This window comes from Borostomias antarcticus (assembly GCF_949987555.1).
Source record: "Borostomias antarcticus genome assembly, chromosome: 16".
In the NCBI taxonomy this organism is placed as follows: domain Eukaryota; kingdom Metazoa; phylum Chordata; class Actinopteri; order Stomiiformes; family Stomiidae; genus Borostomias; species Borostomias antarcticus.
In genome coordinates, this window is record NC_140249.1 from 17,021,902 (window position 1) to 17,165,236 (window position 143,335).

General features: G+C 44.2%; 7 protein-coding genes across 14 annotated transcripts; 5 read left to right on the forward strand and 2 right to left on the reverse strand.

Annotated features, from left to right (window-relative positions):
- Positions 1-9,869: 9,869 nt before the first annotated feature.
- Positions 9,870-23,368, reverse strand: snx33 (sorting nexin 33). The gene is made up of 2 exons (XM_084450644.1): positions 21,932-23,368; positions 9,870-12,022 (listed from the first exon to the last, which is right to left on the reverse strand). Exons 1-2 carry the CDS (start codon positions 23,361-23,363, stop codon positions 11,769-11,771), a joined length of 1,686 nt encoding a protein of 561 aa, XP_084306770.1. The 5' UTR covers positions 23,364-23,368; the 3' UTR covers positions 9,870-11,768.
- Positions 23,369-24,796: 1,428 nt separating this feature from the next.
- On the forward strand, positions 24,797-33,565 carry snupn (snurportin 1). Its single transcript, XM_084451476.1, has 9 exons — positions 24,797-24,838; positions 26,525-26,689; positions 26,845-27,010; positions 28,177-28,281; positions 29,382-29,478; positions 30,730-30,827; positions 31,266-31,343; positions 31,557-31,637; positions 31,909-33,565. The coding sequence occupies exons 2-9, from the start codon at positions 26,532-26,534 to the stop codon at positions 32,227-32,229; spliced, it is 1,104 nt and encodes a 367-aa protein (XP_084307602.1). The 5' UTR covers positions 24,797-24,838; positions 26,525-26,531; the 3' UTR covers positions 32,230-33,565.
- Positions 33,566-36,680: 3,115 nt separating this feature from the next.
- Positions 36,681-64,002, forward strand: ptpn9a (protein tyrosine phosphatase non-receptor type 9a). 2 transcript variants are annotated; one of them, XR_014630829.1, is made up of 14 exons: positions 36,681-37,087; positions 39,568-39,711; positions 41,398-41,487; positions 47,873-47,997; positions 49,275-49,380; positions 51,175-51,285; positions 51,645-51,961; positions 52,112-52,199; positions 54,363-54,432; positions 54,582-54,660; positions 56,002-56,152; positions 58,185-58,209; positions 58,995-59,202; positions 59,911-60,050. XR_014630829.1 is itself a non-coding variant. In XM_084450948.1 (13 exons), the coding sequence occupies exons 1-13, from the start codon at positions 37,055-37,057 to the stop codon at positions 60,099-60,101; spliced, it is 1,713 nt and encodes a 570-aa protein (XP_084307074.1). In that variant the 5' UTR covers positions 36,681-37,054; the 3' UTR covers positions 60,102-64,002. The 2 variants fall into 2 exon arrangements, 1 of the variants encoding a protein (XP_084307074.1); XM_084450948.1 differs by lacking the exon at positions 58,185-58,209 and having other exon boundaries at positions 59,911-64,002.
- A 6,687-nt stretch (positions 64,003-70,689) lies between these two features.
- Positions 70,690-101,573, forward strand: cnot1 (CCR4-NOT transcription complex, subunit 1). Of its 5 annotated transcripts, none has more exons than XM_084450813.1 (48): positions 70,690-70,816; positions 72,501-72,795; positions 73,043-73,150; positions 73,499-73,591; positions 73,803-73,871; positions 75,084-75,138; positions 75,327-75,530; positions 75,786-75,954; positions 76,152-76,278; positions 76,440-76,550; positions 76,711-76,881; positions 77,596-77,723; positions 77,944-78,184; positions 78,307-78,426; positions 78,709-78,831; positions 78,953-79,104; positions 80,959-81,130; positions 81,325-81,526; positions 81,738-81,863; positions 82,171-82,295; positions 82,407-82,693; positions 82,810-82,888; positions 83,054-83,308; positions 83,496-83,636; positions 83,796-83,975; positions 84,086-84,202; positions 84,846-84,956; positions 85,073-85,150; positions 85,511-85,706; positions 86,006-86,157; positions 86,536-86,832; positions 88,783-88,923; positions 89,202-89,306; positions 89,415-89,534; positions 90,975-91,169; positions 92,045-92,296; positions 92,414-92,583; positions 92,747-93,002; positions 95,302-95,550; positions 95,772-95,935; positions 96,231-96,348; positions 96,485-96,586; positions 96,757-96,930; positions 98,178-98,390; positions 98,637-98,817; positions 99,193-99,325; positions 99,645-99,779; positions 100,679-101,573. In XM_084450813.1, the coding sequence occupies exons 2-48, from the start codon at positions 72,694-72,696 to the stop codon at positions 100,755-100,757; spliced, it is 7,278 nt and encodes a 2,425-aa protein (XP_084306939.1). In that variant the 5' UTR covers positions 70,690-70,816; positions 72,501-72,693; the 3' UTR covers positions 100,758-101,573. The 5 variants fall into 5 exon arrangements, with proteins under 5 accessions (XP_084306939.1, XP_084306941.1, XP_084306937.1 ...); XM_084450815.1 differs by having other exon boundaries at positions 92,771-93,002; XM_084450811.1 differs by having other exon boundaries at positions 82,810-82,887; positions 83,044-83,308.
- A 78-nt stretch (positions 101,574-101,651) lies between these two features.
- On the reverse strand, positions 101,652-107,355 carry setd6 (SET domain containing 6, protein lysine methyltransferase). 3 transcript variants are annotated; one of them, XM_084450645.1, is made up of 9 exons: positions 107,240-107,355; positions 106,380-106,478; positions 106,123-106,267; positions 105,798-105,939; positions 105,202-105,396; positions 104,216-104,342; positions 103,518-103,698; positions 103,034-103,176; positions 101,652-102,925 (listed from the first exon to the last, which is right to left on the reverse strand). In XM_084450645.1, exons 1-9 carry the CDS (start codon positions 107,291-107,293, stop codon positions 102,596-102,598), a joined length of 1,416 nt encoding a protein of 471 aa, XP_084306771.1. In that variant the 5' UTR covers positions 107,294-107,355; the 3' UTR covers positions 101,652-102,595. The 3 variants fall into 3 exon arrangements, with proteins under 3 accessions (XP_084306771.1, XP_084306772.1, XP_084306773.1); XM_084450646.1 differs by lacking the exon at positions 107,240-107,355 and adding an exon at positions 106,776-106,899; XM_084450647.1 differs by lacking the exon at positions 107,240-107,355 and adding an exon at positions 106,776-106,801 and having other exon boundaries at positions 106,380-106,474.
- Positions 107,356-123,832: 16,477 nt separating this feature from the next.
- Positions 123,833-133,137, forward strand: samtor (S-adenosylmethionine sensor upstream of mTORC1; the record flags this gene model as incomplete). Its single annotated transcript, XM_084451234.1, has 5 exons — positions 123,833-123,995; positions 126,815-126,956; positions 127,131-127,259; positions 127,501-127,615; positions 129,748-133,137. 5 exons carry the CDS (start codon positions 123,833-123,835, stop codon positions 130,375-130,377), a joined length of 1,179 nt encoding a protein of 392 aa, XP_084307360.1. The 3' UTR covers positions 130,378-133,137.
- A 744-nt stretch (positions 133,138-133,881) lies between these two features.
- Positions 133,882-140,014, forward strand: tmem168b (transmembrane protein 168b). Its single transcript, XM_084451479.1, has 4 exons — positions 133,882-135,405; positions 136,419-136,561; positions 137,152-137,426; positions 138,390-140,014. Exons 1-4 carry the CDS (start codon positions 134,269-134,271, stop codon positions 138,935-138,937), a joined length of 2,103 nt encoding a protein of 700 aa, XP_084307605.1. The 5' UTR covers positions 133,882-134,268; the 3' UTR covers positions 138,938-140,014.
- Positions 140,015-143,335: the final 3,321 nt, after the last annotated feature.

The following is a 143,335-nucleotide window of genomic DNA, read 5'->3' on the forward strand; positions in this document are numbered from 1 at the left end:
TCTCAAAGCTGCTCTGATAAAAGCGCTGGGTCAACTGTACATCAACGGCATCTAATACTTTGAAGTATTCAACTCTATAGTGCTCTTCAGCAGATGCTGGTTTTAATACTGCATTCCCTGCGTATCGCTGAGGAGGTCTTTGGACATGCGGCATCTGGATTGTCTCGATGTGCATCTCACCTATCTTGTCACAGGCTGTTGCATAAACCTGATGGAAGCTTTCATCAGACCTCTTAGCACTAAGTGTTTTCTTTACACACTCAACTGCTGCAAGCATCCCTGTGACACTTTCAGGCTTGCTTTGAAGGGAGCGGTTGAGGCACTCGGTTCTGTGAGGGCCTCAGATGCAAGAAGAAGAGCGAGCAAAGGCTGACCCTTCTGAAAACGCTCCAGAAGTCCCCTTGCTGTCATACATGTGTCCGAGGATCCAGATGCAGCAATTTCCTCAAGGCTAAGTAAAACCTTTTCATAGTGGTCTATGACAGCCTGCACGGCCACCATCCTCACAAGCCATTGCGTCGGGCAGAGGGGCTTTAGGGTTTTGTAACTCCCTGTTTCAGACTGTGCAATCTCTTTGAAAATGGTCTTGCATTTGCCACTACACAATCACAGCAGCAATACCAGGTTCTTAATTAGGGATGAGACGGTATACCGTAAAACCGTGAACCGCGGTATAAAATGTCCACGGTATTAGAACCATGACATTCCCTGTGTTTACGGTATTACGTTTACGGTATTACACAATAATGCGCTGCTGAAACTTCACATTTCAAGTTACTTGCAACAGTTAATTTTGGAATTTAATACAAGCTTGCTATTAATATAGAATATATAGTAAATACTTGTTTTTTGTGTGTGTTGGGGAGGTGAAATGTCGTATACCGTGAAATACCGTAAACCGTAAAGTGTAACTAGATACTGTACCGTAATGCAAAAATCCATACTGTCTCATCCCTAGTCTTAATACACTGGGTCCCCAACTTTCTTGGACTCTGTCAGTACCTCCTTAACCTGATTTCGGAATCCAAGTAACCCTTTACCCAGCAACAACATTTTGCTTAGAAAACTGCAAGAGAAGCCATAGCCACAGTATATGGTACCATTTTCATTATAACCTCTATTTTAAAGAATATAACAGAATCATGTATAAAAAGGGATGAAACAGTCACAATTAGTGCCTCCCACTAAGATTTATTTAACACTATGGTCATAACATGTCATATATGGCTGGGTTTAAAAAATTGATTAATCGATTCTGAATCAAATGATTCAGAATCGATTCATGAATCCCAAAATTTATTTAATGAATGAATGAATAAATGAAGGAATGAATAGTTCATTAATTCATTCAATGATTCATTCATTCATTCATTTTTGGAAATCAGTATCGATACCCAGTCGTAGTATTGATGTGTTGCATAACTTGGCAGTCATGTAATTAAGGTTACAGCTAAAAAAAAAAAAACAGGTTTTAGGATATTGAATCGAATCGAATCGAATTGAATCGTGATAATCGATTCTGAACCTTGTGAATCGGAATCGAATCGATTCTTGAAATTCGAATCGATACCCAGCCCTAATGTCATATGGTCCAGTTATTGATGATTTATTCTTAATTTGCTTCATTGTTCCCTTGCTCTAAAGTACTCCCTATAGTACTTACACATTGGCTACGCCTAGGGGTATCCAGAGCCCTAGAGAGAAAGAGAGCTGGCAAGCTCATAATGTTGCCAACAAAAGTCTAATTTACCTGTGGCCGTGTCCGAAATGCATACTACCTGCTACATGCTATATAGTAGGCACTATATAGTACGCATACTGCATACTATATAGTACCTACTGTTCCACAAAACGCGTGTAGTATGCGAGAAAATACAGCATGCTACTCGAGCCATCCAGCGGAAGTGACGGGATACGATACTGTTTACTCCCGCGAAGCTGTGGTACAATTATCCAGTGTTTTCTGTGATCATTTTGGGTATTATCCACAAAAATGTAGCCTTTTCCTGGCATGGGATGTGCGGCTGCTGCTGCCGCCAGGAGAAGTCGTGTTAACGCTGCAAGGAGAAGAGCCGTCATGAGATCTTCTCGACATGCTTGTAGTTGAGGTAAATATTGAACGTTAGCTTGCTAGCTACGCTAGTTAGCTAGGTTAGTTGATAGCCCCGCATGTGCTGGCTTGGGGCTATACTGTTACATTTGTACCAGGGATGTTATATTAAATAGATTCTGAGGGGCAGGTAAGCAAAACAATAAAACTCAACTCATTTTAAAGAGGTGGGTAAACTGAGTTTACCTGGGTTTACTCATCACTACACGCCTGCTTTGTAATGTTACATTTTAGCTCTACAGATAATGACATCTATCTATTATCATATTGTAAAGACAAGTATATGCCATACGCACAAATGAGTTAAAGTTTGCCCTAATAATATTCCCCCTATAGGCTCACATGGAAGACAGAGGTCCTCACCAAGTCAACCTCCACGTCCCTGCTGAGGACCTATTTTGACGGCTGGACACAAGGAGGGACTTCAGATTGTCAAAATCGACAGAGGAACCTTGGTGATGGTCAGGAGGATGGGGCAAGACCATGGAGGTGCTAATAATAACAATAATAATAATTCATTGCATTTAGAGCTTTTCTCAGTACTCACCCTTTACAATGGTCTTGTCATTCACAGACAGGTGCTAGTCTTTGGAGGTAACATTACATCAGTCATTTAGCAGACACTGTTGTCCAGCATTACCTTAGTCATTTATTTAGCAGACACTTTTGTGTGTCTGCTAAACGACTTACAGTAGGCCTAATTGCATTTAACCATTTAAAGGTTGAAGACCTTGATGGTGGCCATGGTCCTGCTGCTGCAGATCATCCCAACCCTGGAGATGGCCTCAGAAAGTGTCTCGCAGCGGCAGCATCAGCACCAGCACAAGCTGCCTGGATCGCAGCTCTTGGTGAGCACGACTACCCCCATCCTGCCATAAGTAGTCAGTCTATCAGTTCATGAGTGTGCTTTGCCTTGTTCCTTATAGACAGCCTTGAGGCTTTAAACACCGATCAGTTGGTTATAGGCAGCCTTGAGGCATTTGTTTAAATGTATTTGTATTTAAATGTATGTGTAACACTGTACATAGTAATCAGTTTAAGTATTTTGGGGGGAGACAACAGATCAGCGTTCTCCTGTCAGTACCTTTTGCAAGGAAAGCTAATGATCTGACCAAATATAAACAAGTCAAAAGTATATTTGAAGACCATTGTGTAATAAAAATATCCAAGAAATGTTTATGGTTGTGTTTCTTCCATTATACATGTAAAGGTTACTTCTTGATGTATTAACATTTCAACAAAGTGTAATATCTACACATCAGACACATTGTCTTGATATGTCTACAGGTCATGTACAGTAACTTGGAAGGTCTTAACACAACACGCAGAGCACTTTGGACATGTAACTCCCTTATCAAGTAGTCGTTAGTCAGACACATTAAACAGTGATGCTTTCATAACCGTCTCTGAATAATTCCAATGAAGCATTGTGAACCAACATGTGTGTTCCGTCTTTTATGCCTAATTGCAAACTACAATGTCCATTAGGAATGTTATTTTACTCTAATGACTGGTTTTAGGTATAGTGACATTTGTTCTCCTTTGACTGGGAATACATTACAAGGAATGAGACACAGACCAATTTAAGAAAAAAAACATTTAATAAAAAATAAACTACTTTTTCACAGCGGCTTCCAGGAGCAACATTAACCGCTCCTCCCTCTCCTTGAACAATCCTCTTTCCTCCCTCCACTCAGCCTTCATACCTTCTTTCTCTCTCGCCCATTCTGCCTTCATACCTTCTTTCTCTCTCGCCCATTCTGCCTTCATCTGCACCCTTTCTCTCCCCCATTCTGCCTTCTCTCTCATCCATTCTGCCCTCTCCTTTTCCATCCTCTCCTTCTCTGCCCTCCACTCCTCTCTATGTCCAGCCTCCTTCTCCTCTTGCCTCTGTCTGTCCAGTCTTGCTCTCTCCCTATCCTTATTTTCTTCCTCTTTCTTCTCCCTCTCCAGCATCTCCAGCAAATGCTCCAGCTCACTCTCTCTCCTCCTCTTCTGTCCTCTCCCTGGCCTCGCCTCACCGCTGCACTCTGCCGTCACCTGGCTTTCAGTCGGTTGGGTCAGCACCACGGAAGGGGAAGCGACAGCCGGTGGAGGGCACGGGGCGGACGAGGAGATGAGGACCACCGGTGTAACCGCATGGGTGGCCCCCATCGCCTCGTCCAAGGCCCCGTACCACTTCCACGAAGCGGCTGTGGCCTCCCCTCCCTCTGTGCTAACCCCAGTTCTGGGGCTCTTTAGTTCCTATGAAGGGAGGTTAGATAACGATTTCTAGTGTCATGCAACCTGTGAATCCCTATTAATATCTTTGCCATCATGTAGCCTGACCATGTAGCCTGTAGATCAAAATCACCTTGTACTTGGCTACAAGGTTCTCCCACTTCCTCTTGAGCATGGGCCCCTGGATCTTCCCCTGCAGCCCAGCTTCTACGATGTAGGTCCTACATAAATCAATATCCAAAGTAAACAGAAAGGCTACATCACTGGATCGCTTCTGAGCAACAATGCATACATTAGTTAACTTACTCGTAGCCTTTCAGAGCAGCGTTTCTCTTCCCTGTGAACAGGGAAGAATGGGCCGTCCTCCAGGAGATCAGGTCCCTGGTGTGGTCGTCAGTCCCTGTAATACATCCAGAAGTATTATGGGACAATGAATACTAATATATGAACATAATGATATATGAACAGTTGAACTCGTTTAAATCACGGAATGAACAGACAATTGTTTAAACAACGTCAAGTAACGTTAGGCTCGGTGGCTTAGGTTAGCCATTTAACAACTCATCACAATTTCGACATTTCTTATACATTTCTTAAGCAATCATGGTCATATTACATGGAAATGTTACTCTGTTTGTCTTGATTCTAGCTATAATAACATTTAAGCTATGACATTAATACGTTTTGAGCAAGAGCCGTCTGAACACCTGTAACGTTAGCAGCCTATTAACGTTAGCTGGGCTAGCTAGCTAACGTAACGTCCACCACAGAGATCAATGCAAGCAGCTAGCTATCATGACGTTCTTTTTCGAAATGTCATTTCTACCCCACCTATATACACAAAACTGCATTTGTAGCTCTGTGTCGTTATAACTAAGATATCTGTCCGAAAAAATAATTTTTCCATCGACAAATTAAGTCAATACTTACATTTGAAAACTCCCGCTGCGGTCCCGGAGATCTCTTCGTTCGCCATCTTTTTTTATTTTTCTCACAGCCCAGTGACGTCTCACGTCTCGACTTCCGGAACAGTATGCTCTGGACTATGCTACATTTACGCCCATTTTTTCGCCGATTTCGCCTACTATATAGTACCTACTATATAGTAGGCGAAATACAGTATGCACAGTTTTGATGCAGCATGCTGCATCTCGCCTACTATATAGCAAGTAGTATGCAATTCGGACACGGCCTGTGACTCTGTCTCTCCCTGTCTGTTCCTGAACTGGCGGTGTGTCACTTGTTGTCTGCTCTGCTGCCTAATGACATAATAACATTTCCATATTAGTGTTTCCACATTTCACATAATTTCACATTTCTATTTAAAGCTTTAAAGAGACCGCCACCACCACAGAAGAAGACTACCTCGGAAAAATAAATTCACTCGGACAAAACGCGGCTAAATATTGTAGCGAGAATGGAAGAACTGGTTGTCCTTTTTAGCCACAAACACGGGCGTATTTATTTCCAACTGACTTAACGTAAAACAGCTCATTTACAGCCGAGCGGCACACACACTCACGCGCATAGCAACCCAAAATCACAGCGTCCATAGCAACTAGTCAACGACCATATAACACTGGACTGGCTGGACGCCGCTGGGAGTGTAGTTCACTTCCCCCCTGATGCTGTTATTTAATGGTAGCGCTGAGGCTTCAAAACCCAGCATTTGTTTAAATAGACCTTTTGCTTAGGTAAGTGAAGTTTCATGTTTATCTGACACTTGTAAATATGAGCGCCTCTCCTAAATAGGCCCACACCGATTTATTTTGACGGCGAAGTGAATGGAGGGTGAAAGGACTGTAGTCTCGCATGAGCGAGCATGCGACTACAGGACTGAAAAGGGCTAGCTAACAGTTAGCTAGCCAACAGTTAGCTATGAAGGTACGCTCCATCAATGCATAATGCTGCAGTAAATGGCAGGGTAAAAGCCCCAGTGATGGCCTACAATGCGTTTAAGGCTAATTTAACCGGTTTATGGCAAAACTAGCTATGATGTAGCTGTATTGTTGAATCTACCTTTTCTCAGTTGGTCGACTCTCTGCTCTGCTCGGGTGTAAGTTGTCTAGAGACTCAGATGAAAACGCCCGCGCAGTATTGCAGGTGGAACAAACCAAGTGTAGGCTACTACGGGGGGGGGGGGGGGGGGGGGGTCCAAGTGAAATAGTGACAAAAAGAAAGGTACATGCTGGCAAAAAAATATAAAATAAATAAAGTGTCCTCACACACTGAGTCACTCAATATTTCAGTACATAAAATGTATGTTCTGAATTTGAGTAGATAAGTGCAGAAAACAATGGTAAAAGTGGGTAAAATATAATGGTTCCGACGACCATGGGGCATATGACAGACCGCTTGGAGTTTGCCAAAAGGCACCTTAAGGACTTTCAGACCATGAGAAAAAAAATTCTCTGGTCTGATGAAACCAAGATTGAACTCTTTGGACTGAATACCATGCATGGAGGAAACCAGGCAACACTCATCATGGCCAATACCATCCCTACAGTGAAGCATGGTGGTGGCACTGGCACCATCATGCTATGGGGATGTTTTTCAGCGGCAGGAACTGGAAGACTAGTCTGGATCAAGGGAAAGATGAATGCAGCAATGTACAAAGTGATCCTTGATGAAAACCTGCTCCAGACCGCTCTGGACCACAAACCGGGGCGAATGTTCACCTTCCAACAGGACGATGACCTGAAGCACACAGCCAAGATAACGAAGGAGTGGCTTCGGGACCAGTCTGTGAATGTCCTTGAGTGGCCCAGCCAGAGTCCAGACTTGAACCCGATTTAACATCTCTGAAAATGGCTGTGCACCGAAGGTCCCCATCCAACCTGATGGAGCTTGAGAGGCTTTGCAAAGAAGAATGGGAGAAACTGCCCCAAAATAGGTGTGCCAAGCTTATAGCATCATACTCAAGAAGACTTGCTGCCAAAGGTGCTTCAACAGAGTATTGAGTAAATGGTGTGAATTAATTTGCATGTGTGATATTTTAAGTGTTTAATTTTTAAAACTTTTTTCAGTGTCATTATGGGGTATTGTGTGTAGGGTTTTGAGAAAAACACATTTTGGAATAAGGCTGTAAAAACAAAATGTGAAAATAAGACTGTAAAAATAAAATATGGAAAAAGTGAAGGGATATGAATACTTCCTGGATGCACTCTGTCTGTCTGTCTGTCTGTGCTTTACAAACTGTGGAACTCAGCCTGGGCCCTTTCCCTTTGAGAGAGGCAGAGACAAACTAGCTTTGCAAAATAAAATTATATTGTATTGCGGGCAAACCCTACTGAGAAATGCATTAAAATAAGGGAATGCATTTGAACCCATTGGAATGTTAACATGCAGTATGAACCCATTGGAATGTTAACATGCAGACACTTGTCTTCTGTCATTGCATCGTCTATGCAAAGAGAGAAATAAGAGCCATACATTATCAACGGAAAGTTACAATTCAAATTTCATAAAGGTGAAGAATTACGATAATAGTACTTAATCATACAACTACCTGTAAAAAAAAAAAAAACTCCAGCACTCCATCTCAACTAAAGAAGGTTGCTTCCGAGACATCTGTTTAACATTAGGGACCATGTTCATGATCAGCAAAACAGCTGTTCTACTTCAGCAAAATGCATCCATAAGGCCAGCCATTCCGGTAAAGTAATGCATTAGTCATTGGAATTATACAATTTGGGAATAGTTCCAGAAATAAAGTATTGCTAACACTACCTTACATTTTATACTAATTACTATGTAACGACATAATGCATGTAGTAACAACATTGTAATTGCATAGGTATTTAGTAACGTAAATTATTTCATGTCAAAAGCCCTCGTACATGTATATAAATGTACATACTGTATAGATTTTTTATGTTCTTGTACTGATTTTCAAAGAGGATAGCCCCATTAACTTACATAGCATTACTAACAATGAAAACAAATGTCAGCATGAATATCTCCAGAACGATATGGTGGATTATAAAACACTTTAGATAGACGAGTAGCTATCTGGATAGTTGAAATAGCAAGCTCAATGGTGAGGATATGGATCATTTGAATCATTAGTTGATGGTTTTGGAAGAATTTGACTTTGAGCTATCCATGTTATGCAATGCACCTCACAACACAAAGATAAACAAAACACTGAACCATTATCATTTTTATTCACTTTCAGCCTCCCACTGTAACACCATTCCTCAAGAGGAAAATTCAAGATAGAGCCTTATTTCCATATTGACTTCTTTGTGAAAAAAGACAAATTGAAGGCATTGAATGTCAACATTTAGGGGATAGGGTGACATTTAATGACCTTCAGGCTGCCAGTGGTTGTCATGAAAAGACGAAGTTCTTGCATTTTGAGTCCTTCCACAAAATCATTCTCCTCGTCTCCATCAGTCCATTGCTAGAATGCTGTTCTTTCAAACTGTTCACCTCACAATTTCCTCAAAATAAATGAATTAGGAAATGACTGACAAAGCATACCATTTTCTTAACCACCACCAACTGAGGTCAGCTAACTAAACAATCAGGCGCCTTCAATTTAAAAGTCCAGTGGAAATAGTGATATAGGCTAACTTTGGTCTCAGAGCAACTGAAATATATGCAAAAAGAGACAGCAAAAAAAGACATTAAATGTTTATATTTCAAAAGGGTTGTCCAACACCTGGGTTTCAATCCCCACATGGCCAGGAATGTGGACTGGAACCCCTTCTCATTGCTGAGTCACTCACCACCTGGTCATTTTGTGGTTTACTAAGAAATTGGGGGTACTGCAGATTTTTAACAGTATGGCTTTAAGTATAACTGAAAAGAAGAGGCTACCATCCAAAAACAATGTGCTAAAACAAATGAAAACGGGGTACCTTTTATTCACCATCAAATCAATGAATTCTGAGACATAGTGCACAGTTTAGGATCAGAACATCTTTAGATTTAGGCTGAATTTTCAGTAGCTTGCTCTATGAAAACTTTGCATAACACCAAAATTGGAACATTTATAATTAACAGCATTTGAGGAAAACATATTAACATATTAATATCCAAAAACTGGTTTAGGTGACTATTTCAAGAAATATTATTTTAACAGGTTTATGCGATACACTAACTCATTTCAATGTCTCTGTCTTTAACTTCATGTAATCATGTCATGTAATCCTAACGATAGATGAAACCAACCAAAAATTCCTATGAAATGTTTGCTTTTGCTAAAAGAAATGAGCAATGAATATGTCTGGAGAAACTATTATTTGATCATTAAACCATGGCGTGGATAAAAACAATGCCATGTTTAAAAACAGAATTTCTCAACAGGCAAGATATTAGTCAACAACCAAAAATCATTGTTCACTCAGTCAGTAACTTTAAGACTACTGCACAACAGTTTAGTTTGCACCAAACAGGGACTAACAGCATCTGAAATCCAGTCAATACTGTATTCTCTCTCTCTCTCTCTCTCTCTCTCTCTCTCTCTCCCTCTCTCCCTCTCTCTCACTCTCTCTCTCTCTCTCTCTCTCACACACACACACACACACACACACACAATGTGCAAACTCATATGGAGCACAACCAATCCTGTGACTCTGTTTCTCTTCCAACAGAAAACAGAGCCAGGTGATGACTTGTGGTTTGTTTTGAAAATCGCGCTAAAATGCCTCAGCTCCTCAAGGCACTTCTATGTTAATATCGCATGAAGAAATAGTTATCTAACTATTAGGGTTGTCAAGGTTAAGATGTTAACGAGTTGCTTTCATTAGTTTTTTATTATTGATAATGCAGCTCTCTGTCTCTTTTAGAAAATCAAAACACCTTTAATTAAGGCTACATTTGACAGAGATTTAATCGTTTGACAGCCCTACTAATTATTGTACTTGCAAATACTGTGCAGAAGTTGTGGCCTGTATAGGGATTTGACCTGAACCCTTAAGTCTGTTTAGTAACAAAAGATGTAACTTTTTTTTTTCAGAAATTGTACTTTGTCCCCAACAAATTAAGAAATAAATGAAGAAGAAAAAATCCTATACAGTGTCATCATGAGTGATTATTTTACAATTTACAAACATTAAACATGGAACAAACAACCTGATGGTATTACAATTTCTGAAACAATACGCTGTAACAATGAAACACATATAATCCATAAACTAATGTTATGTAACTGATGTCTTCTGCAGGGCTGCGATATCTTCTACAGGGGTGTGGTGCTAATTTCATAAGTACCGCAGCACTGTTGTTAAACGGTCAATGCAGTCCAAGGTTTCATTAAAATTATGTTGCAAGTGCATAAGAAACAATGAATCCTTAACCAACTCATGAAAAGCCGGGAGTACACTACGCAATGCTAGCCTGGTTTACAAGCATAGATGTTGGGGCCTTCTGGCATTTCACGATTCGGTCAAGTTAAAACGAGCTGAACTTTTAATCAGCATGGTATGTACAACAACTCAACAGTACGTACCATGGCTTCAGGGAAATCTACATTGATGTAGACGAGGATGTTGCACTGCTCATGTGCTAATTAACCTTTGCTCCAAATAACAAAGTGACAGTTCTCACTTGCTGGGCACCGACTGTCAACTGACCTGAGTCTGAATTTCTCTTAGATGTGTTATTGGAAGCCTGTGGAGTGCATAGGAGCCTGGAATCAAATGGGTGCTTAAACCTTGCAGGTTGCAAGGTTACGTTTTACTATGATTCTACCGCAATATCCTCTCAAAACAAAAAACAAAACAAAAACGGCAGGGGAGCCACTGCCCAAAACAAGTAACCAATGCTAAAACTATCTGACTTTAGTGTTTGCTGTAACTAACCACCCCAATCTTGTCTGCTCTGACCAACATCAGAAAATGGCTTATTCCCTATTAGGAGTATGGTTGTGCACTAGAGATTGTGAGCAGCACGTCTGCATTTTGGGAGACATCTATGCCTAAGAGCAAAAAGAGTCAGCAGAGTTGCTAGTGAGCTAGTCTGTGATTAATGTGAGTGTTCGCTTCTAGCCATCCAACCAGTCACATAGCCGTTAGACATACATTAGACACATTACCAACAACATTAGCCAGCTACTGCTACATGTATGACTCTCTTATCTGCTAAGTGACCTAAGACGACTGCTTTGTGTCTCGAAAAATGATATTTCTCCAACATGATGTCTCCCTTTTGATTTCACTCCCCCGCAGTTTCGTTTTGGCACCAGTTTTTTAGCTACAATATTCCTTGCCTTGGCGTAGGCAATACAGTAGCTACAAGGGGAGGAGGCATAGCAGTCCAAAAAGGAAGGAGGGGGGGGGGTATTATCATGTATGTGGAATTGAGACTAAGACAGTAAGTACAGACTTAGAATCCAGCCAAGTAAGTAACTTTTTTTTGAACCCCTGGAGCCTACTTGGAAGGGACAGCCATTGTGAATCAGAAGGACCGGGGCTTGCCCTGGGCTCTGGTTCTACAGGCTGTCATACATGTGCAGAGTGCGCTCCAGCTGTTGACCCACACGTTGGTAAAAGGCTATCTGCTCCTTGAGGTAGGCCTGCATCATCTCTTTAAAATCCACCTCCCGGCGCTGGTGAAAGTGGTTCATCTCGGCCTGCAGGGCGAACCCCACCGTCCGGCAGCGTTTGCGAACGCCGTCCGCCTCGTCCTGGCCCATCTTCCCTTCGTCACTCATCCGCTGGCTCTCCTTCACCTTGGCAAACGCACCTGAGGAAGGAAATCAGCGAGTGGTTGGTTATGGTTACAGACCATGTTTCCTCTATTAACGCACACACGGGGTACTAAATCACCAATCGGAAGTGCATGGTCTCAATCCCAGAGTGCTTTGGCTGCACTACCAGGAAGCCATATAAGATTTCTACAAGAGTGTGAATGGTAATTAACATCTCAACCGTAAAACTCCTTTGTGAAAAAATAAGTGAAAATAACCCCCCAAAAAATCACATCTAGTGAGCATCCATGGTGGGTCTCTTTTATAAAACATTTTCCAGTTCTTTATAAAAACATTTTCCAGTTAAACCAGTTGTTGACTTGCTAGTGCCTTCAAAGTTACCTTTTGTTTCTTCCCTTTGTGTTTGAGCGAACCCTTTGGGTTTGTTGTTATGTAACATAACGTCACTCTGGAACTGCTATCACAGAGGTTGATTGATGCTATGTCACCCTTCAACTAAGCCCCTCCCCCTTAGCTTTTGTTGGCATCAACCAATAAGAAAAGAGCAACAACAGTATTGTCACTTTTGGTCAAATGTCCTTATTTCCTTCCATTTCCTTATTCTTCTTTTAGATAACTGCAAATGCCATGACCATGTACAACATGGTAGTAGGCTACCCATGCTCAGTTAGTTTCAGTTATAAGCACTGGAAAATTGTATCCAAATTAGTTTTTTAAATGCCAATTTCTCCTCCCTCTTGGATTGGCTGGAAGAGGGAGTCATGCACCATACACATATAAAAATGTAAAATTTCAGACTAATCAGACTTAGCCGCATTAGAAAAAGTATGCAGATAAATATACATATGTATATACAAACACAGAACCCAAAACAAATCCCATAATTTACTATTTTCAAATACTTAGTAGGTTTCTCCGCAATTGAGTGTAGACTATTTTGTTTTGGGTTCTGTGTTTGTATATACAATATACATGTATATCTGCATGCATTTTCTAATGGGGCTAATGGACTAATTGTCCTGATTGTTTTTGTGCCAGCCTCTCTCCTATTGGCTACTGCCAGTGGCTGATTGCCCATTTATAGCCAACAGTATGCAGCTGGTACCAGGGCTGTTGATGACTGTCTGAACCACCTAAACGTGTCACCCTGAATTAAAACCCCTATTTTTGTATCTTGGATGCCTCCTCATTTTTAACAATGTGTGGGCCGTTCCTCATTTTGATTTTGCACCACTTTGTTTGGCCTTACACGCCTGTTCAACTCTCCAATCAGCCAGAATCAGATAGTGGAAACATTTCCTGCTATTTTGACATTCCAATTTGTCGCAATTCGCAAATGTTAGACCAACATTATCATAACATTTAGACATTGTCTGGCAAACAACCCTCTGTGTGCACAGCACGGAATCTGCTTGAGAAGTTTATTCTGCATCTAATCTGAAAGCGTTGCGACTCATTTAAATAATATCTACAGTAAATTTACTGCTGATAAATTTTGCTGTGTAACCAGGAATAGTGGTGGCCTTTTGCACACTGCATATAACTATCTCCAGGCCCCTTTGGAGCCCAACCATTGCTACAATGTCCAGATAGCCTACCAAAGCCATGTCCTAAGGTAACAAAAATGTGAATTTAGTGGGGTTTTGGATGTTAAACTATACTTTCCACTTGCATAGCAGCTAATGTTAACCAGAGCTAGTGCAGGTGCTCAGAAGTGGTTGGGTTACAGTCAGAAACATTACCATCATTCTAATACTCCTGGTAAGTGCAAAAACAAGCAAAATGTTCAGTCTCGGAGCGCCCCTCCTCTGTATTAGTTTTAGTTAAGTAAAGGAGTGCTTGATAGATTTTGAAAATATACAATAAGAGAAAGATAAGATCCTATTAGAGGCTGCATGCTTCTCTTTTCAACTAGTTAGCTTACATTCTACAATTTCCAGAGGACACACATCACAGGTACTCAACCGAAACGTCTGTCTGACTTAATCCAACCTGTCTGACAGCACCCACCCCCTGCACCAGAGTTTCAGACCTCGTCTTTGGGTTCCCGCTTCACATACCAACTATTCAAAACTAACAGATACAAACACCCCTTACCCTAAGCCATTTCAGTGCTAAATTCCAATAGCAAAACGGTAAAACTAGCTCGTCCACCCAAACACGCTTGGTAAAGTGTTTTTTGTTGTTTTTAATTAAAAAATATATATTTTAATACTTCTGTGAAACCAACTGCCCCTCTGGGGAACAGATGAGTTCTACTTGACTTGGCCACATCACATGATCATCGTACTGCTATGAATGTATACCTCACTCTAAACTAATGATTGATTGATGATTAAATTTAAAATAAAATAAAATCTGCTGGTCTCATGTACAAGGCACTACATGGGCTGGCACCTCCTCCTCTAGAGGAATTTATTAAACAGAGGACAGCACCACGAGGACCACTAGGGCCACCAGTAGAGGAGACTGTGAAATACCACACAGGCGAACTACATTTGGGCAAAACGTCCTGTCTTTTAAAGGTAGCGTACTGTGGAACAGTTTACCAATCTTAGTCAGGGAATGTTCGAGCCTTCCCACTTTTAAAACACACCTGAAGATGTGGCTAAGGACAAACCAAACTTGCACCCACTCCTAGACACTTTTTATTCACTCTCACTTTTCTGTGGTAATGAGTTATGTCTATTGTCCACGTGGGTATGAAGTATGTCTATTGTCCTTGTATTGTACCTTACTGTATGTGTTGTCTGTGGTAGTGAGTTATGTATTGTGTTGTCTGTGGTAATGAGTTAAGCTTGTTGCTGTGTTTGTTTTGCCTGTTCTTTGTTTTGTGTTAACATCAACCTGCCGAGGGACTACAGATGGAAATTAGCAGTTTATTATAATCTGGCGTATTTACGATCACACTTGTGTTTTTGTCCATTAATATGCACTGTATATATAAAAATAAAACTGTAAAATATCCCTATTTTAAATAAAGAAATGAGAAATGAGAAAAGGAAAGCAAGTTGTAGTCACACCGTCAGTCAAACGTGGAATACGGCAGCACCATGGCATGTGACCAGACTGCGTTTCATATGGGAGTATGCCTCAACTTGAATGTTCATGCTTTGTGCTTCATTCCTGTTCTTGCAGGAATGTGCTTCCCTTAATTTGAATTTATCTGATAGAACACCATCAGATCACATCCAGAGCTGCCAGTTATATAACAGCAGACAGACCACAGTATCTGATGTGTGCTTTTAAAGTAATTAATATCATACTATGGCTTTATCTTAAGCCACTAACTCTAATTATGATGAAACACCTACCATGTTTTTTACAATGGCAGAATGTGACCTATTTATAGCCCTGTCTACTGTTGTTATACACTATAGGCCTAATGCAGGTCTAATGAGAGAATGTTCACTTGCTCTAATGATACATTTGCATTGTTTCCATGTTGTGTTAAGCTGCAGTCTGGGCACTCCACTGTTGTTAAAGCGGCAGCGGTGTTCAGTGCAGTCTGTAGCTGACCTAGATGACTGTATTGTGTTTTCCACATGAAGGGACAATGCACATCACCAGATAGAACGCAGGCGAAAGAAAAAGGAGGGCCCAAATGTGTGGGGGTCGAGGTTGGGACGGCTGGGGGAGTGAATCAGAATTTCCAGATCTCTACGCCACATCCTACAAATTCCATATGCTGCAAAGTCCATTTGCTCATGTCTGTTGAATATCCACCGACTAGCTTCAAGAAGAATGGGAGGGAGTTGTACATACTGGGTGTAATTTCCACTTTCGCAGCCATTTGCCATGAGATATACTATATAAAACATTATGAAATTTGAGAGGCAACTCGCCTGTGTAAGAGATTACTTTGAGCTCCACCTACCCAAACTTGTGATTGGTTAGAAGAGGTGTGTGTCTGCAGAGCACCCTCATTGAAAGATCTTTTGAAACTCCTTTTGAAACTCAAAATATCAAATCGAAAATGGAAATTCAACAAGCGGCTAGCCATAACCATATGAAATTTGCACCGCTTACTTCACCACCTGAGTGTGATTTTTTACATTCTTCCACTATAAGCCTATACATTATGACAGACTGTTTGTCCAAGCCTCCACTTTGTCAATACATATAGTCTTATGTTAACTTTCAGGGCCCGGTAGGCTCCCATTCATTTTCTAAATCTAAACATTATGAATAGCAAAACCACAATTTATTTTTTTATTCCTGATCATAAACACATTGCCTGCAACAGTAGCTTCTTCACAGACGCTACATCTTACGCACTGCCATTTTTGCCATGTCTACTGTTCTCAAACGTGTGTGTGGTGTGTCTTGACTGGCAGGGGGTGGGGTCACAGTTAGAATTAACTCCCAGAGTTTTGGTATGTTGTCATGTGTAAGGCATGTTGCCTCACACCGTCCAGTAGCATGTTTCTGAATGCAGTGATTTGAAAACCTTTCTTTGTTTCTTTTGATAAAATAATAACGTGACTGATTTCTTCTTGTTTATTCTTGCAGTGTATACACCCGACTTGTCTCTTCTTGTCATGCACTGGCCTTCGCCGTTTGTTCACCTACAATAGAGCACAATTCCGGTTTCTGATCTAAATGACTACCTGCGCTCAGTGAGGCCATGGTCTGGGCTGGAATGCTGTTTATAGTTATGCATGCCCGGAACCAAAAGTGCGGATGAGGAGACAACTGTCAGATTGGTGTATTCAACCTTCCTCTGGCACCTTTTTTGTGGGGGGAGAGGGTGCGTGTTTCTGATTCAGGACAGCTTTTGTCAGAAGCACCGTCAGCTTGGTGCGTTTCCAGCTTTAGATCAGTGAAACATGGTTGATATAGTGTTATGGTTAAGGGAACGCATAACGGGAATTGTCTCATGACACATGTCCTCATTGATGAGGTTAACAGTGACAGCAGCAGCAGCGACGGCTGGATCATTTCTGTGTACAGCATCTCTAGTCTGCTTAGACACGACCTAATGACCCAAAGCTGATTGGACAAAACATCATGCAGATGCTAAAAAGGCAAAAACATTGACTGGCCAAGTGTATCACCTGATCTGAGTCCAATGTTTTGTACAAAAGGTTCCTATGTACTTTGTTCTAAACCAAAACATAAAAGAATGTGTCACTGTTGAAATATATTTGGTGTTAACAGAGCTCAACTTAACCTTTAGATAATGCACATTTTCTGGTTAATGATCTGAGAAAAATCAACAAGGACATCAAAAGAGACAGAGCAGGGAGGGAGGGAGGGAAGGAGATTAACGGTGACCACAAACTCGCTGGCAGAGTGAGCAGGAATACAGGACTGCCGGCTAGTCTCTGTTGCACCCATAATTCATTCCCATAGTTCTTTGAGTTAACTGGTGGGAACTATCTTCAGGGGGCTTGGGGCTGTCTACTGCAGTCTGCCCTCTGTTTGATCTCACTATAGTCTGAGAGGGGAAGTGAGTCTTGCAGTTTGTTTTTATTTATATTTACTGTCAGTCTCTCTCTCTCTCTCTGTGTGCTTTTATGTAACTGTAGAGTGTGTGTGTGTGTGTGTGTGTGTGTGTGTGTGCGTGCTTGTACTTGTTCTATAGGGCTCGTAACCTTTTCCACTTATACTCCATATGGAACAAACTAGTTTCCATATTGGTATTAACAGTGTTTTTCGGATAAACAAGTCCGAAAACCTAGCAATACAATGACATACCACTTGGATTTGTCAGGTAAATTACACAATACAAAGTCACATTGTCGTTGTACCTTGGCACAATGACAATAAAGACATTCTATTTTATTCTATTGGTAGATTAATGGCAGATGAACATACTCTTATTATATTGTTGAGGGTATTATCATTAGTTTTGGATGTAACTTATGTAATTCTTGCATTGCGCAGGCCTACAGTATGCACCGCTGCCTACATGTTTCCACTCGTCTTGAGCCAGCGGTCTCCTGCTCAACTACATTTTGTCGAACTGCAAAAGTAAAAGTAAAGTAACACCTGGATGGTGACTCAAGCATCTGTGGAAGTAAAGAGCGATCACAAAAACTAACAGAGTCCAAAAAAGACAAAAGGTCAGGTTGACGTCATTGTGGTCTAACTGTTTGAAGGCTTCAAAGCTGACACTAGTCGTACTAGTCAAGCTTGTTGCCTGAGACAATGAAAGAGGCAGCCTTCAACTGGGGGGGACAAATGTAGCCATAGACCAGATGAGCGATAGTGGAGCTGTAAGGGGTGAGGTGTGGGTGTGTGTCTGTAGGAGAAGGGGGGGTTGGATTGCTTTGGATCCGCACCAAGCACAACAGTGAACTGGTGAGATACGCACACACACACACACGGTCCTAGTGTAACAAGGGTCACTCAGAGGCACATGCCCATAGCATACATACGAGCACAGACACACAAGATATATATTTCAACCGCACAATAACATACAGTACACACACACACACAAAACAGAAATACGATTATGCACAAATTTTGTTTTCTCCTTGTCCATTCAGTTCTACCATTGAATAGTCAACCGACCAATCCAAGCAGAGCTGGTAACATATCAATGTTAGTTGCTGGAACATTGCAGAGAGATAATGTGGACAGACCTAGTTAAATCATCAGGGAATCAGTGCACATCTGCTAAGGATTGATTTGAACTTGCCTTCAAGCAGCAAAAGTCACTGTAACCTTTTGTTTTAGCCTGGAGAACATAGCGTGGGAGAGGGAAAGAGAATGCTGACTGCAACAGCGTCTACATGGCCCCTATCTGGCTGTGATAATGATGGGCCAACTAGGCTTAATACTCCAAGCTAGAATGTGCAGGAGGCTTCGTTCTGTAATTTTGCATGTCCTGTTGTTCCTTGTTTATTGGTAGACCAGAGGGAAATTAGCCTGAGGATGAAGACGGCTGAGTTGGAACACAAGTGAACAGTTGTTTTATTTAGATTAATTCAGGTGTGCAATCATGAGGTATGTTTGGCATGCAGCTCCGTTGGCTTTCCTGCGTGTCTACTAATGAACAATTATCCCAAAAAATAATGGAATAATAGAGGGGTAAAGTGATACTTTTAAATTGGCTTGTTGTGACCTTTTATGGCAAGTGGTTGGTTAAGGTAAGTGGTTGGTAGAACAAACAAAGACTAACACCAATTTTCTTTTTTTTTACCAAAAGGAGGTCAAAAGTGCACAAAGTGAAACTGATCTTGTTGTATTAAAAGAAGTCCCCCGAGGCAATGAACAGCTATCCAGGAAAATACAGAATGTTGCATAATATTTTTGTGTCCGAAGCATACTTAAGAGTGCAACACAAAATAGTTTTTATTTTATTAAACTACTTTGATATGACTTTCCCCTCCCATTGAGTAACTGTCCGCACCTACAATCTAAATGCACCAAAGGTGCTCCAACAATAGCACAAAAAAGTCACATTTCTTCAGCTTAAAGACCATTTATGCGAGATCTGTATGCCATCTGGGAGATGCACCTCCCTCAGTACTCACTCGTGTTTTAAGCTAGAGTTCTATCACAAACCAGTTGTCATTTTCCATAGTTTCTTGAGCCAACCCATAAGGGTGATATTTGGTCTGATTTGCAAAATCGTAATTGCATCACATGTAGACCTGAGTGATGACATTCATGTTAGTGTAAGAACTGACTGACTATGTTGTGTCCTTAATGGTGCACTGTCCCTCCTTGAACTTGAACTCAAGTAATCCATGAAAAGAGACTGAATCAGACTGGTGTTGCAATGAGAGATGCATGTTATAACTGTTTGGTTCACTAACGCATTCACTAACATCTGATTATAAAATTAATATCTGAGACAGACAGACAGACAGACAGATAGACAGATAGACAGATAGACAGATAGATAGATAGATAGATAGATAGATAGATAGATAGATAGATAGATAGATAGATAGATAGATAGATAGATAGTTAGATAGATCGATTCCGGACTTGCAGTACTGGGAACTCAGAGCATCTGAGGTCATGTCTATCTCAAGCACTTCAGTCTATCAACATTATGAGACAAAGCACCAGCGGTCAACACATTTTTCAATATATTCAAGCTTTTATGTCAAGGTCTAACTCTGGGATTAGTTCTGGCTAAAGCTCAAAGGACTTCAATGCTGTGATCTTTCTATGAACCAAACTATTTAGTACTTTGTAATTGAAGCCATACAGACTGAGCGTCCTGACAGATCCTTCTGAGACAGCTATCTTCAGGGAGAGAGATAAATGAAGATGGTAAAAAAAAAGATACAAAAGTGAAGAGTAATAAGCATTGCTTTGGATAAAAAAGTGTCTGCTAAATGATCAAATTGTAAATTATAATCAACAATCACGTCATGTCTTTACTTCACATTACCCAACTTCTAAGTTCCATGCTCTAGGACCAGAAAGCAAAGCCCTGACTAAGCAGATGTAGCTGCCTTGTGTGCCAGACCATTACATTCCTGTGACTTGACTTACAGTGCTTGCAACTTCCATAAAATCCTTGCTGCAGGATTGACCTACCAGATGCTTGCTACAGATGGGGTTTGATTTTGTATATGACATCAGTAGCACTAGAAAACATTATGCATTTCTGAGTCACGTGTATAATGCACTGTAGGACAGGAGGCACTAGACTTCATCATTGAGATAATTGTCCTTGACAGTGTTTCTCTGCTGCTGTGATGGAACTTGTTCAATCCTGTCCCTCTACACTCTGGTGTAGATGAAGACGAAGACGAAGCAGCAGATGCAAAGTGATGCTTTTAACATCAAAGAAAACTAATGGTGTTGAAAAGGCATAGAGATCTTGAGTGTCGTACATTTTAATAATTAGTCTAATTAATCTATAACAGTCTGAAAGGCCTGCTGGCACTGGTGACGCTAACCTTTTCAGCTAGTGCACCAGCACATGATTTGGTAGCACCAATACTTTGGCACAATAGACTTTGCACAATACTTGGAGAGACAATTACTTCATACACACAGCTAGAACACTCAGAGCATTGGTTTGCCATACAGGGCTTGACAATAAGGTCAATTTGACACTGGCCACGTGGGACACTGGCTTTTTAAAGTTACTGGGCGGAACACTTGAACCACTGGCCTGTATCGTAATATCTGAGAAATTTGATGTCTTTTTTATAGTATCATACAAAAAGGATATACTTTACACATACTTCTGTTTCATAATATATTACAATATAAAAAGAAAAAGGTTTTCATGCGCTCCATTACCATTTTCAAGGACTACTGTATATACTGTCTTGTCTGAAAGGCAAATATTCAACACATTACAACAGCATGCATTGTTGCATGTTGTACCATTTTCCCTATATACTACTACCTATACATGAAAATGCATTTTTGAGGAATGAGCCATTTTAGAGACTTGAGACAGTCAGACAGGAGACAGAACTAATTTTAAATACTAGCACAGCAATGTATTGTGCAGTCAACCAAACCAAATGCTTAATCGCAGAGGCCTATCGTGGACGTGTATGTTTATACTGCCATTACACACAGTTCTGAAGGTGCATGTGCAGCGAGATAACACTTTAAGCCTCTGGTGAGAGAATTCTCACTAGCATACAGTATGGGAGCCTAAACTTAGCCAGCAGGTGTTAGAAATTCTGTTGCGCTCGGATCTCCTTTGTTGGTGGGTGAACAGGTAGCCAACTAAATAAGCACAGGGCAAAATAAATGCATGGCAGTCATAATAGATAAATGATAGTTATCGCAGGAAAGACAATGCAGTGCACACAACATTACTGTTTGACCAAGTTAAGGTTTTTGCAGGGGGAGGAAAAAAAGGGAAGAAAATCTGACCAAAGAATCTGACCAACTAGACAACCTGCACTGGTGCAACCAATTAAAACGTGCAGTTGGTGGATAGAGAAAGGGACGCACTCTGGAACCCTGCCCTGTGGACTTAATAACCAAAAATAGGGGCATATTACCTTTTTGTAGATGAATAATGTCTGGGAAGTTAGCGAGCAGGCCTTGGTAGAGTGAGAGTTTGTCCAGCATGTGGAACAGGTCATATTTAGGTTGTTCCGCAAACATTTCCCCGATGTTCTCATAAGTGCGGCCTGTGTGCGAGATGGCGTTGTTGAGGGCCTCAGAGCTGTGAGGAGGGTCCAGCATGAAGGCCTGACTAATGGACTGGAAAGCGTTCCCCAGACGCTGGAACTCCTTCCTGAAACCCCCTAGATGTTTCCTAACCAGCTCCGAGGCCACGTGCGTCAGCTGCATGACGCTGTCGTCCATTTTCTTGGCAAAAGACTTGAAGGAGTCCACTCGCTCCTCCACGTCCTGCAGGTCCTGGTGCTCGTTGGGAATCTGAAAGGTCAACATGAAGTGGGCGCCCACCATCTCGTCCTTCTCCGCCCGCCGCTTGCCCAGCTTCCACTGTTTGTCGTCGGCACACATGAGGAAGTGCTCGAAGCCCTCGTACTGGGAGAGCACCGGGTGGCTGGTCATGTGGTCCATCCAGAGCACCAATCGCCTCTTGCGCTTTTCGATGAAGTCCTCCTCGAAGCGCCCAGTGGCCTGCTTCTCCGGCAGGTGCGGCACAGAGATGACAGTGAACTTGTGCAGCAGGCGGTTGTATAGCCAATCAAAGTGCTTGTACCGACGGTATACGGGTCGCCCGGTGTGGCTGGGGGTGACCCGGTAAGATATGTAGGTCTTGATGCCTTTGAACTTTGTCTGTTTGGTAGGGTCCTCAACGGAACAGGAGAAAGGCTGAGGGCTCTCCATCCACTGAGGCCCTTTGGGGCCCATTTCAATTGTGTAGGACTCTGCTATCTTAGCCATCATGGGCACATCGCCCAATACAAACGCTTCAACCCCTGAGCGGACAAAGCTGGAAAATCGATTCAAGTTCCTGCCCACCATACTACCCTTCCGTGAGCTGGAAATGCTGTCCTGCCTCTCCATGTAAGGTTTGGTGCGGTAGTGGACATTGGGGTTGTTGGAGTGTGGGTTCTGATAGGCGTGTCCATTTGCACCCCTGACCCTCCTAGGATCATCATCCTCCACCACGGTGGAGCTGTCGTCCCAGTCGTCCCAGTCATCATCGTCGTCGTCATAGTAACTCTGTTGCATGTGAAAGGGAGTGTTGGGAGCCGAGGGGAAGTAGGAGGAGTCATTGCCCAGAGAACCTGCTGGACTTATGGAGCAGTCTGTCAGATTTGAGTTCGAGCGAGGGCGAACTATTTCCACATAGGAGGCAGGGAAGAGACCTTTCTCCCCGCGACTGTTCTCCCCTTGGTACCATCCATCCACAGATTTCTCTTCAAAGATAACAAGTTCCTCATTCTCTTGGATGCTGATCTCTTCTTTGTTCTCACTTTGAAAAGTGTAGATTGCCTTGGCTTTCACTGACATTTTAACTCTTTAATGATGTCAAAAAGCATCTGATCAAATAGCTGATAATTACACACTGCTTCAAACCATTGTGATGCTGCTACTATTGAGCACAACGTTTTAACACATTTTGTGCAGACCACATACTCTGGATTTATCTTAATAGCCTATAACATTTCAACTCAAGTCACATAGGCCTAAGCTAACACTCATCTGATTCAAGGTGCATTATAAGTTATGTAAAATTAATGATGTAGAGCAGCTCAAATGACAAAAGAGGGGTCAAATTACACAATGCCGATGTGAATAACACACATTTCTCTGGACTACCAACACTCCCGTAACATAACACGTTTCATTTCGTAATTAGTAGCCTATTGCCTTTGTCTGACAATAATCTGGATGCATTTTCAATCGTCTAAATATGTGTGGGCTACTTTCGGTAAAACTCGAAATCAAGACAGATTTCCCAGAATGTTATCTTAGAGGCTGCTGTGCCGACAATGTCGCTCTATCAGTTACAGAATACTGTTATTGATAATGTTACATCCTGGATAAACCTTTCTCTTCCTCCAATATTCAAATTTTTTTTTTTACTTCGGATGATCTTCTTGGACTGTGCTGCAACTTTTAGCCTACCTCTTAGCATAACACAACATCACATCGGTTTTCATCAAGAGGCAATCCTAGGCTACGACCGTTGTAATCCTTAGGAATCGAGCTACCAGTGCGTCGTAATATTCCAAAATAGACTTGCTGTACATCCCACAGGCATTATCAATATATTTTCTAAATTGTATTCTCAGACAAGGTGTTCCCAATAACAAACGTTGAGGGAGGGGTGTAATCCTTGTGCATGTCGTCTACATTCCTTCAGAAACTTGTTCCATTTTACGTGTTAAACGGGTTCTTGCGCATCTTCATCATACCTTGGGGGAAAACAGATAAAGAGGATAGCTTGTTCGACAAAAAACGCTACTATATGTCACTCAATCACATATATATATAATTTGCGTTCCGCAAGAAAGTAGGCTAACTATTTCCATGACGTTAGACATGGACAATCAAGGAAAGTTCTTTTTTCGTGAGGTCCTTTCTCCCTTTATCCATTCTTTGCGTTTTAAGAAAAATAGACCACACAGCGCCCCCAGCATGTGAAATGTAGGCTATTGCAACTGGAGGAATCTGTAGTCTACATTTGCCTGCCCGCCGCATTCCATGGTTATCCTATTTTCAAAGATGATGACGGTGATAATGGCGGTAAAAGCTAATGAATCAATAGTCTACAATACATTACTCCAATTCTTTGATTTTGTCAGTGATGAACAATAATGATGGATCCCATTATTTGCCGGAGTCTGACCAGTCCAGAGGGTGGCGGTGACGTACCATTAAAGTTGTCAATCGCCATTAAAATCAACAGACGAAGAAGAAGCAGAAGCCGTCGTTCATTACCGCGTGATATAAACTTCCTCGTTGACGTTCTCTCTCCCAAGGTAGTGTAACGACTAATCAAACAAACATTTACTATATTTTGTATATTTATTTAACAACGGCAGAATACCAAATGAAAGTTGAGTTTAGCTTTAGTAGAGTAATGCATTATTCTAGCTGCATAGTGGTGGTAGGACTGTCAGCACTTGTTAAACTAGCTAGCCTGGCTAGCTAGCTAGCCTGCTAACATCATTCTGTTTCCAGGAACGTTGTAACTGTATCTAGTTAGCATAGCTAGCCACGATGTGTTATTGAATAGGCTAGTCTGACAGGTCCAGGGGGAGCCACTCTAACGTTGGCTGGAATAAAACGTTGGCCCTTTTCTTTTTTGTACATGGGGCTAATGTTGTTTTCCAAGCATTAAAATACATAAGAGAAAACGTTTGATGGGCATTCCCCAAGATATACCTGACCAATTGGCACGGCATGATAGGGATTCAAACCGTTTCTGATATCTTTTATGCACTGATGCACATAATCATAGTGGTGGTGTATTAGGCCGTACCGTGTCTGTATTCTATGAATTCGTTCATCCAACTAGTTTTGATGTGAGTTTACTGAATGTGTTGTTATAAACTCACATCAAAACTAGTCTCGGTAACCCAGACTCAAATCTTGCTTGAGTGCTGGACAGCCTCTCGATTAAGATTTGGGATGGAACGCTAGAGATTTGCATAGCCTAGTGACTTTGTGTCCATCCCCTGATCATTTCAGTTTCTGCTTCTTCCACTGTGTTCACCTTTCATATTGGCTTGAAATTCCTGCCCCCATGTCCATGTGTAGCACAGCACAATCCTCTGGAAATTGTGATTAATCCAAATAAGAAGTTAGGCCTAACTACTCTCCTGGGAGAGAATAGTTAGGAAAACCACCGTTCAGTTGCATCATGTAGCCTATATGCTATTATGGCTATAGCATATACTGGAGAAGTTGGATTTTTGTTGCAAGGTGTGCCTAGTGACACAACAGTAGGCCACTGACAGCTGATGTGGTCCCTTGCTCAGAAAGGATGTTTGAGGCACTGGTGAAAAGCCAGCGAGCAACTATACAGATGGACATTGTACTGTACGTAAGTGAGTGGAGAGAGAGAAGGTTTCAGTATGTGATAAAGAAAAGTGTCCTTTTTTGCGTTTCGTTTTATTTGGCCTTTTATGTGTTGCACTTTGTCTTGATGCTTTTAATGTGTCATGTAAAGCACTTTGAATTGCCTTGTTGCTGAAATGTGCTATATCGGGGTGGCTGTAGCTCATTTGGTAGAGTGGGTCGTTCAGTGATCGAAGGGTCAGTGGTTCGAATCCCATCTCCGACTCCACATGTCGAAGTGTCCTTGAGCATGACACCTAACCCCAAATTGCTCCCAATGAGCAGGTTATCACCTTGCATGGCTGCTGCCGCCATTGGTGTGTGAATGGATGAATGAGAGGCCATTGTAAAGCGCTTTGAGTGGAAAAGCGCTATATAAGTGCAGTCCTTTTACCATTTATACAAATAAACTTGCCTTGCCTAGAGAAAACATTGACATGCTATTCTTAACTGACTAGGCTAGCAGGCCCATGACTTCAGTTTAATCAGGCACGTCAGTACTGGGTGAAAAATATAGCCAGCACACAATGTGAAATTTCAGGATCACAGTTGACTACTCCTGACCATATTAACTTCACTTGTCACATTTGAACTGGTTTCTATAGGCTCATCATGGACGACCTCACGCAAGCCCTCTCTGCCAGCTTTGCAGTCTCCGTGGAGCCCAACAGCACCAGTGCCCCCCACCCACGACTGGCCCTGTACAAGAGCAAGTACAGTGTCCTAGAGCAGAGTGAGCGACGGCGCCGCTTCCTGGAGCTGCAGAAAACGTTAGTCGGCCAATCAAATCCAGACAGCGTAGTGTGCTGCCTTTGAGCTATGTTGCTGTCTCTGATCCCAAATTATTTAGCTGTCATTTTGTTATTGAATTTGAAAAACAGAAGAACCACACAGCACACAAGTCTGTTACATGTCTTGTCTGTAGGAAAAGGTTGAACTACGTCAACCATGCCCGCCGCTTGGCTGACGGGGACTGGACTGGGAGAGACAGCGACAGCGAGGAAGAGCTGCAGGTGGAGAAGGATGTGGAGGAGGGCGATGGAATGGAGGTTGAACAGAGGAAGAAGTTGCCAAAGCACTATGCCAACCAGGTTAGTGAAGCACTATGCCAACTAGGGATGCCATGGTTCTCTGTATAATATTGTACCGTACCATATCATGTTAAATCCATTGACTTCTATTGACAACAAAGCTGGAGATTTTAGATGTAGATTAGAGTGAAATTATATCTATCCTAAATGATAAATAAAGCTCGATACAAATCATACTGTACTTTGCGGCAATTTTTGTCAGAACATGAAAGGACACCAGTGACCTTTCTGTGAGTTTCCTGTCTTTGAAAGTGAGAGTTTATGGTGTCTTTTTGAGCAATTTTCTATATGCACCTAGAGATCCATTGTGTACGTTAGTGGTGACATGTCATATCTCAAAATTGCAAAGTTGGTCGAAATTTTGATATTGGCCATTGTGGACATGATTGTAAATAACCTTATAACATGGCTTATAACGCTAAGTACTGAACCTGTCCTTTGGATGTGTCCTTGGATGTGTTTTTTATAGGCATATCTTTATATTTCTTATATAATACAATACACCAGGCATAATATTATTCAGTCTGTTTCCAGATTGAAGGTTTCTGGAGGGGTTTAGTGGAGTGAGGACTTCTTTAAGGTAGGGAGGTGCTTTACCATGGGTGTAATTGAAAGTCAGGAAAAGGGTTTTGAATTCAATCCTGTAGGAGACAGGGAGCCAGTGCAAAGATGGCAGAATAGGAGAGATATGGGTATATTTCTGCTCACTCTTCAGGATTCTGGCAGCACTATTCTGGATGTACTGGAGCTTTTAACACAAACCACATTTTACATATTTTATATGTGGTTTGTGTTACAATTACAAATGTTCTAGTGTGTTTTTACCCACAAATGTAAGTCATATAGTCATCCTCACACTGGTCGAGATATCAACATCGGTGGTGTGATAACATGTACTGTAGGACTGTGTTGTATGCATCATTAAATGTCCGTGTGGTCTTGCTTATGGAGCACAGGAGCAACATCAGGTTATATCACACCGTTGATATTGACATTACAAATACCAATAACATTGTGCATTGATCAGTATTTGGGAGATTCTGTATATAGTTCTTGTATAAATTATTATTTTAATTTCCTACCCTGCACCTGGCTGAGTGGTTTGGATGTGTGTACCAAACACTAGCCACCTTTCTTTAACCAAACATTCTCTTTCTTCATACCAGCTCATGCTGTCTGAATGGCTTGTTGACGTCCCTGTGGATCTGGAAGCTGATTGGCTCATGGTGGTCTGTCCGGTGGGGAAGCGCTCTCTCATTGTTGCCTCCAAGGTAATCAAATTCATTATTTATGTTCATACAATTATGCTGTTTAATTTGCTTTACATGAAAATGTTTGAATGAAAAGCTGCCTCTTCATGCCTCTTGGTCTGTGTCTTAGTAAGACCAGTTCCAGAGGACCTTAGGGATCTACTGGATATTACATTAGAAACATGCTGATAATATACTAGGGTGAACAACCATGACATTATTTTTAAGCCAATAAAATCATCTTAGAATTATAATTAATTATGAAACAAACAGGCACCCAGTATACTGTATTTTGTTAATAGCTTATATGGTACTGAATAGTCCTAAATACTGTAGTATAGCAGTAGTAAGAATAGCCTAGTTGTAGTAAGAATTGAAATGTACCTGTATGTATATGGAATAGTAAAAATAGGTCGAAACAAACAGATGGATGAAAAAATAAATAGAAAAATTAAGGTGAGTTTAGTGAGACGAAGACATATCAAATTATGGTGTAGCAACTAATACTGCTGATAATGTAATAACTTCTAATAATAATTTTAGTAATTTATGTAATAAAATCTGATAATGTAATAACTTGTTTCAGTTGATATTATTTGGATTAAATGCATAAAGCTGCAATCATTGATTTTATTCACTGCTAAGAGACTTGTTTATGCAAAGGCATGGGGCGGAGCAAAGGCATGGGGGCGGAGCAAAGGCATGGGGGCGGAGCAAAGGCACGGGCGGGCTATTGACAACACAGGCAGAAATGCTGGAATAACAACAGACGTGGCGGCCAGTAGGGGTGAGTCATTGAAGTAGGACGCTATCAGGACGCTATGGCTCAATGAAACAATCTGATATAATGGGTGGTTCTAATCTAGTTTTGACTGTGTATAAAATCAATGATTGCAGCTTTAAATTCTGTGCTAGGCCTTTTTTAAATCGCCGTCAACTGGGTATATTTAGTTACAAGCTCCTAGGGTAAAGCATCTCACGGGAGGGAGAATTAACACCAACAATAACAGTAGTGTCTCACCCCTGAAAAGTGAAAATACACAGCCACCACACCTTTGATTGTTCAGTATGGATCGCAATGTCAGTGCATTCATGTTGTCTTCTCTCCCTGTCATTTAAAGGGGTCCACTGCAGCGTATACTAAAAGTGGCTACTGTGTGAACCGCTTCCCCTCCTTCTTGCCCGGAGGGAACAGACATAATTCAGCTATGGGAAAAGGTACAGCGTGTGGGACTGATTCCATTTCTATCCTCTCTGGTTTCCACACTTTGTGCTCAGTGAAATGAAAAGACCAGACATGATAATAGCAATCCAAGCTGTTTGGCCTAGTGGACTTTATGCGATTTGGCTTTCACATGTCCAGACCTTTCAGATTTTTGAACAAGGAAGGATTAAAGAACAGGTTTGGAATTTAGCCTTATAAGCCTATAAGGTTATTTACGATCATATCCAAACGGTGCACTCTCGAGATATATCCTGTCGCCGCTAACACTCAATGGATCCATAGGTGCATAAACAAAATCCCTCAAAATCACCATAAACTCTTGTTTTCAAAGACAGGAAACTCACTGAGTGGTCAATGGTGTCCGTTGATGTTCTGACAAAAAATCGCCACAAAGTATGCTTCCGATCAGGTTTCATTTATCATTTAGCATAGAACTATTTTCACTCGCAGTACATACGTTTGTAAACATCCGCTTGAACTTTGGGAGGTCTTGACTGAGATTTTCACTAGGGATGCACCGATTGCAAAATTCTGGGCCGAAGCTGATGTTTAAAATAACAATCCGGCCGATGTTTATTTTATTTTATTTTTATTCTCTCTTTTGTGCCAGGGAAACTAAGAAATGATGCCTTCTTTTCAGATGGCCAGTTAGATTTGATGTGTTAAAATCCTTGGCTGTTGTACCTCCTCTTGAAATGTCACTTGTCACTGCAGCTGGGTAGGCTACGTTTTGCAACAAAAAAAGCCGTAATTGTTGCGACATAACATCGGCCACTACCATCGGTGAATGTCATTTTATTTGCAGATGGGCCGATGGCAGTCATCAAGGCCAACATCGGCCGATGCCGATGTTTGGTCGATGCATCGGTGCATCCCTAATTTTCATCTTACGAGGCCCAGACCCAACTAGAAGCCAATAACGAAAAATGTCAATGAAAGATTAAATAAATAAATGGTATGTTTTAGGAATAAAATGGCCACAAGCAAGAGAAATGATGAATGGACTGACTCTTACGCTGTCATAGCCAATGCAGCTGGGTGGCCAGGATGTTTGATCTGCAGTGAGAAATTCTCCCACAGTAGCCTAAGAGCAATACAGTATTGAGAGACTAGTCTTGAGAGGGAAGTCTTAATGTGAAATCTTTGGTCAACCTAAATAAAATTTGTTGTGTGAGAGAGATTTACTCTGAAAGTTGGGCCTTTAAATTATTTAAATGAATGGTATTTTTATGTCTTGTGTGCAGATTACACAATCCTGGACTGTATTTACAGTGAGGTGGACAGAACCTTCTACATACTTGATGTCATGTGCTGGAGGGGTCACCCTGTGTATGACTGCCCGGTAAGACCCTTTGAAAAAACAAAAATATAACACTCTTGAAATTACAAATAATTTTTGCTTGTCCTTTTCTCTTGGTTTGTGTGATACACATTTAAGCGGTAATCCATGATTATCATATTCTATTGTATAGTCTCCAAACTGCGGTTCTAAAGAGCCGTAAACAGACATTTCCATCAGCTTAAGCTCAAATTAAGTCCAAATATCTTTCACCTGGAATATTGTATCTCTCTGGGCCATAGTCAAGTCTTTAGTCCCAGTGGAATGATGAGCACTAGTGTCTGGGCCAAAGATTAGTTTTTGCCATGTTGACCAATTCATTTGCCTTTACAAAGTGAGATTTTCGAGGATGTTTATTTGTCAGGTACCAATAAGAAAAAGGAAAACATGTACAATGAAATTCTCATCATTGGTTTACAGTTTTTGTTTTCCCATCAACAGACAGAGTTCAGATTCTACTGGCTGCAGTCCAAGGTCCAGGAGGCAGACGGCCTATCGGACATCGCCAAACGCAACCCTGTACGTTTTCAATAATCGTGTCGGGCAACTTATTTAGTCTGTTTCTGGTGTGATCACTAAATGATCACAATCATAAAATAAACCATTGATTATAATAAGAATTTTAAATAATGTTTTTTTTTCCGATCTCAAATGCATTGTATTGTAAATGTAACAAGAGCCAAACAATGTCCCAGTACTAAGTGTCTGTTTAATATTGGACTGGTGTTTCAGTTTCGGTTTGTAAGTCTTCAAAGCACTGGCTGCTCAACAGTATCCATCCAACAAGCCCTGGCAGCTGAGTACAGCTTCAAAGTAAGTGCAGTTTACCATTATAGCTCACAGTTGTGCTCTTTGCTGTCTTAACAGATTTTGACCAAAGCTATAGAATTTGAAAACTGTCTAAATATTGCGGCGAATAGTGAATAAATGGCTAAGAATTTGATTTATTTGCTAAGTTACATTTTCAGCCTCATTATTGGACATTTCATGTGCTGCTTGTTGTTCAAATCCCAAATCACATCATACCCAATTCAACTGCTTGCCCCTTCCAGTTTTAACCAAGCATTACTCTGGGTATTTTCAGGTGGACGGGCTTCTGTTCTACCACCGCCAGACCCACTACACTCCCGGCAGTACCCCTCTGGTGGGCTGGCTTCGGCCCTACATGGTGCCTGACATCCTGAGGATGGAGGTCCCCGACGGGCCCCTCACCATAAAGCCCGACTACGCCAGCCACCAGCTGCAGCAGATCCGTGAGCACAAGAAAACCTCTAGCGAAGTCCGGCCAGCTGACTCGAACGGCCGCTATGAACTTGAGCACCTCTCCACCCCCGACCAGGAGAAGAGAGAGGGGGGTGCAGCCTCACCACAGAGGCCAGTGAGGGAAGCTAGCATGGAGAGCTGAGAGGGGGGCAGTGACGTTGTAAACCTACTGCTTACTGCTCTCTTTGAACTCTGTTGGTTATATTTGCATGTTATAACCACAGTATTATCCAAAATACATTCACCATTATATTCAACTATACCCACACCTCAGAGATGTTTGGATCTCCCTTTTGGCAGAGACCTATGAGTGCTACTCTAACACTTACATTTTCTGTTTATGACCTTAAAAATATTAAGTGGTAATCACTTTAGTGAACCAACATATCATTGAAATATTTACTATTCCGGGGCCTGTTGAAGTTAGCATTTCTTCAGATGTATTGGCACCGAAGTCAATACATGAAATTCTCTATAATTGTCATTTTTGTCACCTATTTTGATGAAATTACAATTTGGCTCTTATTTTGACGAAATTACACATTGCTATTTTGTCAAAATAAGGGTTAGGAATTACACTTGTGTGGTGATGGTTAGGATTAATTCATTCGAGTTACAGTGTACGTGTAGGTTGACTCTAACCAAAAGCACAACAAAAAGGGTTTCACTTTGCTAGGATTGGACTCAGGACCCTTTGGTTACAACCACATAGCTTTTATGTCCTCCCCTACCCTTAACTTGCCTCCTTACACAGCATTTTATTTTATAATACATACAACTACTGTATTTCGTCAACACAGATGAAGGAAATGTCTACTGGATAAAAATTAATTTATTCACTCAGGCGTCAATGCGTCTGACAAAATGCTAACAAGTAATGTGTCAGAATAGTACATTTCCTCCTGATGATGCTCATGATAGTTACCCTCAGGTAATGTCATTGTGTGAGCTGTTGTTGGACGAAGGACAGGAATAATCACTTTTCTGCCAAGCTTAATGAGTTGCCATATAGATTATGGTAATGTCTTTTAGAGGGTATAGTTGATATGGCCTTTTAGACTTGAGTCACGGCCAGATGTTGTAAATGCAAAAGCAAAGTTTATTCCTCTGGTTGTTTTAAGATAATATTTTCAGATGTTTACAAATGTTTTAATTTACTTTTTAAATCTTTGAGCTTGTTTTGTGATTTCTCAGGCTGTTAATAAAATGCTGAATTCTTAGATTTTGTAATGCAACCAATGAACTACATGTCAACAGTCAGGTTAGTTGAAGTTGCTATTCTTTTGAGGGTGTGTGAATGTGATGCAGAGAACACATTTAAACTAATTAATGGCTAACATTTTGAAGGCTCTCTACTCAACAGTAACATTGGGGTTAAAGATGTTAGTCTTAAAGGAGAATGCTCGTTTTTGACAACCTGGACCTTATTTACGGCATATTATAAGACGTTTGACTCACCGAGATAACTTTGGTGTAATTCGGAGGCCTGTAGAAGAAATTTCAAATCCAGCGCGAACGAAGTATATCCATGTAATGGCGGCAGACTGGGCACTGAGAATGCAGCTTCTAAAAAATCTATTTTCTGCCGCGAAAGGGTTGTTTTCATCAATCTGTCTTTATGAATCGCTAGTTGTGCTTGCATAGAGCGAGGGCTTGTGGTTTTTCACATGCCTCTGTAATATGATCTTTAGAAACGTCTTTAGAAACGAAATCGCTTCCCCACTTGCTCCAGCACGCATGCGCACAGCGCGCAAACTGGCTATTTCCGTCTGTAGGCTACACTCGCGGCTCACATTCTCTACGCTACGATCAGCGTCCATCATATTCTAAGTCATCTTTTATATCCTCAAAATCTGATAAATATTCAGGCATATTGCACACAATATTCCAGGCACCAACAAGCCGATCGTAGTGTAGAGAATGTGAGCCGTGAGTGTAGCCTACAGACGTAACGGAGAATAGCCAGTCTGCGCGCTGTGCGCATGCGTGTTGGAGCAAGTGGGGAAGCTATTTCGTTTCTAAAGACGTTTCTAAAGATCATATTACAGAGGCATGTGAAAAACCACAACAAGCCCTCGCCCTATGTAAGCACAACTAGCGATTCATAAAGACAGATTGATGAAAACAACCGTTTCGCGGCAGAAAATAGATTTTTTAGAAGCTGCATTCTCAGTGCCCCGTCCGCCGCCATTACATGGATATACTTGGCTCGCACTGGATTTTACATTTCTTCTACAGGCCTCCGAATTACACCAAAGTTATCTCGGTGAGTCAAACGTCTTATAATATGCCGTAAACGAGGTCCAGGTTGTCAAAAACGAGCATTCTCCTTTAACAAGCTAAACACATCTGATCAGATGTCCACCAGTACCGGCTCCTCACAAGGCTGTGTTATTTCCCCTCTACTATTCTCACTACACAAACGGCTTGCGTGCCACGCCCTCCCATGTCCCTTTTCCCATGGTGGAACTCGGTTGGGATACAGTCAAAATTCCGCTTGCAACCGTCACTGGAGGGTAGACTTGAACAACCTAGTCGGCCAGCTCAACACGATGCCCCGGACAGGTCAGGTAAATTCTGGTTCAAAATGTAAAGCTGTATATAAACATCACATAATACATGTTTAAAAAAATGTCTGGTGCATTGAGGGAACATTTGCAACTCAAATGTTACCGCTACTTCATGTTACGGCAGCTATCTTAGCTAGCTGACACCTCTAGGTTAGCTAGCTAGCCTTAATGTTAGCTAACGTAACGTTAGCCTAGCCGCCACTGTGTTGTAGCTCTTTAGTTGTAAGTCTTTTATTAGTATAGAGATGGATAACTGTGAGGGATAATTATATTTGAACAAGGTGATGAAAGTGTACAGGTTCAATTCCTTAATGGTGAGATTCTAACACTAGCTATGGCTTTGGTAGGGATTTTGATAGCTTCTTCATACTATTATGTAATCTCTGGTTATAGGCAATTGGTAACTAAGAGGAACTACATACTTTGTTTGATTTTTATGTTCATTGCGTTCTGTTGTCCAAGTATGATTTAGTCCAGTTCTTGTTAGTTGGCTGCAAACGTTTATTATCGGTGATAGACTGCATTTACTGTTTTCGGCCACAGGAGAAAAGCAACAGGCTTAGTTAGACAGTGCTCCTTGTTCAGTTTCAGCAATTCAATGAGTATTTGAGTTGGGCTATTTAGTTATTTCTGTAAGTATTTCTGTTAGTTATATATTATATTTCTTTATTATTTCAGAGACCACATACTGTCTTTTTATGTAAGTGAAGAGAATTGAAAGCTCAAATAATGCTTATTAAGGGTTTAAAAAGTAGTAGGCTAATATTGTCATAATACTGAGGAAAGATTGCGTGCAACGAGCGCAAGTATGCTCTCCTCTCACTTAAGAAACTGGGCTCAGCATCATGATTGTCATCACAAGTTTATACAGTTTTAATATTTTTAAGCAATGGTAGTGTCTACTTTTCATGTCAGTGAGTCTAACAAAATTGATAATGCATGGGTTGTGTCTTTTGTCTTTTCCGACATTGTGATTTGTCATTTGTGTTTGTCATTGGATTAGTTATGTAAAAATGTGGTTACCTGGTGGTGCTGTGTCAGTTATTGAATTAATGTGTAGTAATTGAACATTTGAAATAGTCCTGTTTTGAAATTATACCTACAGTGTAGGTGTCAGTAATTACCCATTATATATTAGGCTATACTTTGATTTACCAGGTAAATGTTTAGTAATTGGGGGACTATGAAATGAAGGGTTATCAAAGAATGTTTAGAGTAAGTTAATTTAGCAATAGAAATCCCTAAGCCTAGGGCCAATGGGCCTAGGATATAGACAAAAAAACTACCGGTGGAATGGTGGTGGAGCAATAGCGGTAGCATTTCGGATTACTAGCGGACCGCTGTCCCTGACACTAATAATCCGCCGGAGGTCCGCTTGCCATTCGATGTGCAAATGGCCAGGAATAATTCGTCCGGAGGTCCGCCAGCTCGTCCATCGGGGACCTGCTGTAGGTCCGCTAGCCTTGTGTTATATTCCGCTGAAGGTCCGCCAACTTGTCCAGCGGGACCCGCTGTAGGTCCGCTAGCCTTGTGTTATCTGTGTTTATCCCTTACCTTTGTCCAGAAACAGAAGTTGAACCAATTGCTGAAAAATAGCTAATGTTACAGGAATCATCAGTGTAACTGCTTTAGCCACTGACCGCTACCATTAATGTTATGGAAGTTGCTGCTAGTTGTTGTGAGCTCATGAGCTGGCTATCCCGCTCTTATTGTGCTGGATTAGCATTGGAACTGATGTGTCCAGGCGACGAGACCTATCTTAATTTATCAGACGTTATTTCATGTAATTTCAGTTCACAGCTATTTCAGTGGCATGACTAGCTTCCGCCCTAGAGTCCTGAACAGAAACAAGTCAGCCATGCACATAAACCAGGCTGGGCCTGGCCTGGTTCCTCTAGTGTGTGATCAGGATCAGCCCCTGGCTGTGAGTGTTGCGCATGCGCTGCTCCCTGAGCAGGAAAATGAACGAATCTTCACGAGGTCGTTTCTCCGATTCACAATTTTGTTCGCGAACCAGAACCACCCACCTCTAGTACACGGACCCGTTGAGGTTTCTTTTCCCAGTTCTCCCGTCATATTTGACAGAACTAGGACTTTTTTTATGTAGCCTAAATATTTGGGCGGCTGTTTCGAGGATAACTATTTATGTGTATATCACTTGAATCAGCAAACACATAACGTTACACATTTGAACCGTAACATCTCGCCCGGATCTTTTGATCTCAAGCAGCTAAATTATGCCAGGAACCTAGGCTAACGCCAGTATCCTATACAGCAGCCACTGTACGAGGAATAATCGCCGTTTTTTCATCTACTATCCAGCTACACTGGCTTCATGAAGAAAACTAAACCCGTGGAATGATAAAGGTGACCTAAACTAAAGAACTGAACGGAAGAATGGCAACCAGTTTATCGGCAGAGGAAGAACAGGTAACGTTAACGTTGTTAGAAACCTAGGCATGCCATTCCACCCGTTACAATGTCAAAATTGTAGCTAACTTAATAATGCGAGTCTAGCTAACTAGCCTAATTGCAGGGCGTTTTCGAAAAAGAGCTTTGGGTCTATGACTAACGTTACCCTGTATGAATAACGTTAAATGGCTGACGTTACCTAGCATAGCAAACTGTTGCGAAATTATCTCTCACGTAGCTAACGTTAGCTAACTAACGTTACAAGGCCTTCCAAATAATGTAACACTTAGCACTAGTGTTATTCACTTTCAAGCTATGCGATTGCAATATACGCCTTTCATACGTGTCTCCTTACAGCGAAATAAATATGATCTATAGCCATAGGACTAGTTAGCTAGGGATGTACGAAAACCTCGTTTAAATTATAGACCTCGCGTTACCCTAACTTGCACAGGCCGATACAGTAAGTTAGCATACCGTGAAAACTGTTAAAAAAACATTGACTAGCTAGTAAACTGCGTTATATGTACGGACTGATATGAAAAGCACATTAACGGTAATGTTGCTTGATGAAGGTGCTATCGACGGATATAACATGTGTTCGTGAATTGGCGATGGGGTAGAAATCTGGATGATCGATTTATAACTAACGTTAGGCTATCATGCACTATTCGAACAACTATGGCCGACTGCATATTATGTGACAAGCTCATGAAGCTCTAAACAGGAAACGGGCTCGTTGTGCAATAATGTCTGAGAGCTAATTTATGATGAAAATGCATCCGTTTGCGTGTGTAGGCCTGTATAGACTTAACATCATCCCCCACTCTTCATGAATTATTCTCAGGTGTTTTAAGATTAACTGCCACATTTTCCAGTCGTTAGTGCTACAGCTCGTTTCCATAATGTTATTGAATACTCTGAGAGTGACACAGAGAACGCTAAGCAAAGATGTGTCCTATATACAGTATATTTTCCTTCAGCTTGTTGATAATGATGCTCTTTTCACTCCCGAATCCATTATCCTCTTCCCATCCTCATCCCAATTGTGACAGCAGCCTTATTTGACAACTTAACTTACTCTTTGGGCCCAGGCAAAGTGTGCCTTGCTCATTAGATCCACCCCAGACCCCCTATGTCCGGTGTAGTGGGGTGAGGGTTGAGGGGTGCTCTGGGGGACCAGCTGTTAAAAGCATTTCCACTGGACTGGAGCGATGCTTTTGAGGAGGAGGGGACGGGGGGGGGGGGGGGGCTGTCAGCTCCCAGGAAGCGTCACAGGGAGAGAGGGAAAGTGATGTATTACTTCCTGTGTAGAATTGACTTGTGCCAAATGCTAAAATTGATTGAGTTGCTCTAACTGTACAGTTAGTATCCCCATATGGAACATCCAACCGTAACTGAACAGTGAAGTGAATAGTTAAAACACAGTCTCTCAGGTCTGTGTGACTGGGATGGGACGTCTCAGGCAATTGTAGAGTAGAATGGCTGTGTGCATATCCAACCTGTCTTTAGGCCAGGGGCAGGATACAAAAAACATCTTGAATCTTAGAGGAAAAAGATATCTGCACTCTCGATTATAACTCCCGACAGTACTTCAACAATGAGCAACATTTCAACCGAGCACGGTCTTCATCAGGCAAAATAATGACAGGTAGTAAGGTATTATAGACTATAGGTAGGGAGCCATGACATCATATTGACATCACTGTCAGTCAGTTAATTATAGGTTATGGTGCATTGGTCATTTAATTAATGACCATTAATTAATTAATGCAATAAAATACAGACATAATAATCCATCATACAAATACTATCAATACGAGAGAGCTATAATCCAGTGTGTGGATATCCTCTTCCTCTAAAGCAAATCTCTCTAGAGGGAAAAGAGGAGATTCATCCTCTTCCTCATAAGCTCGATTCACACCAACATGTCAGTCAGTTGGCCCGAGTGCTCCTGACTCCCTGACCAAAGTCCTCTCATTAGCACTTCATTCCGGACATGCGCCGGAATAAACAACATTCCAGCCTAGAAGGTGGCCTCTCTGAGCGCTAGTCGCTGTTTACACTGGAAACCGGAATTGTACTGTATAGCAGATGAACACAACAACAGTGAAAGCTGGCAAAAAGTGTGTCCGACCTCTCCCATTCATCTCCATCGGGTGGCGACTTAATATTCACACCAAGCTAATAAGGTTGGGTATCAAAAAACTGTGCCAAATACCGAATGATGTCTTTCCGACTCCTACCGAGTATCAATTATTTTGGGGGAAAAAAAACAAATAGCCAAATTTAGATACATGAACGCTATCACAGCCAGCCAATCACTTCTGGTGTTGTTGTTTGGCGACTGAATGAATTTCAGCATGAAGCTGTGTGGGTAAACGTTGTGAGATAAATATATCATGTTAATTTATCATTTAAACCTTAGTTTCACTTCCTTCCATTTCTTTTATTAGCACTGTGGAGTACATCGTGTGACTACATCACTGTGTTTTTAGGCTACCAAGCAGTTTCTGGAGGAAATTAATAAGTGGACCACTCAGCATGGCGTCTCCCCACTGTCCTGGGACTTGGCTGTCAAGTTCCTCATGGCACGCAAATTTGACGTCCTCCGAGCCATCGAGCTCTTCCACAACTACAGGGTAAGAAGGTTGTGTTGTGTTGTGTTGTGTTGTGGTGTGGTGTGTGTGTGTGTGTGTGTGTGTGTGTGTGTGTGTGTGTGTGCGTGCAAGGGTGCTATTGTGTGTGTGCTCTTCTGCATGCATGTGCATTGTTCACTAGTGTATTAAGATTCCTTTATTATTACATCCATAGTACAGGTACAATGGACTAAAGATACAGGATGAATAGTAATAAAAACAACAATAGTTGACCATTTTTGCCAGCCAAAAGCCAGGTAATTACCGGCTAATGTAACGCTGGTGCACATATGCCTCCATCCACATGCAACAAACTGGAGCACTCAGTACTGTGTCTAGGAATAGCTTTTTTATTAAATTAGAGGTATAATATGTAATATGTGGATTATTTCCCCCATCTAGTGTCTAAAGATAAGAACTGCAACAACACAACGTATTGGTTGCCAAAATGCCAGAGAATGCACTGTTTCAGTCATACTGTGATAAGATCTTCACTCCGAGAGGAACATAACGTTACACTTATCAATAATCACAATCTATTTCAGAGTGCCATGTAATAAGTTACGTTAGATGCTGTAGTGTGGAGATAACATTAGGTCTGGCTTTGCAGATTCCAAGAAAGATAACGATAGCTAGTTAGCTAGCTTACCGGTCTAGTAGAAAAGTAGCCATGTCAACATGCGACTTTATCCCATGAAACTCCATAAACTCCATCCAACAAGCAAAGGCTGGCCTGATATTTATCCAGCTTTAGCTACTTCTTCGGTCACTGAGCTTTTGAGATTTGTATCGCACGGTTCGCCGGGGCTCAGGCGGAGAAGCAGGACGACGAAACTCGGACATTTTACCAAACGTTTAGCTGAAAAGAGTGAGCAGAAGGGGACGGAAAAGCTGCCGTTTTATAGTCGTACACACACTAACCAACATCTATTATGCTGCTAATTCATGGAAGTATAACGTTTGCTGGCTACTGCTAATCTCACAGTGGTGAAGCTAGAATAGTACCTGGCAACCCAGCGCGCAGTACCAACGCTGTAATACTATTGGCTGGTATGATATCAGTGTCATTGTCGGGCCGTCAAAATTTCATAATGTAATAATTTCAGACAAAATATAATTTTTTATGGAAAAGCAATTCTTTTACTCTGCAGCCCTATTTACAATGCCCTATGGATGTATTATTTTTGAAAAAATGTTTATTTTAATAACATATTACATATTATACCTTTAACTTGCAAGGTAGCCAACAACCAGCTAATTATACAGACACCTCTCTGATTCACAGCTGTTTCAATTTTCATACATGATCTATTATGAAGTTAAATAATCTTCTCTTCCTTTTCATCATCATCAACTTTATTTAGCAGACTCGGGTCCAAAAATCACATACAACAATTAAAAACACCACCAAACATGACATAAAGATAAATAAAAATAAACTATTTAAACTAGGCACTTGTACCAGAATTCCCAGAATTGAGATGTATCTTTTATCTGTACTGAATCTGATTCATATATGTTCATAACTATATTCATGTATAGTTATGTTGACAATTGACAGACACTTTTCTGAATATTGTAGATAATAGGAGATTGTTCTGGAGTAGGCATAGGTGATTAGGGGTTGACTGGTGAAAAGTCTACATGTAGACATCAGGGACCTTATCCCCCTCATTGTCTTGTACCCAGGAGACACGTCTAAAGGAGGGCATCGTCAGACTCCAGCCCCAGGAGGAACCCTTGCGTTCAGAGTTGCTCAGCGGCAAGTTCACAGTGCTGGTGAGTAATTGTGTGTGTGTGGTTGGTGGGTGGGGTTGGAGAGGGGTTTAATCAGGGTTTTTCATGGCTCAGAATGAGGCCGTGGTGGTACTGTAAGTGGGGGTTTGGCGGTCCTCCCCCAGGAAATTTGGGGCATCAAAAGCTTCATTTCCTGCATTCTGGGGAATTTTATATGCACTAATTTGTGCTTTATTAGCTTGTCTGCCTAACTATATTAGCTTACATTATCCAATTTCATTGTTTATTTTTAAATAACAAACAGACTAGAACATTTGTGAGGGCATATCACTGTGACTATAATGTACACTGTAGGTTGTCAGGTCAAACGTGTACTAGTGTAGGCTACTAGACCAGCGGTTTTATGTCAATGGCTGGAGAAGAGGCTCCACACTCCCATAGAGAAAGCATTGTCGGTTCGATAACCGGAGCTTGATAACTTGAGCTCAATGTGCTAGATGCATTCGTGAAATCGAGAGCTTTCGCCCAGTCCAACCCCCGTGTTTCTGCGACTCTCCTACGTCAAGATATGGCTGTTTGGGCATTCAAGTCATGGTAGGAAAACTTTCGTTCTCACCTCTACCGCGAACAGCACTGCATCAGACTGTGTAACTAGCGAATCGTCTGTGGAAAAAGTGTATTTCCAGGTCGCACAGATTAAAAATTGGCATCATAAACCAAAGGGGGGGGGGAAGTATCTACAGTACTACGCAAAATGTGTACAGGTTGGCAGGTCTTAGTGTTTTTTTTATCGAGAGCTGGAGGCGGCACAAAGTTTGCCGGAGGCGGCCGCCTCCTAATTCTCTATACAGGAAAAACCCTCTTCAGGGGGGTGGCTATGTGCTTTCTTCAGGGGGGTGGCTGTGTGCTTTCTTCAGGGGGGTGGCTATGTGCTTTCTTCAGGGATGTGGCTATGTGCTATGTGCTTTCTTCAGGAGGGTGGCTATTAGGGATGGGCATTTTCAGTTATTGTAATACTCGAGTACTCTATATTCATAATGAACGAGTACTCGCTGTTCTGTAGCCTACCTAAAAAAAAATCCAGGAGGTCCGTGACCATCAATGTAGGCCTACAGTAGGCTATGTGCCTGATTAAGTAAACGTGCCCGACTGTTTAGAAATTATCCCGACGTATTTCGTTATAGCGAATTTGCATATGAATAAACAACCAACAATTTAAACCATTCAATCCAATTGCATTTATTAAAGGATTAACATGGTGATTTTCACTTTTTTTGAGTTTGAACGTGCTATTTGCACAATAGGACATTGAAGAAACACAATAAAAACATTAAATATATCCGTTTTGTCGTTTTTGAGAAACTGGAAGCGTAACATTTTCAGTCCAATTTGACTCGGGGTAAAAATACTCCGAATTCGTGACGTTTTTCCCATTCTTGGCGTCACCCTAAAGTTTGAAAATCCCGCCTCCACTCCCCTGCACCCGCCTCCAACTGAAACCTGTCTGGCTCGCGCACCTGCTGTCTGCGCCGTTTCACCATCTATCCAACATGGTAAGGCAGCTCTGAACCCTTTCTCATCTTGAGAATAATTGAATAGTTGCAGTCTCTTAATTTTATATAATTTGTACGTTTTATAGGCCTAATTGTATTTGTGGTTGTCATACATATTGGGAAGTTTTCACCATGATCTCCGTGTCTGAGTAGCCAACCTAGCTAATGTTAGATAAACGAACCATAATGTTAGCTGTAATTGGCAACAGTTTTTAAAAAGCTGTCTGATCCAGCTAGCTATTTGTCTTCATCCAGCATGTTGACGTTAGCTAGCCTAATGTTTGGAATGTCAGCTAGCTGTGTTAATTATCCTAGCATGCTAACGTTAGCTCTCAATGCATTTGCTTTTGGTAACGTTAGCCCTCCAGTGCAATGGCAGAAACACAGCGCACCATACTGTACTCTTCCCTGGCAGAAACACAGTGCACCATACTGTACTCTTCCCTGGCATAAACACAGTGCACCATACTGTACTCTTCCCTGGCATAAACACAGTGCACCATACTGTACTCTTCCCTGGCATAAAATCTACTTGCACCAGGTGCAAACTGTGCTGTAAGGTTTCCGAAGCGATAGCCTACCATAACTGTTGTGAGCGTGCTTTGTTGTATAGGCCAATAGTTATCCAAGTCAAAGGTGGATATAAGTCAGTTTGTCTCCACAAGAATCTCCCGATTATCTCTAGCTCAAACTTAATTCGATATAATGTAGACTTACTGATAAATAGCCTATTGTTGTAATTTATGCTGTTTTGCATATGCAAAATAACGATGCTATTACTAATCGCTTTTATAATTTGCCCCCTTTTCTTGTAGCCAGATCACTACATTTCCAATACTGGGACTTGAGGTCCAGGTCTCTTCAGGGCTCTGGAGGTGTGCAGGTCCTGGAGGACAGGTTGCAGCCAATGTCACCTAATGATATTATAAATGTTACAACACCGCCCTGTTTTTTGAGAAAGTAGCCTATGTCTTAATTTAATGTCATGTTGTATGCGCAACAATTACCTCGGAAAATAAAGACGTAGTCCTACCCGTGCGGGTTTTTGTCATTTATTTATTCTCACATTGAGATCTTAACTTGATCAAACACACCTGCTGTGTACTGAATCGTTTGTCCTAAGGTCTTGTATTGCAGCGTTGTGATGCGCATATAGAGGCTACTGTGCTAAAATTATGACTACATTTCAGGGTGGGTGGAGGTGAAGATATTAAGTCAAGTTATGTTCCTTTCATAATTTACAACTCCAAATAATTTTAATTCTGCAAAACATTCTGAAAGTTGTGTAAGGCTTATCATCACTGTGGCATCTGCTCCACATAATGTTGATCATCCCAGCACCTCGATCCGACCCAACTTCAGGAAGCATTGCGCCTTTTGAGATTAAACAGCTCCAGTAGCGATATTCTATTATAACCAGAGGGCATTACAATAACATTCAAAACGAGATCTATTGACTGCATGACCTGTTAGTCTCCAGACTCCGGAGTAGGCTAGCCCTTGACCGCTGCGCTCACGGAGTCTTGGAGCACGGCCCTCTGTCTCCAAACTCATCGATTATGTTGAATCGCTGCGCTACGCATGCAGTCTGCCACATATTAGTAGGATCAGTAGGCTAGCCTATATGTAGGTTACATCCCCAGCCCCTTTCTGCAAAATGTATTGTGTTGCCTTTGTATGTGAAATGAGCTATAATGATTTAATTGATCTGACCAATAATCAGTTATTGCAGTGGTATTCCGCTCGATTCCTTACATCACCACAACTGACAGATGTTGAACCCAGAACAGTAACGTTTCAGTGTTCAACTGGCTTTGTTGGACACCTACTAAGATAAATAACGTTAGACTGGTGAACAATGTTATGTCGGTTTCACAGCGCAAATGATCTGTCTTCTGGTAAGACCCACAGTTGCAATTATTTGACTAACTAGGTCTATACTGTTCGTAGCTGGCTGAAAGCTATAAGTCTAATAGCCCAAGCCTCCAAGCTTGCGTGGCCGGCTGCAGGGGGCTATTCCTCTGTCGCGGGGGAGACGTGTCGTCGTTATACCTTTATCGTACTTTTCCCAAATAGGCCTAATGCAAATTCGAGGATACGGCCTGTTAGGTAGCGTGTATCTTTATAATGTTTGGGGGTTAATATAATATTAAGGACTTTGTAAATGCCCCTGGTAAGCAGCTAGAAAAATGGCTATTGATCTGGCTGTTGTGCGATCTAGCTCGTGTTGTCTAGCTCGGAGCGGTGGTAGCTATGGTAACGGGGCACACGCCTGTCAATCAGAATGATTCCAGTTGGTCATTTGCTCAGAGAACTGTCAATCAGTTGTTAATAATCACGCCCAGTTTTGAGTGAGTGAACTTTTTGAGTGGCAGATTCAGACCTCTAAAAACATGTTTTAAAATAATTTGTATGGATGAATTCTGAAATAGTTAAACACATGTGTTTTGTTGTTGCCTAAAGATACCTGGAAAGTGTTATATTGAACCACCATGTTAATCCTTTAAAGAACAAACGTCACAGCGGACATTGACTACTGTGTTCTTTAACACGTAGGCCTAGGCCTAACTCAACCAACAGCCTCAATCATAAAAAGTTAGATTTTTGTTCAAATGAATAATAAAATAAACGTAAATTACGGTCTTCGGCCTGCAGTTTCCCTTCAAAAAAAATCACACGGATGAGTTGTGACAGCCTACATTCAGGTTGCATGACGCATCACATAGCCTACATCTCAAACCATAAACACATTCAAATGGATAAATCAGTGTTTGTAAAAATGAATAATATATTAAACTTAAATAAATGAGTCGTGAATGAGTAGGGCTGTAGCAGATTATTTTAGGCTAGGCCTAGCCTACTTATTTTTGTTCAAGAAAATAAGCATATCCACATGCTCAGGCGACAGCAGAGTACGGAGGCGATTTAGAATCAGTCCCGCTGTTGAGAAGATTCTTTCGGCAGGTACAGAAGTGGCCGGTATGCTCAGGTATTGCTTCGCCAGCAGACTGAGTTTCCTATACCTGTTCTCCTTGCTTTGCCACCAGTGCAGGGGGTTTTGGTCAGATGGGATGCACGGCTCCTTGAGATAATCCTCCAACTCACTGCGATCACTCTCTGACCCGGTTGCGCAGTAATCCTCTCCAAAAAGAGTGTGAAGTGCGGCGGCGCTTGTGATTTGCATTGCAGATTTTGCACTGCACACTGTTTTCCCCTTCTTTCTCAAAGTATTTCCAGACTGTACTTTTACAAGCAGCAGACATGTTGCGACTGATGTGAGTAGCCTCACGCAGGTAGCCAAAAACACAGTGCGCAGGTGCATGAATAACAAAGCTTTTTTTTATATAGTGAAACAATTACTCGCCATGGTTACTCGAGTACTGATGTCAACAACGAGTACTCGAGTACTCGTGCCCATCCCAAATGTGCTTTCTTCGGGTGGGGGGGGTGTCTATGTGCGTTCTTCAGGTGGGGGGGGGGGGGGTGGCTATGTGCGTTCTTCAGGGGGTTGGCTATGTGTTTTCCTCCATGGCACCCACCCATACTGTACACTGTTTCCAGAAATTTTGTGAATCCCTGCACAGTTTGCAAAATTAGAGTTATGAATGTTTTAAGATTGTTTATACTAATATTATTCAACATACTCCAAATGAACAAAGTTAGTAGGGCTGCACAATTATGACAAAATATAATAATTGCGATTATTTGCTTAAAAATGGTAATTGCGATTAAAAATTGCGATTCATATTTAATATATAATATTAATATATATTAACCAAAATGCTCCCAAATCACGGACGTTGATCCCTTTCTTGCTATTAACTCACTGACCTTGTTTTTGCTAATTTTTTCACTACTCACGGCTGCAGGTAGGCTACTCTTGTGACACTGGTCTTGACCTACTGCTATCTGTCTTCTCAGTGAAATTGCTGCGCACAGCGCACTCAGCGGGAACACGTGATTGGTCAGACAGCATAAGCGCCTGTGATTCGTCCGTGTAGTCCTAGCACACTCAATTCAAAGCAAAATTATTAATCACATTAATTGCGGCCTTTTGCGATTAGTTAATCGCGGAGGTCATAATCGCGATTTCGATTAATTCACGATTAATTGTGCAGCCCTAAAAGTTACATATATGTTTACAGTATAAAATTAATACATTCCCAATAAAATGGCAAGCCAAAATTATCAGAATAACTAAGAAATAAGTTGAATCGAATACATGATAAGGACATCACGAAACTCAATACTTTGATTCTAATTTAATACCAAATAAAATAAATAAAACTGATCTCCATTTGTAATAACTTATTTCAGTCATGTGGGAAACACCGATATAATTGTATGATAAGCAGTGTATAGCCCATTTCTTATTGATATAGTACGTGTCCATCTATTAAAAAGGCTGCCTCGCCTACATAGATTAATAATATTCTGTTCCTGTTTCAGGGAGTTGATTCTGGTGTGAAATTTATATCGATTGAAAATGGCAGCTGATCAGTACCAAGTGGTGCAAATTTACAGCTAAGGATGCTGTGTCAGAATGGGTAGAAAAGTCATTGTTGATTTTGCTTTAACAAACCATACATTTTCATTTTGAACCAAATGCAGTGAGCAAATACCAGTTTGTAAGCTTGCAAATTCTTAGTGTAGAATCTTTAATAAATGTAGTGCCACATAGTAGTCAGTTATATAGAGATACTTCTGACTTCAATTACACATGTACTGTTTGCATATCTGGATCTAAACACATGCTATGCTCTTGATACATGATATAAAAGGCACCTTGCTTCATATCGTTCTGGCTCATAAGGGCTGGGATGCATTAATTGCTGCTTGTATTTTAATTTGTAACTCTGTCTTCGGTCTACCAGAGTGTGCGAGATCCAACCGGTGCCTCCATAGCGCTGTACACTGCCAAGCTTCACCACCCCAATAAGACCGGCAACCATGTGGTCCTGCAGGCTCTCTTCTACCTCCTGGACAGAGCAGTGGAGAGGTGAGGAACACAAATACCCTTCAGCAAACTTATCATGTGTGTGTTTTGGGGAACATGTTTATAGGACAAATCAGCTTCTCTGAGTCTCATCAGTTTTTCAGAAAGCCAGCCATTGTGCTCGGCCTGTGTGTTTGATGTGCCATTTTTCCAGTCTGTGAGTCAGGTTGGACGCCTTGTTGTTCCTTTGATATTGATATTTAATATTACTTGTTTATGGCCTTTTTGCTGGAGGTGTTCCTGGGTGCGAAGAATCCCCTTTTGGATTAATAACTCTGGTCGTATCTGGTAGGAGATAAGGTGGCTGTGTGGGTCACTGTTACAGAAGGTGCAGAGTATTGTTGGACCAGTTGTAGTTCACACTACAATTTTTAGCCTACTCAAATGGAAAAAGTAACTATTAAACTATGTTGCTTGAGTGAAGCTTTAGCCCCAACGCTGCCTTCATACAATAAGAATTCAATCACCTTTTGGTTAGTTAAGTATTCAAATATGTATATTAATTATGTTCTTTCTTTAATTGTTATGATATGACTTATTTTCTGTAAGCCAGGCTACCCTGGAAAGGAGACCCTACTATCAGCAGGACACCCCTGTAAATAGATTTAAATAAGTAGATAAAGCCTTTTTCTTTTCTTTTTTTAAGAATACACATAGATTTTGGCAACACTATTAGTGTACAACATACAACACTAATGTTGCTTATGGCCAGTTATGTTATATATTGTGGTATTATGTTTGAGTTTTGTTGGAAGAGAAATGTCTTGTTTTTTTAGAGAATGATCATAATAGGCCCTGTGCGCCAGCTCCACTACTTCCTGAAAGTCACTTGGCATCTTTATTTCCTGTCCTATATGATTGGATTAAGTGATTAATCAGGTGTGCGCTGGGTCTGCCGCACACCTGATTAATCACTTAATCCAATCATATAGGACAGGAAATAAAGATGCCAAGTGACTTTCAGGAAGTAGTGGAGCTGGTGCACAGAGCCTATAGCAGAATAGCGGCACGTAGCTCGGGAGGTGGAGTGGTCGGCTGGGGATCGCAAGGTCCCCGGTTCGATCCCAGCTCCCGGCATGTGCCGACGTGTCCTTGAGCACTTTATAATTACTTTATAACTTAATTGAAGTCAGAATGTTTTAGTGCTAGCAAGCTTCTTGCTTCAAAGCCATGTTATTAATATCACAACTTTTTCAATGCTATCCTAATTTACCACACTTGAACTCATACAGTACGTATGTGTTGGAATACATGTTCTCTCTCTCTCTTTGTGCTTTCAGCTTTGAGACTCAACGAAATGGCCTAGTATTCATTTATGACATGGCAGGGTCCAACTACACCAACTTTGAGCTGGACCTCAGCAAGAAGATCTTGAATTTACTAAAGGTTGGAAACATGGAGCAGCATGATGTAGCATTTTAAAGCATATAGATCTTTTTGACAGTTCGGACTATCTTGCTTGTTGTTAATAGCGCAAACACATACATACTTCTCTTTCGCACTATGAAGACCAAACAAAAAATCGTTGTGTTATATGTACCAGTAAGTGGTCAGAAAATGAGTGAAGGACCAGGTTTCAATCATAGTACACCTTTATATATAATGGCAAGTGGAAATGTGCACATCCATGAAATGCCTTTGTTAATTAACCATTAAAACTGAGAATAAAATGCCACCTGCTATACAGATGGGGATTATTGTGTGCAAGGCAAGGCAAGTTTATTTGTATAGCACATTTCAGCAACAAGGCAATTCAAAGTGAGACATTAAAAGCATCAAGACAAAGTGCAACACATAAAAGGTCATATAAAACAAAATGCAAAAAAGGACATTTAAAACAAAAAGCAGGAAAAATAAAATACAGGAATAAAAGTTCCAGTGCAGTGTATGAATAAATAATTATTAGATTTAATAAAAAGCAGCGGCAAAAAGAAAAGTATTCAGTCTTGATTTAAAAGAACTGAGAGTTGCAGAAGACCTGCAGTTTTCTGGAAGTGTGTTCCAGATATGTGGAGCATAAAAACTCAACGCTGCTTCTCCATGTTTTGTTTCAACTCTGGAGACAGAAAGCAGACCTGTGCCAGACAACCTGAGAGGTCTGGATAGTTCATAACGTAGCAGCAGATCAGAAATATATTTTGGCCCTAAACCAATCAGTGCTTTATAAACCAACAGCAGTATTTTAAAGTCAATTATTTGACAGACAGGTGTAGGGGCCAGTGTAAGGACCTCAGAACTGGAGTGATGTGATCCACTTTCTTGGTCTTAGTGAGGACTCGAGCAGCAGCGTTCTGAATCAACTGCAGCTGTCTGATCGATTTTTTTTAGAGAGACCTGTAAACACACTGTTACAGTAGTCGAGTCTACTGAAGATAAACACATGGACAAGTTTTTCCAGATCCTGCTGAGACATAAATCCTTTAATCCTTGATATATTCTTCAGGTGTAATTGTCTTAATGGGACTGTTGAAATTCAAGTCTGAGTCAATGACTAGTGTGTGCAATATGAAAGGCCAACACGTTCAGGCATTGTGCCTTCATCAAAGTATCATACAAACATGACCGAACCAGTCTCTTCATTGCACACAATTATCCCCACCTGTATAGGGGAAGATACTAACATAGAGCACATTCAATACAGCAAACATATAAAACACTTAGGAGAAAAAATAGCAATATCATTATATCATCGTCTCAGCATAGGAGGAAAGTAGGAGCACGTTGGTGGGGGTGATGGCACGTGGGTGGGCTCTGGTCATCTTGTGTTTAGAACGATCTGTCAGTCTGTTAACTGTCAGGCAGACAAGGCTGAAAATGGGCACAGCAATTCACATTTTAGTTTTGGGTGTGTCATCATGGGGATACATGGGGATGCTTTGACCTTATAGGAAAATAAGAATATTCCCTCTGTTTTAATGCTCCCGCCACGGTGCTTTAATAGGGTACAACGTTTCCACCTACAAGGTCTTCGTCAGGTACATCAATCAGGTGACGAAGACCTTGTAGGTCGAAACGTTCTACCCTATCAAAGCACCCTGGGAGCATTAAAACAGTGTGCGGATATTCTTATTTTCCTAATTGACCACTTTTTTTATTTTTTATCCTGCACTTGTGCAATAGCATTGATGTGCGTGCGTTATTGGACTAGATGCTGTGTTCTAACGCTGCTCTCTCTACCAGGGTGCCTTCCCTGCCAGACTGAAGAAAGTGTTGATCGTGGGCGCCCCTGTGTGGTTCCGCGTGCCCTACAACCTACTGAGTCTGCTGCTCAAGGAGAAACTGAGGGAGAGGGTGCGTGGCTCGAAGCTTATTTCTATGCTGAGTAACACAAGCAGAATTATGATTGGTTGTGGATGTGGATTTTAGACCAATGTCTAGCACCCGCCTGTTTAGAGAACAGGTGTTTAAAGATGACTACCGTGATCCAAAAATAACAACTGTCACAAGTTCTCAACCATTTTAATAAGACACTTTCGAACATAATTTCCAATAGCCCTCTATTATCACTTTTAGTAATGTGTATTCATTGTTGAGTATTATTGTTTTTAAATAGTCTATCAAAACTGTCTGTCTTCCTTACTCCAATTCACTCTATAAGTTGTAAAGTTGAGGCAAATGCTGCATTGAACTCTGCTCTTATCCTCCTCCAGGTTCAAATGGTGAAAATGGCCGACCTTCGACAGCACCTTCCCAGAGACTGTCTCCCCGAGCACCTCGGAGGGCTGCTTCCCCTGGATGCCCACAGCTGGAATCAGCAGCTGTTGGCAGGCCAGAACGGGTGTGTGGATCCCGTGGATGAGCTAGTTGGCATCCCTTTGGAGGTGACGTCCGTTCACACGCCAGGACCTGAGGCCATGCGCCTGCAGGAGTTCCTGGAGCACCTGGGCAGGCTGCAGCGCCTGGGTGTCCATCAGGAATACGAGGAACTCCGCAAGGAATCTGTGCCTGGAACCTTCCACTGTGCACTGTGAGTATGCAAACCATTTTTAGTCTAATTTGCCCCTGTGTTTACACAAAGTAACCTAATTCCCTCTTGGAATACTACTTAGGAAAGGTCTCACTTGATTTGATTATGAATAGTAATCGATTGATTATATATTTGTCATAATTGCTGCAGAACTGCATACAACCAGGAGAAGAATCGTTATGGAGATGTCCTGTGCCTTGATCAAACCAGAGTTCGCTTGAAAGCCAGAAGAAATGAGGTGTGTACTTCTTCAAGTTGCTAAACATGCAAGGTTTTCATTGTTTGTTCATATACACTATTTCCAGTAGCCTACATCAGCAAATTAACTAGGTTAAATCTGCAGGGTTGGTGAAGTGAATGTGTGTCAGAGTATTTCCTTACCAGCAATCATATTGCATGTCATGTTTTCCTGCTTACAGTACGGACCGGCATATCACAACACATGGGGTAAGGAAATACTCCGAGACATATTCACTTCACCAGTCCTGCAGATTTAACCTGGTTAATTAGCTAATATAGATTTATGAGAAAAAGACGATGTGAATCAGACATGATGCACCTTTAAAACAGCTGTGAGAGATTTGCAAACATTGGAGTGCAAGCTTTTTTTGGGGTGGGGGTGGCGGGTGCTTCATGTGGCTCCACGCCGAGCTAGTGTCTCGGCTATTGGTGTTCCATGCACAGTTTCTCCCATCTCAGGCTTGGAAGAATGTAACTCCTTCGAAATTGCCGTAGACATCTTTTAACTTCTTCAGAGATACCGTAGACATCTTTAACTCCTTCAGAGTTACCATAGACATCTTTAACTCCTTCAGAGATACCGTAGACATCTTTAACTCCTTCAGAGTTACCATAGACATCTTTAACTCCTTCAGAGATACCGTAGACATATTTAACTCCTTCAGAGTTACCATAGACATCTTTAACTCCTTCAGTTACCATAGACTTCTTTGTGGCCTCTCTGCGTCCCGCCTCGCCCAGTTACTTAGTTGTTGAAAACGGCCTGTTCTAGGCAGATTCACAGTTGAACCATGTTCTCTCCTTTTTTATGATAGGACTTAACTGTTAACTGTTCAAATTTTCTTATATCCTTCCCCTGATTGGTGCTTTTCAAGAACCTGATTTGTTTGGTGTGGTCCTTGGTCTCGATGGTGTAGTTTTAGTTTAGGAATGCACTAACCAACTATGGGATCACCCAAAGACAGGTGTATTTATTCTGAAATCATGGGAAATGCATCAGTTGCACACAGAAGGACTTTATTTAGCTAATTATGTGATTTCTGAAGAAAATCGATTGTACAAGAGCTTTTTTAGATGTGTCAGGCAAAGGGAATGAATACAAATGAAATTAGTTTTTTATTTGTCATTAATTTAGAAAAATGTTGCGTTTCACTTTGACATTATTGAATACTTTGTGTTTGTCAGTGACAAAAAAAACTAAATTAAATCACTTCATTCCATGTTTGATGGAATTGTTGGTGTGTTGTAATTTCAACACAATGAAATGTGAAAAGTAAAGGGGGTGAATTCTTTTCATAGGTCCTGTATATCCCCAAATCTCTATTCTTTCTAGGGATCAAGGGACAGACAGCTCACACAGTAGTCAGTGATTTTTTTTTATAGCCCATTCATACAAGCAAATGTAGCACACAGTGCTTTACAGAATAAGAAAATATAAATAAAAACAGTTTATTAGTAAATGGTAAAAAAAAAAAAAAAAAAAAAAACGACAGAAAAGAGAATAGAAAATAAAAAGAATTGTTAAAAATAAAATAAAAATCAGAATAAAACACGTACAATTGAGAAGATTTAATTATAATACATGTAAAGCTACATTATAAAAGTGAGATTAAAAAGGTAAAGTATGTCTTAAGATCTCTGCTCCAAGCAGGCAGTACACAAAATTAAAATCTTTAGACTGCTTTGTTAGCTGGTAAATATCCTCTTACTAATGTAACTAGTTCAACCATTCTGAAAGTGAATCTCTGCTTGGCCAAAGTGAAAGATGCTGGACAGCAATCTGTGGAAGGCTATATATGCTGAATATTCCTGCAGACCATGCCAAGCAGGTCCTATTCACACAGATGAGACGGTAACCAACACGCCAGTCCCCTCCTTTTAACAAACCATCTGGTTGATGTCCCGGTCTTAACTCATCTTGGAATTTGCCCTTTTCTTATTGGTCTCGTTTCCTTGAGTAGGGTGCCACTTTGTTCATGTTTTTGGGATAATGCTTCTGGTTTGATAATCAGGGTAGTTAAACTGTTAAAATACTTGTCTTGGGCTTCTGCTTTGCCAAAGTTAACTTGGAATATTATCTCACAAGAGCAACTTTCTCAGAGTAGGCAGTGCAATGTCTAGGACACATGTACAACTAACAAACATTGACTTGTTTCTACAGAGGTCAGACTACATCAATGCCAGCTTTATGGATGGCTACAAACAGAAGAATGCATACATCGGTACTCAAGGTACAAAAAGACCCCGTCTGACTGTTAGATGAGATATTTGCAGTTGTCATTCTAGGTCTGTCAGTTTTGTGGAACTTAGTTTAATTTGTAAGGTGACATAGAATAAAGTCATTGTCATGTTGCATTCAAAACCATTCTCTTATGTCTAGGTCCACTGGACAAGACCTATGGTGATTTCTGGAGGATGGTCTGGGAGCAAAATGTGCTTGTTATTGTCATGACGACAAGGTAAATGCTCATAACTCCTGTAAAAGTTAACTGTAAAAGTTAATTTATGGACGTTTCGTGCAACACGTGTAGACAAAAATGACTTGAGACATTTCTGCATTCTATGGATCGGCTGATACTTTGCACCATCTCCATGACCATATGCCATCATAGTTTATTTATATTTTGTGCAACAGCCTTTTCAGAAGCTTCCATACAGCCAATCGATCATACTAGAGAACAATCTATGGGTACGTCCCATTAGTCAGAATTTCTCTCCTCCCCTCGATGACTACTGACTCACTTCCCCCATGTGTGTGAATATGCATGATGGTCGTCATGCATATTAATAGTACTCACTGTCCCAATAGTAGAGGATATAACAGACAAGAAATCAAATGTGCACCAGTGACACACACTCCTCTCCTTGAGGTAAAAGTGAAGAGATTGAAAAGGGGAAAATTGATGCATTTATATTTTCCCGCGTTCTAAAAATAATAATTTGGCTAATTATTTCACTAATTAGTTTGTTTATCCATGAAATGCAGAGAAGCACACAATTTATAGTGGCTCCATCTGCAGATGATAACACCGCAACTGTGGCTCCACAACTAGACATATACATCATATGCCTGCTTATACCTACAATTTGTAGGATTTTTAGCATTTTAATATGTATATTGGTACGATAAATCGAGAGGATCAGTCAAAAGCGTGAACTTCTTTTTGGACCGTGGCTTGGCTTTGCAACAGCAATTTCTAAAATTCAGTGTCAGCTTAACACCAGAGGTTTAGAAAAATTGCAGTTTGGAGCTCTGACACTGCATCCTTCCAGAGAGGCGAAGTCACACCTGGTTCACACTGCGCTAATGCTGAGATCTATAAAATAATACTTAATAATATCTAAGCTTTTTTGCTGAGATTCAGTCAGATAAGCAATACAAGGCGTTCTACTATACCCTTATTTGGGATTGGCGTACCCAAACTGCTCCAAGCAGGCAACTCATCAGACAATGAACTGAATTTTTCCTCATAGCCGCAGGTGGTAGCTTCCAAACATAAGCTACATCTTGTCACTTAAATTATGGTAAATATATTAGAACTGAGGATGTCTATTTCAACCCTGGTACACTGGGCATAATCAAAGCTTTAAACCCAACTATGCTGCCCAAATCAGTCTTAAGAGCTGATGTTTCACCATTGAATTAAATCATGGCCTGCAGCCTCTCTTAGTATTTCGAACTACAATGTACATGTTCTCCAGCAGAGCCCACTGGCTTCAACCTAGCCTCCCAACCCTGTGGGCCTGGTTCCATACCATCATTACCATTCTCAGTGTGATTGAGTATTTGTGTGTTTCAGGACGGATGAAGGTGGTCGAAGGAAGTGCGGTCAGTATTGGCCTCTGGAGGAGGGCGGTCAGGAGGTTTATGGTCACATTGCTGTGGTCAACCAGAGAGTTGACAACCACCCCCATTACAACCACACCACCTTGGAACTGCATAACACCGAGGTACAGACACTAGCCACAGAATATGTACAGTACTGGCACAACAACATTTATCTCCTTTGTCCCTTGTGAGCTAGTACATTGACTTGTTGTTGTGGCAATGTGGATAATCAGAAAATACCATGATTTTTATGGTTATATAATATAGTTTTATACAGCATGTTGTTGTCAATCGATTAAAACAAATCTAATTAATTACATGATCTGTAATTAATTTTCTTTTAATTATCTAATGAATCGCATATATAGATTAATTAGATGAATTTCTATTGCAGCATCGCTGGTTTCTCAGCTCCCAGCTAGTTAAGAAAAATATGGTACATCTTTTTTTTAAGAGTTTTTATCAAATTAAAGGTGCCGTTAATGATTTCAATTTATGTTTAGTATCTGAAGAAAAGGTGATGGAAATTTTGTCTTCATTAAGTGCCAGTAAGGCAACTGGATTGGACGGCATTTCTGCCAGGTTTTTAAAAGATAGTGCTGAGGTGACAGGCAGGCTTATTACTCATATAGTAAATGTATCAAATGTGGAACTTTCCCAAGAGATCTGAAACAGGCTAGAGTTGTGCCACTCCACAAAAAGAACAGTTTGACAGAGGTGGAAAATTACTGGCCAGTATCTATCCTGAGCATTGCATCTAAGATAATTAAGAAAGTTATTTTTAATCAATTTCATGATTACCTTAATCAGTATGACTTATTATATGAGTCAGGTTTTCTACAGACACTTGTATTATTCATTTATTTGACTATATCACATTTGAGAGAGAAAAAGGGAAATATACAGGGATGGTCATGTTGCATCTACAGAAAGCTTTTGACACTGGATCATCATATTCTTCTGTCAAAGCTGAGGTGTCTTGGTCTTAATCAAATGTCAGTTAAATTGTTTGAATCATATCTATCTGACAGATCTCAGACTTGTGATGTTGAGGGTATTCTCTCAGGGGCCACAGGTGTGACATGTGGGGTGCCCCAGGGGTCTATCCTGGGTCCATTACTGTTTTTAATTTATGTTAATGATATGCCAGTAGTTGTAGGGTGCAAACTGTTGCTATACGCAGATGATTCAGTTCTTCTGGTATCAGGAAAGGACCAAAAGGGGATAGAGGACGTCTTGAGCAAAGAGCTTGTATTAGTAAGGGAGAGGTTAATTGACAATAAGTTGTCATTGCACCTCGGTAAAACTGAATCTATTTTATTTGGCTCTACTCAAATGTTAAATAAAGTTGATAGGATCAGAGGAACCTGTGCAGGAGATGTAATTGAGTCCAGATCAAGTGTTACTTATCTTGGTTTAACACTGGACCCATCTTTGTCAGGGGTCTTTATCGCACAAAGAGTTCTCTCAAGTGCAAACAAACAAACAAAAGTTATTATACCGTAACACGAGGGAGTTCGACACCAAATTTTAAAAGTTGCTTGTATCCGCATTGATACAGTGCCATTTTGATTATGCATGTTCAGCATGGTTTAGTGGTCTGTCAGCCAAGCTAAAACATAAGTAACAGTTAATGCCAAATAAAATAATCCGTTACATGCTGAATGCTCCTCATAAACTCATATTGCGGAACCTCAATTCAGAGCAGTTAACTCAGTTGCCCCAGCTTATCTGAGCAGTCATGTTGGGATGGTGCACTCCCGGCATGAGCATAATACCAGAGCCAGTGTTCGCTCATGCACAGTAGCTAGGGTAAATAGCACTATTGCTCAGAGCTCTTTTTATTATACAGGTGTATTGCTATGGAAAAGTCTCCCTCTGTCTATCAAAGTAGCACCTTCATTGAATGTTTTTACTGGTCAGGTCAGGGTACATCTCTGGAAAAACTCTAGTTTTCCTTAGGCAGCATGCATATGTGCGCATACACACGTGCACACACATACACGCACATACAGTAGTCATACACAGTCCTACTTACTGTACCCATAAGCACTCATATGCAGTATTTTAGTGATTTGTTAAACTGTATTGTTAAAATGTACTGACTCTTGTATGTTTCTTGTGTATTGTTTTCTTGTTATGTCCACCAACGAGGACCACGTTGGAAACGAGTGTTTAAGTACGCTTTCACGTGCTATCCTCTGGGATGTACCATCTGTACTTTTTACCCAATAAATCAATCAATAAATAAATCATTTTTTGCTGGGAAAAACCCACAAATGAAGATATTAAAAGACATTACATTATTGTGGCAGATGATCAGAGCAGCAAATAGACATTACAAAAGGTGGCTTTAGAAGTCAATATATTGTTTTATTTAATTATTATTTGCAATATCTTGTAAGGCTATCAATCAAACTGAGCAACATAATTCAGCTTGCGCCAATACTGTAAATATGTGGATTTTCGAAACTATAGTGCCTCTTGATGGTGGCGTTTTGCGACCGAGTTTGTCAATTTGTCTTAGGTGGACTTAGTCTACTCATTCTGTGCTGCCTGCTTAACAATTAATTAACTAGTTAATTTTAATGTTGTAAATCATGCATAATGAATTGCTCTAATTAAGATCTTGATCTAATTAAATTGACAGCCCTAATGATAATCCATGTGGGTTTGTGGTGATAATTGAAAATGGTTGCTCATAGAATTATTTTTTTCTACATTTACGTATATTTGACAAATGAACCTGGTTAAATCTATGGTTTGTGAATTGAAACAATTATTGTCTTACAAGAGTGAGTCCAACAGCACACAACCCTTTCAGACTGCTTTCTAAGATTTGTGAGGAATTACATTAGTTACTATTCACTTTAACACATTTAATCTGACTTGTGCCTCTTTCTGCTCTCTCTCCTTCTTTTTGTCGTGCATTCCTCTGCTGCTGCTGTGCCTCTTTCCAATCAGACCTGCGAGCAGAGACAGGTGGGCCACTTCCAGTACCTGAGCTGGCCAGACTACGGGGTGCCCACTTCCGCTGTCACACTGATTGACTTCCTGGCGGTGGTGAAGAGGCAGCAGAGGAGGGCGGTGAAGGCCATGGGCCCTCAGTGGAGAGGACACCCGCTTGGCCCCCCTATGGTGGTCCACTGCAGCGCAGGGATCGGTAGGACAGGTAAGGCTTAGTCAGGGAGGTAACCGTACCTTCAGGGAACTGCCTATTAGATATTCCTCAAATCTGTGACACAAATCCAGTTTATCTGCATGTATTATGCTAGATAAAAACTAAAATCATTCACGTAGAACTGTTCTCGAAAATAAATGCATGTAACAGTTTCAAAGAGTAACTACAATGAGTAAAATAATGCGGTGGTTACTTTTTTTGTGGGTGTCATTTGATAAATATTCACGTTAAAATTATAATTTTCTGTGTTTTGGTTTCAGTCTCCCCAGATAGAGGTTTAAGGTTTAAAGGAAATTTTGTCGCTGAAAGGATTGTTCCATTGTTTTTAATCTTTAAGCCAGCTTCTTATATTTCCCCACTAGACATCATGCTAGATTATTCGGCAAAGCTTTCACTGTGTCAAAAAGTTACTTACATTTTCATAGTCATTGCGAGACAAATTCAGGTCGCGCAGGAAGGCAGTCATGAACGCAGACAGTCTTACATCTAAATAATACCAAAATGGTACACAGTATACTGTAGGTTGTATAAATATACATCTGTATATTCCAGGAATATATATTTCTGTATATCACAAAATGTATAATACAGATATTGTTATCTGTAATACAGAGTTTCTTACTGATACCCAGTCCTAGTTAAAATCATATAGAGTGTACATTCACACTTTCCAACTCATCCTCTTCATCTCCCTGCCAGGTTCGTTCTGTGCCCTGGACATCTGTCTGTCCCAGCTGCAGGATGTGGGCTCGCTGAACGTGCGGCAGACTGTTCGACGCATGAGAACACAAAGGGCCTTCAGTATCCAGACCCCAGAACAGTACTTCTTCTGCCATAACGCCATCCTGGAGCACGCCCAGAGACAGGGCCTGCTCTCAGCCAATCATTGAGGCCTTGGCCTCTCACCCCTAGCAAATCTGTTATCCCCAGGCATTCTCATAATCGATCCCAGGACGTCCTTGTAGCCAATCAGTGTGCCCTTTCCTTTGAACAGAAGAGGCCTCCAAAACCAGCTAATACCTCCCCCCTTCCACAATCTCACTTCTGACAGAGACGATAATTAATGCTAGATCGGAAGATCACTGTTAGATCAACATTTGATGACTTGCCAAACTGGCAATCATCTGTGTCCTGAAACCCAATTTCCAATGTTTAGGCTGCCATTATTTCACTTGTCTTCACTGGACTGTTATTATATACTGCTCAGTGCATACATCCTGCGGTTTATTTGGGACCCAAGTGCTTATTGAAGTTACTGGTGAGAACTGTATGGTAAATAACCTTTTTTTCTGTGAAGGTAGACTAAGCAGTTTGATATAATTCCGGGAAACCAGGGCACTCACCCACCAGATGTTGCAAGAAAGGGAGATGTTGCCCTACCTCCCTCCCTCCTTCCCTCCCTCCCTCCTTTCAGTGACGGCAGGCATATCACACATATGCTGCCATCGCATTATGCCTGCAGGCACTTGACAAAATCGTACCATTCAGAGCGTCAGGACTGTACAGTTCACCGTTTTCTCTATTAAAGCCTTAGTAAATACAGTAGTTGTTCCTTATGCAAAACCAAACCGTTAACTACTACATGCTTATAAATGCATTACCAAGCGCTCACAATTCTCAATTTGCACATTTTGGCGCTGGTTAAGCTTATGCATTCCACTGGTAGGGATGGCCATTACACCTGTGAGGTTAGGGTAAGGGCTAGGGTCAGGATTAGTCCAGTGAGAAGCACCAGCACAATAGAAAGGGTTGCACTTCGCTGGAATTGATCTTGGGACCCCCTGGTTACAAGCACAGCACTTTTATGCCCTCCACCATCCCTGCTTCCTTGCATGGCTTTTCTATATTTTATCACACACTGCGTCGCCTTACTACACTCATGACAGAGCTTTCAATTACAGAATTCCTAGAATTTCATTTACGTAGATAACTTTAACTAGCTTAATCCTGTGGAACATCTTGTTCTTTCAACATAGGCCTATGTACAGAAGATATGATGGATATATCACATGTACTCTGCTGTGTACTAGTGCTTTATTCCCCATCTGTGTTGAGACCCTGTGGTAGACCCTAGTCAGTGAGGTGGACTTCTGATATGTATTGTGAGCTCAACCACATTGACACAGGATGTATACTCTGGGGTCTAGGTAACATGAGGAAAAATGCAACATAGAGTTGGTGATTTTAATGATAAAACCTGAATATTTGTAACAACACTACACTGCTTAGTCTACCCTTAGGATGAAGAGTTCAGACATGTTAGAGAAGGCCTTACTAATGTTCAACCTGGATGTCTGTTTCTACTGTCTTTTCTCGCTACCTATTTGTTTTATATATACCTTTATTTCAGATTGTATCCCTTTTTTTTCTTTTTTCTTTTTATCAATTTGGAAGTCAATTACACCTGACCTATTGTCCACTGCCGCTGCTGTGGAGGGTCTGTATCACACAACCCTGTTGTCGGCGATCCGGAAGAGAGAGCCAGCAACCTGTCTCTCAAGCCTGTGACCGTAACTCTGACACCAGACGGGGTCGCTGTAGAGCTGTGGACCCTCGTGCTGAAATTAAACTAATAGTGCGGCAGATAACCATAACAATTGTGTTTTTTGTGATAAAAGCATACAATTTGGTACAGTTATTGCCAAAGACATTCCAAAAAAGGTATTTTGAGCCATCATGAATTTTCAAATGTATATATTTTTAAATGCTAGAGACATGCATCATACTGTACATGACCATGAGCAATTTCAGACCATTCAGACTTATGGTTTATAGGTTTTGCCAAATCTTCAACCTGCAGAAAATCCATCATGGCAGAGACTATGGGTTCTTCAGGCATATTTGTACCAGGTTTCATTCATTTACACCTTTGTCAGTCATTTGACCAGGTCCAGGAAAAGAGTAATAATGGAAAATACATGGGAAACAATAGGGTTCCTACTGTAAATGGCTGCTATGGGCAACATATAGAAAATGAATGATGGCTCAATATCCTTTTTTATATATACCTTTGGCTCTAATTGTACCGCATTTCATGCTTTTATCACAAAATGCACAATTGTTGTGGGGTTGTTTTTTTTTAGCTAAGCTGCTCCACTCTATGGGATCCAGCCATATTCGGATCTGGCGAAACTAGAGCGCGAGCCTCGGTCCCAGGTGGTCAGCTGCACCAGAATCCGATGCTTGGACCACTACACCATCACAGACGCTTCACTCCCTACTTTTATAAGACAAATAGTGGAGTCCAAGAGGAGTAGAATTGGAGAAGGAGTGGTGTTTAGGTGTGGTGTTCATTCCTACTTAAGTATTCCTGGTGACATCACACTTTTCCTAAGTGCACAAGTTACTGCCAAGTAAGACTCACAGCTCAATTAATAGTTGTCCTATTTTGTAATATTTCACAAGTCATCATCGTTTGTGTTTACCCGCTTTTCATTATTTTGTTAGATTTAGGTCAAGTATATGCACTATTTACCAGATAGAAACCCTGCAGATTCTACATTCAACTGGATTAATCATTCCTTGTTCTCGCTGAAATTTATTTTCTTTAGTACAAATTATGCTTTCAGTTACCTTTGCAACCATAGAACTCTAAAGCTATTCCAATCATGACTTCAACCAGTGAAGTATGAAATGCAAGGCAGAGGAGAATCAGTGTTTAAAAGTACAGCTTCCTGTATTCTAACTGCTTGTTTTTGTTTTTGCAATACCTATTTAGTCATCCTGATTTTTTTTAAGGTAGATTGGAGACTTCTGGCTGAGATTTCATTTAACCTTCTTTGTAGTATTTTTACGCACCAATTACCAATTACTTCCTTATATGCACACAAATATCTGAAACCTGGATTTATCTACCTAGGAAGTGTCAAGCTGGTAGAATATGTAAGATGCTGTCAAATGTCTTAACAATTGATGTTGATTTGTCCAACATTATAAGCGCATGTAACATTTGCTAATTCATTCTTCTACAGTAGCTGGCACCAGGACATTTGGTATCTGAACCTGGTTGTTGTTAACACATTAACTGTTAAATCTGTGTAAAGAATGTGAAATTAAAAAAAGTTGTCTGCTTTTGCTTTATAGATGTTCCATATGCTCTCCTGAGAACAGTGCATTTTCTGCACACCTGTTGAGCAGACAATTCTACAGTTATTTGCTGAAGGCATAACTGCTTATACAAGACCAGTCTGAGACCTCATATTATACAGTACATAGTGCAATAGTTTTTGTTCTTTTATACACAATCATGTTTAAGCACTTTGAAACAGCTATTCCTTTTATGCCTTCAGAGATTACTCTTTGTGCAAAGTACATTGTATGTGTGTTACAGTTACTATAACAAAACATGGGAGATTCCATACAATTGACATTGAACTAACGTGATGTTAAGTCCACTAGTGTGGTGGTTTAATGAATGCCTCATATGTCCTCTGATTCCAACATCGTCATAATAACATATATGTGTCATTCCCATTGCTGTACAGTATCAGTGTGTCATGTTATGTTGGATATAATAATGTGTTCTTTGCTACTGAATTCATATTGAATTTTTGTTTTATAGTGAAGCATATTATGTCTGCCATTCTCAAGCACTCTTAATGATTTTAGGATTGTTGTTACTTTTAATGACGGACACACAGTGTGACCTATTGTATTTTTCTATTATATTCAACAAATCTGTTTTCATACAAGTGAACAGATCTTATTATATTTTCTTTGTTATAACCTATTTGTTTTTATTAGTATGATTATGACAAGTGAATCAAGCTATGCTGTATTAAATGCCAACATGTGTAAACGTGAGTTTCACAGGATTCTGTTCTGAAAACCTTTTTGCTATGTTTTTTCATTCAAAGGTGATTGTAAAATGTACACGTTTATGGAAAACCCAAAACCTGTGTTCTGCATAATCAATGAAAATGGTTAATGTATCAAATCAAACTTTATTTATATAGCGCATTTAATACACACAGGCAACACAATGTGTTTCAGGGAGGGGGGATAATACTAACCCTGACACTCTGGGAAACAACAAAAAATAAAGCACATATATAACAAATACTACATTATAAGACACAACAGATGTAAAGTGTGACTAGGTCATACTGTACAGTATGTGTGTCCAACTGTGATAAAGTTAGTCATGCCGTTATGTGGGGTTGGTGGGATTTAGTCATAGACTGCAGAACTGTGGTCTACGTCTGTGATCACTGACTAGCTATGCCTTATGGGCCATTTCCACTATGCAGAGGTGTCTAGCGAAAAATATTGCCTCCAATTCAAAACCAATAGAATGGTGAGGTCCTTTTGGAAGCTTTTAGTAGTTCTGCCATTGTAGGGTGTAGTCCAAAATCCCTATGGGAAAAATGGGATTTCTGAGAAATGCCACAAATAAAGTTTGTGTTTACTGTTAGAAACATCTAGATGCTAACACCTTCAGTCACTTACTTATGACTAGCTTTCGGCCAGAAGAGGATGTCGCCGGGTGCGCGTCCACATTTTCCTCAGACATTTTGACCCTGAACCACACAACGTCCTCTGGTTGGCATGTCAGCAGCAATGGCCAGTCACTGCCCATCGTGTCCTTGCTTCCAGGTTAACTCCTCCATCCTGTTCCATAGCCAGCACGGGGCTCTTTCCGCTGCCTCTCGCCAACCTCACTGGGAACCTCCTGCAGCCACCCTCAACTGGAAATAGCCAGGCCTGCCACCCTTTGTCCCTAGTACATTGATGGACCAGGTCGTGGTACTTGCTGGTTTGCCTCTCCGAGGCCTCTTCACATCACATGGGACTGTCGGTTCAATCAGAATGGTCATCTTCGCCTATTCAGACAATACGACCATGTCAAGCCTCAGGGATGTTTGGACAACCTGAGGAAAGTGTCGTTTTTCTTCCCAGGTCCACCCTCATCTCCCATGATTGTGCCGCCTGCAGGAGGCTCTTTTCGGAGGAGGATGGCTGCTCCTAACCTGACGCGCCAGATGGTTCGCTTCGCATAACCTTTTTCTGTCTCTCCTGCTACAAGATGTCAGCCAGAGCTCGAAGGGTGAGGATGTCGCGCTGCGCCATGCAGGTGCGTCCCGGTAGGTCAGAGAGGATGTCGAGATGTTGATGGACCACTTCCTGGAGGTCCTGGCGTTGGGCTGAGCTGAGCTGAGCTGTTCCCCCGTGGGGACTTCGGGCAGGGGCTGGCAAGCGGTGCGGGTCGGCCTCGCCCCGGCGGGCGCCTCCAGGTGGTCCTGACATCTCTTCATGAGGTTGACGTGGTAGAGCTGCGTCGGCTTCCGGCGCCCTGGCTGGCGCAAGCGGGGGGTCTGTCCCCCGTAGTAAGCCAGCGTCGGGCGAGACGGTTGGGTCCGGAGCGGGGCCTTGGGATTGTATTCCCAGTTGTGGAAGCGCTGGGACCTGGCGGGTAGATTCAGACTGTATTGGGCGTCTAGGCCCTCTTCACGGTCTGATAATCCAGGGCATCATCGTTGGACGGGTCCCGATGCCTGGAGCCCGTCAGGAAGCGGGCTCGTCCTCCAGCCATCTCTGGAGCTCCGCGGTTCCTTCAAACACGTCGGGGTACGCATCCATGTCGTCCTCCAGTGTGAGTCTGTTGCGCAGGTTCGTGGGGACCAGCGGAGGTGCCCGGGGGGCCATTCCGCCCTGCCCAGCGATGGCATCCTGCACGGCCGTCAGGCCCTGGGTCTGCTGAGCCTGTGCCTGGAGAAGGTGGGTCAGGGCCTGCCCGCCCATGGTGTGGTCCGAACAGTGAAACAAAAAAAAAAGGGTCTACTGGCAGCCCTAGCTCTCAAGATGTCTCACTAGAGGGGGTTAGTGGGCTCGGGTTGCCCGCATTCTCCACCAACTGTGGCAAGAGCGCGCACAATGAAAACACTCAATGAAATTTTATAACAGAAAAGTCCCCAGTCAATCAACGGGCAAAAAAAGGGTGAAATGACGGCCGGCTCCTCCTAGAGTTGGGGCAAACAAACACAAAACCTACTGGCTAGTTCATTCTTGCTGTAACTAAGACAGATGCTGAAAAAAATGCACAGAACTTCACATGCATTAAGCTAACCCAGTAACAATGGCGGCAAGTCTGAAAGCCCTGGGGAGGCCTGTCCTCAGATCCCTGGTGAAGAAAGACCTGGACCCTCTACAGTTTGCTTACCATGCTAACATGGGAGTGGACAACGCTATCATCTATTACACGGGTACTCGGACGACTGCTATTATTGGATGTGTAGGACAGGGGGAGGAATATAGAGGCCTAGTAGAGGACTTTGTTGGGTGGTGTGCGCAGAAAGCTGGCAATATCTGTTTTCTTTCATCAAAAATATGGCTTGCTTGAATAAAATCATAATTAAAAGCATTACAAATTTTCACCTTGTCATTTAAGGGACTGGAGTCACAGTGCTGGGGTGGAGTTTTTAGATAAAGAGTTTCTTTATTGTCATTGTACTGGTGTATACAACGAAATTCAGACGCACTACCCGACCAGAGAAGATAAATATAATGAAAAATTATAAAATAGAAATATATACAATACATAATATTAAAAGAATACGAAGAATATAAAATATATGTAGTTATTGCACAGTAGTATTCTGTGGGGGTGTTCTTTTCAGTGGAGAATTTAGTAATTGCCATAGGGTAGAAACGGTTCATTAATTTTGTGGTGCATGCTTTGTTGGACCTGTAGCACTTTCCTGAGGGCCAAAGGACAAACAGCTGATGGGCGTAGTGAGCTGGGTCATTTGAGATGCAGTATGCTTTCCGTAGGCAACAGGAGCTGTAGATGTCTTCCAGGGCAGACAGATGTGTGTTGGTTATCCTCAGCTGTGTTGATGAATGCAAAGCCTTCTTGTCAGCCACAGAACTGTTGCCATACCACACTGGGATCCCATGTGTCAGGATTGAGCAGCAGTAGAAAGACACTAGCAGCTGTTGTGACAGGCTGGCTTGCCTAAGCGTCCTTAGAAAGTAAAGCCCCTGTTGTGTCTTCTTAACTGTAGAGTTTCTGTTGGTTGACCACGTGAGATCTTCAGAAATGTGGGTGCCCAGAAACCTGAAACTGGAGACTCTATCCACTTTCTCTATTTAGCCTATGTACAGTGGAGGTGATCCCCTACTGAAGTCAATGATGATCTTTGTTTTTTTGGTGTTAAGTGCCATGTTGTTTTCTGAGCACCGGCCTGTTAGCCTTGGCACCTCCTCACTGTAAGATGGTTTATCGTCCTCGGTGATCAGCCCCACCACTGTCGTGTCGTCTGCAAATGTAATTATTTTGTTTGTGTTGTGGGTTCGTATGCAGTCATAGTGTACAGAGAATGGAGGAGGGGGCTCAACACACAACCTTGTGGAGTCCCTGTGCTGACTCACATGGTGGGGACCCGCCTGACCGACTGCGGTCAGTCTGTTAGAAAGTCCTTTATCCAAAGGCAGATGTTGTGTTCGAAGCCTAGGTCGGACAGCTTGGAGACCAGTCTGATGGGGATGATGGTATTCAATTGTCATTTTTTCAAACCTTTATTTATACTCGTACAGCACAAAGGTTTCCCTCATTTAAAGTGTTGAGGAGTTCACACAAATACTCAAATAACAACAGAACAAATACAATATACAATAATAATAATAATAATAATAATAATAATAGTAATAATTAAAAACAGTTACAGGTCGAAGTACAAATGTCAAGAGCCATGGATTTAAACTCTGCGACTGAAGGAAGTACCTCAAGCATTAGAGTATGTTGTGAAGTATTCCAGGTATAAGGACCATCATGGGAAAAAGCAGCTCTACCAAGTTCAGATTGCACTTGAGGAACCCTAAAAACAAGCCGATTGTTTAATCGGGTCTGATAGGTTCCAGACCAACAGAAATTAGATGTATGGTGGAAGTTTTCCAATAATGGCTTTGAAAATGCCGTGCTGTAATCTATAAACAACAGCTGTGCATATGCTTCCCATATAGGTAGAGCAGCACAATGTGGAGTGGCAATAATGTCAATTCTTCATTGACTTCATTGTTTCCAAAATTTAGCTGGGCTACCAGCACTAATGAATTAAGATAAAAAGCAAATATAGCTTTTCTCTCAGCTGTGGTACATCTATTTAACAAGCAGGTGAGGAAGGCCAGCTCTGTTGTGGGGCAACAACTGGACTGTCTGGAGGCAGTGGTGGAGAGGAGGATGAGGGACAAACTGAAGTCCAGTGGACAACCCATCGCATCCTCTCTATGGCGAGCGGTGGCAGATGGGGAAGTACCTTCAGCCCCAGACTCATCCCTCTTAGGTGCAAAACAGAGCGGTTCAGGCGGTCCCTTGTGTCAGCAGCCATCAGATTGTATATCAGTGCCTGAGTGTCCCTGATTGTCTAACAGCCAGAATTTCATTCTATGAACAGCGTTGATAGCTCTTGTGAGAACCAGTCTGATAATCTTGGAAGTCATTAGGCACGTTTGCATGGAGTCTAATAATCCCATTATAATAGGTTTAAAGGGGTAGTGTGCTATTTTGAACATTTAGCCCTATTTGTGGTCTGTCTACCATGAACCTGAAACTTAGAGACCATAATTTTACTGATGGTTTCAGTATTGAGCTAGCTGCAGTTTTTATCCAGGCTCTCACTGGGCTACAATGGAAGTCAAGGGGGCATACGTAAATGCATTATAAAAACTATGATAAAGTGGTTTTCTGAGACGGGAAGCACAGGGTGTAATCTTACCAGTCTCAGTATGTTCTCCTGTGAAATGTATAGCAACCTGAACGTTTTTACATTCACACGTTTGGCAAACTGGCAAAGCCCTAACTGAATAAAAATGCTCATATAAACACCTCAATCCAAATAAAAAGGCCCAAACCGATTGAAATTTAAATCGGTTGCAGAGGAGTAGTGTAAACCTTTTCATAAACCGATCAAGTATCATGTACTGTAAAAGATGAAATGGATTACTCTTGGCTGCGTTCTTTCTGCGCATGCTCTCTGTGAAAGGGCACGTACTTCTATTGCGGGTAAAGCAATAGAAGCAGAACTGGACCACAGCATAGCGTTTGTTTTTAATCCAAACGCAGAACTGAACATTATTGGACGCCTAGACGGCAGGAAAATAAGGAATAACGACCACAAAACGTCAGTCGGAGAGTCAGTTGTTATCAAGCCAGTGCTTCATTAAGAGCACCATAATAACAAACAGACAATAGATATCCATTAGCAAAGTTTTGACTTGAGCTTCTGTAACCATAGTAACTCACTCACTCCTGCCTGCATGCACGTCACACAGCTTTTCTGATTACAAGCATTGCCGCATATTAACACCACAACGTATTAGATCACATCCCGTGTAAACAGTTGCCCCGAAATCTTCAAGAGGATTAAATTAAATCAGATTGAAAAAAAGTGCATGTAAATTTACCTTGAAATCCTCAGTCGGATTGAATCAAATCAGATTGAAAAAAAAGTGCATGTAAACCTATTAATACATTCATGATGTAAATGCAGCTGTTGCCCTATGGTGACCCAAAGTTCCATTGAAAGAGTCTATTACAGTAATAGAACGCTGGTGGCATGATTGAAGGAAGCCTATCGCTGGACTTTAAACTTGTCGCTGCTAACGTGATGATGCAGCTTAATCCAACCATGAACAACCATTGCAATGTCTGGTCTCTGTGGTCTACTAGGTCTTTTGCTATTTATATTTAAGTTTATCAGACCAAACATTTTGCCCATGTTTTGCTCAGGCTATGATCTAATGTCTATTGATTAGGCTACGCATATTATGCAATATGCATTATAGTGGGGTGTGCACAAAAAATACAGGACAAATTGCGGCCCGTATTTATTCAGTAAATGTTATTTATCAATACAGGACAATCTCTATACAGGACGGGTGCCAACCCTAATGCTGTGTTGCGCCGCACAGTTCGCCCCAATCTTGCCACGGGATCCAATGGGTTGCCGTGCGAATCCACCGCAGAAAGTTCAAAAAATTTTACTATTGCGAATGTCGCCTCTCGGCGAATCCTGGCCGCTGGGTTTGCCTGATTCGCGCCGTCCGTGCCGCCCGCCGCCCAGTTTGCGCAAATTGTATTAACTTTCTATGTAAACTCCCTGCGCGGCCGGAAAAAATCATGCCTGGTGTGAACACAGCATAAGCGTATTAAGGAGTAGCCTACTCTACTGGCATTCCGAAACCCAGGCTTAGCTCCTGGATCTTCTTGAGATCCACAATCGTTAGCTGAGAATTTGTTCTTTTCAAATTTCATTCAACAACTGTAGAGATGACATGCATCATGGGTGGGGGACGACAGATTGCACTGTGTAGCCTACTTGTCAGACACGGCATGTGTGAATTTAGGGGTTGAACGCGATTCGGTTCCCAAGAGCCGTTCAAATAGAGCCGTTCAAATAGAGCAGTTCGTTCGCGAACGACCCCTCACTAGTGTCACGAGCATGGGCCCGAGCTTCTGAACACTGCACTGTGCGCGCGATGGTGACAGTCGCCATTTTATTTTGAAAAATCAAACCGAACTGTGAGGAGAGGAACCCTTTTAATTCGTCAAGTTTGGGGGGATTAACAAAAAGGAATGAACATCATAACAGACATTTTAGGAAGCACGGTATGTTTTCATGAGATTTATCCAACGGAATCTGCGATAGTTTTTCAAATGAAGACGAAAGTAAGCTTGTGTTGATGTTGCTAGCCGTTGAGCTCCGTAACATTATCAACGGGCCGGTCTAATTGCTGGAATGTAACGTGGCTAGCTAGCTAACAATCTATACAGGAACTCATATATTGACGTTAGCTGGTGGCGAATTGATATTGAATGTTGAATTGCGTGAGATAAAGTCGATCACAAATTGCACTTGTGACCAAACATTACTGGGCTAGCTAACGTAAGTAGTTAGATAATCTTAGCTAGTTGAAACAAGGAAAATACGTTTGAACGGCGATAGCAACTTGCTAGCTCGACTGTATCAATGTTTTCTAACGTTAGCTAGATAATGCGAGGAGGCAACCTCGCTTTCGACATTCAGAGCCATTATACCTAACGCTAGCTAGCTTCCTCGCATTATCTAGCTAGAAAATATAAATACAGTCGACATTTGTAGCCAGTAGCGCTAGCAGGCATGTAGCTAGCTAGTTCGCGTACTGACCCATAAGGTGACGACGTTAGCTAGCTACGTTACCTCGTTAGCCAGCAACTTAAATGTCAAGTAAATTAACAGTTAAACAGAGAAATGGTTTGCTAGCGCCAAGCTAAAGTTCGTTCAACACTGCGCCCAAGTTAGTTCCCGTGATAACTTTAACCACAATATATTAACTAGCTTTGCTAACGTTAATTAGCTGGGCTAAATCGCTTGGCTCATGAGCCTATTTCTGGAAGGAGCGAGGTTCCATTGCTTCCATCTGGGGAAGCTTGCTAGCTAGCTAACCTGCTGCGTTAGCTAACAGCTACATTAACTTGCTACGTTAGCTGCATGGCTAGATGGCTAGTTTCTTTCCTAAATGTTGGCTAACTCAACTATTTGGTCATAACTTGGGATATGTGGTTGCTTTAGCTAGTTAGGTATAACGTTAATCAGACATTCAGCTATCGCTCGCGAATTGAAGTTTTCTTCATAGCTAATTTAGCTAGTTAAACATGGAACATGATACAGATTTGTTTGTCTTTCAAGGATTATTCGGAGGCTTCTATGAACATCCAGGCAATGTGCTTGTTTAGCTAACGTTAGCTAGGCTTGTTGGTAAGCTGGCTAACGTTAGCTAGCTAGCATGCCTGCTCTTTGTTTCAACGGATGAGTCAGCTAACAAGCTGTCAGAATCCTAGGCTAGCTAGGCAGCTAGCGTAACAGCCTAGCGTTAAAACCAAGGCCCAATTTGACCGACGTAAAATTGAGCCTATAATAAAATTGTGTAGCTTTAGATAAACTGTCTGTATTTGACGGATATACCTTGACGTTTTTTTCTAACTGCATCCTACAGCTAGCTGGCATACTGATTTGTAAATTCATGTAATTCCGCGCCGCTAAATGAATCGAGACCACCACTGACCAGTAGGCCTCAAAGCCTATCACGTTATTTTTGTCCTGACCATTCTCCATGTCAGCTGTTCCCCGTGTTTGTTTTGTATGAACACATAATATACATTAATGGTGGTATTTGCGGTATGGATTTTTTTATAAACCAATTAACGTATTCTGTACTTGGAATTGCGCATGTTTAATACTTGATACTGTATTGTAAAAACGGCTCATCTCATGCCTCACTGAAATAGTTTTTCTCACCCATGTTCTCCTCAGGTGCTGAACTTGATGTTGCACTGAGGGACCTTACCTTGCATCAAGACCCACTGACAGAGGAATCTTATTTGAAAGACTACATTTTTTACACATTGGGGAGGAAGCAGAATTAACAATTATCACTGAAGTGACTAAAGGGGAATAATGGTGATTTTGCGCCGGGCACGGCCGCCTGCTTCTGCCCCGACCAGCAATGAATCTTGACTCGCTCTCGCTGGCTTTGTCTCAAATCAGCTACCTGGTGGACAATTTAACTAAGAAAAACTACAGAGCCAGCCAGCAGGAAATACAGCATGTGAGTAGCATACTAGAACCAATGCGAGGACCTCATGCTCAAATGGCAATGAAATGGTGGTGAACCTTTTTTTTTTTTTAATTCTGAGTCATCCAATCCAAGGTGTTGAATGTCTAATGATTAACAGATAAAGATAAACACAACAGACATCGAGACAGCAGGCCTAACTCTCATCTTGGACCCTTATGTTGCACTGGTTTTGAACCTGTAAGTGGGTATGTGATGAAAGTCCCTCTCCTCCCTGCAGATTGTGAATCGTCACGGCCCCGAGGCAGACAGGCATTTGTTACGCTGTCTCTTCTCCCATGTGGATTTCAGTGGCGATGGTAAAAGCAGTGGCAAAGACTTCCATCAGGTAATTTTTGATCAGCGGCAGGTTATCACAATAACGTGATAATTGGTACTGGAAGTGTTTCCCCCCTTGTTTAGCCTTTATTGAGCTTTGGCCTTGTCCAGAAACAACTATTTGCACGTGTCATAGACACTATTGTGGATTGGAAAGTTACAAGCAAAACCAAACCAAGCCTTTCAGAGGAGGCAGTGTTGTCTTTGCCACGATATCACCCTCCCAGTCCTTTTAGATCTACCTAAGGTTAGGGGCCACTAGGGGTGTTTCTGGAAAGTTCCTGTCTTATCCTTCACCTGTTTTGTTCCGTTTCCTCTTCCCCTCTTCCTTTGTTTGTCAACTTTCCCTAAGACACAGTTTCTGATCCAGGAGTGTGTGTCACTGATTTCAAAGCCAAACTTTATCTCAACGCTCTGTTACGCCATCGACAATCCTCTGCACTACCAGAAGGTAGGTGACACCTATATACATGAATGCACACCCTATTCACAATGAATTGCTTTTGTTATTTGCAATGAATATACTACATCTGTTGGGATTTTCTGCACTGATAGTTTAGTTCAATGTCTGCATGCCCCTGTATATGAGTCAGAATGACAGCTGCGGGGCCCAGAGAATTCTAGGTTTAGTCTTATCCGCTGTCTTTTCTCATTTCTTTCAGAGTTTGAAGTCCTCAGCCCACTTGTTTGCTCAACTGAGTAAAGTTCTTAAGCTAAGCAAGGTCCAAGAGGTAAGTGAAGAGACGGTCTGAAAAAAAAAAAAGTGCATTGTATTATGACAATGTTTATATATATTTGTGAGATTTTGTAAGATTCTAAACATTTGAAATATTGCTTTGATACTCAAGTGCTTGAGCCAAATTAAGAGGGATTAAGGGATTGAGCTCAGATGTGAAAATTCCCTTTTTGTAGACTGTGGTGTTTGGCTCTGCTAAACCAGTTAAAATACTTGATTATAATTTAGTGTCAGGTCGACACCAGAGCATTAAAAAATAAAAGCCTGGCCACAATAGCTTGCATGTGTGCTGACATCCAATCAGCAACACGGCATTCTTCTATGGCCTTACAGCTACCCAAACCCACAAACCATGAGATTGAACCAGACTGAATTTAACTTGGCAGATGGGATTTTTCCTCGTTGCTAGCTCGTAGCAGGCTCATAGCACATTACTTACTGCGGCTTTAGGTTATAAAAGTTAAGTTATATAGACCAGGCAAATTTATGCTGTCTTGGGAAAGAGGGGACAATATATGGCACAATAAGCCACATTTTTAATACATAACCATTGTCTATTATAAGTCACCGTCCAGAGCATCACACTGGAAGACAGTAGGAAGAGAATAATTCTCTACTATGCACGAATAATGCGCTGAGCCAGGTTAATTTGCATGAGTAATGTAGTCTGACTTACCGGATGTGGGTTTTGGAGATGAGCCTTGTGATTAGGAGGCGGGAGAATCTTCCTGCCGTAATCAGATTCAATCCAGACTCCTCCCCTTCTTCTATCTGCGTGTTATCATTTTCAAAGTCCCCTTCATTACGTGAATCAACACCAACCCCGAGCTAGCAACCTACATGCTGTAAATGGCAAGATTTGGATCGTGCAATAAAGCAGGCCTGCTTTGTTCTTTCGGTGGATCATTGTAATGATAGACAAAGTCTGATTTACAACAGTTGCTGTCTAAAAAAGTTTTATCTCAAGCATGGCCTGTTGTCTGCAGTGTTAGCTCCGCCCAAGACTATTGTGATTGGTTTTAAGAGCATTTTTTCAGCCAGACCTTTGTCCAGTGCTGGAACAGCATAAACGAAGTGTGGAGATAGGTCTGGCTATGCGAAGCCAGGCCTATGAAGCCAGACCTATGAGTAATGTAGCCTCTCACGATGCAAACCACCTGAACATTTATGGAGCAATGTGTCACTAATAAACTTCTCATTTCCTCAGGTGATATTTGGCCTAGCTTTACTGAATTCGTGCAACGCAGACCTTCGTGGTTTTGGTAAATATTCTTTCAATATTTTGATTTAAATGCTGACTTTAAAACTCAACATTGAAGTGCTTGATTGGCATGCTTCGGGAAAGGGCTTTAGAGTTGATCTCAAGTATTAGTTGTCTGGGGTAACTACATTTGAGTGGCAAGGTAGCGGGGTTCTAATGTTGTCTCTCTCTCCTCCGCCTGTCTTCCAGCCGCGCAGTTCGTCAAACAGAAGCTCCCCGACCTCCTGCGCTCATACGTGGACGCCGACCTTGGAGGTAGCCAGGAAGGTGGCTTCCAGGACATCGCCATAGAGGTCCTGCATCTGCTCCTGTCCCATCTCCTGTTTGGCCAGAAGGGAGCCATCGGTGTTGGACAAGAGCAGATTGAAGCCTTCCTTAAGACACTGTGCAGAGGTGAGGGGTCACTGGGGATGAATGGAGGGGGGGGGGGCATGGAAGTGCTCTAATCCTAGTGTGTGCATGGTCCTTAACTGATCAAGGTTGAAATGATACCAGCCAACGCGCGTATCATGTATGTGAAATGCTGTGTTGCATATCGGGTTGATGACACCAGCTTTGCCGACCAGTGTTTTCCCAATATTATCACAGATCCCCGAACTTTGCGTGCGTAATGCTTAGAATACTCATTCGGATGGCGGTGTGTTTCAGATTTCCCCCAGGAGCGCTGCCCTGTGGTGCTTGCACCGCTGCTGTACCCTGAAAAACGGGACATTCTCATGGACAGGATCCTGCCAGACTCGGGAGAGTTAGCCAAGACCATGATGGAGAGTTCTCTTGCAGAATTCATGCAAGAAGTTGGCTATGGCTTCTGCGCCAGGTGATTAGTCAAAAACGAAACACTGTCGGCAGCAGACGTTTAAATGGAGGCGGCTGTTCAGATGCAGATGCTGTGATAATGATTATATTGACTATAATAATTATGACTGAGTATACAAGGAACAAGTGTACATCTAATAAACTGGGTGAGTCTTGGGCATATTGGTGCTAATGTTTTGAATCCCTGTGTGTTTCCAGTCTTGATGAGTGCAGGAACATAATCCTGCAGTATGGGGTGCGAGAGGTGACTGCCAGCCAGGTGGCCAGGGTCCTGGGCATGATGGCGCGCACACACTCTGGCTTGGCAGATGGCATTCCATTACAGGTGAGATGCTGCATTGCAGACCAACCAGAACAAAAGCACTCGTATATTCCTACAGGGAAGGGATGCATATGAACCAAGGTGGACATTGAGATGATCGTGGCCCATAGTGCTGCTTTTAACAGTATATACTTACATGTTTTGTTTCTTTGTGTGGTTCTCAGTCCATCTCGGCCCCGGGCAGCGGGATCTGGAGCGACGGGAAGGACAAGAGCGACGGCTCGCAGGCCCACACCTGGAATGTAGAAGTTCTCATTGACGTGGTCAAAGAAGTGGTACGTACCTGGGAACTGTCTGGTTCTCAACTTATCCATCTGTACAGAGAACCTTACACTCTTCTGTTATATCTTTTTATGTTAATATTACGTGATTCAAGGCACACATAGAGCTTCTGATGGTCAAAATTTGACCTCTGATCTTGTATATTGTTCCCAGAACCCCAATCTGAACTTCAAAGAGGTGACCTATGAGCTGGACCACCCGGGCTTCATGATCCGGGACAGTAAGGGTCTGCAGATGGTGGTGTACGGCATCCAGAGAGGCCTGGGCATGGAAGTCTTCCCTGTGGACCTGATCTATAGGCCCTGGAAACACGCAGAAGGACAGGTGACAACCCAATCTCTACACAAACCCCAAGACTGCTCTGTCTTATGGACTTTTGGAAGATAGGAGATGGGCGTGAGAGAAATCCCAACCAGTGTTTCACATGGCGAGGTGGAGCTATACGTTTGTGATAGATTTCCCCTTTGGTGCCTTAAGCTGAGAATACACTACAAGATATTATGCCGATTTTATACACTATTCACAATCCTGCCAAGTCTGTCCTAGTCAGCAGCAGTCTGCACTAGTTGGGGGTAGTCGGAGTGGCAATTTGGCACAGAAAAGTGTATGAGGGGTACAGATTTAAATCGGCAAGTGTATGATGAGAACAGACTCCCAATCCGAATGGGAGCATATCAAACATGTTTGATTTTTTTTTTAGCAGATTCTGGACGCAATCATGTAGTGTAAACTCGTCCAGTCGTTAAATGTGCGATACCCAGTTTTTCAGTTGTCATACAAAAATCAGCAGAAGCAAGTCGTCTCCCAGTCATTTCATAATCTGTTAAGATTGTGAAAGTCTTCTAGTGTATCCGAGTCTTTAGCAAATTAAAGTGCAGGAGCTCAAATCATGAAGAAGGCGGAGCTATAAATCACGTTCGTCTACACTATCAAGTCCTCTCGGAGGTAACAGGCTTTGGGATTGGGGACTTGTTTACGTTGAACCACTTATCCTGACCTCTTCCCTACTTTTTCATCCCTCTCCCTCCCATCCTCCAGTTGTCATTCATCCAGCACTCCCTGATGAGCCCAGAGATGTTCTGCTTTGCCGACTACCCCTGCCACACCGTGGCCATCGACATCTTGAAGGCCCCGCCAGAGGACGACAACAGGGAGATCGCCACCTGGTACGACCGCCCCTCGCTTCATCTCCACACACGTCTGAGATCATTGGGCGGTCACTAAAGGGAAATGGCTAACTTAACTGGATTTGCATGCCGTACAGGAAGAAGACCGTGTCTTTCATTCTTTCTAATCTTCTAAACGACACACCACCTTTCTGTCTTTGTAGGCTTTCGCACTGTGGCGGCGAACCTTTAACTCATCTCTTGTGTCTCCCCCCCGTAGGAAGAGTCTAGACCTGGTGGAGAGCCTCCTGCGCCTGTCGGAGGTGGGACAGTACGAGCAGGTGAAACAGCTCTTCAGCTTCCCCATCAAGCACTGTCCGGACATGCTGGTGCTGGCCCTGCTGCAGATCTCCACATCCTGGCACACCCTGCGCCATGAGCTCATCTCCACGCTCATGCCCATCTTCCTGGGCAACCACCCCAACTCGGCCATCATCTTGCACTACGCCTGGCACGGACAGGTGGGTACCCCGGGGAGCCCCCGTCGCCCCGAGCTGCCGTAGAGATGGTTTTCGATGGCCGCGCGCGCACGCGCTCGTGTGTGAATTGTGAGTAAGTCTGGTGCGGCTGTTGCTGTCCCCAGGGCCAGTCCCCCTCCATCCGCCAGCTGATCATGCACTCGATGGCAGAGTGGTACATGCGAGGGGAGCAGTATGACCAGGCTAAGCTGTCTCGCATCCTCGACGTGGCCCAGGACTTGAAGGTACGCATGTCCACGGCGCCTTCCTAGTGGAATGACGTCACTGGATAAGTTGCAATCAGTGTTGGAAATTCACAAAGGCGAAGATATTTTCAGAAATATCACCAGACACCCCCCCCCCCCCCATTCCCCTATATAGGCTGCAGTAGATAGAGATTCACATTTTGAATAAGACATGATTTAAACTGAAGTCAGACAAACTGAAAGGAAAAAGAGAGGATTAGCCATGAGATGCTGAGAGGCACCCTTGCACCTTGTCTAACCTTTGTTGCTGTTGTTTTCCAGTCTCTATCGATGCTGCTGAATGGTACTCCATTTGCCTTTGTTATTGACCTTGCTGCACTTGCCTCTCGCCGTGAATACCTCAAACTTGACAAATGGCTGACTGACAAAATACGAGAGCATGGGGTGAGTCTCTTATCTGATCCGCCCCATCTACAGAAACCCTCTGTGAAAAGTGTGTACATTACGATCGACGAGCTCCCTGACGTGTAACCCTGTCATGTGACGTGTGCGTCGTGTGTTCTAGGAGCCCTTCATCCTGGCATGCGTGACTTTCCTGAAGAGGCGCTGCCCTTCCATCATGGGTGGTCTGGCTCCAGACAAAGACCAGCCCAAGAGCGCCCAGCTCCCCCCGGAGACCCTGGCGACCATGCTGGCCTGTCTGCAGTCCTGTGCTGGGTACGTCTCTCCCACCACATCTCTGATTCTCTAGCCTTCTGGTGGTCTAAAGATTATTTCTGACTGTCTACTGACTTTTTCCCTCTCTAGATCTTTGAAAAAGGCCTTATTTCGCTGTGTGCCTAACGTTTTTAATCACTGAGGATTAGGGATGCAATCAATTAATCGATTAATTGATCGTTAACGATTTACTCGATATGGGATTTTACTTGATATAGGATTGTGTACCGTAAATCCTCTAATAGTGGCCGGGGCCTTTATTTACTGAGCTGCAGAGAGCCCCAGGCCTTTATTGGAGGCAGGGCTATATTAGAGGCAGGCCTTTATTTCTTAAAATGAAACTTTCATGGACATAATCCCTTAATTTCAGAACTTTTATTGCAAAAACGTTGCACAAACCAAAAAATTTGCCCTGTGTCATCCAACAAAACAAATCACAGAGGCCTACCGGTATGCAAACAGAAAGTGAAAGTTTAGTGGAAGGGGCTGCACACTCTGAGGCGACAACGCCACAAACTGTAAATGTATATAACCAGACAACGTTAAGTGATGATAATTTAGCTTTCTTTGTAGCTCAGTGTCCTCTAAACAATTCCTGTTTTCAAATCTAGTGGCAATGGGTCGGTTTTAAACTGGGTTGCTAATTTGGACGATAGCGCTGCAACTTGGAATCCTGGAGGGGGGCTGCGTTAACTCCCATTCCACCAACTCCTATGTACAGTAACGTTGGTACAGTAATATGGAATTTGAGGCATCGCCAAGCAATATTTTCAGGGAGACACTTCGCAGAATTCATAGTGATGATCTGTGGTCGTTTTTATATAACTAAATATGCACATAACATCTCGATGCAGATGCTCAGCCAGCACCGGGAGCTGAAGCTGCAGCCGTACGTAATGTCTCAGCCATGGCTCTTCTTTTGGGTGAGCAGTACGCAGCCGCGTTGCTATTGGCAACATGGACATGGATGTTGAGAGCTTTGTACGCGACATGCCCCCACAACTGGATACAAATCCGGAAGACTGGTGGAACGTTAACGCCACGAGATTCCCCAGATTGACACAGTTAGCACGCCAGTACCTCTGCATTCCCGCAACATCAGTGCCATTGGAGAGGGTATTTTCTAATGGTGGACTGCTTGTTACCAGGCTCTGCTCCCGATCATGGATGTATTAATAGAACTCACACCCGAACAGGTCGACATGCTGATCTTCCTTAACAAGAACAAGTAGGCCGCTAAATGTCAGATGTGCAGATTTCGTTAGAATAACAGAATAATTCGTTCTGTTACAGTTTTTCCTTATTAACCAAGTTAATTTTGGAGGAATGTTAAGTTAATGTTTTATTTTCATTTTAATAACCTAATTCCTAATGTTGATGAGAAAATAATAAAACTGATTGAGGAACAAAAACGATTTTTATTATTATTAATATTATTATAGCATTTTTTATGAATTAATCGATTAACTGATCGTTAACATTACCAATTATCGATAAAGAAAAATGCCTTAAATTGACATCCCTACTGAGGATCTCCACGCCCACGCCCTACCACCATAATACACCTTAAACTGTCATGAGGCAGATTAACAAAACAGCTAGCACTGTAGCAGTGTTTACACCATTTATATTGGATGGATATCGACAATAAACCCTTACACCGGTACATGTGGTCATTGGTAAATGTAGGTCAACAAGTTTGTTACTTGGGCTCAAAAACAACAGCACTTATAACGGGAATGACCCTTGACTCCGACTTGAGTTCAAGTTTGTGGGGGACAATGCCCTCTTGCTGAAGCGCTGCCAGCCCCCGTAGTTCTCCCTTCTGAGTGAGAGCCCCGTTGTTCTTCCTAGGAGCGTGTCTCAGGAGCTCTCGGAGACGATCCTGACCATGGTTGCCAACTGTAGCAACGTGATGAACAAAGCGCGCCAGCCTCCCCCAGGGGTCATGCCAAAGGGACGCGCTCCCAGCACCAGCAGCCTTGACGCCATTTCCCCTGTGCAGGTATCGGTGTCTCCTCTCCAGGTGAACCACTAGCACTGCATCTCCGCTCTTCAATAAACACATTGTCTGCATACAGTTTTGCACTTGGAATGACAATTCTGCCAGCTGTGGTTGGCTAAATCAAAACACACCTTTGTTACTGAGTAACGTTTAACATGTCGCCACCTGCGTATCGTCTTGGCCTGTTCTAACCTTCCCGTTACTGTGTGTTTCAGATCGACCCCCTGTCTGCTATGGGCACTCTGAACCTGGGGGGCTCCGCCACCTCTCACACCCAGAGCATGCCGGGCTTCCCCACCACGCTGGGGTCGGCCTTCAGCAACCCCCAGTCCCCCGCCAAGGCCTTCCCTCCGCTCTCCAACCCCAATCCCAGCACGCCGTTCGGGGGCATTGGATCCCTGTCCTCACAGTTACCTGGTATGCAAGTTTAACTGGACCCTCTCTCTTTCCTAGACTTCAGTACTTTGTCCCTCTTTCTTTGTGAGGGCTAGAATGACTTTCCTTGGGAATGCATTTTACAGACTTGTTCCTTTTGTTGAAGATCTAAATCATATTTCTTTGAGGCATGTATGGTTTTGATGCCACAGTAGTAGACTAGAAACGACGTCCGTCTGTGTGTTCTGTCCAGGTCCGTTGGGCTCAGGCATTGGCTCGGGTATCGTTTCTGGTCTGGGGATGCCAGCGGTGAGCAGCGACCCGTTCGGGACCAGGAAGATGAGCACGCCGGGTTTAAACCCGCCCACCTTTCAGCAGAGTAAGACGGAGGTCCTCTCGGCGGCGTGGCTGAAGGAAAGCTCTGCACCTCAGCTGTATTTCCTCTCAGTGCCAGTCACAGGAATCTGGCGTTCATCCCTAATCAATTAGAAACGCTGGGTTTTCTCTCAAAATATATGATTTATGAAGAAAAAAGTGTTTGACACAAACTGAATCTAAGAGGAAATACAAGTCATTATGTGGCTGACTTCGCTGCACTTTCTATTCATTCACTATGCCTGCTTCATCATACATGGGATGGAGTCTGGTTTTATTGTCTGACACGTCTCTCTCACCGGTTCTTCCAGCTGACCTCTCTCAGGTCTGGCCCGAGGCGAACCAGCACTTTAGTAAGGAGATTGACGATGAGGCCAACAGCTACTTCCAACGCATCTACAACCATCCCCCCCACCCCACCATGTCTGTGGATGAGGCGAGTCTCACACACACACACACACACACACACACACACACACAAACAAACATCCATGGCAACCGTGTTGTTCTCCCCCTGTGCTTACTCTGTGCCTCCTCCCCCATGCAGGTACTGGAGATGCTGCAGAGGTTCAAGGACTCGACCATCAAGCGCGAGCGGGAGGTGTTCAACTGCATGTTGAGGAACCTGTTTGAGGAGTACCGCTTCTTCCCCCAGTACCCGGACAAGGAACTGCACATCACCGCCTGCCTGTTCGGGGGCATCATCGAGAAGGGCCTGGTCACCTACATGGCCCTGGGCCTGGCCCTCAGATACGTCCTCGAAGCCTTACGGAAACCCTTCGGATCCAAAATGTATTACTTTGGAATCGCTGCTTTAGATAGATTTAAAAACAGGTATGCTTTTAACGCCGTTTTACCCTTCTGTGGTATTCTACTAATGTTTGTCTGCTGCTCATTTCTCTGGTTCAGATGTGTTCATTTTGAGCAACTGATCTGGTCTCTCCCTCTAGATTGAAGGACTATCCCCAATATTGTCAACATTTGGCCTCAATTGGCCACTTTCTGCAATTCCCCCACCATTTACAAGAGGTAAACAGGTTTCTTGAATCTTACACTCTCTCTGTCCATCCACTTTGTGTCCTATTTTTGTTCTTTTCAAAACTGCTCTCCGCACCGCCTTTAGTCCCGGGTGCGAAACTTACTCCTAGATAAATAAGTCTCTCGCTCCGCACTTCCCATATCCTGTGCGTGCAGTATATTGAGTACGGCCAACAGTCACGGGAGCCTCCGGTGAAGATGCAGGGCTCCATCACCACCCCCGGCAGCCTGGCTCTGGCCCAGGCCCAGGCCCAGTCTCAGCCTCCCAAACCGCCACAGCCCGGCCAGGCCAGCACCCTGGTCACCACGGCCACCACCACCACCACCGTGGCCAAAACCACCACCATCACGCGGCCAACACCGGGCAGCTTCAAGAAGGATGTCCCGGTGAGTACGGCCCCGGCGAAGATGGTGAGGATAATCGTCTTATTTGCATTAACACAACCACATCCACACGACACGTGTTCTAAATGAATTTTTCCTGAATATTGAAAGCGTTTTATTAAATTTGAAGTGCCGTCATTTTGAAATGCTGTTTGACTCTGTGACGGAGAGCGAAGTGCACTGAGAGACCGCTAATGCAGCTGTGTGATCGCAGCCCTCCATCAACACCACCAATATCGACACGCTGCTGGTGGCCACAGACCAGACCGAGAGGATCGTGGAACCCCCCGAGAACGTTCAGGAGAAGATCGCCTTCATCTTCAACAACCTGTCCCAGTCTAATATGACACAGAAGGTGAGTCCGAAATATTTAACTTAATGAACTACTTCTCACGAAGTTGACTCAGAAATATTTAACTTAATTAACTACTTCTATTAAACCCCTTCTGCTGTGCAAGGGAAAAAGAGCCTGAAACGTCTTAATGAAACGTGTTCGCTCCTTTCTCCCCATCAGGTGGAGGAGTTGAAGGAGACAGTCAAGGAGGAGTTCATGCCCTGGGTGTCCCAGTACCTCGTGATGAAGCGTGTCAGCATCGAGCCAAACTTCCACAGCCTCTACTCCAACTTCCTGGACACACTCAAGAACCCCGAGTTCGTCAAGATGGTTCTCAACGAGACTTACCGTAACATCAAGGTGAAAACCCCCTCACGTCATCATAGGCTACTTCACATTATCAGTCATAAGTCAATTCTGGTTTGAAACCTTGTTTGTTAATACTAGTTTCTCCTCTTCCTGTCTGGTAGGTTCTCCTGACCTCTGACAAGGCAGCTGCAAACTTCTCTGATCGCTCCTTGCTGAAGAACCTGGGCCACTGGCTGGGAATGATCACCCTGGCTAAAAACAAGCCCATCCTGTACACTGTGAGTAACTAGCGCAAGAACACTACCCACAGTGATCAATGTCATTAGCTCTGTAGTTAAGCATAATACAAAATAAAATATTATTATTTTGTCTCAATTTGTTATGGGGTGGTAGTCCACAAAGTATGGACACAGTATGATTAGGCTGCTACTTGTGGATCTTTGCTCTTGACAAATGCCCACGGCTGAAAGGTTGAGCCTCAGCTCCAGCTCTGAGCATTTTGGACGCAAGAAGCGATCACACTGGAGTGTCCTGGTCTTTCTTTCTTAAAGAGGCAAAGTCGACACTTGCTTAAGTTGATATTTGGATTAAACACTTACATTATGTGTCTGCCTTTTTAAAATCAAAAAGCCCTGCACACAAATAAAAAGCTGTTTCCGATATATTGGAAATAAAAACTCTAAAGTGACGTCTGGACGTGTTTGCCCTTTGTTTTTCCGCAATTTCCACGATTCCTTTTTCCGTGTAAGGAAATGGCTACACTAACGGTGATTTTAAAAAGGCCTACACACAGAATTTAAGCATTGAATCCAAATAATGTCAACTGAAACAAGCGTGACTGTGCCCCTTTAAAGTACTGTAATAAAACACACCCTCCACTGTGGTGTAGTTTAACAGGCTGACTGTCTTGTTCTCTTCCAGGACCTGGAGGTGAAGTCCCTGTTGTTGGAGGCCTATGTCAAGGGGCAGCAGGAGCTACTGTATGTGGTCCCCTTTGTGGCCAAAGTCCTGGAGTCCAGCCTACGTAGCATGGTGAGACCGTATAAGAGACCTCAGTCTCCTCCTCCACATCCCCCTCTCACTGCTCTCGCCATGTCCAGTGTATTTGATCGAAGCTGACCGTTGCGTTTCTGGTTTTTGTCCTGTAGATCTTTCGACCGCAGAACCCCTGGACCATGGCCATCATGAATGTCCTGGCAGAGCTACACCAGGAGCACGACCTGAAGGTCAGATACTATTACTTCCTGTAAACCTTTCACCTGCCTGAGCCTGGTGATGAGTGAATCTACTGGTGCACAGCTCTGGCCCTCCCAGCCAAGTCCTGCTGCTATTGGTCTCACTAATAATGCTTTTCCACCACGTGGTATTTGGTGGTTTTTGGTTTTCTATTAAGTTTTTCCTAATTTATTTGTCATATGTATGGGCACAGTATAAATGCCTACTTGAGAGCTACTCGCATAGACAGCCAATGATAAATACATAAACCCTTTGAGCCTCCAGGTCCAAGACCTGATGCTCCAGTATCTTTTGCCCGAGGGGGTGAGTGTGTGCTGATGTGTCGTTCCTCCGCGTCTGCCTCACCACAGCTGAACTTGAAGTTTGAGATTGAAGTCCTGTGTAAGAACCTGTCCCTGGACATCAACGACCTGAAGCCCGGCAACCTGCTGAAGGACAAGGACAAGCTGAAGAGTCTGGAGGAGCAGCTGTCCGCGCCCAAGAAGGAGGCCAAGCCTCCCGAAGAGATGCTGCCGATTGTCACCACAGGTACACCACTGTATACAGGTATTTACATTTACATACGCTTCTCTCTCCTCCTCCCCCTGTGACTCCCCTTCCCTGTGCTTATGTGGATGTCTGTAGATCAACGTTAAGATAAATCACTTCGAGACGTAGCCTTGTGATTTTTCTGTCTTCTGTTCAATCATTTGAATGTAGATAACGACGGAATACATTGTGCGATTGTCGCGGACATTTGATTTTGTAATCTCATCCTCTTGTTCTTTTTTTGTTTGTTCATCAAGCCTGTGAGCTCGGGCCCCCCTTCCTCGATTTTAATCACGATAGCGTTTTGTAACCAACAGGAGACTTTCTTCCATTTGCAGCGGCACCCTCCACCCCGGCCGCCGCCACCACCTGCACGGCCACCGGGCCGCCCACGCCTCAGTTCAGCTACCACGACATCAACGTGTACGCCCTGGCCGGCCTGGCGCCGCACATCAACATCAACATCAGTGTAAGCGCCCCCTCTGGACCGCTCGCTGCTCTGAGAGCTCAGACCGGGAATCTGAGGGAGGAATTGTCGTTGGGCAGCAGGGTAGCTCAGTGGCCGGAGCATCTGACCTGGTTCAAGACCGAGCCCGTCCACTTGACAATCTTTGCCTTCTGTTGTGCCCTTGAGCAAAGTACTTAATCCCCCCCAACACTAGCTCAAACCATTTTAAGTTGCTTTGGATAAAAACAGACTGACCAAATTGTAAATACAAAATTTATTGGACGGAACATGGTCCTTCTGAGTCCCGTGAGATGCCATGTGTGGAGTTGTAGCAGAATTGTTTTGTTGTTTGTTTGCTTGTTTGCCGCTGGCCCCTAACGTCGGCGTGCCCCCCAGCAGATCCCGCTGCTGCAAGCCCACCCCCAGCTGAAGCAGTGCGTGAGGCAGTCCATCGAGCGCGCCGTCCAGGAGCTCGTGCACCCCGTGGTGGACCGCTCCATCAAGATCGCCATGACCACCTGCGAGCAGATCGTCCGCAAGGACTTCGCCCTGGACTCGGAGGAGTCGCGCATGCGCGTCGCCGCCCACCACATGATGCGCAACCTCACGGCCGGCATGGCCATGATCACCTGCAGGGAGCCGCTGCTCATGAGCATCGCCACCAACTTGAAGAACAGCTTCGCCGCCGCTCTCCGGGTAAGCGAGCACGCACACGCAAGGGATGTCACCACAACGCACGCGCGCTCGGATTCCGATTCGATACCAAATTTACAAGCTGATCTGATCTCCCGTTGATTTCGCATTCGGTGGCGATCGATGGTACCGGGCAGTAAATGCATCTGCAAGAAGGGACACAAACATTTAAGATTGTCATGGCGATTGCAGCACCTCAGCGCATCTACTAGTGGATGAGTAGAACAGCAGGAGGTGAAGGGAGAGCAGGCCTGAGAGAGGAGATGGGGAGGGATGGTGAGAGAGGAGGTGGAGAGAGAGGCGATGGGGAGGTGGAGAGAGGAGATGGGGAGGGATGGGGAGGTGGAGAGAGAGGAGATGGGGAGGTGGAGAGAGAGGAGATGGGGATGTGGAGAGAGAGGGGATGGGGAGGAGGAGATGGGGATGGATGGGGAGGTGGAGAGGGGATGGGGAGGTGGAGAGAGGAGATGGGGAGGGACGGGGAGGTGGAGAGGGGATGGGGAGGTGGAGAGGGGATGGGGAGGTGGAGAGAGGAGATGGGGAGGGCCGGGGAGGTGGAGAGAGGAGGGATGGGGAGGTGGAGAGAGAGGAGATGGGGAGGGATGTGGAGGTGGAGATGGGGAGGTGGAGAGAGGAGATGGGGAGGGGTGGAGAGAGATGGGGAGGGAGGTGAAGAGATGTGGAGGTGGAGAGAGAGGAGATGGGGAGGTGGAGAGAGGAGATGGGGAGGTGGAGAGAGAGGAGATGGGGAGGGATGGGGAGGGAGGGGAGGAGATGGGGAGGGAGGAGATGGGGAGGTGGAGATGGGGAGGTGGAGAGGAGATGGGGAGGTGGAGAGGGAGGAGATGGGGAGGGAGGGGATGGGGAGGTGGAGAGAGAGGTGGAGAGGGAGGAGATGGGGAGGGATGGGGAGGTGGAGAGAGAGGAGATGGGGAGGGATGGAGAGGTGGAGAGAGAGGAGATGGGGAGGGATGTAGAGCTAGGAGAGGAGGTGGAGAGAGGAGATGGGGAGGTGGAGAGAGAGGAGATTGGGAGGGATGTAGAGCTAGGAGAGGAGGTGGAGAGAGGAGATGGGGAGGAGATGGGGAGGGATGGGGAGGCGGAGATGGGGAGCGATGGGGAGGTGGAGAGGAGATGGGGAGGGATGGAGAGCTAGGAGAGGAGGTGGAGAGAGGGCAGGTAGAATGAATGGAGATGGAGAGAGAGCGTTAGGTAGAGAGTTTGTTTAACATGAATGAGGAGAAGAGAGGTTGGAGACTGGAAGGATGGAGAGGGAGGAATCGTTTTACCAGTTATATATGGCAGTGCCAATTAAAGGTGTCCTGTTATGCTAATTTTCAACAATTTTAATAAGTCTTTGGGGTCCCCCAAAAGATAGTATTTTTGCTGAAAATACCACTCAGAATAAGCGTTCTAGTATGCCTCTATACTTAGGTTGACCATGAGATCCGATTGAGTGGATTGAGCGCTTTTTCATATGCAAATGGTGCCACAAAGGTGGGCCTTTGTGGCTGTCCTGACCAGGGCTCCTTTGTAAAAGAGACCTCTGTCTCAATAGGACTTCCCTGGTAAAATACAGGTTAAAGAAATACATGAGTTCAGCTAAGAGCAAGTCAGCAGGCTAGAGAACGAGAGCTGTTGACGGCGCTCTGCTACCTCAATTATAGCTGGCTAGCCTGGACCAGTCCCACACGATGCCACTGTGACAAATTTCATTGTCCTCTCTCCCTGACTAAACATGATGGTGCCCATGTTATTATCTCTACGGTTCAAAATGCTGGTATTGTGACATCCCTAATATACGCATACTCGGGACAGAACGGATACAGACCACGGTCTACACTGCATATCCTGTTCCAAATGGATTCTTTCTTTCCTTCAAGACAGTTTTTCTACTCGTCTGTGTCTGTCTTTCCTTCCTACAACTATCTTGTCTTATTCTCCTCCCACCAGGCCCCAACCCCTCAACAGAGAGAGCTGATGGAGGAGGCCGCTGCCCGGATCGCCCAGGACAACTGTGAGTTGGCCTGCTGCTTCATCCAGAAGACTGCTGTGGAGAAGGCTGGACCAGAGATGGATAAGAGGCTGGCCACGGTGGGTCTACCGGCCATTTGCATCTCCGCCCCAAGCCCTGAGTGTTTCTGTAGATTTACTTTAGTTTGGATAGGTGTGAGCAACATGGCGATGGCTCATATCACTCTCAGATGGGCCGTGTGGAGTTGTCAGTGTCACCAAATTGCTTCCACCCACCAAGTCCCCTCAGATCTCTACTAGAGCCAAGGTGGAAAGCACCAGGCCAGAGGCTGGTTCTGGTTCAGAGTCGGACTGGCAGGTGTGTGACCCGTGTTCTTTTCTCGGTCCTGTCCCTCCAGGAGTTTGAGCTGAGGAAGCACGCTCGCCAGGAGGGCCGTCGCTACTGCGACCCCGTGGTGCTAACCTACCAGGCTGAACGCATGCCCGAGCAGATCAGACTCAAGGTGAGACCCTCTGGTACCAAGAGCTGCCGCACGCCCACCGTGAAGCTTGTGAGACTCATCAGCGTTGTGCCTGTCGGTGGTGAATCTAACGTTGTGTCTGGGCTTCAGGTGGGAGGTGTGGACCCCAAGCAGCTGGCTGTGTATGAGGAGTTTGCCAGAAACGTGCCGGGCTTCCTCCCCAGCAACGACCTGTCCCAGCCCACTGGCTTCCTGGCTCAGCCCATGAAGGTAAGCTGCTGAGCTGACACACCTGGTAGGGGCCAAACCCAGATCATGATGACTGGATGTTTCTGGTATGCATGTTTAATATGTACACCTCCTGTTAGAGCAGGCCCGAGTCATTCGAGTTTCTCCGCTATTTGTTGGGTATGTTGGTATTTGGAGCTCAATTCAGAATTCAGGGCTTTGTTTTTTTGTCCCGATACCAAAGTCGTCATAACGTCACACTGAGTGACTCGCCGAAATGCAACTGAACAGAAGCGGATTTCATGCTTGTTTTCTTGCTCAAAACACTCTAGCGAGATGCGAGTCTCTTGTTAGGGCTGTCAACTTAAGCAGCATTTTCACCTCAGTCTCTCCTCCACTCCGGTGCTGCCACACACACGCGCGCACACACACACACACACACATGCGTTTGCATGTTGCAGCACCCGAGCAGAGGAGAGACGGAGGCGAAAATGCTTCTTAAATTGACAGCGCAGAGCTCTAACCTAGCTACTAGCTTGCTATTTGGCTAGCATATTTTTTCCTTTGTAAACGCGACTCAAGCACGTTGGTGGGGCGAGAGAGAGAGTTGGATCGAGCAAAACCGGACTAGGATGACATAGCCTGTTTGGTAGCCAACAGCCAAAACATTTTAAAGCCATTTTGATTGATTTTGGTAGGCTACTATCAGCCTCTAGTTTGTCGTGGTACAAAATAGATTTTTTTATGAAACCGAATTGGAAGTGCTTTTCAAGAGTTTATAGATGTAGTCTATGTTATAAGACAAAAGTGAAACCACTTGTCAGAACGTGCGAAAGTGAAACCTAAACTTGGGCAAGTTGACACAAGCCATGATAACATAAAACCACCACACGATTAAATCATGAACAAATACTCAGCTAGCAAGCTAAACAATCTAGCAAGCTTACAATGTACAAGTAGCAGGAGGCAAAAGTTGAACAACAAGGCATATGACTGTCTGGCTCATTGCTCAGCCTGTCACCGGTAGACTGCAACGCTGCCATGTAGGGGTTCAGAACGATTAGTATTCGTTATTCATTCATTAACACCAAAGGGTATTTGAAGCCTGTAAAACGGTATTGGGGACAGCCCTACCTCCTGTATATTTCACAGTGGTGGGCCCAGCTGTGATGGCTGAGCAGCCTGGGCGATAAGTACCGACATGTTCACTCTCCTCTTTGTTTACTTGCGGAAGTACAGTTTTTTTTTTGTTGTTTTTTTGGCTTTCCTCTGGAATAAGTCAATCAATCAATCAATCAAAGCTTTATTTGTATAGCGCATTTCATACCCAGAGGCAACACAATGCGCTTTAAGTTGTGGTGGGACCTATACCCACCCCCCCATTGCTCTCTGTAAAGCGCCTTGTGTTGCCTCTGTGTATGAAATGTGCTGAACAGTTTGATTCGGAAGCGCTGATGTCTCTCTCCTCTCTGCGTATCACAGCAGCAGGCGTGGGCCACGGACGACGTGGCTCAGATCTACGACAAGTGCATGGCGGACCTGGAGCAGCACCTGCACGCCGTCCCCCCGGCGCTGTCCATCAACCCGCAGACCCAGGCGCTCCGCAGCCTGCTGGAGGCCGTGGCCCAGGCCAGGAACTCCCGCGACGGCATCGCCGCCCTGGGGCTGCTGCAGAAGGTAACGCGCCCCAGCCCAGACCGGGCCTCTGCTGCGCTCACCAGGGATGCAAGCAACTCGCTTATCGGCGAATCGCGCTTTTTCGGTTTGGGTGACTTGCGTGAATCGTCCCTATCTGAAGAGTTTTGCTGCAGTTACTTTTCTAATTTTGAGTAAAAACTTATTTTAATACTTTAACTTAACATCTGTCTATTATTGATGGGGCGGCTATGGCTCAGTGGTAGAGCGGGTGGTCCAATGATCGTAGGGTCGGTGGTTCAAATCCGGCCTCCTCCTGTCCACATGTTGAAGTGTCCTTGGGCAAGACACTGAACCCCAAATTGCTCCCAATGAGCAGGCTAGCACCTTGCATGGCAGCTGCTGCCATTGGTTTGTGAATGGGTGTGTGAATGGGAGGCCATTGTAAAGCGCTTTGGATGAAAGCACTATTTAAGTGCAGTCCATTGACCATTGATCTGATTATTAAGTTGAATATCAAAACATATAGGTGTACATTTCGGGAGGACTGCAGGGGATTCCCCCTCAATATTTGGAACATGCATACAATTCTACCAGAATCCAGGAAATGATGTGTGTGACACCCAAAATGTTCTTGGGAAAGACCCCCCCCCCCCTTAATTTTCGGGTAGTTCTGTTTTTTCACCACACGTTTGCATCCTTGATTATATATCGGTGTGTTGGCCATTCATTTGCCAGGGCAGGCTTTTGGGGTTACAGCTCTAGGTCAGGGTGACACGGTGATATTGAGGGCGAGGATTGAGTGGAGAATTAGATGGAACATCAGTTAGTTGAACACACTGCGATCGCTTAACTAAACGGCGCTTCCTCCCCCTCCTCCCCCCCAACCCCTCTCTCCTCTCTCGTTCCCCGTCCAGGCGGTGGAGGGCCTGCTGGACGCCACCAGCGGCGCGGACGCCGACCTGCTGCTGCGCTACAGAGAGTGCCACCTGCTGGTGCTCAAGGCCCTGCAGGACGGCCGGGCCTATGGCCCCCAGTGGTGCAACAAGCAGATCACCAGGTGTCTGATCGAGTGCCGGGACGAGTACAAGTACAACGTGGAGGCCGTGGAGCTGCTGATCAGAAACCACCTGGTCAACATGCAGCAGTACGACCTGCACCTGGCACAGGTACCAGCACGCACACACACACACACACACACAGTTCACATCCAGTCGTATCGCATAGCAGCCCCTGCCGTGCCAGCGTTTACCCATACCCGCGTTTGTCCGCGTGTCTCCTGCCAGTCGATGGAGAACGGCCTCCACTACATGGCGGTGGCGTTCGCCATGCAGCTGGTGAAGCTGCTGCTGGTGGACGAGCGCAGCGTGAGCCACATCACCGAGGCCGACCTGTTCCACACCATCGAGACCCTGATGAGGACCAGCGCCCACTCCAGGGCCAACGCCCCCGAGGGGTAAGACGCATGGGCCCACCGGCCCGAGGACCCTGGCTAGTTTCACTTGGCTTACGAGGTCCTCTGCCCTCGCTGTCATCTTCCACACCTGGAGATGAGCAGCTGGTGATGAGGGCATGTGTTTGTGGTTCCATGTGTATATGTGGTACATGTGTGTTTTTAGCCCGTCTCCCTCTCTCCTCCCTAGTCTCCCTCAGTTGATGGACGTGGTGCGCTCCAACTACGAGGCCATGATCGACCGCGCACACGGTGGCCCCAACTTCATGATGCACTCTGGGATATCCCAGGCGTCGGAGTACGACGACCCTCCGGGCCTGAGGGAGAAGGCTGAGTACCTGCTGAGGGAGTGGGTCAACCTGTACCATTCTGCAGCCGCCGGCCGGGACAGTACCAAGGCCTTCTCCGCCTTCGTAGGACAGGTGGGCCTCTCACTCTCTCTCTCACACACATACACACTATCTCTCTCTCTCTCTCGGACGCACGCTCGCTCGCTCGCTCACTCACACACACAGTAATGTAATTATAATGTAGTGAAATGTTGCTCGTATTTCACTGTTGAACTGCACACAGCGCGTTGAAGCAAAAACTGATGCAGTTAGTTAACTCTGATAAGCTAGTATGTTAACACAACATGGTCAATCTCGTAGACACAACTCTTCAAATAAGTTAGCAAGCACGTTGTATTAGCTAGCCAGCCAGCTAAATTAGCCCGGCTGGCATAGTTGACCAACATTTAGTTATAAATGGTTCACCTAGCTAACTACTGTACTGTGCATCATGCTAGCTAGCGTAGCCAACGTTAGGAAGCTCACACATTCACTACAGTAACAACAATGCCGTTAGCTACTGACTGTGGGGGGGGAACAAACAGCTCATCCCTTAGCAGTGTGAAGTGGGCCCTCCAGCGACCAGGCACAGTAGCCTTTGGGAATCAAGTTTAAGGACGAGGCACGACGAGACAGGAAAATCCCCTGTAATTAAGTGTTATCACTACTGAACAATGAGTAGCCTAGAGTAGACACCTTGTTCCCAACACGAGGGAGAGAGAGGGGGAGAGACACGAGGCAAGTAACTTATGTTTACAAAAGTTCATTGTATGACTTCGAAACCGAGTTACGTACCCAACCGTGATTTTTGTGTACCATTACACCCTTAGTATCGAGCATCGAATCATTATCGTTTCAGTTTCAAGTATCGTTTCTAGGGCTGTCTTCGACTCAGGATTTTGTGATTCGACTCAGACTTGGTGTTCAAAGCGACGCGTCGAATCGTCGATGTGTTTTTTCTCTTTCTCCTGGCTATCAGAAAATCACTTGACATCAAGTTTCCGTGATTATTTTGGTTAGGCCTATATTGGTAGCCTATAGAAACAATCAATTGTTGCCAAGGCACATTTCTGAGTAGGTTAGGGTATTTGAAATCAACGAGAATGACAGTTACATAATTACAGCATTTTAAATAGCTAGAATAGCCTGGCTATCGGTTTGTGGAATAAGATGGAGGGATGCTTCATTTTGTTCAATCTTTTTCTGAACGAACTTTCGTCCATTTAGGTTATGCTTGAATAGCCTTTATTGGGCTATTTTACCTTGATTAGTGTTTATTATTTTCCGTTGAACAAAAAAGTAGAATAAAGTTTCAAAATAAATTATTAGCCTTGCTCATATTTCCGCTCCGCTAAAATCCTCTCCGCTGCCTCCGAATGTGTTTGATAGCTTGTTTCAAGTGCAGCCCATCCCTCTTTCTTGCATTGTCCATAGTTTGGACCACTAATAATCGAGATAATTAATAGACAGGTTATCAATATCTTAAACATTTTGTCTTCATATCCATTGTGTCATGTCGGGAGATTCGTTCCCCCCCATATGTCTAGGCTGAGGGGAGACCGCCGGAGTCGGGAGAGCTGTGAAACTTTCAACTCAAAATTGCAGGCTGCACAATAAAATACACCTGTTTTCTTGTTAAACATGAATCATCTAGCATTGTCCATCTACTTCGGATGCCCCCATGTTTTCATACAGTTTCACATATCCTACATTAGGGTTGGGCAATTTGACGATAGTCTCCTCAACTGCGCATTTGAATGCTTGCGCGAATCGGCACATATGGGCAGCAGTCAACAAGGAAATGTTTTGGCTGTCACTAAAGCATTTTCACAGACGTTAGAGCTCAAGCTGTCTATGGGAGACCCTATTTTTACCATTGGATATACAAGAAGATTGATTTAGGAAAGCAGTGTGATATTCCATTTGGGAAATGCACGTGATTGCCGGCGCATAGTAGGCTAGGCTAGACGCTTAGCGGAGGGGAGAGGGGCTCCCTGCCTTCTTCCCTCTGCTATATCAGTCTTAACTCTTCTTTTACAGCCCAACAAATAGCTACGGTAATAGCCTAGGTCTAAAACGAATGATTGGCCTGTCCTTGATCTTAGTCCACCTCCTAGTCCTTGACAGTGGAGCAGAAATCGACTTAAAGAATCTCTGTCGACTTAAGGGTCTCCGACTGATGATTCGACGCGTCGACTTTCAGGGGGCAGCCCTAATCGTTTCATTATTGAGTATCGAATGCTAAATTTGGTATCGGCATCGAAGTAAAAAATGTGGTGTCGTGACAACACACACACACACAGCCTTACTAGAGGTTTATCGGATAAACAACCCGGTCGCGTTGTGCAGTACGGAGCACTCACCCCCCCTGCCCCTCTTTTCTTCTTGCCAGATGCACCAGCAGGGCATCCTGAAGACGGACGACCTGATCACGCGTTTCTTCCGCCTGTGCACGGAGATGTGTGTGGAGATCAGCTACCGCGCCCAGGCAGAGCAGCAGCACAACCCCGCCGCCAGCGCCGCCATCATCAGGGCCAAGTGCTACCACAACCTGGACGCCTTCGTCCGCCTCATCGCCCTGCTGGTCAAACATTCTGGAGAGGCCACCAACACAGTCACCAAGATCAACCTGCTCAACAAGGTAGGGGCCGAACACCCCGGAGCTCCAGCTCGCAGACGACTGACGCGTTCTCGACACGATCCTGCTACGTGGGGAAACGGGCACATTAACACTTTTCTTCTCTGACTGTTTTCCTGTGTGTGTCTCTGTGTGTGTGTCTGTGTGCGTGTCTGTGTGCGTGTCTGTGTGCGTGTGTGTGTGTGTGTGTCTGTGTGTGTCCGTGTGTGTGTGTGTGTGTCCAGGTTCTGGGTATTGTGGTGGGAGTCCTGATCCAGGACCATGACGTGAGGCAGACGGAGTTCCAGCAGCTGCCCTACCACCGCATCTTCATCATGCTGCTGCTGGAGCTCAACGCCCCCGAGCACGTCCTGGAGACCATCAACTTCCAGACCCTCACGGCCTTCTGGTAAAAACCCCGCCGCCGACGCGGGACTCGCCGCTACGATCCGCCTACTGGCGTTTTCCCAGACTCTCAAACCCGCATTTGTTGTGGCGTGCGCGGTTTCGCCACCTCTGCCGTACTCAAATCAAACTTGATTTATATAGCGCATTTCATACACAGAGGCAACACAATGCGCTTTAGAGAGAGCAATGGGGGGGTGGGCATAGGACCCACCCCTACATATTCCAGAGGGAAGCTAAATGACAGTACTGACGCTGCGTGTGCTCTCTCTCTCCTCCTCCTCCTCCTCCTCCTGAAGCAACACCTTCCACATCCTGCGGCCCACCAAAGCCCCCGGCTTCGTCTACGCTTGGCTGGAGCTCATCTCACACCGCATCTTCATAGCCAGGATGCTGGCGCACACGCCGCAGCAGAAGGCAAGGACCACACGCCCTTACGCAAAAACGCACACACACAAATGCTCGGCTAGATATCTGGTGTATCGTGTTGAAGTGGCTTGAAGTGACGTGGCTGTGGTGAATCTGCCGCTCTAACCCCGCTGACCCCCTGCAGGGTTGGCCCATGTATGCCCAGCTGCTGATTGACCTGTTCAAGTACCTGGCCCCCTTCCTGAGGAATGTAGAGCTCAACAAACCTATGCAAATCCTCTACAAGGTACCTACCTGCACCCCTACACCCCCTACCTCTTCTGATCTCTTGGGGCGCGACAATCCTCTGTAGTGGATTCATCTCTGACTTGGGATTATGAACTGACAGAGCACTCCTATCTCTCTCTCCATCTCTATCTCTATCTATCTCTATTTCTCTATCTCTCCTTCTCTCAGGGCACCCTGCGCGTCCTCCTGGTCCTGCTGCATGACTTCCCAGAGTTCCTGTGTGACTACCACTACGGCTTCTGTGACGTCATCCCGCCCAACTGCATCCAGCTGCGCAACCTGATCCTGAGTGCCTTCCCCCGCAACATGAGGCTTCCGGACCCCTTCACCCCCAACCTCAAGGTACAGCGCAGCGCTGGTGTTTCCTCTACACCCCTTCACCCCCAACATCAAGGTACAACGCAGTTTCCTCTACACAGACTTAGCTGTTGCGGCCCGCGACTGTCTACGGATCTCCTGCAACAGCTTCGTAACGAAGCCTTCCTCTTCTCAAATCTGCCTTCCGAATCGCATACTTCTACTTTTTACTGACAGTACGTGCTACAGCCGTCCCTAGGAAGTATGTACTTTGCACGCAGTACGCATACTATTGGGACATAACGCTTTGTCATAATATCGCGCCTTGAAATTTGCCCACATCCGTCGCAGTCCATGAAACGACTTTCGTCCACAGCTGTCGCGACTTGCACATGTGACGTAATTTCCGCTGTGCCTGTGGGTCAGAATATCCAAAAATTGCATGCATACTACAAAATGCAACTGGATTTAGTAGGACCTCCTGGTATTTTTGCCATACTGCATGTGGCATACTTTGTATTGGGACATACTACATCAGTTTTTGGCATAATATATAAGTATGGAAGTACGTGATTCGGAACGCAGCCAAAGTCTCTATCGCTAACGTCATGTGCTCTGCAGTGCGCACCATCCCTTCCCCCCTCACTCGTCTGCTGACGGCCCTCCTGCTACACACACACACAGCACACGCACGCTCATCTCCGACTCGGATCCAGCGCTGAGCTCTAGCGCCTCCTGCCAATCCTCTGGCCTGGCCAGCTAGCCAGCCAAGTAGTGTTGCAATGAGTAGAGCTAAAATTACTGAAATCAACAAAGTCATACAACTGTCAACCCATGCTCATCGTCGTTGGAAATACAGAAACCTCAATTGCCCCACGAGTTTAAATAAAGGTTTGAAATGAAAATGATACCCTTTTGTCAGCTCGCTAACTCGCTAGTCATCTGTCTACTACGCTAGCTGCTTGTCTCATTTGACTTACGATGGATAACGAACGCTAGCCAAACCCACGCAATGTAAGCTAGATAGATCAGACACCCGGCCTCCGGACCCCTCCCCCTACGCCCTCGCCACCGCTACACTCCGGTCCTGCGGAGTGTGGCGTCACCGGTTGGCCGCGATGCATTACCAAGCTTCGTACGTGAGTTTTAGTCATATTGGGTCCAACGTTGGAAAGACTAACAGCCTGATTGAGAAGGAGCTTCCTCTCCTGTGTTCACCCGGAGCACAGGTAGATCTGGAGCCGTGTTTCTCTGAGCGCTGGCTGTGCTGTGACGAGGACCTCTCCCCCCAGGTTGACATGCTGAGCGAGATCAACATCGCCCCCCGCATCCTCACCAACTTCACAGGCGTGATGCCCTCTCAGTTTAAGAAGGATCTGGACTCGTACCTGAAGACGCGCTCCCCTGTCACCTTCCTATCCGAGCTCCGCAGCAACCTGCAGGTAGGGGGCGCCACTCTGGGTCCCTGGAAGTATTTGCAGCACAACGACACATCTTTAGACCAGGTTAGGTTTTGACTCTTTAAACAAAATGTTTTTGATTATCTATCTCTGTCATGTTGTCATGTTGTGGTTTTGCATCTGTGAACTGTGGTGTAGTGTGTGTGCGCGTGCGGGTGTGTGTGCGCGTGTCGTGTGTGTGCAGGTCCTTGCCGTGGTAGAAGGTCACGTGACCTAGGTGTGGTGTTGAGTAGGACTAGTGTGTGTGTGTGTGTGATGTGTTTTTACATGTGTGTTTGTGTCCGTGGTCAGGTGTCCAACGAGCCGGGGAACCGCTACAACATCCAGCTGATCAACGCTCTGGTGTTGTACGTGGGAACGCAGGCCATCGCCCACATCCACAACAAGGGCAGCACCCCCTCCATGAGCACCATCACACACTCGGCACACATGGACATCTTCCAGAACCTGGCTGTCGACCTCGACACAGAGGGTAAGAGACTCGGACAAAGACTAACTCCTGCAGAACTTTGCCGTTAACGTCGACACTGTGGATTCGAGAGAGATCGACACTCGGCGCTCTCTCTTTCTCTCTCTCTTTCTCTTTCTCTCTCTCTTTCCCTCTTTTTCTCTCTCTTTCTCCCTCTTTCCCTCTCTCTCTTTCCCTCTCTCTCTTTCTTCCTCTTCCTCTTTCCCTCTTTCTCTCTCTCTCTCTTTTTCTCTCCCTTTCTCTCTCTCTCTCTCAAGCATATCTTGGAGCGTACGCGACATTACATTTGACGAATAAAAGAATTGTGAAAATGGGAAACGTTCTCCACCCGTGTGAAACTCGCCAAGCGGTATCTTACTCTTGTGCACTCATTTCCAGGGCGTTACCTGTTCCTAAATGCGATAGCCAATCAGCTGCGATACCCCAACAGCCACACCCACTACTTCAGCTGCACCATGCTGTACCTCTTTGCCGAGGCCAACACCGAGGCCATCCAGGAGCAGATCACCAGGTAACCCGTGTGCCTGCTGGCTCCCCACATAAGATCTGCACACCACTACACACAACCAACACACACACTATATACACACACTCACATAAACATTACACTTTACATACTCGCTATACACTGACTGCACTACACCTTGTATATTGTTGAATTGATTATCTTACACTAGTATTTTGTACTTTCTCTTTGCACTGTCCTGTCTCGTGTCCTGCACCCTGTCCAATGCAGTCCTTGTTATGCACCATGCTTGAAGGCAACTTCCTAGTATGTTGAACTACAATAAAACAAACTCTGATTCTGACTCCCTCCTTCCTCTTTGCAGGGTTCTCCTTGAGAGGCTGATCGTGAACAGGCCACACCCCTGGGGTCTGCTCATCACCTTCATCGAGCTCATCAAGAACCCTGCCTTCAAGTTCTGGAGTCACGACTTTGTGCACTGTGCCCCTGAGATAGAGAAGTACGTTCTCTCTCTCTCTCTCTCTCTCTGTCTCTCTGACTCTCACTCATTACTCACTACTGTTTCAGTAGAAAACCCATAGCTGGGGGTTAACTGAGTGAAACTTCTCACTCGGGGAGGGTTGCAAAATACCCGGAGTATTCTATTTTCTATTTTCACAGAATTAGCCTACATGTTTCAGCCTCTGTTGTAATAGCAATTTACAATTTGGTAATTTAGCATTTAGCAATTTAGCAAAATTTAGCTACACTGAGTAGCAAACATAAGGCAACTACCAAATAACTAAATATTTAATAAAATGCTGATTGTGTCATCACTTATACAATTTAACAATTGACCTAAAGCACAATGGCATGTGGTCATAAGCCTGATTGAAGCAGGAAGGAGGCTCTGTCAGTGGTTTGCTGATGATCATGTGAATGAAACCTGACCTGAGCAACACAGCCTTGCCAATAGTGCTCATCCCACTGGTCTTATTCACACAGAAATAGCTTGGTTTGGTGATTATAAAAACAAAATGAGAAGCAATGAAGATATATCAAATACAAAGCAGTAATAATTATATTAAACACTCCAGCTCTGTTAGTCATTTTGAGATACACTTTGAGAGCCTTTTTTATGGGCAAGATTTCCAAGCCATTGTTCCTGTCGACTGTTAATTTTCTGGAAAGTTACAGCAAACTTTCCACCCCTTTGCCTCCCTACTTGGGGGTTAACTGACGCCATAGTGAAACATCCCACTCTTTTATCTAAGGGTATGGTAAAGCTACCATATTGCATCTACCTCGGGGAAACGGGTTCTGTGTGGACAAGCAGGCCCTTCACTAAACGGATGTGTTGTGTGAAGCTGTAGCTGTGATGGGACGGCCCGGTCCTAAACCCCCTCCTCTCTCCTCCAGGTTGTTCCAGTCTGTGGCCCAGTGCTGCATGGGGCAGAAGCAGGCTCAGCAGGTGATGGAGGGCACTGGTGCCAGCTAGTCGGCCTGCAGAGATCAGAGATGCCAGGGCTGACCCCCCCACCCCCCCTTCTCTACTGTTAGCACTGGACGAACTGGCAACGCTCATTCAAATACTAAGGACTGCTGCTCATGGAATCGAAGACTGTTTTTTTTGTGTGTGGCCTGAATATGGAGATTTTTTATTTTTTTGGGCCTGAATATGGAGAAGTTGTCTGGACATGTGTGGTTTATATAATTTGAGGCTTCACTGTAAATATTAAAAGGGAGATGGAGAGTTAAATAGTTAGAACAGATGAGTGGAGAAAAAGATGTCCAACAAAAATGAGAATTTAAGATGTAAAAACAAGTGAACATATACATTCACTCACCACCAAAGCCCCCTGTTTGTCTCCTACAGATTTAGTTTTTTTTTTGCTTTTTTCTTTTGTTGTTAATTACTGGTTTATTTGCGTTCAGAGGCTTAATTGTAGAGGATTAAAAAAGCGTCCCATTTCTTTTTTGTTTGTTGATTTTCTGAGTGGGCAGAGCGTGTGGGGTGTGGTGGGGGGAGTGGAATAGTTTGTTCCATTTTAAAGTCTCACAGGCTCTCCCTGGCACTTGTAAAATTGTGGAAAATTTAAGATGACAAAATTCAATCTTAATTTGTACAAAGATCCAAATTGCAGAACAACAAAAGAAGGACCAATACAGCTCATTTTGTAAGGATTTTGACTGTTTTGTAAATGTATTGGTCCGTGTGTTGTATTTTGTAGTCCTTTATAGTCCCCTTTAGTTCTTGCTACTTTATTTCCTGTATGTATGCACTGTAGTTAACACATTAAATAATTGAACTGCATGTCTGGTTGCATCTTTCCGTCATGCTGATAACTAGAATGACTTCAACCATGAGTACCAACAGTTGTTTTAGTCCGTTTTATTATACAAAATGTAAATTCATACAGTAAAAGTGCAGTACATGAGGTGCACATTACAATAGCTAAACACCATAGGACAGTCTACAGTTAGGACCGTCCAGGAAGACTTAAGTTGAGGCTGGTTGACCTTTTTTTGGAGCTCCACAGCAACACGCATGAGGAAAAAGGCTGAAGGAATTTCCATCAAATGCACAGAACACAATCTTTAAGAAAATGCTTTCATATTTTTATGTTTACCACAGATTCAAATGCATACAACCAATCTTAATATTCAATTACACACTAGTATGAAATAGGACATGGCCATCCATGACTTTTGAACAAATCAGTAGTTGGTTACTGAAATATCTGCAAGAGGGCGAAACCATGGTTACCTCTCATACCTAATTCTTTGTTTTCATTCATAGTATTTTTACTGACTTGATTCCCAAATTCAGAGACACGTCAAATTAGAATTTAGCTAACAAATTACAAAGAGCCTTTCAGCAGCCCTACTAATATGCCTACTGGTCAGGTGTATATCCTCATGGTTTGGTGTATAATGGGCTGCATTCCTTCCATACTATATAGTATGCCAAAAAGGATGTATGTCCCAAAAAATAGTATGCCACATGGAGTATGATAACAATACCAGGATATCCTACTACAGTACATCAAGTCGAATTTTGCAGTATGCAAGCCAGCACTTTTCTGGCTATTCTGACCCACAATCCATTGCACAGCGGAAATTACATCACACGCAAGTCATGACAGCTGTGGACGAATGTCACTTTATGGACTGCGTTGGACGTGGGAAAATTTCAAGGCGCAATGTTGTGACAACGTGGTATGTCCCAATTGTATGCATACTGCGTGCAAAGTACGTACTTGCTAGGGGCAGCTGTAGTACGTACTGGTCATAAAAAGTAGAAGTATGTGATTCGGAACGCAGCCAAGGTGAACATCATGGTTTAATGAGCTCCATTAGCTGGCTCAGGATGGCTTTCTGTCCGTAGCGAACCTGCAGCGCCCTCTGCTGTCTGGAGGTCAGTCCTGCCAGTACATCTGGGTCCTGCAGCAGGGCCTGGTCCTTCTCCTGGCCCTCCCTGTAGGCGGCCAGTGTGAAGCCAGCTGCCGCGTGCAGCAGACGCTTCCAGGGAGCAGCCAGACCCGGCAGCCCGTCGTAAGACAGAGCGTGGGTGATCTTCTCCTCCTCCTCCTCCTCCTCCACCGCCTCCTCCCATCCCTCGTTCTCCTTGAACTCTTCAAACTCCTCCGCTGACATGCACAGGATCTGGAGAGAGGGACAGTTACACACCGATGCAGGACGTCTGGAACACAGACACCATGGCTATTGAGGGTTAATGTTTGTTCTTTGCCGACATCACAGCCAGACGGTTACCTTGAGCGTGGTGTACAACTCCGTGTCCGTGAGGGAACCGGACTTTCCAAAGATGAAGACCCCCTTGTCTCCCACCATCTCCATATCACACAGCATGCTCCACTTATCCACAAGGAGGCGCTGGTCATTCTCTGACCGAGTTGCTAAGGAGGAGGAGCAGGGAGGCAGGGGGAGGGAACAGGCTGCTTTAGGGTAAATCCAATACATTTTTATACATGCACACATGCGTTGAATTGAATCGAAAATGTATTTATTCAGGGAAGACAAGTGAAAGCAAGCTCTCCTGTTCAATGCCCCCCTGATTACAATAAAAACAGTAGGAACATGAAATTCATAAGATCCGTGAACAAAAACGAGACTACAAGCACATCATAACCTTGAACCTCTCCAGCGAGACAAGTTGGTCAAGCTTTTACGGGAGTCCTGTGGTCTGTTCCACCTCTCCACCGCATTCACAGTTAGTTAGTTAGTTTACACTAGTCACCTTGCACGCCGGCCTTGTAGACGTTGGACATGGGGATGTCTGCCGTGTCGTTGCTGTTGCTCTGGTGCGGCTCGGCGAAGCCGTACATGTGCAGGAGCTGCCAGTTGGCCATCTGGCCGTAGGTGTTGAACACTTCCTCTCCCGCCTTGATGCTGCGCATGCTCACCATGTTCAGGTACTCCTGCCGGGGCGGAGCCAACCGAGGGGGTAAACGGACTGCACTCATATAGCGGATATGGCCTCTTGTTCACCCATTCACACGCACGTTCACACACCCATGGCGGCAGCTGCCATGGGAGGCGCTAGCCTGCTCATTGGGAGCGATTTGGGGTTCAGTGTCTCGCCCAAGGACACTTCGACATGTGGATAGGAGGAGGCGGGATTCGAACCGCCGACCCTGCGGTCATTGGACGACCCGCTCTACCTCCTGAGATACAGCCGCCTCACATATTATTAGTATGATCGTCATCGTTGGACAGGCAGAGCGAGGACCTCAGTTGTTGATGCTTGGAGACTCATTTCCTTCAGACACTCACACGTTATATGGGAGAAGGAAGGCAGCCAGGCGACCGTCTCACTCACTGAGCCAAACGGGTTTGCTAAGAGTTGGGGCTGGACTGTTTTATACTTACTAGTACACATCAAGTAATAACCATGTTAGTGAAGAAGGAAAGTGACAGCAGAGTGGTCTTCCTCACCGGGGTGTACTCCAGATTGGCGTTGTGATTGGCTACGTGGTTCAACATATCTGCCATGGGCACCATCATTGGTGGGTTGGGCTCTTTCTCATCTTCCTCATCCTCATCGTCCAGAGGCTCCTGGAAACTAGAGACAGAGACAGACAGACAGAGAGAGAGAGAGAGAGAGAGAGAGAGAGAGAGAGAGAGAGAGAAGGAGAGATTACCAGAGAGAGAGAGAGAGAGAAGGAGAGATTACCAGAGAGAGAGATCGTACCCACCCAGCGGGTAAGCGGCCCCCCCTGCTGCTTAGCTGAAAAGCCTTTGACCCCTGAACGGATAGGACGAAATGGACGTTTGTGTATTTCAACAACCGGGGAGTCCATCTTTCCTCACTCGTCATATAAACACCGCCCACCCGCGCCATCGAATCGCTAACTTTTCAGTGGCGTAGCCGGCTAAAGCTGTGTTTGTGTACGGTTGTCATGTGCGTTGGCGGGTCAGAGGACCCGAGGTCGAGCCCAGCGCGGGCCGGTGAGGGCGGGCACTGACTAGCGATGTGATAGACCGCGTCCCTCGTCAGCGTCACTTCCACCCTCACCTGCTGGGTTCGATCTCGCGTCCTCTGACCGTCTGCTGGTATTTACACAGAGGAGTGAGTTTATGGTAAATGGTCAATCGACTGCACTGATATAGCTCTTTACAATGGCCTCTCAATCACCCATTCACACACACATTTACACACCAATGGCGGCAGCTGCCATGCAAGGTGCTAGCCTGCTCATTGGGAGCAATTTGGGGTTCAGTGTCTTGCCCAAGGACACTTCGACATGTGGACAGGAGGAGGCGGGATTCGGACCACCGACCCAGTTCTGCTGGGATCACCAATCGGTTCTGCTGGGATCAGCGAGCAGGCTGATAAGCAGAGTCAAGTCATTCAGCCAGTCCTCTCCACGCCCTCCCTGGACTCTGATCCCCCAGGTGACCTGTGACCTTGTGCCCCTCACCTGTAAGCCATGACGAAAGCCACCAGGCGCGTGTAGAGGTCCAGGGTGTGCGTGTGCGGACTCCACAGGTCTGGGTGGAGCCTGATGAACGGGAGGACAATGTCCTGGTACTCCTTCTGGATGTTGGTCAGGTCCGTGTCCACCGCCTCCGGCACGCCCGTCCCCTTCAGCAGCTGCTCTCGCTCCTCCTTGGACCTGCACGCCGCCACGGAGAGAGACACAACACAGGAGTGTGTCCTCCCTGAGACTGGGAGGTTGTGAGTTCGATCCCCGGCCGAGTCATACCAAAGACTATAAAAAATGGTACCAGTTGCCTCCCTGCTTGGCACTCAGCATCAAGGGTTGGAATTGGGGGGGCTACATCACCAAATGATTCCTGGTGCTGCTCACCGCTCCCCCAGGGGATGAGTCAAATGCGGAGAACAAATTTCACACACTCCGGTGTGTGACGAGTCGGCCATTGGGACTTAAACTTGAACCTGAGTCCTTAAGCAGAGACTGATAAAGTTTATCTCAGCTAAGGATATTCACAAGGCCTACGCAGTACAGGTCAATATCCTTTTAGCTAGCCTACTGAACTAAAGCCTGGTTCGTACCAGAACATGGGCTGGTCCAGGGTCTTGAAGTCTGGCCAGAGGGACAGGTAGGGCCTCCAGTGGGACAGGGGAGCGGTGTACTCGTACAGCAGAGCCAGGAGCAGGGGCACCCAGCCTGACGTGTTTTCCAGAGATGTCTTACCTGGAGGGGCAAGAGCAGATGGGGGGGGGGGGGGTATCACTGGCTTAGCGTGATGGCAATCATCTTTTAACTCATAGTTCGATGTGCCGTCTAGAGTCGTGAAAGACAAGAGACAGAAAGGGCGGGGGTAATATGGGAGGACAAGAACAGACAGGCCAGTGTCAACATAACAATGTATGTTACCCTCCTCCAGGACAGCAGAAACCTTGGTGTTGCCTTGGTTGAGGAGGGCGGACCTGGGGATGGAAAATAGCACCTCCCCCTCGTCCAGGTCCTCCTTAGCCAGCAGGCCATACTCAGACACGGTGCCCTCCTTACTCACACACACCTGGGTGAGACAACATAACACACGAAACACAGGTCTGTCAATTAGGGCAACTTGTACTGATCCGTATCTTGGGCAAGTCTCTCGTTATCTTCTCGTTTCCCCAATACTCTACCTTGCTGTTCAGAGTCAGCCCGACCCGGACACACCACTGCATGAAGTTCTGGACAGGGTCGGGCTCGGAGCCGTCAGGAGTGGGGCGGTCATCATCTACCTGCAAGTGTAAGCAGCGTCAACATCATAGTCGTCCCAGCGGAACCAAGCAGATACACATTTCAGCAAATATACTCGCGCAGAGCATTTCATAGCCTTTGTTGTATATGCTTAGATGAGATCACACACGGGCTAGTTCACAACTTTTAGGGGACTCCGCGCACAACAAAGCTATCTGGGGACTTAACACAAAACAAGCTAGCTAGCTAGCTAGCAGCTACCTAACGTTATCATAGTGTTATCCAGCTAACTTAACTAGCTAGCTATGTTACCAATGCCAAATCAGTGCAGTCGTGACCTTAAGTCTTTTAGCATCTGTTGCCATTCTGTCCAAGAGACTGCACTCTCGGACTAAATTAAGTAGTTGTATTATATTTTATGCGATCAAAATGTCGTAAACATGTGTTCTTGTGTTCATTTCCGCAAGACACACTGGTTGCATGCGTTCCTGACGTAGGACGCAGGAAAACCTTGGGTTTCGTTCACGAGGATCAGCACTGCGCTGTCGGCGCTCTGTGATCGAGCCCCCAAACATGTCCTGCGTTTGAGCTGCTTTTATGACAGCTCTTGCCAGTAGCTTCATTATATATTTTTGGGAAATCGTATAGGTCACATTGTCCAATGCAACCGTTCTCTAGCCTGGTAAACTAGACTCCTCGCGATTATTTTGACGAAATCGCAATGAGTCTGGTAAGACCTGTAAGTTTTCCCAAAAATATAAAATTAAGCTAGTAGTAGTACTGTATATGTATTTCCCCTCACCCCCTGTGAATATCCACGGGTGTGTGTACGTCCAAGTAAAGATATTCGGCACATAGCGTGTCATTGTAGAGATCCAAAAACAAATGCTTCTCACGAGCCTGTCTTGTTGTTCCAAGTGCCTACCGCGAGATCAAGGCATTGCGCAATATCGTAATCAGTTAAAGCGGAAGTTTACACGCGTATGTGCTGCGACTAAATAGTTCGATGCTAAATATTTTTTTTTAAAAGCCTTTCCAGATGAACTAGAATCTTACTTTATGGCGAATTATATGCCAGAACGCCAACTAACACCTAGGTGAGTTTCTTGTCTTTGAAAATCGAGAGTTTAACATGTTTTTGAATGATTTTTCAATATGCCCATCCACATCCATTGTATGACCAAAACGGTGGTAGAGCAATTATCAACTTTTTCGAAAATGCTAGTTTTGTCAACGTTTTGATCTGAATCATTGTATATGATCACAAGTAACCCTAAAACAGGGCTAAACATGCATTTTCCCTTTACTATTCCTTTAATAACCTCACAGTTCATCAGCTGGTCCATCAGACCTCTTCTTCCTCAGCCAGCTGCTGCGCATCTCCTCAAGGATAGGCTACTGTCCTAGAGCAGGACATCCAACAGAGGTACAATAGTAAACAATTCTTTCACTGGGTTACATTAAGATGCCAGAGAGAGCTGGCTCGTTGTGTTTTCCGAATCTGCCCAGTGCCCACTCTGCATTTTGAGTTGTCAAGTTCCTCGCCTTATAGGTGCGGAAGGAGCTTTTGAGGAAGTCATAGTCTTTCTCCAGCAGAGCTATGGGGAAATGAAGAGAGGCAGAGTCAAATGGAAGTGAAAACGGCAGGGTCACATCCTAAGGAGTCTGATGAGCAGATAATCCTGTAGATCTTTCCTCTATACAGCTCCTTTCCTCCTCCAGAGTCTTTGTGTGGAAAGCCACCAAAGCACTGATCTCAGATCTGTGGGCCTGCATCAGTTGCCTAGAAGTGAAAAGAAAGAGGGAGGTGGCTGAATGTTGACATCCGTCCAGTAGAGGACCGGCAGATAGGCACCACTGCATTAGAGAACATCTCTGAATCAGACGAGACCACTGTCATATTAAACACTTACTGCAACAACCAGAATATGCATGTGCCTACTCCATTTCCTGTTTCTGCCTGACTCTCTGCCCACCGCTCAGGCTCATCCAACAGCTGTGAAACAGAGAGGTGACCTTAGTGGAACCCAGGATCTCTTTATATCTGAAGACCCCTATACTAGAGAATGAGTTGGATAGCTCACTGCACAGCAGCTGTGCTGGTGAGATTGGCGCTCATCCTTCAGGAGAGCTGTCAGCTTCGCCATCTGCTCCTGCGTGTCCTGCAGTACCACCTGCCTGAAATACACAGCGGAATGTACTATATGCCTTATAGGCCAACAGGAAATGTCCAAACTAAATGACAGAATGATGTACAGTAGCAACACGATTAGGCTACATTGTAGGTTTTATCTCATACATTTATAACATTTGCAAGCCTTATACAAGGACACTCACATTTCCATTTCCACAGTGGTACTGTAGGCTGTTGTTTTGAGCTGAGCCAAGCTGCTGTGCTGAATTCAAGTTAAAAAGTGGTCAGGATTTCCCTGTGAGCTCATAGTCTGCACATACAGTGGATACCCGTGTTCCAAATTCTGTTGAACCCATGATCCACACTGGTATTACAAAAAATATTGTGTGAAGAAAATAGTATTTTTGTGCGTGGGATAGGATTTGTGGCTAGGATAGCGTTTTTCAGGGTATCAGTCCCTCCCTCCCCCTGGTCAATGTTGACCTGCATATCTCTGTTGGCACCACAAGAGGCAGTACACAAGTAGAGTAGCGGTGAAAGCGTTGGACTCTGCCTTATAGATCAAATCCTGTCCCAACCCCAATCCTTATTCTAACCCCAACCCACACTAGGATTGGAGTGACCCTATCCAGTTCTATTAATACATCCATGATTTCTAGCCTCTATCCACAAGCATCTCCAGTCTGGAGATGAGAATCACTTTATAAAACACAATGACCCATCTGTGTGTGAGTGCAAGATACTGTGTGTGGAGCTGGAACCTTACTCAATATCAGCGAAAATAACAAAATAATTTGTTTATTTGTCATTTGTACATGATACGGGTACCATCTGCAATGAAGTGCTTATCGGCATCCAATGTTGGGCTCGAACCTGTGATATTAGGATTTTAAGGTGTTGACACCCTAGAATTTGAAACCAATTCCTTCTGACTTGGGAGCCACTGACCACAGGGGCCTAACCTGATGCGCCAGATGGTTTGCTTCCCATCTGGAAACTCTCCATTGGAAACTGTTTGGAAAAGGGCAGGCACTTTCAAAAATACTTGGCAGGTGATTGGATGAACCATCTGTCTATTACCGTCTATCACACGCTAACTTCAACTGCTTATCGCTGTCATCACAACTAAACCCGCCTAGCGTACAGTAGCTGTTTGTATTCAAATTCCTCAGAACCAACACTGATTGGCGAGATTGTTTTCTGATCTGGCACAAATGGATCTCTATGGAGAGTATCCAGACTGATTTGTGAGAGAAACAGGGTTTTTCCTGCATAGAGGATTTTTTGGTGCCGCCCAAAGACATTTTTGCCAGAGCCAAAGGAAAATCACGTGCCAAAATGCTAAAAATTGAGAATAAAAATAGCAATTCAAATCATCTCCAAATGTGTTTGATAGCTTGTTTCAAGTGCAGCCCATCCCTTTTTCTTGCATTGTCCATGGTTTGGACCACTAGTAATTGAGATAATTAATAGACAGGTTATCATTATTTTATCCATTTTGTGTCATGTCGGAAGATTTCCTGTGATTGTGAAAAGTGAGCTCAGTCAGTACGACAGCGAAGAATATAGGCCTATATATGCTGGTAGGCTATTTGGCATAAAACAGAAGTTTCCCCCACAAAATTGTTTGCGCATCACCCCCCAAAGACCCATTCTGAGCCAGGAAAAACCCTGAGAATGTGAGCTTGTGAAACCTGTATGGTCTCATGAGACTAACATGGGCCTGGACCTGACTGTTCTCAGACCAGCATGAGAATCACAGAGAACCTAAACAGCATCAATAACCTGACTGGACAGCCTTTCTTCAAACATTCTGAAATGATTAAGATATGCTCAGCATTCAAAATTGGCAAATGAAGAGAATGAAAGGTATAAATAACCAATACTAACTTGAGTTTCTCCAGTCTACAGTGTGGTCAGAGAGCAGCTTCACTCCTGAGTGACCTGGGTGATTTAAGTTAAGGTCCAGCTCTCTCAGGTGGGAGGGCTTTGACCTGAGTGCCGAAGCCAGAGCAGCACAGCCTTCCTCTGTGACTCTACAGAAAGACAGCCTGCAGAGAGGTCATTGGGATATTACAACAGCTCTGCTGCACTCTGCTGGTGAGAGAAAAAAAATGTGAGTGGGGTGCTACTTGTGTGCAAAAACACCTTTTCATAAAAAAATGCCAATTCAAAACATAAATGACCTTGATCTGTGAAAATACACCAGTGAGCAGTGACATTTTGCAATCTACAGCTGTACTGATTACACAATGGCCATTACCCATACATTGCTTTCCAAGATTTTGTTCAGGGTAGCTATCATAATGAGTCGATAGCTCCAGGAAGCAACCACATGTGTGGGCCACTGGTCTTCTCTGAAATCCTTGAAGGTTTGTGAAGTCGACAGTGATGATCTTTCCTAGGAACAAATCCGCTCCAGTGCAGAATCGGAGGGATCCAGACTGGTGTTGAGCGTCAGGCTCTCTGAGGTATGGAGTTGCATACTGCTGAATGTCCTTGTCTTCAACCTTCATGGTGGACAGGAAGGCGAAGGCTTTCATGATTTTCCCTCCTGTCGCACCACATGGAAATGTACGTATTAAACTCACGGTAGGCCCCAATAGTGTTCTTTAAAAAAAGATTTCACACATTTATACGATAACGACTAAGACCATTTGTAGTCTTTTAATTCAAATATGATGCATTTCAGTGTTTCAACAACATTACAAGCCCCTTAGACTGATCATGTTATATCAAATGCCCAAAGATTTGTCTCAGTGGTAAATGGACTACACTTTATAGTGTCGTCTCATCCACCCATTCACACATACATTCACACAGCAGTGGCGGCAGCTACCATGCAAGGTGTTAGCCTGCTCATTTGGAGCAATTTAGAGCTCAGTGTCTTGCCCAAGAACACTTCTACATGTAGACAGGAGGAGCCGGGATTCAAACCACCGACCCTACGATCATTGGACGACCCACTCTACCTCCTGAGCCACAGATGCCTCACAGTGTTCACTTCACTTAGATTATTTTGACTATGGTAAGCTAAAGAACGATGGTAGGCTATAGTAGTTTACCTCACTCTTTGCAAGACATGTACAGACTATTGGTCAACATGACAAGCCTTCTGTTTACGTGCCATCTAATAAGAAACTGGACAGGAAGTAGCTAGAGAGACAGGAATTAGCTAGAGAGACAGGAAGTAGCTAGAGAGCTGTAGACGACTGCACTAGTCTCTCTACTGCACTCAAGGTGCATTAGAGTCTTAACATGGGTCACTAAACTATTCATGAAACAAAATACAATGTTCAAGAGTTCAGTGGTCAAATGGATTGTTTAGAAGTTTGGGTTAATGTCTTTGAAGAACACATTGGAGGTATAGCAGCCATGCACGCTATAGACAGATTGTCACATGACTCTTCCCCCTTGCTTACTGTTGAGTCATGCATCTCCCAGCTATGCATTGTGTCCATGTTGGGGTCATTGGCCGACCATAGCACCATCTCTCCACAGCACCTATGTCATTTACATTTTGTAACCTCTCAGGAGAGTAATAAGGTCTCACCCAGCCCAATGGCCCGACTCCATGGAGCTTCCAAGGGTGATAGAGCGGTCCTGTCCAGTCCACAGGCCCGGTCACGTAACCTCTGGGCTCAAGCAGAGGCCAGTGTGGCGATACCAAGCCCAGCGATCCAATCCCACCAGCGCAGAACCTGTCCCAGCAGCAATGCGGCTCCATCCAGCCTAAAGACTCAGCCACGCTGGCCTGCAGGTCTTTCTCCCGCCTGCTCCTCCTCGCCCTCCTCTGCTGCCTGAAGTCCCCCAGCAGGAAGTCTCCCAGGTAGGCAGGGTGAATGCCCCAGTAGTGTCCCTTCCCATCCTCACAGCGGCTCACCTTCACAAAGCAACTGTTCAGGGACAGGTTGTGCCTCACGCTGTTCCTCCAGCCCTGGCCCCGGCCCTGGAAGTAGGGGAACCGCTCCTCCATGGCCCGGTAGATGGACGCCAGGTTGAGTTTCTGCGACGGGGAGGAGAGGATGACTTTGGCGATCAAGGCGATGTAGGACAGCGGAGGTTTCACAGAGCGGTTTCCACACTCTGCGTCCCCGGCTGAAGGAGGCTCCGACCGAATGTCCTCTTGAGGGTTGGACAAGTCTGTCAGGACGCTCTCACAGACTGAGTCAGTGTCTGCCTTTGGCTCAGTCTTTCCTGATGCGATGTCTGTCCCTCTGCCTGAACTCAGCTCTGCTATCTCAGTCTCTTCTTTGCTCATATCCGCTCCTGCTTTTACATCTTCCATCTCTTCGCTTTTCTTGACCCTGAAATTCTCTGAACTCGACTTCAGACGTTTCTCATGACTCCCAGTCATTAGCACTGCTCTATACTGGAAGTCTTGGTCTTGGGACTATGAGAATCGTCCCTTTATATTCCTCCCTTAAACACTTGTGGACTAACCATTTATTCCTGTTGGATTGGACAATGTCACAAGTCTACAGTGAGATAAGCTTGCAACTCTAGAGAGATAACAGACTGAGGTTATGCAGTCAGTATTTGCTTTTTCTGCGTTACACAATCAAACTGACCGTAAAGGAATTTTATTTTTGATAGTGCCTTTTCACACTATATAATGTAACTTAGAGTCATGGCCTGGTCAATGAAATCCTTTCGGAGTACATTACAGTTTATTGGAATATGAAAGTATTTATAATGCTTAAAAACAATGCATTTTTTACCACATTCAAGAAGTTAGTTTGGAAAATGATTCAAACTACAACAGGAATGTTTTGTGGTTGCATAGAGTGAGGGTCAAGAGAATCACACATAATTCCAAAATGACACGATACATAATTCTGTCAATGCAGTGTCTCAAAGAAGCACCGAGATGGTATTTTCTCAGTGCTCTCCTGAGCCCAGACTGCATAGCTGAAGTCCCTAACAGGCCTATTTATAGTGTTGGCCCTTGCTACAATGTCAACTGTAACTCGACTCCATCTGTTCACAGCATGTTGAATGTCAGCTGCCAGAAGTGGAGGCTCAGAGGTTCCCCCTCACTCTGTCACAGGGAGCCCAATGGAGACAGAGGCAGGACGACAGAGACCTGGGTCAGGGACGGGCGACCTCCTCGGGGTCCCGGGGCCTAGCAGCCTCCACAGGGTCCCGGGGTCTAGCAACCTCCTCGGGGTGCCAGGGCCTAGCAGCCTCCTCGGGGTCCCGGGGCCTAGCATCCTCCTCGGGGTCCCGGGGCCTAGCAGCTCCTGGGATGGGGACGAGGACGAGGACGAGGTGGTGATCGGCATTAAGCCCAAGTACTCTCCTCTCCCGCGAAGACGGACATCTGTGTCAGATGAGGACTCTGAGCCAGAGCCGCCCCAGTCCCGATCCAGGAGGGTGTCCTTCGCGGATGCCCAAGGCCTCAGCCTGGTGTCTGTAAAGGAGTTTGACTTGTGGGACATCCCCAAGTTGCCAGGCTGCAACGTCTTAAAGGGGGACGGAAAAGCAGCAGAGGAGTACTACCTATCCCCGGTGTTCACTCCTCCAATGCCGTCTGAGGAGCTGGCTCTGAGAGTGCGGGAGCAGAAGCTGGAGCTGGAGAGTGTTGAGTTACTCCCCGGCACCACAATACTTAAAGGGGTAGTCCGCGTTCTCAACATCACCTTTGATAAGATCGTTTATGTCCGCACCACTCTGGACGCATGGGCCAGCCACTTTGACCTGCTGGCAGAATATATTCCGGGGTCAAGTGACGGAGTAACAGACTGTTTCTCTTTCAAGCTGACACTTGTGCCCCCGTCTGGCAAACAGGGGGTCAGAGTGGACTTCTGTCTCCGCTATGAGACCCCTCTAGGAATTTTCTGGGCCAACAATCGGGAAAGGAATTATGTGCTGTTCTGTCACCAGAAAGTCGAAGAGATAAAGGAGAAACCACATAAAAACAAAGAACAGAAGAAAGGTTGTCTCAAGCCCATCAGGTGATCGGACAGATACAACCTTAATTGTTTTTTCTAATAACCAATATAGAGGGTAAAAGTGCTGAATCATACCCCATCATGTCTGACTGTCATATTTTTCATGTCATACCAGATTAGACCCCTATGAAAAGGGAAAGGCCTTGATATGGCCTACATTGATGTTAATTATAGTAGAGGTTATTCAAGGCAATCCAAAATGAATTAATTTTGTGCTACACATGGATCTACTTTCTAATGACGCAAAGATAACCCACTTTGTAAGGTCTGTTTCTGTTTGATTAATTCACAGTCAGAACTTTACCACTGTGGAAAATACGCCATCTATCCATGCTGATCCTGCAGGTGACCATTTCATATTTCATTAAAAGTTTAAATGACAGTCATACATCAACTAAAATCTTAAACCAGTAATAATTTTACTCTAGTTGTACCCAAGCATGGAGGAGAGGTGCCCAGTGAGAAAATCCAAAGCTCAGGAACAACTGATGATGACCATCAGAAATCACTGGTGAGTATCTGTTGTCTAAGAACTGAGATGACAGTCATTTAGCCATAGGCCTACTAACATGATGCAACCAATGCATATCAGACTTAAATATATGTAATGTAACAGTCCTGCATACTTTTCCTGTCCTGTAGAGGAACATGAATTAATACATGAGCGACAATTAACTTTTTTACTCTTGTCATGACCGCAAATATTCTATGGCAAACAATATAAAGAATTCCAAATAATCTTCTTAGGGATGTAAAACAAAACCCAAATCATAGATTTTGTTTTAAAGAGTGGGTCATTGGGGTTTTCTCAGGAGCAGGACAGTGTGAACTCTGTTGTTCTTTTTGAGAGAGCGTCATATGACCGTCAATGTCAGAGCCCACGCCAGCACCCATGTAACATACTGTGGCCTACTGGCTGCATCTTTAGGACATGTGAGATCACACGTACAGTATGTTCCTTGCAGAGGTCACATGCTTGGTTTTATTTTTACTGCACACAGAAGGGTATAATCATTTTGCTGAGAGGCATCTCACATTATCGACTGAATGAATATTTTTTGAACGTTTATCACATCATTTAAGTTTTTTTTTTTTTTAAGTAGTTACATAAAATGCTTTTGTTTTTATGGCTACGAACAATACTTGATCTGAGCATGGTTAAGTGGAATTTCCCTGTAAATAACCTCCTCCCCAAAGCAAACGAGATATATACGAGCGGGCGGAACTGAATGTATCCCATCTGTTGACGAGCAGGTGGAGAACAGCCGTAACTGCAGCCGGAGGAGTCGCCGCAGGGCAGCGCGGTCGGCCCGGCTGAGGGACAGCTTTTCCCAGAGAGAGGGAGGGGCCAAAGAAAAAGAGCAGGAAGCAGCGGAGCCATCTCAGACTGAAGAAGAAGTGAACGCACTCCGGATGAAACATCATTCAAATGGACCCGAGGTACAATCCAGGGCACTAGAGCACTGCAGATGTGGTGGATCGCAATCAACCTCAGACTCTCTAGCTACTTCCTGTCCAGTAAAGGACAACCCATCCCAGAATCAGGCGGTTAAGTCTGAGATTGTCTCAATGTTGACCTCAGCCCCGTCTGAAACGGGAGGGGAAGAGGCCACAGCCATCTCCGACTCATCAGATGCAGCTGTTCAACCTGCCCCTTTACGCCAAAATGGTGACAAGTCTCATTGCAGGCTGGAGGGAAATGCACTTACGCAGATGAAGAACGACATGGAGAAGGAGAGGGCGGGGCCAGACAGCAGCACCACAGGCAGGGGACATTCTGATTATGTCATCAGGTCAGAAAACAACTCTGCGGTCCCAATCAGTCAGACCAATATCTTCACATTTGAAACCGTTGTGGCTCCCCTTTACCATCAGGTGTTTGGTAGAGTGGACAGCGACAGTCAGAATGTGACTGACAGGGGGAATCAAACAAGGGGAAGGTTGTATCAGGGAGATTCAGCAACATACACAGCCCAGAACTTTCATCCCAGCATACACAACCACATCCCTTTCACATATGAGGTAGAAAATGCCCCTAATGTATCATCAGATAGCAATCAGCCTCACGTAGGACAGACAGGAAATCAGAGAGACGTCCTGGAGTCAGACCTGTGGGATTTCATATCTGGACTGAGTGGACTAGAGTCTAAGCCTGTCTCAAAAGAGGCTGTAGAACTTGTTCCCAGGATTCCGAATGACCCAGGCTCTGTTGTTTCCGCAGGACGAATCCCCAATGAGAACCCAGGTCCCCAGGGCCAATCAGAAGCAGGCACCCTGCGTCACCAGGACAACAAATATTTACAGGAACAAACCCCACCTGACACAACATTAGCACAAACAACACCTCCAGTAGTCACATTTATACCAACACACACACTTCCACAAGCCAGTCTCCTTCAGGCACCAACTCACCTAGTTTCAGAGGAACTCAAACCAGACGTGACCCCACAGGAGAGTGGTGGTGGAGTGCCAGACTGTCTGAGTCTTAATGAGTCAGAGGAAATTGAGAGGCTAATCTCTGCTAGCACTGCTGAATGGTCCACAGGGACATACATGTTAGATAAACACATTGCAATGCCAAACCTTTTGGATATTAATTCCAGAGTTTCTTCATCGGCAACAGAAGCTGACAATGAGATCACCTCTGACCACCCGAGTGTTAATTTGCACTACATAGACACAATAGATGGAAAAAAATGTATCCCTGGGGTGACGATTAAAAAAGATTACCTTGTTTCTGAGAAGGAACGGACATCATTAGAGAAAGAGAATGAATTGGAGATAGTGGGGGAGAAATTTGAGTCAGACAAGTTGTGCAAAGAAACAAATCTATCAACTGAAGCCAATGATGGAAACAGAGAACATATGTTGAGTGATGATTACAATAGAGACGCAGGCGATGTCTCAAGGCCTAAGGAAGGGGATGAATGGGAGGACAAAGCAAGTATGATGTTCAATGAAAAGACTCTTGGCCATGTGGAAGATGATGATGCACTGTCAAAATACACAGACCTCCACCAGGGACAGAGGCCAGATACGACTACAGCTGAGGTAAAAGACTGGGAGAAGATCGTGGAGGAGGAAGAGGAGGATGTATTGCTAGATGAGGAGGATGGGGGTGAGGAGATAGGGGTGGTGGAAGAAGATGATGGGGGGTTGGAGGAGATGTCAGAGGAGATTAAGGTAGAGGAGGAAGAGGAGACTGAGGGGGTAGAAGAGGAAGATGAGGAGATTGAGGTGGAGGAACAGGAGGTAGAAGAGATGGGGGAGGAGGAGGTGGAGAAGAAAGAGGAAGAATTGGAGGAAATGGTAGTTGATGAGCAGGTGGGAGTGGAGGAGATTGAGTTGGAGGAGGAGATTGAGTTGGAGGTAGAGGAGCGGTTGCAGGCAGAGGAGGAGATTGAGGAGGAAGTGGCAGTAGAGGAGGAGGAAGAAGCGATGATAGTTGAAGCGAAGGAGATAGCGGTGGAGGAAGAGGAGGATGAAGAAATGGCAGTTGAGGACAAGGAAGAAGCGATGATAGCTGAAGATGAGATAGAGGAGGAGGCGGAGATAGCAGAGTCGGATGAAACTGCCCATGGAGTGTTGAGCAATTCTGGTGGTGAAGCACAGAGCAAAGCTTCGGATGACTCATTTATGATTGGACTGAACAAAACGTGTGAGAGTTTTGGGGACAAGAGAGATGCAAACGATACAGGGAACACAGGCACAGAGGAAAACAGATGGGTGAGGATTGATGTAAATCTCCACATTGAGGGGGATCATCACAACAACGATGACAGAGTACAAGGCGATCTGGCAGGAGATGAGATGGACTCCACCAATGGAGAGGGGGGGTCCTATATCCAACCAGATGAACCTGCCATTGAGGAAAACAGTCAGGGCAGTGTTTCTTCTGAATCTTTGTCAGACGATGAGATGGAGCTTTACATGCACAGTCTGAGGGCAGCACACAAGCAAAGCATTGTACCGAACGCGAGCAAGAACATAGCTCTGAATGTGAGGAAAAGGCCTTCAATAAGCAGAAGCAAGCAACTGCCCTCACCCATGCCATCAATCAGCGAGTCTGTGGATGAGGAACAACACAAGGAAACTCTCCATGATTTGCTAGACTTTGAGGGCGTTGATGAACAGCCTACAACTACACTGTCCCCAGTGGTAGGAGGACAAGATAGCGTCGTCAGGAGTAATGCAACGTGGTGGAGAGAAACATTCTCTGGTCATAATGTTTCAAAGACACTGTTGTACACCCTCCTGTTTGGGGTATTCGTCTTCGCAGCTTATCATAATGACTTCCTGGCCTGTTTTGCTCTTTATCTGTTCTCTGTGTTCTGGCTATGTTCTGGCAACATAGCCAACAATAAAAGATTGGGTTGAGGAAAAAAAGCTAAAGATAACATTTGTCGCAGAAAGACATCAGAGAAATCAATCCTGCGCATGTTATCTGCCATAAATCTATGGTCGTAGATACTGTATCATAGATATCTTAATGTGCCTCATCTGAAAAATCCTCTGGTATAGATGAAAAATATGACTGAAGAGAAGTTAGAATAATTGAATATGATACGTGGCAATTTTCAGAAAGAAGGTGGTGTGAATTTTGTATTAATTATTTTAAAGATATATTCAATTGAACTGTACTTTCAGATTTTTAACTATATGGTAACTATGATATATTCCCTATGGGAGACTGTTGTCCTGTGTTCTCAGTCATAAACACCTAGTACCTGTGGCTTAGTAAGGTAACTCAAAACAGGCACAATTGTCAAATAAAACAATATTTGCATTATGCAGCATAGCATGAGTGTTGTGCTTTTTCTGAATTGTCCAAACCACTGTTACCTACTGAGTGTTGTTTGAGTGAGCTGCAAACCAAATCCTTTTCTTATACAAAGCCTTGGTTTTGAACGAGGACCCAAAAAACCACACTATGGACCAATTCAATTCAATTCAATAACCTTTATTTAAACTCGAAGGACACTGAGGTTGCCCTCATTTACAGTGTCAACATTATGACACTGTAACATTATGTCATTATGTCAACAGATTAATTAAACAATTTTTTTTGCATTAGGGCTACTGTACATGTAATTAAAAACGAAGTATACTGTTTGTACCAATGCCTCAGGAGATTTCATTGTAATATGTATGTACAATATGTTACCTTGATTAGATTATTTAACTAAATAAATATGATTATTTGTTAAACTAAATAAATATGATTAATAACACAAAGATTAGTCATTAAATATATTTCCTGGTAAAATTGTAGCAATGTATCATTTGTGTACTGTATGTTCTTTTTTTTATTCTCATAAGAAATGATGCACAAATAGTGAATTTTACAATGCATGTGCAGTAGACTATACTTCAAGTTCAAATAAGTCAGTTCACACAATGTGACTCATGAGCTTCTGTGATAAACACATCTGCCATTAACGCATTGTGGCACCATCCATCACAGCATTGACCTTTGAGAGATGAACTTCGGTAGATACTCTGGGTCCTCAGTGACTTGTGACTTGGCTGTACTGTATTATAAGAAGACATATTAGATTTCAGCATCCCTGAGATTTGTTTTAACAGCTCAGCTTGGGGAACAGAATCACATACTGATTATGATCTTCCAAAATCACTGGCCCTTTGTATAGGGCCAAAAGAATATATTAAAGTTGAGTTGCCATTCAAGGTGGGAACGTATTGTACGTAATAATATGCTTAATGCATACAGCACCATAAACAGCATCTTTGGAGAGCACAAAGCAAACAGCAATGAACTTTGGATGGCTTACTCTTGGTAAACATGCAGAGTAAAACATGTCTGAAGTTACAAAAAGGGCCAAAACTCCTGTGTTTCATAACAGAGTACAACACTATCATAGGTCAACATTGATAAATAATTATCAGTCTTTCCCAAAAAAATAAAAGAACCTCCATGGCAGAATTCCATTGAATTTTTCTAAGATCTGGGTTCATACCCTGAAAAACACAGTAACAAAGAACCTTCATTTCTATCTGATCTGCATTAGGAGTTTGTATATGCTAGCATAGCTTGACAATGCCATGTGTATAGTAGTCTTTCATGTGTTTCGAAATGTTTGGCTTCTTGGCTGTGTTCAGATCAACTCAAGCATCTGGTTATCAGTGATGTTGAAATATGTTTGTACTTCCCTTTATAAATGCAAACCCACATAATGTTTTCCATTTCACCAAACTGTTGCCTATTTGTGGTTCTGAATTCAAAGCACGCATCCATGAAGTCAATATTTGTCCTAGACAGAACAAATTCTGTAGATAAAACACTTTTTGCTGCATTGCTGCAACAATTCATTGTTGTGGTGGTCCTCCAGATATATACTTAATCATTTAGCCTCCTACTTTTTATCCATTCTGCTCCGGTGCCTCTATGAAAACATGATGGAACATTTTTTTTTTTTTTCAGTTGTTGCCAAACCCCTTTTGCAGAAGTCCAACCCTGAGACGCAGCAAAGTGCACGTACGATCCTGTCCTCTGACAGCATCAGTTCTCACCAACCCATCCCACTAAGCAAATCTCTTCTCTCCGTCTCTCTCTCTCTCACACACACACACACACACACACACACACACACATCATATACAGTATAGGGTCAATGCTGTGAGGTTGCTCAATTCAAGACACTTGATACAGCCAGCGCCTGGGGTGACGGTGACATTTAACTCTTGGCTGTGGTTGGTGCAGCACAGCTGCAACTGCTTGTCAGCTGCTTTCAGGGTTGTCCTATAGGATTATCATTCTTTTCTTCTGCACAGACAAACATGTGGACATTTTTTGCAGTTTCTTCATTGCTCAGACTCGTGTCCTTTCATAACTTGGGGGCACATGGGGGAATGTGTTTTTTGAATGAACGGTGGGGACCCCACATAATATAGCAGTGTGATGAGGTTGTATAGGTCTAGATGTTACGTACAGTAATGCTATTGCCCTGAGTGTCATATTGTTTGTTTACCCTTTGAAAGGCATGTGCTAGAGCAGCTGGGTCCTAGAGCTGGTTGGCAATAACAGTCACACTCGCTTTCACCATAATCCAGGGTCAGGACACATAAACCTACTGTATCTGTGTCAATGCAACTCATCGCTGTCATACTGTACGTCATCAAAGCCTGTTGGCTGAACTCTTATGGTGGATTTAATGTCCTATGGAGCTGCAAAGAATATTCTCTGTGCTCCATATTCCTATATTGCCTTTCAGTATAATGTAAATGAGAGTGAACTAAGAACTTGTTTCACCTTTATGCATGCACAAGTTGATAGTCTACAATTTCTTAAACTTCAGAATTGACTAGGCAATTTTGTTCCAATCATGTACTTTCACAGCTCATTGCTGTTTGCTTAAAGATTTTGACAGTAGCCGTCACAGTCGATAATATAAAGTGTGTAAGGTCCTAATTCGATGCTGATTAAGCCACCATGCTGGAACTGGATAGGTCTACATCCCATGACACAGCACTCGAACCAACAGCTGTGCCACATCAGAGGGTGTTTCTGCATGACCGGATAGAAGGCTTAATACACTGTCAGCCACTATCATGTGTTTGTTATTTATAAAAGGGACACCAGTATAGATTCACCAAGGGATTTGAAGGAGAATTTACATCCTCACTTATGGGTCCCGGGTCCGTATCCTTTTCCTACCCCGATCCTACCCCTGACCCTGCCTCTATCTGGGCCCAGGCACATTTATGCACACACAGACATACACCAATGTTTGCCATGTCTCTCCTATGATGTTATTAGCCTCTCTTACTCTGAAAATGTAATTTAATGTTATTTATTGCTCTATAAATGTTCTTAGCCGGTAGACAAACATACTCCAGGAGCTTGCTCGATCGCCTCGTTGAGAGGGGTCAGGGAAGAATTTTTACAGCTCACTTATCTGGCCCCCGGGTGATTACTGTTTTTTTTCTTCCCTCTGGAATATGTAGGGGTTGGATGTCTGCCCACCTCCCTTGTTCTCTGTAAAGCGCATTGTGTTGCCTCTGGGTATGAAATGCGCTATATAAATAAAGCTTTGATTGATTGATTGATTATGGCTCTGAATATACCTTGGCACTCAACCACCATAAGGTGAATGTAATTAGGCCCACTTCTTAATCAAAATCATGCGACCCAACATTACAGTAGCCTAGATATTAGGCTACCAAAATCGTATTTGTTATTCATAAATCTTCAAACATTTCCTTAAGCCTATACCAATTTATAATCCTACAAAGCTGAACTGTAAATACTGATAGCTGGCAAAGAGAATATGCTCTGGTGCAGAGTGGGGCACTGGAATTTTCTCAGGAGCAAGACAGCGTGAACTCAACGTCATATCTTCAAACATTTCCTGCGTTGTGCTGTGCTGCGGATCCTTTAGGTGGCGTTACATGCAAAGTCACAGGCTCCTGTAGTACAGTGTCCATTACCAATGTAGTGACCATTACAGGGGCAGGGGTTATATTATAGGCCTACCTCCATGGGCAGGGGTCGCAAATTAGCTGTTTGTATTGTCCCTGACCAATAAACTAATGAACTAACTAACTAACTAACTATCTAACTAACTAATAAATAAATAAAAATAAAAAGAGTAGAGATGTAGCTAGTGTACAACGCGAACAACGTTCAACAATGTAAATGATGTATAAAAACTGTTCATTTGTGTGAATAATAACCATATTCTCTTTAGATCATTCGTATGAACCCTCAAATTCAGAGGACTGTCAATCAAAGTTATCAATGGAAAAACACACGGACTGCTAGGCATTATGCGAAAAGGTGTATTAATGAACTGGGTAAAAAATGTAGCCTGTAGGCCTAGGAGAGGGTGCCAACTGTTGGTGCCATCCAGATATCATATCATATCATATCAGTAAAGCGCATTGTGTTGCCTCTGGGTATGAAATGCGCTATACAAATAAAGCTTTGATTGATTGATTGATTGATTTATATCATATCCAATTCCTTTCTCCTGACCTTGGGCTACTTTATACACAGGGAATGCACGAACAACGTCCATCACCGCAGCAACATCTCTCACAGCAATTTTCTTCAGTTCTGAAAAATCACTTCCATAACGTCCAGTCCATAACGTAGCATCGTCGACGTACAGGTGCAGAGTTGTCGCTTTGCAGTTTTATAGGCGTTTTTGTTTTCGACTCTCTGATTGGTTATCGGGCTGTCAGACCAACAGCACGTGTGTGAAAAGTAGTCAATCAGCTCTCGCGATGTTGGCATGTGGACCGGTCCGGTACGCCGGTAGCAAGAGGAAACTAACGGCGCAGTGCTATGGACCCCGGGAACAATGCAGAGACGGGAGAGACTGAATCAGAACGGGAGCAGTTGTTCGTTCTCATTCCGAACGAAACGCGATGCAAAAAGAAGGAGCAGGAAAAATTGTCCGGGGTCGTGAAAAATGTCCATAGAAAACTGCGAAGGAAATATCGAGAAGGTAGGTTATTTAGCCGTGCTAAGCTAACGTTAGCCGCTGTTAGCTAGACAAGCAAAAATGCAGGCCAGGCAGAAATCTGTCTGTCACAGTCTTTTGCACTGCGCACAGGATATTTAAATCTCCAAAACAAGGTCAAGATGTAGGTAGCCTAGCCAGCTAGCTCACAAGCTAGATTACTTGTAGGTTGAGTAGGTTGCCTACCGTTAGCCTCGTCAGTCAATCTTCAGACAGACAGCCAATCTATTCCAGAAGGAATAACTAGCTAACAAGACAGCTAGCTAAATGTATTATGTGCTGTCAGCCAACTTACCTTAGGCAGCTAACTAAACGAACCTGTCAGCATAGCAGGCTAGCACCCAACCTATTCTCTGAATAACGTTACTCTAGCTGGCGAAGTGTTAAATTGACTTTCTGCCATCTGGAGGTTGGTCAATTTACTTGAAACGGACAAGGCTGTTTAATTTGCCTTCCTAATTATCAACTGGCCGCATTGCTCTTAAAGTAGATTGTGATAGTCCTAGTGTTTGTGTGTACAGATGGCTAGTTGCGGTCCAGTGGCCCATTTGAGTTGGTAAATGGTAAATTGGATTGCACTTTTATAGCGGATATTTATCCAAAGTGCTTTACAATGAAGGCCTCTCATTCACCCATTCACACACACACACCAATGGCAGCAGTTGCCATGCAGTGCCATGCAATGCTAGCCTGCTGATTGGGAGACATTTGGGGTTCAAATTGGGGTTGGGGGCAATTTGGGGTTCTTGCCCAAGGACACTTCGACATGTAGACAGGAGCCAGGAGTCGAACCGCCGACCCTACAATCATTGGACGACCCGCTCTACCTCCTGAGCTACAGCCGCCCCGAGCTAATCAGAGACTCAATTTATGTTATCTACAATGGGATTTGGCACACTAGTATGAATACAACATTGTTTTATTCAGCGATTATACAATGCTGGTGCTTGTCTGGCTGGAATTCATTAGGCTTGGTTCAGAAATATCCCCTGTGATTTGACATTTACCTCCTCTAAGTATCCTCTCAGCCTAGGGGCCTCACATATTATTTTGTACAAAGCTATTGCATAATGACATGTTACTTTAAAGACATTGTCTATCCCAGAGTGGCCTCTTTTAAGATGTCTGCTCATATGAAAATGGTCTCATCTCCTGAATGCCCTAGGAAGTCTGATTGCCTCCAATGTTAGGATTCTTTCATTGGAGATTCCTGCCAGAGTGAAAAACAAATCTTTCACTATTTTACTCCCTCTCAAATCACAAAGTAAACAGCCAACAGAGACACCCAGCAAGACGAAATGTGAAACTGGTTTGATATAGCCCATAGAGGAAACTTTGGTATTCCAAACAAGCTAATCAAGATGTAGGCCCTGCCATATCCAGCATCCTTTTATGTTTCCTTAGAAAAGAATAGAATAACACTTTTACACTGTAAGTCCACTGCTACAGTGAAGATCTGCACTCTGCTCTACATAGTACAGTAAAACATACCATGTTTTAGAGGAACAGGGGACTTGTATGGCGTTACTCTCTTGAATATGTTATTGGGGTTGAGTGGGTATACTACTTGGTACCTTACTGGGGTTAAGTGGGGATGCTACTTGTACATGCAATTTGTAACTTTGTGGTCATTAGAATTGGAACCAATCATCAAACAGGCTCTATGCTAATCTGTCTCACCAGTGCTTGATATGTTAATTTTCTATTGGGTTTCATTTTCTTTTCTGACAAGGCAGAATGTTAAGTATCTTAGTTTCAGATTTAGTCAGATATCCATTTATAGAATTAGACTTCTGCTGTGAGGTTGTGTGTGGTTGCTCTGGTTAGCATCATGGTGCTTCTACAACAGGAATGTTTACCCTAACCTGGCCTTGCCATATATACTGTACCATTGGCTTGTCATGATGAGTTGCTGAAAATAATTGCAGCATAGCCAAGGCTAAAGCCTGAGCCCATGTCTGCTTTATGTTGAGTACAAGCATCCATTTGAAAAGGGGAAATTCAATATAGAGCCACTTCCAGCGGCATTTATTTACAGTAATACAGTAACAAACAACAGTTGTTCTGGCACCAGAGAGACCGTCGGGAATAGAAGGAGACGGCGTGTATAGTTGTCCTCTCAGCAGACCCCATGATTGGTTAATAAGTAAAGCATGATCTGGTTTGCTTGGCATTGTACCAAATCAGTCATTCCCTGTTTTTAGGGCGCTGCTGTTTACTCCAGCCCCTCTTGTTGTTGTCCTTTCATTTCTGCAAATCTGATCATTTTACTTGTGGTCATGGGATATATCCCCTCGCAGCGCGTTAGCTGTCACAAGCAGACAGCCTCCTGCTGAACCAACATCCACAATGACCAGTGATGGGATTTTTTGAAGATACTGTAGAACGTACTGTAATGTGAAAACAGTTTTCCAGAGTAATGTAGGCTATTGCTTCTGCTTTGTGCTAGAGGGTAAAAATGCGACTGAGAGAATGTATTGAGCGAGTATTATCCCCAGGCGTTTTCAGCTGTGAGGGGCTGTAGATTCTCCGTCTGTAGTCCTTTTCTTGGATGGCTGCATTTTACAAGTAGGTATTTTATTTTCATGTGTAGTTTTTGAAATTCTGATAATGTAGGAACCCTTTTCGAAGTATAAATGTATTGTTTGCTTGTAGCAAATACTAACGAGAACTTGAATCAAATTAATGTAAATCGGGTAAATGATTGGGCTAAATCATTTGTGAAGTCATATATTCATTCTGCATGGTCTTCAGAGTTAGGTCATGTTGGCTCTTTCCTGACCCCTTGGTTGCTCTGCCCACAGTGGGAGATTTTGACAAGATCTGGCGGGAGCACTGTGAGGACGAGCAGACGCTGAGCGAGTACGCCCTGGCCATGAAGAACCTGGCAGACAACCACTGGACCAAAAGCTGTGAGGGAGAGGGCCGCATCGAGTGGTGTCGCAGGTAAGAGAGCCCTCCACCTTCCAGCAGAAGGTGCCCGTAGGCGGGAAAACCCAGAACACTCTGAGCGCACCAGCTCGGATGATTCAACCACCCACAAACCGTAACTTTCATTGCCGCATCACTGTTACTTTAACAGTTATGTATCAGTAATATCGCCTGACTTTATTTTTCCAGTGTTTGTCAGGAGTACTACCTGGACGGCGGTATGAAGAGAATGTGGGAGAAGGATGAGAAAAGTGCCAGGCTGGCCATGGCCTTGACCGCAGCAGCTTTAAGTGCCCCACCATACTGCATCATCCCGAGGTTCAGCCAGATGTCATCTCTGTGTCAAATCTACCAGCTCTCTACCCTCATTCCATTCTCCTGTAGTTCCCCATTTTGCTTTTAGCAACACATCTTTCTCATTAGTTCCCGTATGACATGTCACTATGTTAAAGCGCTTTTGTAGTGTAAACACTCTGCTGCTGAATAGGAATGTTTGTTACTGTACAGTTGCTGCATTTAAACACGGTCAACTCAATAATTTATGATTTCTGTGTTGCAGTTTGATCCCTCAGCTAGGCAAAATACGCCTGCTCGACGTGGGAAGTTGTTTTAACCCCTTCTTGAAGTTTGACGAGTTCCTCACAGTCGGTATTGACATAGTGCCTGCGGTTGAGGTACATGCTCATGTTAATGCCCTTTTCTGAAGCTCTGACTCATTGACTCATACACCCATGACTGAGACTGTCAGGGATTTTCCTAAATGGTAGCTCTTTGTATTAATGTGAGAAAACAACACCAGGGGATTATCTTAGAGAATCAGGATTCATCCTAACTAGTATTAAAAATTCCTAGCTAGGAAAAGGGCAGGGTCGATGTCGTTACTAGGTATAGAGAAGTAGTCTTCTATAGCCTTTATAAGGTAATAGGCTACTCTTAACTATTATGGGAAGTAGAAATTAACTGGACTGGACAATTGACTGTAGGCTAGTTGCGATTATAGGCCTATTCAAACTCACATTGTCACATTCTAATAAAGAGTATTAATAAGATGTACAATAACAATAAAATGTACATCTCATTTTATTTATCAAGACTAAGGCCCAATCCCAATACTCCCCCTTAGCCGTTGGCCCTACGCCTACATTTTGCGCGTTCCCGCGTAGGGTAGTGTGTCCCATTCCTTTCAGCTTCTAGGGCTAGGGGGCATATTGAGGGCTAGTGGACGTTCAAACAGCCCTCCAAACCGAGGGTTTTCAGATGCTGACTTGATACCGAGGGGTAGGTGAAAACTCACACAATGCTTTACGAACCAAGGCAGTGATAAGAAACACTGGTTGCCGGTGTGGTGAAAAAAACATGGGAAAGAAGCCCGATATCTTTGCAAATAATCATTCAAAAATTGTAAAATCTGTGGAATAACTTTGTTTAATGTAGATGCAAAAGAATGTCATTGGATCGTTATGACATGCATTTCAGATTGAATTTTTATTCACGATGTCAACTGCATTTCGGTGCAACTGCATTTTGTCGTCCCAGGCTGCTAGGCTACTGTACATGTTGAATCTAATCTAATCAAGAGAACTTTGTGTAAACCATGATTCCATGTCCCGTGTATGAAGTCTGAAAAATAATCCAGCAGCTTCCTGGCTATTCAATAGATTAATTGGTCTTGTTCTGTCCTGAGATTTGGTCAGATTTATCAACTTTGGTCAGATTTGTCACTATAATAATAGTAATCATACTGTAACATCCCAGGGACTCCACAGAAAATCAGGCAACTAATAAAATTCAGACTGAAGAGGTAGTGAGTGGTGTCCCATTTAAAAAAATATATATATTTTTTTAAAATTTTATTTCACCCCTTACCCCTTGTGGCTCCGTTCTGAAGGGCCAAACCTAGGGGCTAGGGCTAAGGGGGGGGGGGGGTATTGGGATTGGGCCTTAGTCTTGATAAATAAAATGAGATGTACATTTTATTGTTATTGTACATTTTATTAATAACCTCTTTATTAGAATGTGACTGTTAGTTTGAATAGGCCTATAATCGCAACTAGCCTAAGGTCAATTGTTTAAACTCCAGTCCAGTTAATTTCTACTTCCCATAATAGTTAAGTCTATATAATAGCATACCTTTTACCCATCATCATACAGTATACGTAAAATGAAGCAACTTTTCATAGCTTTCCATGCTTGATCAAGTTAATAGTGAAGTGGAAACGAAATGACCCACCAGGACTATTTGGGGACTGGTGAGGGCGTAGTTTGGGTCACATGATGTGCGGTATATGATGGCTGATGGTTGTGACAGTCCCAAATCATCCCTAACTCCAGTGCTTTTTTCTCTGTAGCCAAATAGTTGCCACCTCATCTCCGGTGGACTCTCTAAAAGTCCTCTCCACCACTCATAGATTTCCTGGGTTTAGGAGCTATTTTAATGCTAAAGCCCTTTGTGAATTTCTTTTAGACCAAATTAGGAGTGAAACAGCCTTTCTTTTAGGATTTCCTCTTAATTTGGCTATTTACAGTACAGGTAGGAGCAACCTTTAGGCTTAAAATGTTTGGTGTATATCTCCCCAGGACACCAGCAAATTAATGCCATTTCGGGTCTGTCCCTTGACAGTGTGGGGCTCATTTTTGACATGAATGGCACCTGACTTGACTGAACAGTCATAATATTGATTATTATTCTGTCGATGCATGGCCAGTGATCTTGTTGATTAAGTTGTGTAGGAAGAAGCATGCACAGGCCTTCTTCAGAGCAACATAGCACAGTGCTAAGGCGCTCTCCCTGTCTGTCCCTCTGCAGAGCGTGTACAAGTGCGACTTCCTCAACCTCCAGCTCCAGCAGCCCCTGCAGCTGGCCGGCGACGCGGTGGAGGCCTTCCTGCGCCAGCTGCACAGCCCCATCGACGCCCTGCCCGCCCGGCTCTTCCACGTGGCGGTCTTCTCCCTGCTCCTCTCCTACTTCCCCTCGCCCTACCAGCGCTGGATCTGCTGCAAGAAGGCCCACGAGCTGCTGGAGCTGCACGGCCTGCTCCTCATCATCACGCCCGACTCCTCCCACCAGAACCGCCACGCCCTCATGATGCGCAGCTGGCGCGTGGCGGTGGAGTCGCTGGGCTTCAAGCGGTATAAGTACGTCAAGTTCTCCCACATGCACCTGCTGGCCTTCCGCAAGGTGTCCCTGGCCACCACCAGCGACCTGGTGAGCCGTAACTACCCAGAGATGCTCTACATCCCTCAGGACTTCCACTCCCACGAGGAGGAGGACTACGCCGACGTGCCCGTGCAGCCGCGCTCCGACTTCGAGGACGACCAGCTGGCGTGGGGCTTCACCGAGCTGCCCGACACGCCCTACGACTCTGACTCCGGAGAGAGCCAGAGCAGCTCGGCGCCCTTCTACGAGCTGGAGGACCCCATCCTGCTGCAGAGCTAGATCAGATAGTAGACCCCCTCTCTCTCTCTCTCTCTCTCTCTCTCTCTCTCTCCCTCTCTTTCTCATCACTGTCCACCCCCTTAACTGCTGCGCTGCCAAATTAACCTGCTGCATTCTTCTCACACTCCTCCCGTACCCTAACAAAACAATGCAATTTGCACAGAGTGGAAGGAAGATGTTTACAGAATTCAGTTGTTTATTTTTCTCCATCTTACATGGTTACCCTCGCAGTGCACGTACACGTACACACACATACACACACACCTACAGTATTGTTAAAAATCAGTGTAGGGTTTAAAAAAATAAATAAATAAAGAATTGGAAGCTGAATGCCCTTGAGGATAGAGAGTTGGCCTGCTCCTTGATGCCCATCCCATATTCCAATAGGTTATGCTCTTACCAACAGAAGACAACCAGGGGGTCCGTGGTGGTGTAGTGGTCTAAGCATCGCTGGGGGTCATGCCCCGGGCTCGCCAGATCTGAATATGGCCAGATCTGAATATGGCCAGATCTGAATATGGCCAGATCTGAATATGGCCTGATCTGAATATGGCCTGATCTGAATATGGCCAGATCTGAATATGGCCAGATCTGAATATGGCCTGATCCCACAGGGGCATATTGGGCCACCTCTCCCAAGGGTGGTTAGTTTAATTTTGGGGCGAGGGTACTCTGCTCTACAGCGACCCTGTCTGGTGTTGGAGTCACGTTCACGGGCTTGAGATAGTCAGGTAGCTGGCTCTCTCTTCCGGATCGCCAACTGCGGGCTTGTGACGGATCATCCACAGCAGCGACAGGGGACAATAGGTCAGTGTGATTGGATACCAAATTGGGTGAAAAAGGGATCAAATCAGAAAAAAAGAAAACCGGTTTATTCTCTATATATTTTAGTCGATTTAGCTCAATTCTCAAGTAGAATAAGCTTCAGTACCTGGCCAACAGACGACATAGTTTAAAAGACAAGAGTGGTTGACAAGTTTGATCCCTCAGCATGGCAAAATGCACCTGCTCGACCTGGGAAGCTGTTTTAACCCCTTCTTGCAGTTTGACGGGTTCCTTACAGACCGTATTGACATGGTGCCTGCGGTTGAGGTATGTGTGCCATGTTCATGCCCTTTTCAAAGTGTCCTCAAATTGTCAGAGTAGTATTCCATATGTATGATTTATCAAAACATATTCATCTCATCTTATTTTAAGAAATTGTTCATCTTAAATCTGACCATTGCACATATTTTCATTATATTGTATTTTCACTGTGTCATGAATGGCTTGCCAATGTAGTAACAGCGAGTCGAATTGCATCTGTCATTTAATTTGACTATATCCCTTGAATGAATTTGTCCTCTATGTTAAAGTAGCTACTAAGCTGTGTTCTCATTTTAAAGTCAATAACAGTTTTCCAAATGATCTTGTCCTGAGCTTACATACATTCAGAAAATTCACCTCAATGAGGTTTTGCACTAATACCCTGTATCGTCATAGTCACAATCTCAGATCCGAGTCCATTTGAGCAATAGTAAGGTGTAGGCTAAAAGTACTGTACCTCGGGGGAGGTTTTGTATTGTACGCAATGACACTAGCATCTAGTCGTGTGTGTGTGTGTGTGTGTGTGTGTGTGTGTGTGTGTGTCTCTCTCCTTTCTTTCTTTCTTTCCTACTTTCCTTCTTTATTTCTTTCTTTTCTTTTCTTTTCTTTCCTCTTGAACTTGTCTATGGCACTTTAAGTAACCTATCAAATCTCTGCGGGTGCCACAAGTCAAATGTAAGTAAAGTCCAGTTTTGGGGATATAGTCTCATTAATATTACCAACATGATCTCCCTTCAGGAGTCCAAAAGGTGCATTCTCTCTCCCAGCAATGTTGCAACCAGAGTTGTTGGCCCAAAATGTTATTCACTTTGTACTTGGCTCCATAGTATGGGCTTCTTTGCCAAATGATTGTGTCCTGTGCAAGTGTCCAAAGTCATTATCACCATTTGAAAGCATAATTGGTCGATGTTTTACCATTATTTGTTGATCATTTTATATCATTTGTCATTGCTGTATATTAGGTTCCATTAAATATAGTATATTGTGGCAAAGTTTTTGTCAGGCTTGGTGTGTTTTAAACAATTTCCCCAAAAAGAGTATTGTAGTCCATCTTGGAAATGTCAGAAAGCATAGTGTGATATGTTTATAAGAATTGTGTGATGTGTTTATAAGCATTGTCTGATGTTTATCAGAAAGCATTGTGTAATGTCTGTCTTCCGTGGATTTCTTTTTAGTCCATTCATTTGCATGATTAGCTTAATAATAAAGGGTTAGTTCTTAGTTTTGGACATGGCTACTTCTTACTGCCGACGTAGCCATTGTGTTGTTGATGAATTAGTTGGACACAAGTCAGGTGAATCTTGGTAATGTTTTTGGAAGTGTGGACGTTTGGTAGTAGATGCTAATCTGGTACCTTTGCATTGCACTACCATTAGCAAAATGTGTATTTCCACAAGGACAGCATGGAGGGAATCAGCTGAAAATGGTCTCCATCTGTCAACAACATAATGGCCAAGTCGTAAATTAGACTACAGAATGTCAAAAATTCTGAACTACCCCTTTAAGGACTTGGACAATACAGGACAATGTGTGGATACAGAATGGTTGTATTTTTCTCTTTTATAAATGAATGTAAATCCGATGTGCTTGTGTTTTTTGTCTACATGGGTAGTACAGTATATTGACTCGGGTTTGTAAGATTGCATTCAAACAACGCAGAGGAGTGCCTTGTGTAGGGGCCATTTAGGCATTGCCTTGTATGGACCATTTAGACCTCTCAACAAATATAATAAAATAAGTGTATTAGCATTGTGTAACAAGTAGGTACATTGAAATTCTTGTAATCGCTTCTCCTTACAGTTACAGCATCTGCACTAATCAGTTCCTCATTCCAGTCCGGGGAACTCAGCTAGACATTGAACGGTTCCCAAACTGGCAATTCACTATAGCCTAGGCCTCTATCCGTCGTCAGTCAGTCTGTCTATCAGTATCATCCTCATCTACTTATCCCATCCGATCTTGGATGACTGTGTGTGTTCCTGATGTAGGCAGCGCAATTAAATAATAAGTATGCAGTTGTGAGTTCAATTGTTCGAGTGTATAGTAGGCTAGTGCAGAGTGCCTGGAGTTAACTGTCCAGGCAGAGGGGTGGTGGTGGTGTGTGGGGGGGTCTTCAGTGTCAGACTACTGGGGCTGTTGGCTGTTTTGCTTGCGGACCGCGTCAGGAAAGAAGTTGTTATGGAACCTCTCCTCGCGGTCCTGATGCTCAGCCATCTTCCGTCTCTCTGGCGAGATGGTGACCAAGTAAAGACCAATAAAGTGTCAAGAAGTATTTAAAGAGGGGGTGGGGTTGTTTCAACCACAAGGACGAATTGGATGGGGGATTATCATACGAAATGACTGCCTTGGGGCAATGGTTGAACGAAACCACCATGGTTTGTCCCTGCGGGCTTTCCGTACATACAGCTCAGATTGAGGAAGGTAATAGTTGTCTGTCATCTGACTAAAAGTTTTCAAAGTGGAAAAGAAACGCGTTATGTAAACTCGATAGACTTCGTGTTATTAGCCTTCGTATTTCCACGTTTAATACTATTGATACTCAATTTCCTCATCAGCTGGCCAGCTAGATAGACATAGCTACCGGCAAAGATGGTTTATTCGTTAGCTATGTAGCTAGCTAGTGCTAGCTTGCTGGCTAGCTTATGGCTAGCTTGCTTGCTAAAGTTAGCTGGTTTATGACACGGCCAGTTACAAGTTGAATTTAGCCGTTTAGCAAGCGCAGATAGAGCTAACATTTCTCCAAATGTTATGACAAGATAACCCGGAATACACTCCATTGTTCTGGACACCAAGACGGTCAACAAGATGTGTCGCTTGATACGCTACTGTGTCAGTCACTGCCTTCACGCAGCCATGACCCGACTGGATGAGGTCAATGGAGAGGTGAACATGTGGTCCTCCGTCCGCTGGCTGGGTTACCTGTCTGGCCTGAACCTCCTGATCGCCTTATGCCTGGGGCTCTACGTCAGATGGGAGAAGACTGAAGAATCCACGATCCTGGTCATTTTCGTTCTGGCATTGTTTGTCCTCGGGATAGCAAGCATATTGCACTATTACTTCAGCATGGAGGCTACGAGCAAGGGTCTTCTGCATCTCTGGTTTGGGTTCCTGTTGGGCCTACTGTGTTTCCTTAACAGCCCCACCTTGGAGAGTGACGTCAAGGAGCAAGCAACCAACTACCTCCTGTTGGCCAGCATGGTGATGAGGACGCTGTGGGCTTTACTGGAGAGGCTGTGTGGCTGTACGAAATACCGTCCTGCCTTCCTAACCTCAGCAGAGTTCCTGGAGCTAGTGGGCTTCGCCGTCGCCAGCCTCGCTCTGCTCATCCATAAATCGGTGAGTGTGGTGGCGCTGGTGGTGGCTCTGGCTACCGTCATGGTCGCCCTCCGGATGAAAGCTCTCCTGGCTCTGGCCAACCTGGTGTGCTTCACCGTCGTGGCGGCCGCACTCTTCTTCCAGTCCCTCGGGGTCCGCACTAACCCCTTCGCCCTCGCCTGCTTCTTCAGCCAGCTCATCTGCGACCCCCTGCTGGACGTGTACTTCAGCGGGCTGTCCGTGACCGAGCGTTGGCTGCCCTACCTGGCCTGGCGGGGCCTGTGGCGCAAGCTCTCCCTCCTGCCGCTGCTCCTAGCGGAGACCACCTTCCTCGTCCTGGCCTCTCTGAAGCTCACGGACCTGGACCAGTGGTACGTGAGGATCCCCGGCTTCGTGGCGTGCGCCGTCTTCTGGGCCATCTGCCACGTGGTGTTTGTCGTCACCGTGTGGGGCTTCCACAACAAGCTGAGCGAGTGCCAGAGGGTGTGCCTGGCCCAGGGGTCGGGGGTCGGCAGCCTAGACAAGGTCATGGCCTCCAAGGGCGTCAGGCACTTCTGCCTCATCTCTCAACGCCTGGTGCTCTTCTCGCTGGTGTCCACCACAATCATGGCTGCTTTGTCATGGCAGGTAGGTGTAGGTAGGGCCATCACCTCCACACGTTCCGGGCACTAGATGGATCCTTTATATACTCTAAACCAGCCAATATGCTTCTGTTTTCTCAATGCAAATCAGACACTGCATTCACTGCAATCTTTAAAGGACAGTTTCGGAATTTAGCATTATAAGCCATGTTATAAGGTTATTTACGATCATATACAACGACCGATATCAAAGTTTTGTCAGACGGTGCACTCTCAATATATAGCCCGTTGCCGCTAACACACTCAATGGATCCATAGGTGCATAGACAAAATCCCTCAAAAGCACCCTAAACTCTAGTTTTCAAAGACAGGAAACTCACTGAGTGGTCATTGGTGTCCATTGATGTTCTGGCAAAAGAATTGCCAAAGTATGCTTCCGATCAAGTTTTATTGATCATATTATATCCATTGATTTGTATTGACAACAAAGCCAGAGATGTTTAGATTCATCCGCGTCCCATATTTGTTTTAATCAACAAACACTTCTACATAACACTCAATGAAATACCAGCTGCAAAGCAATCCAAGGCTTCTCGACTTGTTGTTGTTGTGTAGACTTGTGACCCGGAAGCGGCTCTTCTTCTTCTACAGTAGCCTCCAAACTCAGTCAAGACCTCCCAAAGTTCCAGCAAAAGTATACAAACATACAGTATGTACTGCGAGTGAAAATAGTTCTATGCTAAATGATCAATAAAACCCGATCGGAAGCATACTTTGTGGGAATTTTTTTGTTAGAACATCAACAGACACCAGTGACCACTCGGTGAGTTTCTTGTCTTTGAAAACGAGAGTTTATGGTGTTTTTGAGGGATTTTGTCAATGCACCTATGGATCCATTGAGTGTGTTAGTGGCGACGGGCTATATCAAGAGAGTGCACAGTTTGATGAAACTTTGATATCGGCCGTTGTATATGATCGTAAATAAACTTTTAACATGGCTTATGATGCTAAATTTCGAACCTGTCCTTTAACAGCTGTTTGAAATTGTTTGTGTCTCAGTCTTCCAGCAGTACGTTCATGAGCGCGTTCTTACTGGTCCTGCCGCTGGAGTCTCTGTTCCACGGCCTCTTCTATGAGCTGGGGAACTGCCTGGGTGGCACCTGCGTTGGTTACGCAGTGGTCATCCCCACCAACTACTGCAGGTAGGCTAACTTAACACACGGCTGCGGACGGTAGGCTAACTTAACACACAGCCACGCACTCATGGGGCAGACATGCGACGGACACATGGTTTCAACATTGTCATTATAGTTGTAAGGCGTTTGTTCGCATAGATCTCCATGTTTGTTATCGGTGCATTTCTCTACACTGAGCTGAGATTAATTGAGTGCTTAGGTAAATAAATATTAACAATATTTATTTACAACACATAAAAATAGAAAACATACATTTCCTGCAGAAAAGTGACTCCAAGGAGCAAACAACCAACTACTTCCTGTTGGCCAGTGTGGTGATGAGGAGGCTGTGGGCTCTGCTGGAGAGGCAGTGACGAAGGCTACGGCCGAAACGTTGTCCAGTCCACTAAACCTTTTTAGCATCTAGACCCGAGTGTGCGATTTCCTCCATTTTCTATATCATTGTAATTCCCGCTACTTGATGTGAGTGATCTAAAAGTCAGGAGGGGCGATGGTAGGGGAAACATTGAATACATGCATGTGTGTATACACGCCCTGTTTGACATTTCTATCTCCGCCCACCTGTGACCCCCTCATCCCCCCTCCCTGCCTGGCAGTCCCGACGGCCAGCCCACCCTGCTGCCCCCAGACCAGGTGCAGGAGCTGAACTTGCGCTCCACCGGCATGCTGAACGCCATCCAGCGCTTCTTCTCCCACCACCTGATCGAAACGTTCGGCTGCGACTACTCCACCAGCGGGGTGACCCTGGAGGCCCTGCAGGCCAAGCTCAGGGCCTTTCTGGAGCTCCGCACGGCCGACGGGCCCCGCCACGACACCTACGTGGTCTTCTACAGCGGACACACCCACCGCTCGGGGGAGTGGGCTCTGGCAGGTGTGTGTTACTCAGGACCGAAGCGTTCTGCTGTTGACGTGAAGCCTGGATGCTTTTTTTTCTCAGGAGTTATCCCCAGTGACGATGACACCGGGGCCCATTCTTAGTACGTGGCTAACCGTAGTTTTCCGTTCTCCGAAGCGAGCGTTTAGCCAACTATGTTATAGGGCAACATGTCCAGCATACCTTTCAGACCGTTCGCTTCAAACATTTGGTGTGAAAACAAACGTTATGCTGAAACCAGGCCAATGTCTGGTCTTTACATGTAAAATATGTGAGCAACCTCAAACACAGACTAGAAATTATTTTGTAAAAGGTATATATATATATATTGAAGTGAAGCGTGGATGCTTTTTTCTCAAAAGGGTAATAAATAAGTTAACTGTGTATATACTGTACCTACGCATACACAAACTTGTTTGATAATTTTTTTGCTCACTAAATCGGAGATGTGTGTTTTAAGAACCTAAAATCCCAGATATCACTTGGTGCATGAACTCAATCCGGGATGTGTCCATTTAGCCTGGATTTGTAAAGCAACAAACGAAGAACAGGCCCCTGCTCTGAATGAGTTTAGGTTTGAAGGTCACTAAGAAGCCTCTTTTTCCAGCCATCAAACATGTACAGTGGAAACCACTTATTGTGATCACGTCTGCCTGGGTCAAATTGATCACTATAAGCGGATGACACGTCAGCCTCCTCCTCATGCAGAAACACAATAATGCCCTCCCTCCTTTCAAATGGCTCAAACCAGCTTATGGAAACATAGAAATTGTCTGATCCCAGGCCGTCTGCCAATTGTTCTTCCATTTCCCTCACCATGGGCTCCAGGGGCGTCACGTTTCCAGGCACTATCAATCCACTCGAGAGCTCTTCCCGGTGCAAGTTCGAGATCGTGATCACTATAAGCGGTTGTAAAGTAATAGACTCTCTAGCCTCTAACACTCTGGTTTCTCTGACTAGGAGGGGACACTCTCCGCCTGGACAAGATCCTGGACCTGTGGAGGGAGAAGAGTGGCGGCTCTTGCTCCCGCCTCATCCTGGTCCTGGACTGTGACGACTCGCTGCCGTGGGTCAAAGAGGTGCGGAAGGTGGAGGGGCTGTTCGTGGCGGTGCAGGGGGCGGCGCTGGCCCGCGGGACGGACGTGGAGCTACAGGACGCCCCGCAGCTCGGGGACTTCACCTCCCAGTGGGTGGAGTTCAACTGCAACCCGGACAGCGACATCCAGTGGTCAGAGAGAGGAAGGACCGTCATGGCCGCCTACGGCATCTCCAAGTACTGGAGCGACTACACGCTGCACCTGCCTACAGAAAGTGACGTGACTAAGCACTGGAGGATGTACTTCCCGCGGCTGACCTACCCGGTGGTCCAGCTGGCTGTATGGTGCGGTGGACTGAACCTGCTTTGGGCTTGCAACGTCTGCCTACGGTGCCTCAAAAGGGTCAAACTGAACTGGTTCCCTCCAGCCATATTAGACACTGGCCAGGGCTTTAAGTTGGTCAAATCTTAAAAATATATACTAAAATTACTGAAGCTCTACTTTGTATTAAAGATTTTTCACAGTTCAGAATCATTTTCTAAATCTTGTAGTATTGCTTTTTTAATACTCTTTGCAGCTGTTGATTGTGAATCAGTTACTGACCTACAGTAAATGTGGTGTTATGATTTATATTAACTAATGCTATTTGGTGAAGAATATGTATATTTTTAAGAAACACATTTGCTGCACCAAAATGGTAGTGATTAAAAAAAACTCCATGGATTAGTGGTGGTTATCAGATTTGATTCAGATATAGGTCACTGTAATGACATGATGAATTTATTGGGTTTATTTTGGCGTTCTGTAATCTTGGTGCTTATACATCACACATTAAATGATGTTCCAGTTCCCCCTCTTTATAAAGCGTAGGATGAATAGGAAGAACTTCCACATATTGACTTGAGATGAGACAGAGAATGTTACCTTAACACTTTGTTGATGGTGTTATTTGAAGATGATGTTCTTCGTGTTTACTTGACCCTTCCAAACCAGACCTATGCTCCGACAGTGTTCATGCTTGGAGAACTGTTTCCATTCTGATTCCACCATAATTCAGTCACTGATATTGTGCCTTTACACTATGACCAAAATATAGAAAACTATTCAAATCTTATACAATTCTTCTGAGAACAAAAATGGCCATTGAACTCATCCCTAACAAATCTCAGGTTATGATATGGTATTTATTTTCTTATTAGGAAATGCTCGACTAGACTTGCTTACACCCCTTTTTCTATTCCAGTTCATATGATGCACTATTGCAAAGCTTTGAAGAGTGTTACTGTTGTCCCTAAGCTGCTATGCCCCTAGTATGACTTTGTACTGCTTTGGGGACGGCTGACAATCCACCATAACTGCAGGGAGTCAGAATGGTAGTTACTGTTCTGAAACTGATTGATTGCACTATCTAAAGGAAATAATTATTTAGTAAATGTTTTAACAGCATTACGTGTGGTTATTATATGGTGATGGTAGAGATATGCAAGGCAAGCATGCCCTTATCACATGTATGCACATGTGAAAATGTTATATTTGAATGTTACGCATTGGATGATGTCTTATGCAATAAAGAGACTCTACCGCTTGATATGTCTTGGTTCATTTGATATTTTGTACAACGCCGCTTCGGCGTAGGCTACTCTGCCATCTGCTGGTATAAAGAGAGAGTGGACGGTTACAAATGTAGTAGGGATGCCCCGAGGTAACTCAAGCAGGTGACGCCCTGAACGGTAAAAAGAAAAGAGAAAAGGTCAGAACGTGAGAAAAAGAAAAGATGACGAGTGGAGGAGTCTGAAAAGACGAGGCAACAAAGATACCAGCTGCTCTGTGAGAAGATATCCTTCACCGGGGAAGTTTGAAGAAGCGCGCACCTGTCCTGACGTAGCTTCCCACTCGTTTGTTTAGCCAGGTTCGACGGAATGGTGTTCAACTGAGGGTCTGGGAGTGTTGACGATTTGTCTTGTACTATACCACTTCAATATGGGCAGCGGTGCCTCCGTGGCCAGTGATGTTAAAAAGGCCGGCGACATCGAACCATCTCGGGTAGAGAGAGGCGAGATGGACGGCGCTGAATTCGATGATACGCGCCCCGCCACTCCACCAACTGCAAGCGCTGAATCCCAAGAGGTGAGTTTTACACGTAGATCTCCATAGGCTATATAACCAGCTCTGAAGGAAATGTATCATCCAGTTGTCATGCATATCACATTTTATTCGTGTCACTTTTCAGGAGAACCAGCCGAAGCCCGACACTCACACAATCAATATACAGTCAAGTGTCGAGAACATTTCAGAAAACAGGGGTGATGGGGACGTCGCTGAAGAAATAGAGACCATTCTTAATCCAGCAGCAAATGTGAGTGGACATCATAATCGCTGGCCATTATAGAGACTAGCATAATACTAACACAATGGTGACAACTCTCTTTACACTCTTTGCCGTCTTAAAAACGCATTTGTCCATAGTCTCAGGAGCTAGTTACGGAGAGTGAACCCTTGGCTTTTGAGAGTTTTCTACACAACAACGGTACCTTGTACAGCTGCTTCAGCCAACACGGGAACAGAGTGTATATCGACGAGTCACAAGTAAGGATAGTTTTATTAGAAACTGTGTGTACTTTGATATATCACAAGGTGCATTTAATTTACTTCACACTCTACCTCCATCTAATCTGTCTTCTACCCAAGCATCTGCAGCCTTTTCCGAATGACTGGTACGCTCAGGGAAGATTCATCACGGGCACCAATGAGGTGAGTGAGGTGACATTTAATTGACTTTGCATTGATGCTCCTGTGAAGGTTCTTTAACTGTGGATGTGTGTGGGTGGATGATGCTCTGTAGGTGTCCAGTGTAACCCAGGTCGCTGCCAGCAGTCAGCAGGTGCTCAATGAGCCAGCTCTCACCGAGGACGACCGGGCCAGCGGGGTCTACATCCAGGGCAAAGGGACCGTCATGACCTACATGTTTGAGGTGACTATACTGTGAAGGTGACACCCATTTTGGCAGACCTCTGACTTCGGTGTGGCACATGTTCTGAGGTGGTATTACCGTACTGTACAGTGTTCACTGTTGTCTTTTATTATTGTTGTATACCATCCCAATCCTCATCCTCAGGAGAAGGCCAACATCTGCAGGTACTTTGATGCCCAGTCAGGCCTCTGGCTGTTGCTGCCTCTGCAGTGGGAGATGAACATCGTGTTTGTCAAAGAGAGAATCAAACAAGTCATGGTGAGTACAGTATGGACAGTAAGACCTACCTGCATCTGACACAACTCATATTTTACCTCCTGAAAAGCCGTCTATGTAAAGCCTCTCCGCATGTTACCTGGGGTCCTTCCTTCTCAGTGGCTTTTTCTCCTCCGTATCTCCAGGCTGCTCTGCCTGGTCTGTTGGACCAGAAGGAGATCACTGCAGCCCTCAGACAATGTAACTACGACCCCGACGAGGTCGTCTCTGTCTACCTCACCATATTCGGAGACATCCTCCTTCAGTCCTCCACCGGGGAGCAGAACTACCCAGACCTCAACTCCTTCAGGTGAGAACGATGGGGTAATTGCAAGATAATAACAAAAATTAGAAATGGCGCTCGGACAACACAGACCTCCGCACGTGAATGCATTTTGTGGCTTTGTGAGAGCGCATGTGACTCTATTGTTGCATTCGTTAGATCGAGAGCTTAATGCCAGTCCAGACTGTGTCTCTGTGACCTTCCCATGTTGAGATATGGCCGCTTCAATTCCCCTCATTGACATTTTTTCCAAGTCCAAAAAATGAATAGTCGTGAATGGGCGGCTGTGTTTGGGCGGCTCATGGAACCGCCCCGTGATTTGGTTACACTCTAAATTTGAATGGGTTCTAAGTTGGCCCATGCTACACCCGTCCACTGAGTTTTATGAAAATTGGTCTGGTATAGTTTTTGTGTAATCCTGCTAACAAATCAATAAACTAACACGCTACCGAAAACATTACCTCGCACCCTGCGCTGTCGCTGGGACGGAGGTAATAAAACGTTTTGGTCTTTCTAATTTGTTGAAACAAATGCCACATAACAGCATTTGTCAGCTGACAGTAGCAATGATGTACTGTAGAATTCATACTACCTTACCTACCAAAACCTCAAGGGCCCATCTGGAGAAGGACCGGGTGATCGAGGACCTCAGACAGAAGCTCCAGAACAAAGAGAAAGAGTCCGAGAACCTCTCCCAGAGGAACCTCTACCTGGCCCGCGAGGCCCACTACCTGTCCGACGTGGTCCAGCACCTGAACCAGCGGGTGGCCGAGCTGGAGGCCGACCGCCAGGAGGCCCGCGAGAAGATCCGGGCCCTTCTGAACCGCCAGACCCCCGCGGCGCCGCCCGCCCCCAAGACGGCCTCCGGGTCCGGCGCCTCCCCGGCCCGGCTCCGCCAGGTGCGCCGCCTCACCTGGGACCTGAACGTGTCCAGCAAGCAGCTGCGCTCCACGGTGGGCCAGGCCCTGACCGACATGCGGAACCAGCTGGGGCAGCTGAGGGCGGCCGTGGAGGAGGTGACCCGGGCGGAGCGCAGGGCGGCCGGGGAGGCGGAGGAGCTGCGCTCCCTCTACAGGAAGGAGGCCCTGGAGAGAAAGGCTCTGTACAACAAGCTGCTGGAGCTCCAGGGCAACATCAGGGTATTCTGTCGCTGCAGGGGGAACTCGGGCCCCGTCACCTGCCTGGAGGCCACCTCCGACCAGGAGCTGGTGGTTGTCCAGAAGGGAGCCAAGAAGAAGTACCTCTTTGATAAGATCTACCCTCCCAGCACCTCCCAGGTAAATCCACACACAACCCTGGATTAGTTTCGTATTTCAGTGTGATCTTCGTCGCCTTTGTGCAGTTGCGGCTGATAGCCGAC

Bases quoted from the DNA above. Each gene is read 5' to 3' on its own strand.
- ptpn9a (XM_084450948.1), top strand. From the start codon at position 37,055: ATGGCAACCAGTTTATCGGCAGAGGAAGAACAG. The intron at 51,962-52,111 runs GTGAGTATGCAA...TAATTGCTGCAG, and splicing joins GGAACCTTCCACTGTGCACT to AACTGCATACAACCAGGAGA. The intron at 54,433-54,581 runs GTACAAAAAGAC...TCTTATGTCTAG, and splicing joins TGCATACATCGGTACTCAAG to GTCCACTGGACAAGACCTAT.
- tmem168b (XM_084451479.1), top strand. From the start codon at position 134,269: ATGTGTCGCTTGATACGCTACTGTGTCAGTCACTGCCTTCACGCAGCC. The intron at 135,406-136,418 runs GTAGGTGTAGGT...TTTGTGTCTCAG, and splicing joins TGGCTGCTTTGTCATGGCAG to TCTTCCAGCAGTACGTTCAT. The intron at 136,562-137,151 runs GTAGGCTAACTT...CCTGCCTGGCAG, and splicing joins ATCCCCACCAACTACTGCAG to TCCCGACGGCCAGCCCACCC.
- setd6 (XM_084450645.1), bottom strand. From the start codon at position 107,293: ATGTGCCGAATATCTTTACTTGGACGTACACACACCCGTGGATATTCA. The intron at 105,940-106,122 runs GTAACATACATT...TTGCCCCTCCAG, and splicing joins TTCTGCTGTCCTGGAGGAGG to GTAAGACATCTCTGGAAAAC. The intron at 103,177-103,517 runs GTGACTAGTGTA...CCTCCTCCTTAG, and splicing joins CTACAAGGCCGGCGTGCAAG to CAACTCGGTCAGAGAATGAC.
- snx33 (XM_084450644.1), bottom strand. From the start codon at position 23,363: ATGTCAGTGAAAGCCAAGGCAATCTACACTTTTCAAAGTGAGAACAAA. The intron at 12,023-21,931 runs GTAATATGCCCC...TTCCTTCCTCAG, and splicing joins CATTATTCATCTACAAAAAG to GTGCGTTTGCCAAGGTGAAG.
- snupn (XM_084451476.1), top strand. From the start codon at position 26,532: ATGGACGACCTCACGCAAGCCCTCTCTGCCAGCTTTGCAGTCTCCGTG. The intron at 29,479-30,729 runs GTACAGCGTGTG...TCTTGTGTGCAG, and splicing joins TAATTCAGCTATGGGAAAAG to ATTACACAATCCTGGACTGT. The intron at 31,344-31,556 runs GTACGTTTTCAA...CTGGTGTTTCAG, and splicing joins ACATCGCCAAACGCAACCCT to TTTCGGTTTGTAAGTCTTCA.
- cnot1 (XM_084450811.1), top strand. From the start codon at position 72,694: ATGAATCTTGACTCGCTCTCGCTGGCTTTGTCTCAAATCAGCTACCTG. The intron at 85,707-86,005 runs GTATTTACATTT...TGTAACCAACAG, and splicing joins AGGTACACCACTGTATACAG to GAGACTTTCTTCCATTTGCA. The intron at 91,170-92,044 runs GTAACGCGCCCC...TTCCCCGTCCAG, and splicing joins CCCTGGGGCTGCTGCAGAAG to GCGGTGGAGGGCCTGCTGGA.